The 144,179-nt window shown below is 43.7% G+C and overlaps 3 protein-coding genes across 3 annotated transcripts in view; 1 reads left to right on the forward strand and 2 right to left on the reverse strand.

The window, feature by feature from the left end:
* The first annotated feature begins 3,978 nt into the window (after nt 1-3,978).
* On the forward strand, nt 3,979-65,537 carry LOC106584500 (protein MON2 homolog). Its single transcript, XM_082968081.1, has 34 exons — nt 3,979-4,453; nt 21,397-21,460; nt 21,678-21,805; nt 27,543-27,674; nt 27,956-28,085; nt 28,664-28,761; nt 30,241-30,366; nt 30,584-30,778; nt 31,502-31,626; nt 35,341-35,480; nt 35,754-35,901; nt 37,265-37,449; nt 37,758-37,839; nt 38,189-38,370; nt 39,617-39,729; nt 41,108-41,212; nt 41,681-41,761; nt 41,972-42,136; nt 42,280-42,381; nt 46,713-46,823; nt 47,233-47,408; nt 47,891-48,053; nt 48,277-48,570; nt 48,831-49,032; nt 49,264-49,913; nt 50,709-50,852; nt 52,056-52,073; nt 52,888-53,016; nt 53,995-54,185; nt 54,367-54,427; nt 54,531-54,654; nt 55,062-55,269; nt 58,080-58,162; nt 64,778-65,537. Exons 1-34 carry the CDS (start codon nt 4,346-4,348, stop codon nt 64,939-64,941), a joined length of 5,127 nt encoding a protein of 1,708 aa, XP_082824207.1. The 5' UTR covers nt 3,979-4,345; the 3' UTR covers nt 64,942-65,537.
* Nucleotides 65,538-73,944: 8,407 nt separating this feature from the next.
* LOC106584502 (protein phosphatase 1H) lies at nt 73,945-116,791 on the reverse strand. The gene is made up of 10 exons (XM_014169885.3): nt 116,047-116,791; nt 100,802-100,973; nt 98,356-98,715; nt 90,780-90,892; nt 90,265-90,349; nt 89,123-89,241; nt 83,889-83,952; nt 82,211-82,318; nt 78,958-79,109; nt 73,945-78,479 (listed from the first exon to the last, which is right to left on the reverse strand). Exons 1-10 carry the CDS (start codon nt 116,277-116,279, stop codon nt 78,332-78,334), a joined length of 1,554 nt encoding a protein of 517 aa, XP_014025360.1. The 5' UTR covers nt 116,280-116,791; the 3' UTR covers nt 73,945-78,331.
* A 26,879-nt stretch (nt 116,792-143,670) lies between these two features.
* LOC106584503 (arg8-vasotocin receptor) overlaps nt 143,671-144,179 on the reverse strand; it is an 8,851-nt gene continuing 8,342 nt past the window's right edge. Inside the window, exon 2 of the mRNA XM_014169886.3 lies at nt 143,671-144,179. This exon is cut by the window's right edge and continues 589 nt beyond it. The gene's annotated coding sequence lies outside the window, so the exon portion shown is untranslated.

The following is a 144,179-nucleotide window of genomic DNA, read 5'->3' on the forward strand; positions in this document are numbered from 1 at the left end:
TGCATTATGTTGAACTTGCTACAGTCATATCAGTTGATATAGTAAATACATCAATCTAATCAATATGTTTTTTCATTTACCCAGATATGCTAAACCTTAGCTGACAACATTTTTAGACGACAAATAAAGGAATCCGATAACCACATGCCAACTAAAAGCACCATGTCATTGTGGTTACAAGAAGCAATGCAGAATTGAACAATTCAATGTATAATTATTTTGCCTCCGAATACTATGATTTTAGATTCATATATTGGCAAGTGCCAATATGTTACACACAACCTATACAGTTTAATATCCAGATTTATGTCAGAAGAATTGCATCAAAAATACATCTGAAGCCCAAGTGTCTGTCTCTATTATAGTAACCTAGCATAGCAGGAGTAAAAGAAACCTGTAGAAAACAGACTGAATAGGCTTTGCTTGGCTAAGGTTGTTGTTTGAGTTTAGGATTAAGTCAGACATACTGTAAATGTATTGCTTTGATTCAAAAGCTTACTTGGACATATAATCATTGTGTATTAGCATTTTAATCATACCCACTGGGCACAGACGCCAGTTCAACGCCTAGTTTTGATTTACATTTTGTTGAGTTGTCAACTAACGTGAATTCAACATGAAATCAACAACAATTTTCAACATGTCAAAGGATTTAGGTTCAAAGTTGGGTGAAAAAAAGACAAAATGCCCCTACGTGGATTACTTTTTTCAAATCCAATACATTTTCCTCATTGATTTAACATCATCACATACATTTTGGGGGTTGAAAAGAGTTTTTTGCCCAGTGGGTAGTCCTATGTTAGGTTTTTTAAGGACTTTGAAATGTAAAACCAGGAGATTTGCATTGCTCTCATCCTTGGTTAGATTTTTTTTTAAACTGTATACAATCGTATATATATATATATATATATATATACACGATTGTATACAGTTATATATATATATATTTCTAAACTGTATATCAAGTCCAAAATGTGATAAAGCACATGATAAACATAGTTTAAAAACTAGTGAAAGTATGGATTGTGTTCAATATATTTTTGTTGTACAGAATTGTGGCATTTGAAATCATTGTACAGTACACTACACTATACCATCATAGCGAGCAGCTTAGAAGTGAGAAGCTGGAGGGAAAGAGTTTTCCGGTAATACTGAACTTGAGTTTCATACCTTTTACCTTGGAAAAATGAAATGTCTCGGAAAGTCTGTTATTTGCTTATATTGTGGTCTATTCATTAATTCATTATATCATCATCTACTTTGCCATATCATACAATAACAACTTTGAAAAGTATAAGCTCTTACACTTCCAGTATGTGTTTGTCAGTATTGCCAATGACAGTGAAGTGCAAAGCTGAATACCGTTCACATGTATTACAACTGACATTGTAAAATAAAAACATTTATATTAAAAGTTGTAAAAAATTGTGTCATACCATGTCATTCTTTTCCACCAAGATTTCTGAAGACTGTTCCATGACAGACAGACAGACAGACAGACAGACAGACAGACAGACAGACAGACAGACAGACAGACAGACAGACAGAAAGAGAGAAAGAGAGAAAGAGAGAAAGAGAGAGAGACTGTATGTATCCTGATGGCCAGCAGATGGAAGCAGAGTATTATCATCAAAAGGCATGAGTATGTCAGTAACCCAACTTAAATTATTTCAAGCCATGTGTGTGCTGTAGGCCTTTAAAATATGTCATGCTACAGTATGTGTTTACTATTGAGCACATACAGGTAACTGCAAAAATAAAGGAAACACCAACATAACGTTTCTTAATGGGGCGTTGGGCCACCACGAACTGCCAGAACAGCTTCAATGTGCCTTGGCATAGATTCTACAAGTTTCTGGAGCTCTATTGGAGGGATGCGACATCATTCTTCCATGATAAATTCTCCATAATTTTTTGTTTGGTTGATGATTGTCGAAGCACTGTCTCAGGTGCCGCTCCAGAATCACCTATAAGTGTTCAATTGGGTTGAGATCTGGTGACTGAGAGAGAGAGACCAACCCACTTTCAACCCTATGCTCCTTTGAGACCCCTCTTCCAACATCACTGAGTTATCTTCTTCTAACCATGGTACCCACAATAATAAGCAACTGGGCATTTTTATACATCACACTAATACACTCCTTTGAGACCCCTCTTCCAACATCACTGAGTTATCTTCTTCTAACCATGGTACCCACAATAATAAGCAACTGGGCATTTTTATACATCACACTAAGCAAATCAAATCAAATTTGATTTGTCATATACACATGGTTAGCAGATGTTAATGCGAGTGTGGCGAAATGCTTGTGCTTCTAGTTCCGACCATGCAGTAATATCTAACAAGTAATCTAACCTAACAATTTCACAACAACTACCTTATACACACAAGTGTAAAGGAATGAATTAGAATATGTACATAAAAATATATGAATGAGCGATGGCCAAACGGCATAGGCAAGATGCAGTAGATGGTATAGAGTACAGTATATACATATGAGATGAGTAATGTAGGGTATGCAAACATTATATAAAGTAGCATTGTTTAAAGTGGCTAGTGATACATTTATTACATACATTTTTTCATTATTAAAGTGGCTAGAGATTTGAGTCAGTATGTTGGCAGCAGCCACTCAATGTTAGTGATGGCTGTTTAACAGTCTGATGGCCTTGAGATAGAAGCTGTTTTTCAGTCTCTCGGTCCCCGCTTTGATGCACCTGTACTGACCTCGCCTTCTGGATGATAGCGGGGTGAACAGGCAGTGGCTCGGGTGGTTGTTGTCCTTGATGATCTTTTTGGCCTTCCTGTGACATCGGGTGGTGTAGGTGTCCTGGAGGGCAGGTAGTTTGCCCCCGGTAATGCGTTGTGCAGACCTCACTACCCTCTGGAGGGCCTTACGGTTGTGGGCGGAGCTGTTGCCGTACCAGGCGGTGATACAGCCTGACAGGATGCTCTCGATTGTGCATCTGTAAAAGTTTGTGAGTGTTTTTAGTGACAAGCCAAATTTCTTCAGCCTCTTGAGGTTGAAGAGGCACGAAGCATCGTTACCCATCGCGCCACAAAAGCCGCGGCCCTTGCAACGCAAGGGGAAACCCTACTTCAAGTCTCAGAGCGAGTGACGTCACCGATTGAAATGCTACTAGCGCACCACCGCTAACTAACTAGCCATTTCACATCGGTTACACGAGGGCCCTCACCTCCTCCCTGTAGGCCATCTCGTCGTTGTTGATAATCAAGCCTACCACTGTAGTGTCGTCTGCAAACTTGATGATTGAGTTGGAGGCGTGCATGGCCACGCAGTCATGGGTGAACAGGGAGTACAAGAGAGGGCTGAGAACACACTCTTGTGGGGCCCCAGTGTTGAGGATCAGCGGGGTGGAGATGTTGTTACCTGCCCTCACCACTTGGGGGCGGCCCGTCAGGAAGTCCAGGACCCAGTTACCCAGGGTCTCGAGCTTAATGACGAGTTTGGAGGGTACTATGGTGTTAAATGCTGAGCTGTAGTTGATTAACAGCATTCTTACATAGGTATTCCTCTTGTCCAGATGGGTTAGGGCAGTGTGATTGCGATTGAGTCATATATGGCATGATGGAGTGTTAATTATGTAATTAACTCAGGAACCACACCTGTGTGGAAGCACCTGCTTTCAATATACTTTGTATCACTCATTGTTCCCTCATTTATTTTGTACATTGCCTTACAAAATACTACATTACTTTGTTTGTATTAATCCACTAGAGGACGCTGGAATCATTCTGCTGGAATCCGGCCATGTTTACGGTAGTGCAAGTGACGTGTCAATGGGATGATCTCAAATGTCTTCTCACGTCCTCGCTACTCCTCTGCTTCTCAAAAGCCATTGGATGAGAAAGCCAGAGGTCCAGCCCCTCTGACCTTCTTCTCCAATAGGTTTTGAGAAGGGGACGATGAGCGAGGAGAGAGGCGCAAGGAGAATACAATTGAGATCTTCCCAATGTCTACCAAAGCATTGTGGGATTGAAACGGTGCTTGCAGTGGTGACTGCTGGAGCTGTAAGAACTACGGGTGAAACTGAGAAATTTTAACCATATAAATGTCACTAGAATTGTGCTAGTGATGATAATATATGACAACACCGTCTAGGCTTTTTTGTTGTGGACAAGCTTATGCACGTGTCATCCCTTCCATTCTGTATGGGCAAAGTAGAAAACTGGAATATTGACTTGTGTCAGTGGACGCTTGCTGAGGTCCATACCGTTTTTCGTTTTCAAAGGGGCTGAATAAGTAGGCCGGGGACCAGTATCTTACGATTGCATTTGTTATTATTTCAAGATTTGATATTTGGGTCGAATACATAATCCAAAATGTCGACTAGTAGCCCCGAAGCGGTGAAGAAATTACTCGAGAACATGCAGACGGATCTGCGGTCCCTGTCCATGGAATGCAAGAAGAAATTCCCCCCAGTCAAAGAGGTAGTTATGGCTGTCTGACGTTATAGCTAGCAATTCCTCTTTTGCTTTCGCTCAGTTTAACTCTACTGTGTGTTGGGTTGTTTTGCCACCTCACAACTGATTATACATTTCAATGCAACTGCTGATGTTGCGATGCGAGCGCTCGCGACATGTATCAGAAATAGGAAGTCTAAATTGATCCTTGTGACGTTTCAATCTGACGTCACTTAATTGAAGTAGACATTTAAAACTGATTGGGTTAGGTAAGTGTTATTGTTAGTGTTTACCATCAGAAATAATAGAGTGATACCCAGTTGTGAAGGCTGCATGGATGCTAGCCAGCAGATCCGTCCTGCTTGTTTACATCTGCACTAGGGTCAGACAGCATTCCTGTGTATATGAAGACACCACGGAGCCGGCACAAGCTATGGCTCGGAAAATGTACCTCAATCCAGGGATGAGAAATGCGTTGTACTCCGAATCGTCCCATTATTCCAACTGTTACATCACGAAGATTGAAAGACTACTAGTTTTCTGGAAAACTGGCATTTTCATCCTCATACTAGGTAACAGCAGCCATTTTGGAATGGCAGTGTCAGCCAATCAGCTCCTTTGTTGTTCAACCATACATGCGTTCCATAATGGCTGCTGTTCACTGCTAGCTAGCATGAGGATGAAGTCAGCAGTTTACTTAAACTAGCACTTGTTCAATCTTCTCAGTTTAACACTTCATTTGGGATAATGGACAAATTGGAGTACAACGCATTTCTCATCCCTGGATTGAGGTACGTTTTCCGAGCCATATCTCGCACCGGCTTCGCGGTGTCTTAATAAACACAGGAATGCTGTACGACCCTAGTGCAGCTGTAAGCAAGCGGGTTGGAACTGCTGGCTACATGGATGCCAAAGATTTTTATAACTAAGCCAAAGATTTTGGGATGCTTTTCCAAGGTGTAGGTGTAAACAGTAGCCAGTTGTCAAATACTGACTTTACATTCTGTGATGGGACGTCCATTGTTTCGTCCATTGTTTTGTGTGGATGTCAGTATCAGCTTTTTCACAATTTTGAGCTTCAATGATAAGCCAAAGATTTTGCGATGCTTTTCCAAGGTGTAGGTGTAAACAGTAGCCAGTTGTCAAATACTGACTTTACATTCTGTGATGGGACGTCCATTGTTTCGTCCATTGTTTTGTGTGGATGTCAGTATCAGCTTTTTCACAATTTTGAGCTTCAATGATTTTCAAAATGAAGATGCTTAGTGTTGCCACTGCATTGGTCAGAAATGCTACATCCCAAGTGTTGTGATTAATGGCAGAATGTTTATATTCCGGGTTAAACTGCTGACAATTTGTGAACTTCGTGGTTCGCTGAATTTTTCGTGCAGTGTGAACATCCAACGGAACTCAGACCCCTCAAAGGAGCCCCTGAAGCTAACCGAACTGAAACCATCTCAAGAGGTGGTCTAAGTTCGGTTTGCTTGGCTTGAATTGCACAGTCTGGTTGACTTTTTTTTAGGGGAATGTGAACACAAAGCTCCCCAGGTTGGCTTATCATTAATCCCACACCACGCACTAGACTACTGCAACACAATTGCCCCTGCCATAACCCAGCACATTGGTGCCACGAAAGAGAGATGTTGATGTCCAGGTTTGCGGAAAAAAACTTGCCTTTTTTGGATATTAATTAGCAATTGTCAAGGATCCACAAAAATGTCATACATACATACATACATACATACATACATACATACATACATACATACAAAAGTATGTGGACACCATTCAAATTAGTGGATTTGGCTGTTTCAGCCACACCCGTTGCTGACAGATGTATAAAATTGAGCACACAGCCATGCAATCTCCATAGACAAACATTGGCAGTAGAATTGCCTTACTGAAGAGCTCAGTGACTTTCAATGTTGCACCCTCATAGGACGCCACCTTTCCAACAAGTCAGTTCGTCTAATTTTGCCCTGCTAGAGCTGCCCCGGTCAACTTTAAGTACTCTTATTGTGAAGTGGAAACATCAAGGAGCAACAACAGCTCAGCCACGAAGTGGTAGGCCACACAACCTCACAGAACTTGACTGCCGAGTGCTGTGGTGCGTAAAAATTGTCCGTCCTCGGTTGCAACACTCACTACCAAGTTCCAAACTGCTTCTGGTTTCAATGGCTGAGCATCGACACACAAGCCTAAGAACACCATGCACAATGCCAAGAGTCTGCTGGAGTTGTGTAAACCGCCATTGGACTCTGGAGCAGTGGAAACGCGTTCTCTGGAGTGATGAATCATGCGTCACCATCTGGCAGCCCGACGGACAAATCTGGGTTTGGAGGATGCCAGGAGAACGTTACCTGCCTGACTGAATAGTGCTAACTGTAAAGTTTGGTGGAGGAGGAATAATGGTCTGGGGCTGTTTTTCATGGTTCCAATGAAGGGAAATCTTAACGCTGCAGCATACAATGTCATTCTAGACAATTCTGTGCTTCCAACTTTGTGGCAACAGTTAGGGAAAGGCCCTTTCCTCTTTCAGCATGACACTGCCCCTGTGCACAAAGCGAGGTCCATACAGAAATGGTTTGTCGTGATCGGTGTGGAAGAACTTGACTGGCCTGCACAGAGCCCTGACCTCAACCCCACTGAACACCTTTGGGATGAATTGGAACGCCGACTCCGAGCCAGGCCTAATCGCCCAACATCGATGCCCGACCTCACTAATGCTCGTGGCTGAATGGAGCAAGTCACCGCAGCATTGTTCCAAAATCTAGTGGAACGCCCAGAAGAGTGGAGGAGCAAAGGGGGAACCAACTCTATATTAAGGCCCATGATTTTGGAATGGGATGTTCGACGAGCATACCTTTTGTAGTATGTGTTTTTAGCCTACTGACACAATGTTCAGATTATTTGTTTGCAATATGTGATCTTTATGCTAAGAGAGGTTCATAAGCTGTTTATCGTTTGTGGGGTTTGAATAGTGTGAGAAGACACCATATTTGGTTGGAATTGCAACTAAGGGTACAAAATCAATGCAAGTTCTTAGGCAGTAGCTTACATTGGGTGTACAATTTTCAGTTACAGCATTATTTAATCTGCAGTATCCCTCTGCTATTTATTCTGTTCATATTATCTTCTGATTATAATTATTAGGTCATATTTTAACTAAATGCAATGTATTAGCTTCCAAAATGTAAGTAGGTATATTTAGCTGTCTGATACGTTCTGATCAAATGTCTTGCCCTGCACTTTGTAAAAACCAAGAGTGCATTGAGGTAATGTTGGAAAAATATCCTGGTTCCTTTTTCTAAAGAGCAATGTGAATGCAAAGAGGACTCGAACCAGGAAATAGGTGAAGTGAACTGGCAAATGAGTTGAGTCCTTATTCAAAAGTAAGGTTAGTGCGAATAGAAAAATAACTGAGTTCACTTTAAAAAGGACTGAGATCAGTTCTTTTTAAGAGGACTATATGTGAAAACAACTATGATGCCTGGTCTACTTCATCTAGCTAAATATTTTCCATATGGGATGAAAGATTTGCCTTTCAAACTGAGAATACTGCTATCTAGCCTTCCTCTCTAAACTAGCTAGAGATAAGCTGCTCCAATTTCCAGATGTCGATCTCACAAACTGTCCAAGGTTAAGCTGATGCAGTTTTTCAGTAGAAATTGGAATGATGCTCTTTTTTTTATTGCATCTAGCTTACATGCTGAGTACTGACTATTTTACCACAGGTGCTTGGACTACACCTTGTATTCATTGCATCAATTGGCTTAGCATGAGAACAATACTGCGGAGGTTATGTTCGTGCATTGTGTTTTACAGTAAAAATGCCTGAAGCATTGCCACAAGCATTAGCCTAGTCCTCTGGTAAGCCAAATGCAGACACTTGTTTACATGATGTCACTTTGCCTTCTGGAACATGTGAACTTTCATGTGCCTTAACTTCTCTAGGGCCGGCGGGACGAAATCGTCCCACCTACGTAACAGCCAGTGGAATCCTGTGGCGCGTTATTCAAATACCTTAGAAATGCTATTACTTCAATTTCTCAAACATATGACTGTTTTTCACCATTTTAAAGACAAGACTCGTTAATCTAACCACAATGTCCGATTTCAAAAAGGCTTTACAACGAAAGCAAAACATTAGATTGTCAGCAGAGTACCCAGCCAGAAATAATCAGACACCCATTTTTCAAGCTAGCATATAATGTCACAAAAACCCAGAAGACAGCTAAATGCAGCACTAACCTTTGATGATCTTCATCAGATGACACACCTAGGACATTGTTATACAATACATGCATGTTTTGTTCAATCAAGTTCATATTTATATAAAAAAACAGCTTTTTACATTAGCATGTGACGTTCAGAACTAGCAAACTAGCATTAACTTCCGGTGAATTTACAAAAAATTGTGTAAATTACTCACGATAAACGTTCACAAAAAGCATAACAATTATTTTAAGAATTATAGATACAGAACTCCTCTATGCACTCTATGTCCGATTTTAAAATAGCTTTTCGGTGAAAGCACATTTTTGCAATATTCTCAGTAGATAGCCCGGCATCACAGGGCTAGCTATTTAGACACCCAGCAAGTTTAGCACTCACCAAAGTCAGATTTACTATAAGAAAAATGTTATTAACTTTGGTGTTCTTCGTCAGAATGCACTCCCAGGACTTCTACTTCAATAACAAATGTTGGTTTGGTCCCAAATAATCCATTGTTATATCCAAACAGCGGCGTTTTGTTCGTGCGTGCAAGACACTATCCGAAAGGGTAAAGAAGGGTGACGAGCACGGCGCATTTCGTGACAAAACAATTCTAAATATTCCATTACCGTACTTCGAAGCATGTCAACCGCTGTTTAAAATCAATTTTTATGCCATTTTTCTCGTAAAAAAGCGATAATATTCCGACCGGGAATCTGCGTTTAGGTAAAAAGAGGAAAGAAAATAAAGCACGGGGTCGACTCGTGCACGCGCCTAAGCCCATTGTCTCTGATTGGCCACTTGCCAAAAGCGTAAATGTGTTTCAGCCTGGGGCTGCCTCGATATCATTCAGCTTTTTCCCGGGCTCTGAGAGCCTATGGGAGCCGTAGGAAGTGTCACGTTACAGCAAAGATCCTCAGTCTTCAATAAAAAGAGCCAAGATGAACAACAACTTGTCAGACAGGCCACTTCCTGTTCAGAATCTTCTCAGGTTTTTGCCTGCCATATGAGTTCTGTTATACTCAAAGACACCATTCAAACAGTTTTAGAAACTTTAGGGTGTTTTCTATCCAAAGCCAATAATTATATGCATATTCTAGTTACTGGGCAGGAGTAGTAACCAGATTAAATCGGGTACGTTTTTTTATCCGGCCGTGTCAATAGTGCCCCCTACCCCCAACAGGTTAACAACAAACGTGTATGCAATCTGTAAATACAAATAAAATTGTTAAATTACATGACTAGTTGGTTTAACCATGGAAAAAGCCAGCAACCTTCCCACTAGCCATGATTGGCTGAGATAATGAGTGGGCTGGACATGCTGAGAGATGAGTTCATATGGTCTGCCATGTAACACGCTTCTGTCTATAGCATGAGCTCGTCAGTGTGTGTAGGTAATCCTTTCTAACGCGGCTTTTTTGAAAGATATCACATAGTAGATCTGCATGAGTGTTAATATCCACTTTCTGGAAGACCGAGTTTTGAAATCAGTGGAATTAGAGTATGACAGCTAAGGCGTTTGATTGCAAATATACAGACAGAGTAGAAAAGAGAATACACAGAAAGCTGTTGTAATCCGGAGACAGGTGTTTTTACATCTTCAAAATAAGAGGTAACATGGCATCCGTGACAGAGCGGGAATAGCGTGCGTCCATCCATGTATATGGGTAAGATAGTCTAGCTAGCTACAGTTTCAGATATTACACATTTCTAATTTTGTCAGAAAGTCGTTTTCATTTCAAGTTAGTGTACTGTTAGCTAACTAGCTAACATTAGCTGGCTGGCTTGCTAGCTACGTTATGTGTGTGATCTGTGTAGTAATATTATTTGTATCTCAGAGCCGATTGTAGGCTAGCTAACATTGAACCTGGTTGGTTGGCTACCTGCAGATTCATGCAGGGTAGTAAGGTTATCAGTTGGGATTATGGTTTATTCTTTTGCTAGCTAGCTACATGTCTAAACTAACCAGCTCTGCTAGGGCGAGTAAAATGGTCAGTGAGCTGTTCTCTCATTTGTCTCTGGAAGTAGCTAGCCAACGTTAGCCAGTTAGCTTAGGTGCTTGTTGTTAGGTCAGAACACTCTGATCAACCCTACTCCTTGGCCGGAGCATCCAGTGTGCGCTCTGAAAGCTCAGAGCGAAACGCTCTGAATTTACGAATGGACAATCTGACAATGCTCTTAGTTTACGAATGCGCAGAGCACACTCTGGCACTCCAGATTACATTTACAAACACACCCATAGTATAATCAGCTTTTAGTCTTGAAATCTTTGGTTGTTTAGTACATGGCCTCACATGTGAATCCTTAAAGAGATGGGTGGGGCTAAAGCTTAAGAGGGTGTGAATGATGCTGAATGTGTGTAGACAAAAGAGCTCTCCAGTAAGTGTACCAATTCTACAACTTGATGGGAGTCCACCTGTGGTAAATCCAATTTATTGGACATGATTTGGAAAGGCACACACCTCTCTATATAAGGTCCCACAGTTGACAGTGCATGCCAGAGCAAAAACCAAGCCATGAGGTTGAAGGAATTGTCCTTAGAGCTCCCAAACAGGACTGAGCAATCAGGGGAGAAGGGCCTTGGTCAGGGAGGTGACCAAGAACCCAATGTTCACTCTGGCAGACCTCCAGAGTTCCTCTGTGGAGATGGGAGAAACTTCCAGAAGGACAACCATCTCTGCAGCACTCCATCGATCAGGCCTTTATGGTAGAGTGGCCAGACGGAAGCCATTCCTCAGTAAAAGGCACATGACAGCCCACTTGGAGTTTGCCAAAAGGCACCTAAAGAACTCTCAGACCATGAGAAACAAGATTCTCAAATCTGATGAAACCAAGATGGCCTGAATGCCAAGTGTCTTGTCTGGAGGAAACCTTGCACCATCCCTACGGTGCAGCATGTGGATGGCAGCATCATGCTGTGGGGATGTTTTTCAGCAGCAGGGACTGGGAGACTAGTCGGTATCAAGGGAAAGATGAACGGAGCAAAGTACAGAGATCCTTGATGAAACCTGCTCTAGAACGCTCAGAGTCTGACTGGGGGGGAAGGTTCACCTTCCAACAGGACAACGACCCTAACCACACAGCCAAGACAATGCAGGAGTGGCTTTAGGACATTTCCAGTCCAGACCCTGGACTTGAACCTGATCGAACATCTCTGGAGATACCTGAAAATAGCTGTGTAGCAATGCTCCCCATCCAACCTGATAGAGCTTGAGAGGATCCGCACAGAAGAATGGGAGAAACTCCCCAAATACAGGTGTGACAAGCTTGTAGTGTCATACCCAAGAAGACTCGAGGCTGTAATCGCTGCCAAAGGTGCTTCAACAAGTACTGAGTAAAGGGTCTGAATACTTATGTAAATGGAATATTTATGTTTTTAAATTGTAATACGTTTGCAAACATTTCTAAAAACCTGTTTTTGCTTGGTCATTATGGTGTATTGTTTGTCGATTTCATGAGGGGGATAAAATAATTTCATCCATTTTAGAATAAGGCTCTAATGTAACAAAATGTTAAGTCAAGGGGTGTGAATACTTTCCAAATGCCCTGTATGTTTTAGTGCAATGTACCAAATTCCTGTATCGCAAAAATCAAGTATATATCTATATATGTTTTTTAATGAGTGTCTTTTTGGTCTCGTCTCCTTTGCTCCTTATGTGCTGTGTGCACTCTGCACCTTCCTACCCCCCCTCCCCCCTCAACACCAGGGCTGTAACGTAACAAAATGTGGAAAAAGTCAAGGGGTCTGAATACTTTCCGAATGCACTGTACATTGAAGTTAATCAAATTAATTTGATTTATCACCCAGCCCTAGATGCAGGGTGGTATACTGCTGTAGGCCTAGCTGTCAGAGAAATGATGCCGTCTCAGTCAGTCTCCACATTTGAGATGACTTCTCCTTTATGCTGAGCCTGTGCTCTTTCGGCCTCCACTCCAGACAGCAGGCAGGTATAACTCTGGCTGGCTTTGTTAGTTTCTCCTCAGATGTAGTCACACAGAAAGACTCAGCACTGCTCTGGGGACGATACCTCTTCAGCAGGGATAGGCAACTGCCGCAGCCTTTTGTAGGCCCGCGGACCAATTAACAACATTTAATAAAAAAATGTAAGATGGGGGTGGGGCTCAGTGGGGGTCGCAACATACTGTTGAGAGTTAGAATACAAGCTGCAATTTAGAAATTTGGTTGTGCATCAGCAGTCACTCAATTAGCCGATGTCAGCAAAAAATATATATAAGTTAGTCTAGCAGCCAGCTATCTAAGCATGGTCGGATTACTGACCGAAGTGGGGACCATTGATCATCAGTTATCACATTAAAAACTGCAAACATTTTCCTCCACCCAATGGCAGAATATGTAGAATTTAAGTCAGGGCAATATGATATCTATCATATCACCGTATTTCATTTTTGTTTTCACGATATTTCATGTTTTTTCAATAATACAAGTTCTACATTTGCTTTGAGTAATGCATTACCCCAGGGTGGGGGGACATACAATGTAAGTGATTTTGATTATTTTATAATGTTCAAATAATCTGCATTAATTTGAGATCATTTCCACACTGCCACATACAGTGGCAATAAAAAGTATGTGAACCCTTTGGAATTACCTGGATTTCTACATAAATTGGTCATCAAATTTGATATTATCTTCATCTAAGTCACAACAATAGACAAACACAGTCTGCTTAAACTAATAACACACAAATTATTGTATTTTTCTTGTCTATATTGAATACATAATTCAGTGTTGGTTGGAAAAAGTATCTGGACCCCTAGGCTAATGACTTCTCTAAAGCTAATTGGAGTCAGGAGTCAGTTAACCTGGAGACCAATGAGACGAGATTGGAGATGTTGGTTAGAGCTGCCTTGCCCTAAAAAAACTTAAACACTCACAAAATGTGAGTTTGCTATTCACAAGAAGCATTGCCTGATGTGAACCATTCCTCGAACAAAAGAGATCTCAGAAGACCTAAGATTAAGAATTGTTGACTTGCATAAAGCTGGAAAGGGTTACAAAAGTATTTCTAAAAGCCTTGATGTTCATCAGTCCATGGTAAGACAAATTGTCTATAATTTGAGAAAGTTCAGCACTGTTGCTACTCTCCCTAGGAGTGGCCGTCCTGCAAAGATGACTGCAAAAGCACAACACAGAATGCTCAATGAGGTTTAGAAGAATCCTAGTGTCAGCTAAAGACAGAAATCTCTGGAATATGCTAACATCTCTGTTGACGAGTCTACAATACGTAAAACGCTAAACGAGAATGGTGTTCATGGGAGGACACCACGGAAGAAGCCACTGCTGTCCAAAAAAAAACCATTGCTGAATGTCTGAAGTTTACAAAAGTGCACCTGGCAAAATATTCTGTGGACAGATGAAACTACAGTTGAGTTGTTTGGAAGGAACACACAACCCTATGTGTGGAGAAAAAAAGGCATAGCACACCAAATTCAAAACCTCATCCCAACTGTAAAGTATGGTGGAGGGAGCATCATGGTTTGGGGCTGCTTTGCTGCTTCAGGGCCTGGACAGCTTGCTATCTTCGACGGAAAAATGAATTCACAAGTTTATCAAGACATTTTGCAGAAGCATGTTAGGCTATCTGTCCGCCAATTTGAAGCTCAACAGAATTTGGGTGATGCAACATGACAACGACCCAAAACACAGAAGTAAATCAACAACAGAATGTCTTCAACAGAAGAAAATGCGCCTTCTGGAGTGGCCCAGTCAGAGTCCTGACATCAACCTGATTGAGATCCTGTGGCATGACCTCGAGAGCAGTTCACACCAGACATCCTAAGAATATTGCTGAACTGAAACCGTTTTGTAAAGAGGAATAGTCCAAAATGCTTCCTGACTGCTGTGCAGGTCTGATCCGCAACTACAGAAAATGTTTGGATGAGGTTATTGCTGCCAAAGGAGGGTCAACCAGTTATTAAATCCAAGGGTACACATACTTTTCCCACCCTGCACTGTGAATGTTTACACGGTGTGTTCAATAAAGACATGAAAACGTATCATTGTTTGTGTGTTATTAGTTTAAGCAGATTGTGTTTGTCTATTGTTGTGACCTAGATGAAGATCAGATCAAATTTTATGACCAATTTATGTGGAAATCCAGGTATTTCCAAAGGGTTCACATTCTTTTTCTTGTCACTGTAGGGCTGCACGATATGGGCAAAACATCTAGATCTTATTTTTAACCAAATGCATCAATTGCGATTTGACTTGACTTGGAAATCAGTACATTTTAAATAAATAAATTAAACCCTAATCTATGGATTTTCCATGACTGTGCATACAGATATGCATATGTTGGTTACAGATACCTTAAATGGGTGTGAATCAGAAAAGCAGTCAGTATCTGGTGTGACCATTTGCCTCATGCAGCGCAACATCTCCTTCGCATAGAGTTGATCAGGCTGTTTTTTGTTGCCTGTGGAATGTTGTCCCACTTCTCTTCAATAGCTGTGTGAAGTTGCTGTATATTGGTGGGAACTGGAACATGCTGTCATACACATCTATCCAGAGCATCCCAAACATGCTCAATGGGTCACATGTCTGGTGAGTATGCAGGCCATGGAAGAACTGGGACATCAGCTTCCAGGAATTGTTTACAGATCCTTGTGACATGGGGCCGTGCATTATCATGCTGAAATATGAGGTGATGGCGGCGGATGAATGGTACGACAATGGGCCTCATTATCTCATCACGGTATCACAGTTCATTCAAATTGCCATTGATAAAATGCAATTGTGTTCGTTATCCATAGCTTATGCCTGCCCATACCAAAACCCCACGCCACCATGGGGCACTCTGTTAACAATGTTGACATCAGCAAACCGCTCGCCCACAAGACTCCATACATGTGGTCTGCAGTTGTGAGGCCAATTGGATGTACTGCCATATTCTCTAAAACGAAGGAGGCGGCTTATGGTAGAGAAATTAACATTCAATTTTCTGGCAACAGCTCGGGTGGACATTTCTGCAGTCAGCATGCCCATTGCACACTCCCTCAGCTTGAAACACTTCCGGCATTGTGTTACAACAATGCTGCACATTTTAATGTGACCTTTCATTGTCCCCAGCACAAGATGCACCTGTTTAATGATCATGCTGTTTAATCAGCTTCTAGATATGCCACAGCTGGATGGATGGATTATCTTGGCAAAGGAGAAATGCTCACTAACGGATGTAAACATATTTTAGAGAAAAAGCTTTTTGTGCTTATGGAACATTTCTGGGACCTTTTGTTTCAGCTCATGAAACATGGGACCAACACTTTACATGTTGCGTTTTTATACTTTTGTTGAGTATAAATCAAAACACTTGGGTGAACTGTTGGCTCGTGGAAAATAAATGATTAGTCTATTGTTAGTTAATAGTGGGCACTTTGAAAACAGTGTTTGACATGACAGCAAATTAAAATGGCAGGGAAGAGTTATTGTGACAGGGTAGGAAGCAAAGTGTTGGTCAGTATTTCCTTAGCGATATCATGTAGCTAACATATTCATGCTTCGCCTATTCCTCTTTGATTTAGAAGATACTGTTGCGCAAACAACATGCTGATTTAGGCCTACACAATCACTGGTATCAGGCTGTATAGCTAGCTGCGTTTGCTCAGTACATTTATTAGCTAGTTAGCAAGCCAGCTAACTAGCGATTGGCATTATCGGCTAACACGACTTAGCCACAACTTGCTACGAAAAAACAAACTAGCTGTTTGTAGATGTAAGAAACACAAACTAATAGTATAGAACGCTTGTGGATTTATATTAAGAATCAAAGTGGAAACAGTATCGTAGTCATCAACATTGTTGGATGTGCTTCATTGACCATGTAGACTAAACACAGGTGTCTCGTGGTCGAGTAATAACAGATGCACTCTTTGAGTGACAGGGTGGGCTAGGTCTGTAGAAAGCGGCATGCCGAGAGAGAAGGGGAGAGACCGGAGTAAACTATACAAATGAACATTACGCCGTGTGTATCACATTTAACAAACCTAACATTCAAATACCATTATAGAAGGTCAAGTAAAAACCAAAACCGGTCCATGCATCAATATATAGTCAAATACGGTACACCTCCCAGCCCTAGTAGAATTGCAGGAAATTAGCTGTAAAACTGCACATTTGTCTCTCCGCCCAATGACAAAATTAGTAGAATTGCATGAAATTAACTTACATTTTTTGTCTTCGCTGTCACGAGGGGGGGCTGCTAAAATGTTTTGCTCTCAAGGTGTGGGGGGGGTATGGATGCAGGTACGCAGACCCACGAGCCACTGATGCACCTCACTTGACTTTTTTTTTTTGGCCCCTGTAGAATCTGGCTATACTTAGCCTGTCCTTTGCTGGGCTTTCTAAGTAGTCTGTTTTACATTTTGATCAACATATCTGAATTATCTTACATTACTATGGGAAATGAGAATGTCAGTTGTGCCCTTGTCTTTTTTTTCTTCTCTCTTTTCACTCATATAGCCAGGTACTAGACACCTCCTTGACCAGTCTTGCACACCCCTCTCCCATTCATTTACCTATTTTACTGCAGTGCAGCTGTTTTCTCTCAGGTTTGTCTGGGTTAAGGGCTGAGAAGAATCCTGTAGATTTTTCTACATCACAGCTTCACGCTCAAGACCTTTCCTTCTATTGAGTGGCAGCCAGCTAAATCAGTGGGAGCTTCTCTGTTGTTCTGTGGTCGCAGGTCTCTCTGTTGAGGCGTTAGTGTTTGTCGACTGTCTGTGAAACGTGGCTCCTCCTTCATACCCTGCCTGTATGGCTGACTTTGCCACACAGGTGTCATACAGTCTGAAGAAATAACAAGCTGAAAAGCAGAAACTTAAGTAGAACTGACAGAAGTTGAGACTAAGGTTTGGATTAATTGAATAAGCCCCTTCAATGTAGGCTATGCAGCAGCAGAATCAATGCGAAAATCTGCATGGATTCTTCTGAGACAGCCTATATGCGGCTGAGACAGCCTATATGCGGCTGAACAAATAATGCTGGGCTTTAGAAGTAGTGAGTTTGCATTCAGGCTGGTTCCCAACTTCATGAATAATTCTCCCCTAGGATAAAACATGTAGTGAAGTTAGGCCTACGAGTGTGACCTGGTCCTTCCACTATTTGTCTTCATGCTGCTGTAGTGTGGATGAACCTTCGCATTCAGTGGCTTCATATGCCCTTCACAGTGCGTTTCGCAGAAATAGTTCTAAACTGCCAGCTTGTAATTTTGACTCATACTGATTCAGACTGAAGCTTCTCAGTTCTATTGTAAAGGGGAAGAAAGTCATGCAGTGTCAGGCCTTTTTGGGTTCAGTTAGCATTTTACTGGATAAGAGTGTGGGTGGGTAGGGTGGACTTGGTACAGAAAGACTACTGACTGAGCTAGCATGAATAGACTGGAGTGGTTTCATACAGTGGCTGGTCTGTCTGATGACCTGAATGACTCTCAGCAGATCCATTCCACTCTCATCACAAACATGAAGAACGAGGAAATGAAGCCAGTTATTTCAAATGTGAAAGTGTGAGGATGGATAAGCATCAATAGGCTAGGCTAAATGTTGCCCTCTCCTATTGATAAATCCTCTCTCCATTGACCATTTCAAGGTTTTCCATGTGCATTTAGTTGGCTTAGGACCTATGTAGGGACAGTGAGTGGTTTTCCATGTGCATGTCATCAGGTCTAAACACTCAGCCTTGACAGTGCAGTGTTATCCATGTTCAGGTTGGTAAGAACAGAACAGAAGGACACATGGTTTCACTCAAGGTTGAACATAGGAAATCCCAGCAATCTGCTTCTGATTCAAGGCTCTCGGACATGCTTTATTATGTTATGTGACCAATTGATGCCAGTTATTGTGTTTGTAGGCAGTGGAGTGCAATGATCTTGTTGGCATTTCTTTACTTAAGGTTTCTGTAGGCAGTTCAGCATTTACCTGGATTCTAAAATCCACTTGATTCTATAGCAATATGATATAGCAATATGAACTAAATAATTGTATTTAATAACAAGGCAATTTCAGTATTGCCGTCATGATCATCAGCAGAATTAGGCTTATCCTTGTTGATAGTATTATTCATAAAGCCCAGGCTATATCTTCAACATTGTAAATAAGCTGTTTCCTTAAAGACCATGGACCATCCCTTATGGTCTCATCTTTAATCATCATCACCACTATCATCTTCCTTCCACAATAGGCTCCCATTCACATTGCATACTGGGTCCATTCACTGTGGCTCCTCTGAGCCCTGCTAGTGCTAGGCCTACCTAACCATAATGGCTGCTGTGTAAGGAGGGTTGGAGAAGGACCTTTTTTTTAAGGTTATTTATAACAAAGCGTTAACACAGCGTTGCCTTTTGCTCAACAGCACTGTGGCGAAATTCACTTGGAATGAATGTCAGTTGTGTGCCACAATCGTATACAGCCAAACAAGGAACATCAATGGAAAATATAGGCCTAGTAGCCTTGTATATGTTCAGTTCTAGAGAGTGCTTATGGTCAACCTGTTATGTGTGGCGCGAACCCAAGTGCCAAGAAACACTAACTTCATTAGCCATGGGGCATTTCCATGGTAAGAGTCATGCTGAGACTCAGTTTTGTCACTTTAAAATGTATGTCAAACAAAAACCAATGATTGCAAAGTTAAGCAATCCATACAACTCTATGCACAAGGACTACTTTTTTTAACAGTTTACTTGAACAGTGCAGATGCAACGTTTTGTTACAGAATGACAGTTTGTGCTGTCATTCTGTTACCAAACTTTGCATCCGCACTGTTCTTCAAGTAAATGTGTTTTTGTAACATTTTCTGTGGAAATTGTTAAAAGTAGTCCTTGTGCAGAGTTGTATGATTTTGTTTATTGGTTTCTGTTTGATGTACATTTTAAAGTGAGAATTGTGAGTCTCAGCATCACTCTGTTATTGTGGAATTGTACCAAGATAACAAGAGTAACATCATGATGAGAGCCTCCGCACCAAAGCTGCTGCCTATCAACGACACCTAGAATAAGAAAGCCAACGGCCCTTTCCCCCAACACAGACTTTGTCTGTTTGTGGAGGCCTAACCTTGTTTGTGCTAGAGAGATGTTCTCAACAACAACAATGTATGTCACCCTCCCTGCCTCCCATTTTGAATAAGAGCAACAGCCAAAAAGAAAGGAGGACCAAGGCACTCTTCATATCATTAAAATGCCTTTGTTTGTATGGCATGTTCAATGGAAACACAGATGAATAACTGTGTTTGGGCTGCATGACCTTTGTCAGGGAATACCAATTAGTTGTCTTCACTGTTCTTCGTAGCTTCTAGGGCTATATTGATATCTTCGTCTCCATCAGCAGGATCGGAACAATTATTAGAACAAGTTCTGTGTGATTTTAATGCCCTGTTAAAGCCCTCCGCCTCCCTCCACACTGAGGACAAAGGAGAGGAGGGAGACTTGCATTTCTCTAGATTATCTTTAAGTCGCTGTGTGGGGTTACGATAGGGCCTGTACTTCTACACAGTTTGGCCCAGTCCACACTCTGCAGTATTAAGGCCCTGTTGCCAGGTAACCAAGAGGTTCAAGAGGTTGCATACTGTCCAATTGACTCCCACCTCTGTGCGGCCTTGTTGCAGGTCAAATGAAATATGAAGTGATGACTGTATACCAGGTCAAACACAGCAGCACAGCAGGTCTGGTTAGAACATCAATAACAGGAAGTGTTTCTCACCCAGGCAGTCTTCCTACGTGATTATACGTCACACGAAGAGGGGTTGACTGGTGGTTGTTATTCATATCAAATGAATTACCTGCTGGAGTGTTGCACACTGTTCTTCAGCTAGACCCTTTGTGGTCACATTTTAACTGGAAGAAACCCTGCTAAGCTGTGTGTGTTTTCAGTACTAGAACAGGTTGTCTTGTGCTCACACCAATCCAATATTTCTTCACTTTAGCTTGGAACAACAATTGTGGGACAGGAATTGCCAGGAAACAATTTGACACTGACAGTATGTTTATGTAGGCAATAGGAAAAGAAGTGGAGGGTGCTCAACCAATGGGAGTCGAGGTACAACCCAAAAATGTTAATCATCATTGAAAAGGAAAAGAAATGTCGCTCACCATTTTAAATATTTATTGTTTTATTCAAGCAAGGTTAAAAGTTGTTCTGATAAAGGCCATTGAGGGCTGAAATGTTAATCTTTTAACCTTTTCTATGTAGGTTATAGGCCCAGTCTGTGTCACCGTGCACAGTCAGGTGTTAAGGATCTGCTTGTTGTTGTGGTTGGTTTCTTACTTAACGGCATTGTTGGTTAAGGGCTCGTGAGTAAGCATTTCACGGTATAGTCTACACTTGTTGTATTCGGCACATATGACAAATAAAAATGTATTTCTGTTTGAGTTGTTTTATTCGATTTGAGTTAGGGATGGGAGAAAAAGAACGATGGAGAGGGAGAATATCTTGACAAAGCTGCAGCTGCTGTAGAGCGATAGAGACCTCTGTAGACTGCTGAAAGCACAGCATGATCTCACTATGTCAGGCAACAGAGCTCCACACAAGAGAAATCACTATGGCTCCCAGTGTCTCCTCTCAGGTAACTCAAGGTGAACTGATTAGTGTGTCTGGCCACGAGGATCATTAATAAGGACATGGAGACGTCTACCTCAGTTATAACTGTGCATATAGAGGTGGTAACGCATCGTCAGCTGTCTTATCATAAGGAATGTATAGGTACACTACATGTAAACTTAATGTGTCTCTGTTCTGTGCTTTTCTAGGCTGCTGAGTCTGGGATAGTCAAGATCAAGACCATCGCCGCGAGGAATTCAGACATCTTGGCAAGTGAGTGATTGAGGGAGGGGACACTCTTATGCCTTGTGTGTGTTTGTTTGTGAGCGATGTTTTGGCTGAGCCAATCACATACAGAACAGTGATTAGACCTCATTAAAACAAGCAAAGGAAAGGGGGATGCATTCTAACAGAGTAGTCCTATTGTTGATGTTTGTTTTAGAACAGCCATCTGTGTTAACTGCATGCCCATGTATTGTCTCCTCCTTAGCTCTGAAGGACAACAGCTCGGAGGTAGTGCAGCCGTTCCTGATGGGCTGTGGCACCAAGGAGCCCAAGATCACCCAGCTGTGTCTGGCTGCTATCCAGAGACTCATGTCCCACGAGGTGGTGTCTGAGGTGAGGAACAAAAGACTGATATGCTTTTATTGTAAGGAAATTGGTCTGGATGTAAGGCATCCATTTGAAGTCAGGGCAGGGCGAGAACATTATGATGATCCTGTCAGGGCTTCTACTACTTTACATTCAGTAGTGCCAGTATCTCTCACTGAGAGGGTGAGAGATCTACTTTAGGCATCACATTGCAGTGCAAAGCCTCATCTCTGTAGAACCGCTTGCTGCACCTCAACATGGAGCCCAGGCTATTGTGACTGGCCCTTTTAACCACTACACCTCAACATAGAACCCAGGCTATTGTGAGTGGCCCTTTTAACCACTACACCTCAACATAGAACCCAGGCTATTGTGAGTGGCCCTTTTAACCACTACACCTCAACATAGAATCCAGGCTATTGTGACTGGCCCTTTAACCGCTACAACTCAACATGGAACCCAGGCTATTCTGACTGGCCCTTTAACCGCTACAACTCAACATAGAATCCAGGCTATTGTGACTGGCCTTCCCTGACCATGGCCTTGATCTGCCTGGTGTTAGCAGGGACACCTTGGCTGACCACTGACCACCTAGCCAGCCAGGCCTACTGTGTGAATAAGAACACCCTGGCTAATTCACTCCCTGCCTGACTGAATGTGTACACCCTGCCTTCCTGATTGGCTGGCTGACTGACTGTGTACAGCCTGACTGGCTGGCTGGTTGTGTTTACATGATATCAGCAGGCTCCCTGCTTGTAGCCTTTCAACAGAGGCTTTCTGCCACGCTCCAGCGCCTCCCCTCTATCTCTGTCTGTCTGTAAGCCGAGGGCTTAACTACTGGGATGGGGAAGAGGAACAAAGCTACCACGATATTGATTCAATGAGTGAAAAGTGTCAGTTTTGCCTTCTGAAGGACAGGTTCTTTCTTCAAACTCAACTTCCCCCAGTTTCACTGGTTTTGTACGAGTTCTGCTGAGTTGTTCTGACCTCAGGAAGTGACACGAGGACAATGGCTCAATCCCAATACCCCCGCCTTAGCTCTCCCCCTCGTTTTCGAGTGTCCCTCAGTGGGGGAGTGGCACTCAAACAGAGCAACTAGAGGTAGGGAGAGATGAATAACCCTAGGGAATGGGACATCACTCAGGTACATCAGAAGCCGCTGAAGGATAGACTACCACGCAATTCATTGACGTCGAGCCTTGTTTTTCACTGTACTGGCGGCGGTAATAGCTTTCCTTATATTTCTCATGCAACAAATACGTACAGTACTTACCAAATGATAACAGCCAAATAACAATGTGCCCATAATGTACCAATCCTCTGGTTGTGGTTCAATGTGGAGTAGTACTGAAGTCAGGACTTTCATTCCATAATAGCAGTTTGACATGTAACAGCCGCATTTCCCTTCACTCAGTCATTTTCTGCATTTTCTTGGGGATTAAAGATGAATCATTAACCAGTGGAAGCATTGTAAAAAGGTTTAAACCACTGTTCTGAACTAATATTTAGTTAGAGGTGGGGGATATCTAGCTGCACAACATTTTTAACCAACCGATCTCATGGAACTATATTTAACTATACTGTACATTTTCGTTATAGTCCTTCAAATACTTGTATTAATTAAAACACAGAGATGCATAATCACCCTACAGTTTTCTTAATCTGAGCCGAAAGGTAATTTCAGAATCACCCAAGTTTGGTAGCCTACGCTGTTGAATGCTCTTTCTGACCATGGGCATGGTTGTTCATGTAGTGGTTACAATGCATCTCTGATGAAACGCTCTCATAAAAGGTCTGTGGTAAAGACACAGGAGAAAATGAGTTTGGTGTAGGGATGGACAGAATTTTCACATGCAAAGCTGATTGGATATAACGTTTTGATTTATTGAAATATCAGCCTCAATTTTTTTTCATTTTTGAGGGCTACTAATTGGGGACATTTACTGCGACAGCTGTAGTCAGGGACAGGCACTAAATTGGCCACTTATTTTATCCTCTACTCACAATAAGCAAGAAAATACTTAAAACCTCTGAAGGATCGGAACCTTTTTTTTAAATTTTTGCCTAAAATGACACAAAAATCTAACTGCCTGTTAGCATGGATATGCATATTCTTGATACCATTTGAAAGGAAACAATTTGAAGTTTGTGGGAATGTGAAATTACTGTAGGACAATATAATACATTAGATCTGGTAAAAGATAATACAAAGAAAAAATTTGTTTTTTTTTGTTTGTTTTTTGGTTCCATCTTTTGAAATGCAAGAGAAATGCCAATATATGACTTAGGAATCTAGGCGCAATTTAGATTTTGGCCACTAGATGGCAGCAGTGTATGTGCAAAGCTTTAAACTGATCCAATGAACCATTGTATTTCTGTTCAAAATGTTGTATCAAGACTGCCCAAATGTGCCTAATTGGATTATTAATACATTTTCAAGTTCATAACTGTGCACTCTCCTCAAACAATAGCATGGCATTTCACCGTAATAGCTACTGTAAATTGGACAGTGCAGTTAGATTAACAATAATTTAAGCTTTCTGCCTATATCAGATATGTCTATGTAGAGGTTAAATACGTTATTTCAGCTGCATTGCATGTGCATATACTGTAGTGTACAGTGCCTTCAGAAAGTATTCACACCCCTTGACTTTTTCTACATTTTGTTGTTACAGCCTGAATTTTAAATTGTTTAAATTGAAATGTTTCGTCACTGGCCTACACACAATACCCCATAATGTCAAAGTGGAATTATGTTTATAGAATTTTTTTGGTAATTAATTAAATATGAAATGTCTTGAGTCAATAAGTATTCAACGCAGGCTTGCATTATGGCAAGCCTAAATAAGTTCAGTAGTAAAAATATGCTTAACAAGTCACATAATATGTTGCCTGGACTCACTCAGTGTGTGATAATAGTGTATAACATGATTTTGGAATGACTCATCTCTACCCCACATACAATTATCTGTTCCCTCAGTTGAGCTGTGCATTTCAAACACAGATTCAACCACAAAGACCAGGAATGTTTTTCAATTCCTCACAAAGAAGGTCATCTATTGGTAGATAGATCTATTGGTAGATAAGAAGAGTAAATAAATAGAGCAGACTTTGACCATGAGGCCAAGGATGACTTTAAAGCAGTTAGAGTTTAATGGCTTTGATAGGAGATATCTGTGGATGGATCAACAACATTGTAGTTACTCCACAATACTAACCTAAATGACAGAGTGAGAAGAAGGAAGCCTGTACAGAATAAAACTATTCCAAAACATGCATCCTGTTTGCAATAAGGCACTGAAGGAAAACTGCTCAAATTTGGCAAAGAATTTGACTTTGCCCCAAACATAACGCTTTGTATTCAAGACCAACACAACACATCACTCTTCATATTTTCAAGCATGGTGGTGGCTGCGTCATGTTATGGGTATGCTTGTCATCGGCAAGGACTAGGGAGTTTTTTGGGTGCAAAGAAGCGGAATTAAGCTAAGCACAGGCAAAATCCTAGAGGAAAACCTGGTTATCTGCTTTCCAACAGACACTGGGAGACAAATTCACCTTTCAGCAGGACAGTATCCTAAAACACAAGACCAAATATACACTGGAATTGCTTATCAATATGACATTGGTATTGTGTGTAGATGGGTGAAGTAAAACAAATCTATTTTAAGATAACAGCTGTAACAAAACATTTTTATTTTTTAACCTTTATTTAACTAGGCAAGTCAGTTAAAAACAAATTCTTATTTACAATGACGGCCTAGGAACAGTGCCTTGTTCAGGGGCAGAACGACAGATTTTTGTCAGCTCAGGGATTCGATCTAGCAACCTTTCGGTTACTGGCCCAACACTCTAACCACAAGGCTACCTGCCGCCCCAACAAAATGTGCAGTAAGTCCAGGGGTATGCAGACTTTCTGGTGGCACTGTAGCTTCAATCTCTAACATTACTACAATGAAGAGCAATGGCAAGTGATTGACTTTAAAAAAAAAAATGTATGAACAGCAAGGCAAGCTTTCACAATTGTACCTAACATTTGCAGTAAATGCTTTAGCCTATTTTTTTGGTTGTAAATTACCTTTATGACAAAAAATATGCATAGGCCTAATCATTTCTCTACATTAACAAACATTTTGCTCTTAACTGTAATTTTCTTTAGCATGAAGTTATAATATCTTACATTTGCTTCCACCCTAGTATTTTTGTCAGCCATCTTTCCTGAAGCAACTTTCTAGCCTTGGGTCGCAGAGCTTCATGGGAGTTTTGAGTACCACTCGTTCGCAAGTTAGCAACTCGATTCGCTTAATTTGGTGTGCCAATTAGAGGGCTGAAAAGGCACTATGCCTCGCTCAAGGTTGAATTGGGATGCCACGTTCCTCAATAGTTAACACAGCCACAAAATAATAAACCGTGCCTATTTCTACAATTTATCTTAACCTGTTTGGGATAGGGGCAGTATTTTCACGTCCGGATGAAAAGTGTGCCCAAAGTAAACTGCCTGCTACTCAGGCCCAGAAGCTAGGATATACATATAATTGGTAGATTTGGATAGAAAACACTCTAACGTTTCTAAAACTGTTAAAATAATGTCTGTGAGTATAACAGAACTTATTTGGCAGGCGAAACACCGAGGACAAACCATCCAGGATTTTATTGTTGTTGTTAAGGTGACTCTGTTTTCAATTGGTTTTCTATGGGAACCGAGATTTCTGTGGCACTTGGTTGCAGTTCCTATTGCTTCCACGAGATGTCAACAGTCTTTAGAAATTGGTTGATGTTTTTCTTTAGAGAAATGAAGAAATACGGCAGTTCAGAACGAGGGTCCAGCCGAGTGGACTCTACTGTTTTGATGCTCGCTCCAGGTCACGCGCTTTACGTTGTTTTTATCCGGTATTGAACACAGTTTATCCCGTCTTAAATTTTATCGATTATTTACGTTTTAAAATACCTAAAGTTGGATTAGGAAAGATGTTTGGACAACGTTTACAGGTAACTTATTAGATATTTTGTAGTCATGCTGGGCGAGTTATCGTTATTTCTGAGTTGTGTCACGCCTGGCGGGTTGAAATATGATTGTCATGTGTTTGTTTTTTGGGGTGCTGTCCTCAGATAATCGCATGGTTTGCTTTCGCCGTAAAGCCTTTTTGAAATCTGACACGGTGGCTAGATTAACAAGAAGTTAAGCTTTAATTTGGTGTATTGCACTTGTGAATGTATGAAAGTAAAATATTTCTAATAATTTGTTTTGAATTTCACGCTCTGCAATTTCACCGGATGTTGTGGAAACATTTCGCTAGCGGAACCCCTAGCCATAATTAAAATCAGATTTTAAACCAAACCTTAACCCTTGCCACACTGCTAACCTTATGTTTGACCTTAACCTTAAATTAAGACAATTTTCATGAATTTTTATGATATAGCCAAATTTTGACATTGTGGCTGTGCATCTAGTAGAAACTGGACACCACTCCAACTTGATGCGATTCGTGGGATCGTTGTTAACGAAGGGGGAGGGTTAAGGGGGTGGTGTTGGTATTAAGCCACAGTGGCTGGGTTTGGCTGAAAGAATGCCAATGTAACTCCCTGACCCTGATGTGGTGGTGGCTGATCCGGTCGGCTGCTGCCCTGTGTGTCTGTGTCTATGACCTCTAGAGCTCCTCTCACTTCCTCTGTTCTGTCACATTCCAGTACATTGTGACTTTCGCTGCCTCCTGGGTGTACAAGTAGGCTACAAGTCTAACCATGTGTTGTGTGTGCTCATCAGGCTGCAGCAGGGAACATCATTAACATGCTGTGGCAGTTGATGGAGAACGGGCTGGAGGAACTGAAGCTGCTGCAGACTGTGTTAGTGCTGCTCACCACCAACACAGTGGTACATGACCAAGTCCTGTCCAAGGTACCGTACACTCAGCACACACATTGCAGACACTTTATATATTCACAGTACAGTCAGATAGTACATGCTGTGTCCCAAACACGTCTCATATTGCCCAGGGAGTTGGTCTCCACTTCCATGTGAATCCAGATGTCTGGCTACGTTCCAATGTTCATACTAGCATACCACTTAGAATGTATTTCCCAGTACATGGCTTGATTCTTGGTGGGAGGCTATGTTAGGCTGGATACTGTAACAGAGCCTGTGTCTCCTCGCCCCCTCCCTCCCTCCCTCCCTCCCAGGCCATCGTGCTGTGTTTCCGCCTGCACTTCACCAAGGACAACATCACCAACAACACAGCCGCCGCCACCGTCAGACAAGTCGTCACCGTGGTATTCGAGAGGATGGTCGCGGAGGACGAGCGCTTCAAAGGTCAGAGCAGAGTGCTCATGGGAAATGGAGTTCCCGGACTCTACTGTTTTCTTTTGGCCATTGATTCAGAGTTGAGTCATTGTTAGATCCACAAAGGGAAGTGCGCAAGTGTACACTTTGGATGAAAGGTGGAGGTTGCAGCCACAGAACTTTACATCAGTATTCTAGCATCCCACTTCCTCTCTCCAACCCTTGTCTTTTCCTCTAACTTTGACCATGCCACAGAGGAAGAGGGTTTGTTTCTCCTTAGATTGCCTAAAGCTGCTTATCCCATGACTTCAGTGAATACAACATGACTTGTTGAGGTTTTGGTTTGGTCCCTTTAGTTTTCACACTGCTGTCTTTCCACTCTACGTCTTGGTTTAGTATCACTGGGATTGGAAATCACAATTTAATTGAGGGACTTTTCCCTCTAGAGGTAGGTTTTGGACCGGTCTTTTCTGAGAGTGTTTGTTTGTGTCATTGTTTGATGAGAGATTGATCCCTCCAGGCTTGTAGCCACAGCTGTGTCTAAAGTTGTCTCTCCCTCTCTCCTCTGCCCCCTTCCCTCTCCTCCCTCCCTCTCTCCTCTCCTCCAGACATTGTGGAGCAGCCTCCTCCAGTCCAGGGTAACACTAACCGGAGGTCTGTCAGCACCCTGAGGCCCAGTGCTAAAGACGCCTACATGCTGTTCCAGGTACGTCCACCAGGTGGAGACAGTCCTCCATACCTCTCGCTGTACCCAACATTCACCCTCTCTCCCATCAGAAGAGGCGGTGTAGCTAGGGTAGAGTAAGAGCTATGGGAGGGCCATGGCGAGGGAGGGCACGAGGGCCATGGCGAGGGAGGGCACGAGGGCCATGGCGAGGGAAGGGAAGGGGCGAGGGCCATGGCGAGGGAAGGGAAGGGGCGAGGGAAGGGGGGAACGTGGGTAGGGGCGGGAAGGGAGGTTGAGAGTTAGGGCAGGGGAAAGGAGGGAACGAGGGAAGGGGGTGTAGGGAGAGGGGGAATGAGGGAAGGGGTAGGGAGAGGGGGAATGAGGGAAGGGGTAGGGAGAGGGGGAACGAGGGAAGGGAAGGGGTGAGGGGAAGGGAATGGGTGAGGGGTAGGGAACGAGTGTAGGGCGGGATGGGAGGTTAAGAGTTAGAGGAGGGAATGAGGGCAGGGGAGGGGAGGGAAAGGGGGGTAGGGAAAGGGGGGAACGAGGGAAGGGGGAAGGGGAGGAATGAGGGGAGGGAAAGGGGGGAACGGGGAAAGGTGGGAACGTAGGAAGAGGGGGGGAACGAGGGAAAGGGGGGAACGAGGGAAGGGGAGGTATGAGGAGGGGAGAACGGGGAAAGGTGGGAACGTAGGAAGAGGGGGGAACGAAGGAAAGGGGGGTAGGGAGAGGGGGAATGGGGGTAGGGAAAGGGGGGGAAGGGAATGGGTGAGGGGTAGGGAATGAGGGAAGGGGGGAAGGGATAGGGAAAGGGGGGAACGAGGGAAGGGGGGAACGAGGGAAGGGGGGAACGAGGGAAGGGGTGAACGAGGGGAGGGGCGAGGGAAGGAAGGTTGAGAGTTAGGGCAGGGAATGAGGGCAGGGGAAGGGAGGGTAGGGCAAGGGGGGAATGAGGGAAGGGGAGGAACGAGGGATGGGGGAATAGGGGGGAACGAGGGAAGGGGTAGGGGAAGGGGGGAACGAGGGGAATGGAGGGAACAAGGGGAATGGAGGGAACGAGGGGAATGGAGGGAATGAGGGGAAGGGCGAGAACGAGGGGGGAGGGAATGGGGTGAGGGAGGGAATGGGGTGAGGGAGGGAACGGGGGTTGGGAAAGAGGGAACGGGGGTTGGGAAAGAGGGAACGGGGGTTGGGAAAGAGGGAACGAGGGAAGGGGGTGAGGGAACGAGGGAAGGGGGTGAGGGAAGGGAGGGAACGAGGGAACGGAACGGGGGGAACGAGGGAACGGGAAGGGAGGGAACGAGGGGAAGGGAGGGAATGGGGGAATGAGGGGAGGGGTGAGGGAGGGGGAGCGAGGAGTAGCGAGGGGTAAGGGAGGGAACAATTTTGTGGAATGAAACAGCCATGCTGTCATAAGATATGTACAGCCCATACTTCCAGACTGTATCACAGAGGCAATGGTAGTAGCTGTCTCCAGCTGTCCTATGTCTACATCCCCATTTCCGTGTGTCCCTCCAGGACCTATGTCAGCTAGTAAATGCTGATGCCCCCTACTGGCTGGTAGGGATGACAGAGATGACACGGACGTTTGGTCTGGAGCTCCTGGAGTCGGTCCTCAATGACTTCCCTGGGGTCTTCCTGCAGGTGAATACACAGTACAGTATTATACTTTACAATGCAATACAACTTAATACAATATGATGCAGTAAAGTATGGTTCAATGCAATACAACATAATCAAGTATTATCTGCATTGAAATAGAATACAATACAACATCTTATCTCACTGTAGGTGTCTTGTATTTGTACTGTGATCCCCAACTCTGTGGGGGATTGCCCTCTAACCTCTGACCCCCGTGTAGCACCAGGAGTTCAGCTTCCTGCTGAAGGAGCGTGTGTGTCCGCTGGTCATCAAGCTGTTCTCCCCCAACATCAAGTTCCGTCAAGGCAACAGCAGCGCCGCCTCCCCAGCCCCTGTAGAAAAACCCTACTTCCCCATCTGCATGAGGCTGCTCAGAGTGGTATCTGTGCTCATCAAACACTTCTACAGCCTACTGGTGAGTCTCTGTGGCTATCAAACACTTCTACAGCCCACTGGTGAGTCTCTGGGGTTATCAAACACTTCTACAGCCCACTGGTGAGTCTCTGTGGTTATCAAATACTTCTACAGCCCACTGGTGAGTCTCTGGGGTTATCAAACACTTCTACAGCCCACTGGTGAGTCTCTGGGGTTATCAAACACTTCTACAGCCCACTGGTGAGTCTCTGTGGTTATCAAATACTTCTACAGCCCACTGGTGAGTCTCTGGGGTTATCAAACACTTCTACAGCCCACTGGTGAGTCTCTGGGGTTATCAAACACTTCTACAGCCCAGTGGTGAGTCTCTGGGGTTATCAAACACTTCTACAGCCCACTGGTGAGTCTCTGGGGTTATCAAACACTTCTACAGCCCACTGGTGAGTCTCTGTGGTTATCAAACACTTCTACAGCCCACTGGTGAGTCTCTGTGGTTATCAAACACTTCTACAGCCCGCTGGTGAGAGTCAGTTACAGCTATCTACTACCAAGTACTGTGTTCTCTGTACCTACATCATCAAACACAACTACAGTCTAGTGGTGAGAGCCAAGGCAGGAACTATAGTTAGGGTCAAGTCCATTTGAATTGAGGAAGTAAGTTGAAATTCCAATTTTCCACAAATCCTGTTGTCTTATTGTAGAGCCAGAAATGTGTGGATACTTAGCTTGGGGAGCTGAGGTGTGTGTTTGTCTGTTGCTGTAGGTGACAGAGTGTGAGATCTTCCTGTCTCTGCTGGTGAAGTTCTTGGATGGAGAGAAGCCTCAGTGGCTTAGAGCTGTGGCCGTGGAGTCAGTCCACAGGCTGTGTGTACAGCCACACCTGCTACGGTGAGTAGGAGGAGCACACACACACTGACTTTACTGTACACACACCCTCACCCCCGTACACACACACCCTAGTCCATTCCGGCGCTGACAGAGATGGCCGCCTCGCTTCGCGTTCTCAGGAAACTATGCAGTATTTTGTGTTTTTTTTATGTGTTATTTCTTACATTGTTACCCCAGGAAATCTTAAGTTTTATCACATATAGCCGGGAGGAACTATTGGATATAAGAGCTTCGTCAACTTACCAACATTATGACCAGGAATAAGACTTTCCCGAAGCGGATCCTCTGTTTGGAACACCACCCAGGACAATGGATTGGATTCCAGCCGGCGACCCAAAACAACGGCGCCGCAGGAGGGGCAGAAGAAGCGGTCTTCTGGTCAGGCTCCGTAGACGGACACATCGCTCACAGCTCCCGAGTTTACTACTCGCCAACGTCCAGTCTCTTGACAACAAGGTAGATGAAATCCGAGCAAGGGTTGCCTTCCAGAGAGATATCAGAGATTCTAACTTTCTTTGTTTCACGGAAACGTGGCTCACTTGAGACACGCTATCGGAGTCGGTACAGCCACCTGGTTTCTTCACGCATCACGCCGACAGAAACAAACATCTCTCTGGTAAGAAGAAGGGCGGGGGTGTATGCCTTATGATTAATGAGACGTGGTGTGATCATAACATCATACAGGAACTCAAGTCCTTTTGCTCACCTGACCTAGAATTCCTTACACTCAAATGTCGACCGCATTATCTACCAAGAGAATTCTCTTCGATTATAATCACAGCCGTACATATGCCCCCCCCCCCCAAGCAGACACATCGACGGCCCTAAATGAACTTCATTGGACTCTATGTGAACTGGAAACCACATATCCTGAGGCTGCATTCAGTGTAGCTGGGGATTTTAACAAGGCTAATCTGAAAACAAGACTCCCTAAATTTTATCAGCATATCGAATGCGCTACCCTGGCAGAAAATATCCTGGACCATTGTTACTCTAACTTCCGCGACGCATACAAAGCCCTGCCCCGTGCTCCTTTTGGAAAATCTGACCATGACTCCATTTTGTTGCTCCCAGCCTATAGACAGAAACTAAAACAGGAAACTCTCAGGTCTGTTCAACACTGGTTCAACACTGGTCCGACCAATCTGATTCCACGCTTCAAGATTGCTTCAATCACTTGGACTGGGATATGTTCCGCATAGCGTCGGACAACATTGATCAATACGCTGATTCGGTGAGCGAGTTTATTAGCAAGTGCATCAGTGATGTTGTACCCACAGCAACTATTAAAACCTTCCCCAAACAGAAACCGTGGGTTGATGGCAGTATTCGTGCAAAACTGAAAGCGCAAACCACTGCTTTTAATCAGGGCAAGGCGACCGGTAACATGACTGAATACAAACAGTGTAGCTATTCCCTCCGCAAGGCAATCAAACAAGCTAAGCGTCAGTATAGAGACAAAGTAGAGTCGCAATTCAACGGCTCAGACACGAGAGGTATGTTGCAGGGTCTACAGTCAATCACGGACTAAAAAAAGAAAACCAACCCCGTCGCGGACCACAATGTCCTGCTCCCAGACAAACTAAACAACTTCTTTCCTCACTTTGAGGACAATACAGTGCCACTGACACGGCCCGCTACCTTAAACCTGCGGGCTCTCCTTCACCGCAGCCAACGTGAGTAAAGCATTTAAACGTGTTAACCCTCTCAAGGCTGCCGGCCCAGACGGCATCCCTAGCCGCGTCCTCAGGGTAGGCGCAGACGAGCTGGCTGGTGTGTTTACGGACATATTCAATCAATCCTTATCCCAGTCTGCTGTTCCCACATGCTTCAAGAGGACCACCATTGTTCCTGTTCCCAAGAAAGCTAAGGTAACTGAGCTAAATTACTATCGCCCCGTAGCACTCACTTCTGTCATCATGAAGTGCTTTGAGAGACTAGTCGAGGATCATATCACCTCCACCCTACCTGACACCCTAGACCCACTCCAATTTGCGTACCGCCCGAATAGGTCCACAGACGATGCAATCACACTGCACACTGCCCTAACCCACCTGGACAAGAGGAATACCTGTGTAAGAATGCTGTTAATCAACTACAGCTCAGTGTTTAACACCATAGTACCCTCCAAACTTGTCATTAAGCTCGAGACCCTGGGTCTCGACCCTGCCCTGTGCAACTGGGTCCTGGACTTCCTGACGGGCCGCCCCCAGGTGGTGAGGGTAGGAAACATCTCCACCCCGCTGATCCTCAACACTGGGGCCCCACAAGGGTGCGTTCTTAGCCCTCTCCTGTACTCCCTGTTCACCCATGACTGCGTGGCCATGCACGCCTCCAACTCAATCATCAAGTTTACAGACCACACTAGAGTGGTAGGCTTGATTATCAACAACGACGAGACGGCCTACAGGGAGGAGGTGAGGGACCTCGGAGTGTGGTGTCAGGAAAATAACCTCACACTCAACGTCAACAAAACAAAGGAGATGATTGTGGACTTCTGGAAACAGCAGAGGGTGCACCCCCCTATCCACATCGAAGGGACAGTAGTGGAGAAGGTAGAAAGTTTTAAGTTCCTCGGCGTACAGATCACGGACAAACTGAAATGGTCCACCCACACAGACAGTGTGGTGAAGGCGGCGCAGCAGCGCCTCTTCAACCTTAGGAGGCTGAAGAAATTCGGCATGTCACCAAAAACACTCACAAACTTTTACAGATGCACAATTGAGAGCATCCTGTCGGGCTGTATCACCGCCTGGTACGGCAACTGCTCCACCTACAACCGTAAGGCCCTCCAGAGGGTAGTGCGGTCTGCACAACGCATTACCGGGGGCAAACTACCTGCTCTCCAGGACACCTACACCACCCGATGTCACAGGAATGCCAAAAAGATCATCAAGGACAACAACCACACGAGCCACTGCCTGTTCACCCCGCTAACATCCAGAAGGCAAGGTCAGTACAGGTGCATCAAAGCAGGGACCGAGAGACTGAAAAACAGCTTCTATCTCAAGGCCATCAGATTGTTAAACAGCCATCACTAACATTGAGTGGCTGCTGCCAACATACTGACTCAAATCTCTAGCCACTTTAATAATAAAAAATTGGATGTAATAAATGTATCACTAGTCACTTTAAACTATGCCACTTTATATAATGTTTACATACACTACTCATCTCAAATGTATATACTGTACTCTATACCATCTACTGCATCTTGCCTATGCCGTTCGGCCATCACTCATCCATATATATTTTTATGTACATATTCTAATTCATTCCTTTACATTTGTGTTTGTATAAGGAATTTGTTGTGAAATTGTTAGATTACTTGTTAGATATTACTGCATGGTCAGAACTAGAAGCACAAGCATTTCGCTACACTCGCATTAACATCTGCTAACCATGTGTATGTGACAAATAAAATTTGATTTGATTTGAAACTTATCACATAACTTCAACGTATCGCCATTGATAATGGCTGACCCTGGCCATGACCCCCACTCTCCAAGGGTGTCACAGGGGGAGTTGGGATATGCAGAAAAACATTTCCATTTCACACATGCATATAATACATGCTTGTGCATGTGTGTTAAAGGACAAATATAATCACCCACTAAATTATTATTATTATTATTATTAAATTCTATGTTCTTCCCAACCTCCCATCCACTTTTCTAACTCCCTTCATCTCCTCCTCTCCTCCTGTTCACCCAGGTCTTTCTGCCTGTCCTATGACATGAAGCAGCACTCCACCAAGGTGTTCAGGGACATCGTCAATGCTCTAGGCTCCTTCATCCAGTCCCTCTTCATCGTCCTCAACACAGGAAACCCTGCTGCTACCAACACTTCCACCGGTCAGTAGTGTTGACCTTTCGTATCCAATTTGTAAGTCGCTCTGGATAAGAGCGTCTGCTAAATGATTTAAATGTAAATGTTATAGCTTTTGACATATAATGTAGTGGAACTTATGGTGAAGTAAAGGAAGGACAGTCTAGGATAGGAGTAGTCAACTCAGGAGGGTACAGGAGAGTGTGGTCTGCAGGGTGCAGGCTTTTGTTCCAACCCAACACTAACAGCCTACTCTTTTTCCTCCTCTCTCTCCCTAATCTCTCTGTCCCCCTCCCTAGGTGGGTCAGGGGCCCAAGGGGCTGCCCAGGGGGGTCCAGGAGCAGGAGGTCAGGGTGGGAGTCTAACCACACAGGCTGCCTTTGAGTACCGCGGTACCTGGATCCCCCTCATGACCGTCAGTGTACAGGGCAGCGCCAAGGCTACCTAGTCAGTAGTAACACACACACACACACACACACACACACACACACACACTAGATATCTAGCTATTGCTGTCTAGATAGAAATCGTCAATCCAATTATTACACACAGTAACCATGTTTCCATCCACAGTTTCTATGCAAGTAAAGTCCATATAAAAGAAAAACATGACAGCTGTGATGGAAAAAGGAAGTTTCGTGAACAATTTCATAAATGCCAACAGATCATTTGTTTGTTCGACATGGTGGGATCTTATTTGTGTCAGTAAAATGAATTATATGCGAAATGGTGATGGAAACAATTATTGATATAATAACCATCATATCAGAGTAAACTTGGAGTCACGCGATGATATGGGGTGTGGTCCTCCCACGATGACTCGGGAAACCATGCGGTTTATTAGGCTATAGATGAAATAAGTTATGATGAACTTCACAGGGTGGTGAAAGTGCACGGTGATGAGCTTCATGCTGCTTCCCAATAAACATCGAGGGTCTTATTCTGGTGACATGATGATCAATGCTGGGCTGCCGTTTGACAGATAATCTTGCTCTTATCCATAATAATGTCATGTAAACGAGCTTAGCTGCACTGTATCTGCCAGCTGTTGGCTAGAGCGCATGTGCCAATACCAGAGTGGGCACATTTGCTATTTTTAACTATCGTAGAGCTGAAAATGCGAGGGAGGGAGTAGCATCTGTTGCCTGTAATTGTGAGGAGATAAAACAATGCTGCTGTTTTTATGTTATAGAAGCTGGTTTGTTGATGCAGGAGAAAGAGTTGTTAGTTGTCAGTCATCTACCTCAACATTGTGTTTCTGTAATGGACAAATGGCCAGGGACAGCTGATCCTGCAGGTGTTTAATACAAGAACAAATGGCCAGGGACAGCTGATCCTGCAGGTGTTTAATACAAGAACAAATGGCCAGGGACAGCTGACCCTGCAGGTGTTTAATACAAGAACAAATGGCCAGGGACAGCTGATCCTGCAGGTGTTTAATACAAGAACAAATGGCCAGGGACAGCTGATCCTGCAGGTGTTTAATACAAGAACAAATGGCCAGGGACAGCTGATCCTGCAGGTGTTTAATACAAGAACAAATGGCCAGGGACAGCTGATCCTGCAGGTGTTTAATACAAGAACAAATGGCCAGGGACAGCAGATCCTGCAGGTGTTTAATATAAGCAGCAGTCCAGTGAAAAATAGTTTGTTAGTAGGAGCTGAACAAGAGTGATTGCACGCAGCCCCTTTTGATGTAGTATACGCACATTCATGCAACTCAGCAGGGTAGAGAAGTGGTTCTCAGCATCTGCACACACACTAACACACACACGCTCATTCACATCATTACTCTCTCTTCCTCCGCCAGTCTGGAGATGTTGGACAAGGTGGAGCCCCCGTCTATCCCAGAGGGTTATGCTATGTCTGTGGCCTTCAGCGCCCTGCTGGACCTGGTCCGAGGCATCACTTCCATGATAGAGAGAGAATTGGCTGAGGAGGAGGCGGCTGTACGCAGGGAGGCCAACCCAGACCAGAACACCCAGCCTGAGCCTGGTGAAGAGAGGGCAGGGGGATGGGGGTCAGGGGTTAGGACCTGGGGGCTTCTCTGGGCCTACAGAAAGTGCTGAATCTTAGCTTGACATTCTGTAGGTGTGCAAATCTTGAACTTTGAAGCACTTTTCTGACCTCTAGTGGCCAATCCAGTACCTACACTTCCTGAGGGAGTTGATCAATGTAGGCTTACCACGGTGATGCGCTCTGTCATCCCTATTAAAAAGCTTATGTAGAATTTTTAAATATAGATATCTGTACAAATGTATGTTGCTTTTCCACTCTGTTGCTAACTAGTGTTTCTCTGTTAGGGGCCCATCTGGTCTGGGAGGAGATGGTCAGTGCGTGTTGGTGTGGTCTACTGGCTGCCCTCTCTCTCCTGCTGGACGCCAGGTAAACAACCCTTCTTATAGATCACCTCAAAGTCAATGTATTTAGTATCCCATCAAATGTATTTAGTATCCCCTCAAAGTAAAGGTATTTATAATCCTCTCAAAGTAACTTGATAGTTTGACAGGGGAAACTCAAGGTCAGTGTTAAGTTCAGGAGCAACAAAAGTTATTGAAACTACTGCGCCCAGCAACTATGGTCCCTAGACCATAAGTTGCTGTGTAAGGGGTCAGCAGATTAAACGGTTTTATGATAAAAAAATGTAACGCGGCAAAAAGTGAAGACGTTGCAGTTAGGCCGTCATAAACGTTTGTTCCAAACCCATAACCCCCTCTGTCTCGTCCCCCTCCAGTACAGATGAGACGGCGACAGAGAGCATCCTGAAGGCAGAGCTGACCGTGGCGGTGCTGTGTGGTCGCCTGGGCCTGGTGACGCCCCGCGACGCCTTCATCACAGCCATCTGCAAGGCCTCGCTGCCCCCACACTACGCCCTGACGGTCCTCAGCAGTAATACAGCCAACCTTAACAACAAGGGTCAGTCGTGGATGCTAAACCGACACTGCAAAAACATTTTTACTAAACATTTGGGAAGGTAAAACGTTTTCAGTGTAAACTTTAACCACTAAAACAAGATATCAAGTATATAGAAAATATAATGGCACTATATACTTTTAAATAAGATCATCTGTGAGAACTAATAATCACTTAAATGAAAACTAGACAGTCAAGGAGAATCTAAAATGTAAAAAATGTGATGACATGGGACCCCCAATGATTTTGTTGTAATGTTTAAGTCCGATAGCATAAGAACAAGGCATAAGCCATGGCCAAATGTGTAGAATTTAAGGGAATTTGCTTTAAGACTGAAAATATTCTCTCCGCTCCGTGGCAAGATGTGTAGAAGTGTGAGAAATTCGCTTTAAAACAGCAACATTTTGTCTCTGCAGCTAAGAAGACGGCCTCTAAAACCGCGCCGTTGGCCAAGGCCACTACCACGCACCCTCCAAAAATGTCTAGGGGAAACACTGGCGCGTGTACGTCAGTACCCTGCGTGTGTGTGTGTGGGGGTGGTGGGTGCATGCGTGTGTGAGAGTGTATGTTTGTGTGCGTTCATAGCGTTCTTCCCTCATGGCTTTGCTACATCAGCTCTGTGATAATTATACATACGTGCCACTGAGGAACTCGATAAGCCGGTAGTTAGTTGTTTATTTCTACACTTAATGCGCTTTTCATCCCAAGTCTCTCTGTGTACGTTTGTGAGAGTTTGAAGCTCGAGAGCCCTGGCTGTGTGTGATCTCCATACTAACCACTGTGATGCCCCACTTATATGTCATTAATCCTGGCTGTGCCTCAACTGTTTTCTTGTTCCCTCTAATTAGTAACACCAAGATGAATGTGTCGGGGAGGTCACAGTCTCACACGCACACACTATTTGCATATTTGCTGTGATAGATGGAGCTTGCAAAATGGCTTCAGCAGGATCGATGTTTGCTAGGGAGTTAATAAATCAAGTCTCTGTAGCATGTAGCTGGCTTGTCACAGTCACTCAGTGAGTATATACATGGAAATGACTGGCGTTGTGTGTTATTATTATTATCAGGGGTGTCTGCCTCTGTCTGCCTGCCTGTCTGTGGGGTACATCATGAAGATGAGAAAATAACGAAGTCATCGTGGACCAAGGAGTCTAAATCTATTTTTGAACCTCCAAAAGATTTGGTCCTTGTGATCATTACTTTTGTGTGGACTCAAATAAAAGGTGTTTTCTCCTGTCCTCCTCCAGCCTACTCCATCCAGGGCCAGAGTGTTCAGATCATCAGTTCCTCCAGTGAGTCTCATCAGCAGGTGGTGGCTGTGGGACAGCCTCTCTCTGTACAGCCCCAAGGCACCGTAGTGGTAAGATTACCTCTACACAACATTACTACAACACCACATCTAAAGGCCACTGTGGTGGTATGATACTTTTGTGTAATTAGTGTTTGTGGACACACCTTCAAATTAGTGGATTCGGCTATTTCAGCCACTCACATCGCTGACAGGTGTATCAAATTGAGCACACATCCATGCAATCTCCATAGACAAATATTGGCAGTAGAATGGCATTACTGAAGAGCTCAGTGACTTTCAACGTGGCACAGTCATAGGGTGCCATCTTTCCAACAAGTCAGTTCGTCAAATTCCTGCCCTGGTAGTGCTGCCCCGGGCAACTGTAAGCACTGTTATTGTGAAGTGCAAACGTCTAGGAGCAACAGCGCCTTAGCCGCGAAGTGGTAGACCACACAAGCTCACAGAACGGGACCGCCAATCGTCTGTCCTCAGTTCGAACACACTACTGAGTTTGAAACTGCCTCTGGAAGCAACGTCAGCACACAAACTGTTTGCCAGGAACTTCATGAAATGGGTTTCCATGGCCGAATAGCCTCACACAAGGCTAAGATGACCATGCACAATGCCAAGCGTCGGCTGGAGTGGTGTAAAGCTCGTCGCCAGTGGACTCTGGAGCAGTGGAAATGCGTTCTCTGGAATGATGAATCCCGCTTCACCATCTGGCAGTCTGGTGGATGAATCTGGGTTTGGAGGATGCCAGGAGAACGCTGCATGCCCCGATGTATAGTGCCAACTGTAAAGTTTGGTGGCATTGGAATAATGGTCTGGGGCTGTTTATCATGGTTCGGATTAGGCGTCTTAGTTCAAGTGAAGGGAAATCTTAACGTTACAGCATACAATGACATTCTAGACAATTCTGTGCTTCCAACTTTGTGGCAACTTTTTGGGGAAGGCCCTTTCCTGTTTTAGCATGACAATGTCCCCATGCATAAATCAAGGTCTGTACAGAAATGGTTTGTTGATCGTTGTGGAAGAACTTAACTGGCCTGCACAGAGCCCTGACCTCAACCCCTTCGAACACCTTTGGGATAAATTGGAACGCCGACTGCGAGCCATGCCTAATCTCCGAACATCAGTGTCCGACCTCATTAATGCTCCTCTGGTTGAATGGAAGCAAGTCCCCGCAGCAATGCTCCAATATCTATTGGAAAGCCTTCCCAGAAGTGGAGGCTGTTATAGCAGCAAAGGGGGGACCAACTCCATTTTAATGCCCATGATTTTGGAATGAGATGTTCGACAAGCAGGTGTCCAAATACTTTTGGTCATGTTGTGTACCACTACACAACATTTACTACAACACCACAACTAGAGGGCACCGTATGAGCAAATGTTAATGTTCACACATACAAACAGTAGTGTTGCATAACTCCATCTCTCCATCTATCAGCTGACAGCTAAGAATATCCAGTGTATGCGGACCTTGTTGAACCTGGCCCACTGCCACGGGGCGGTGCTGGGAACCTCCTGGCAGCTGGTGCTGGCCACGCTGCAGGTACACTTCCACCATACTGTATCCACCACACACCAGAGGAGGCTTGTGGGATGAGCGATAGGAGGACAGGCTCATTGTAATGGCTGGAATGGAATAGATGGAACAGTCAAACATGTGGTTTCCCTGTTTGATGCGTTTGATACCGTTCCATTTATTCCATTCCAGCCAATACAATGAGCCTGTCCTCCTATAGCTCCTCTCACCAGCCTCCTCTGCCACACACACACACACACACACACACACACACACACACACAGGTACAGTTTTACACTGTATTATAACCAAGCTGTGATTTTTATTTTTTTATTGTTGATATTGACAAGCCTAAATATTTATATTCATAAACATTTTTTTTGTTGTTCTGATTTATATAGTGGAAGTGGTCTGAGTGAATTGCTCTGACTTTTCTCACCACCCACTCCACTCTTCCTGTTCTGTCTATCTCCCACCTTCCCTCTCCTCTCCCAGCACCTGGTGTGGATCCTAGGTCTGAAGCCTGGGGTTGGAGGTGCTCTGAAGCCTGGTCGTGCAGTAGAGGGGCCAAGCACGGTAATACAAGACCACAAATCGATCGCCCTGCCTTACACAGTCACACTGTAATTAGTTAAATTCTCTGCATCAATTAGCAACAGCCTCCGTAGGGTTTCATTGGCTATTCAGCCTTCAAAGCTAGACACCACACTAAGGTACGTAGCTCTGCTGGATCGTAATAGACAAACCTGTCAACGCTCTGACTCCTCCTCTGTCTGTTGGTTACAGGTGCTGACCACGGCTGTGATGACGGACCTGCCTGTCATCTCCAACATCCTGTCTAGGCTCTTTGAGAGCTCCCAGTACTTAGCCGACGTGTCACTGCATCACCTGATCACTGCACTGTGCTCCCTCTCTCTGGAGGCTGTGGAGATGGCCTACGGGACTAACAAGGTAACTACTATACGTGCATGTAGCCAGAGCAACAACGTATGACGTCCCCATCTTCTGTTTGTGCCGCCTTGTGTTCCTAAATATGTAATGCTTATATCCACCGACCCAGTCACTCATATGTTTTGTTCTCGTCCTGTGTCCAGGAGCCGTCTCTGTTTGCTGTTGCCAAGCTGCTGGAGACCGGCCTGGTCAACATGGACCGTATAGAGATCCTGTGGAGGCCCCTCACTGGACATCTACTGGATGTACGTCTTCCATTCACTATTATAGACCACCTATAGACCTTTATATACCATCATAATGGAAGTAGTGGGTAGTGAAGTCCAGGGTTCAAATAATATTTTTTTATCATTTGTAATCTGTGCTTGCTTGCTTTAAATGGACCAGTAGAATAATCCAAATACTTGGAACTGCCCATCTCACATTCCAGGCAGGCTCAAGCTAACTTTGAAAGTATTTGAAATATTTCAAATAGTATTTGAACCCAGGTCAATTGAAGTGGTATTTTGGGAAAACTTCAATAGATACTTCTCAAGCCCTTTCATTTCGTGGTAATGGTAGTAACTCCCCCGTTTCTAATGCTTTGAGTGGCATCTGTCCTCTGTGTAGTGAAAGTAATACACCTGTTGTGTGTGTGTGTGGTCTGTCTGAAACAAACCATTCTCTTTTCTCTATCTCCCTCTCTTTTGCAACCCATGTCTGTTTTTGCAGAAGGTAAGCTCGGAAACTTCTCCCAATCATTTGCTTTTGCTCTCATTCCCTGTGCCTCTCTGCCTGGTGATCAATGTGTTGGAGCTGAGAGTATGCAATGTGCAGCTTGCAACACTTATGTTTGCTTCGTTGTTATGTTTGATCTAAATTTCCTCGCTTGAGTTGCATTTTTGGAACTCTGTTTTTGTTTGTATGCATACTATACAGCAGTTGTCACCAACCTTTTCTGAGGACAGATCACTTTCTGGGTCAAAAAGCAAACCGAGATCTATTGCTTCGATTATACTTCTTTTCTTTTTTTACACAATTTAAACATAATCCTATGCAACATTAACCAATTAAAAACAGTTCTGTAGCAATGAGGTTTGTGCAGTAAGCTATAGGCCCAATACATTATCACTGCATATTGGCTGCGCTTGAATTGTCCTGCCAATGTTCTTCTCAGACTATTTAGAAATTATATTTAAAAATTGTAGGTATATGATCACACTGGAATAGATAATTTGTTCTATTACTTGAGGCACAGCTGAGTGAGCATAATAATTTGCTTTTTTATTTTAATTTCTTTTTTTAACTGGACTGATGGCCTGCATCTGATGGTCAGTCTGAGGCAGGGAGGTAGCAGCGGTGAGGCAGGGAGGTAGCAGCGGTGAGGCAGGGAGGTAGCAGCGGTGAGGCAGGGAGGGAGCAGCGGTGAGGCAGGGAGGGAGCAGCGGTGAGGCAGGGAGGTAGCAGCGGTGAGGCAGGGAGGGAGCAGCGGTGAGGCAGGGAGGGAGCAGCGGTGAGGCAGGGAGGGAGCAGCGGTGAGGCAGGGAGGGAGCAGCGGTGAGGCAGGGAGGGAGCAGCGGTGAGGCAGGGAGGGAGCAGCGGTGAGGCAGGGAGGGAGCAGCGGTGAGGCAGGGAGGTAGCAGCGGTGAGGCAGGGAGGGAGCAGCGGTGAGGCAGGGAGGTAGCAGCGGTGAGGCAGGGAGGGAGCAGCGGTGAGGCAGGGAGGGAGCAGCGGTGAGGCAGGGAGGGAGCAGCGGTGAGGCAGGGAGGTAGCAGCGGTGAGGCAGGGAGGGAGCAGCGGTGAGGCAGGGAGGGAGCAGCGGTGAGGCAGGGAGGTAGCAGCGGTGAGGCAGGGAGGGAGCAGCGGTGAGGCAGGGAGGGAGCAGCGGTGAGGCAGGGAGGGAGCAGCGGTGAGGCAGGGAGGTAGCAGCGGTGAGGCAGGGAGGGAGCAGCGGTGAGGCAGGGAGGGAGCAGCGGTGAGGCAGGGAGGGAGCAGCGGTGAGGCAGGGAGGTAGCAGCGGTGAGGCAGGGAGGGAGCAGCGGTGAGGCAGGGAGGGAGCAGCGGTGAGGCAGGGAGGGAGCAGCGGTGAGGCAGGGAGGGAGCAGCGGTGAGGCAGGGAGGGAGCAGCGGTGAGGCAGGGAGGTAGCAGCGGTGAGGCAGGGAGGTAGCAGCGGTGAGGCAGGGAGGTAGCAGCGGTGAGGCAGGGAGGGAGCAGCGGTGAGGCAGGGAGGGAGCAGCGGTGAGGCAGGCAGGGAGGGAGCAGCGGTGAGGCAGGCAGGGAGGGAGCAGCGGTGAGGCAGGCAGGGAGGGAGCAGCGGTGAGGCAGGCAGGGAGGGAGCAGCGGTGAGGCAGGGAGGTAGCAGCGGTGAGGCAGGGAGGGAGCAGCGGTGAGGCAGGGAGGTAGCAGCGGTGAGGCAGGGAGGGAGCAGCGGTGAGGCAGGGAGGGAGCAGCGGTGAGGCAGGGAGGGAGCAGCGGTGAGGCAGGGAGGGAGCAGCGGTGAGGCAGGGAGGGAGCAGCGGTGAGGCAGGGAGGGAGCAGCGGTGAGGCAGGGAGGGAGCAGCGGTGAGGCAGGGAGGGAGCAGCGGTGAGGCAGGGAGGGAGCAGCGGTGAGGCAGGGAGGGAGCAGCGGTGAGGCAGGGAGGGAGCAGCGGTGAGGCAGGGAGGGAGCAGCGGTGAGGCAGGGAGGGAGCAGCGGTGAGGCAGGGAGGGAGCAGCGGTGAGGCAGGCAGGGAGGGAGCAGCGGTGAGGCAGGGAGGTAGCAGCGGTGAGGCAGGGAGGTAGCAGCGGTGAGGCAGGGAGGGAGCAGCGGTGAGGCAGGGAGGGAGCAGCGGTGAGGCAGGGAGGGAGCAGCGGTGAGGCAGGGAGGTAGCAGCGGTGAGGCAGGGAGGGAGCAGCGGTGAGGCAGGGAGGGAGCAGCGGTGAGGCAGGGAGGGAGCAGCGGTGAGGCAGGGAGGGAGCAGCGGTGAGGCAGGGAGGTAGCAGCGGTGAGGCAGGGAGGGAGCAGCGGTGAGGCAGGGAGGTAGCAGCGGTGAGGCAGGGAGGGAGCAGCGGTGACTTCTCTTCTGCCTTATGCACCATGTTGTTACTCCTATGACCAGAGAAAGTGAAATATTCCTCGATATTAAAAAAGACACAAGCCGCTAATAATAGCAATTAAAGTTTATCAAAACATGCATTTTATGGCCTATAAAACTGTTGAACAAAGTGTTGACAGTGCTGAATAACAACTTAAACAGGAACTTACTCATAAAACAGCTCTTTGCTGTATTCATTGAGTCTCTCTCGTCATGGTTTTGAAATCTCACATGATCAACTTTGCTGTGTGTTACGGTCTATGGCTCCAGGAAACTATGCAGACAGTGATCTGAGTTATCTGATTGGCCAGCAGTAGGCCTATAGGTACACTAGCTTTGCTCTCTTGGGCAGCTGGGTAAACTGAGTTCTACCTTCAGACTCGTGAAATGGTTCAAAATGGTAACACGTTGCCTTCCCAGGACACTAGAGCTACTGAATCAAGTGCACCTACCGTCAACAGCGCGAAACAATAACAAAAAAACAAAGGAACTCAAGGCTTTATCAATGTTTGGTGATTGATTAGGAATGCCTTGGAGATGGACCGGTTGGTGACCGCTGCTATACAGACATCTGAATATATACATCAGCTGTAATGATATGCCAGCCTTTATTGACAAGTAACATACTTGTTTCATGTTGGGCAACGTGTAGCTAACAGACACTTGTGGGGTGTAAAGGTTGGTGCTAATATGGCGTCTTAATCACTGTTGGTGTAGCTGTCCAGGGGAATAGTGTAATGAGCAACAATGCAACTCGTTGAAAGCCAGCTGATCTCGCCACAGCGCTCATGATTATGTGTCTGTCAAATGGAATGACATTATTTCATTCATCACAGGCATAGTGTTTTAACCACCGGGTGGACATACTGTTTGAACAGCCCCTGACCCAGATCCCTTTCGCTCTCTCTCTACCCCCCCTCCTCTCTTTCTCCCTCTCCGTGCTCGTGTGATGTCTGATCTCCCTCTCCGTGCTCGTGTGATGTCTGATCTCCCTCTCCGTGCTCGTGTGATGTCTGATCTCCCTCTCCATGCTCGTGTGATGTCTGATCTCCCTCTCCGTGCTCGTGTGATGTCTGATCTCCCTCTCCATGCTCGTGTGATGTCTGATCTCCCTCTCCGTGCTCGTGTGATGTCTGATCTCCCTCTCCATGCTCGTGTGATGTCTGATCTCCCTCTCCGTGCTCGTGTGATGTCTGATCTCCCTCTCCGTGCTCGTGTGATGTCTGATCTCCCTCTCCGTGCTCGTGTGATGTCTGATCTCCCTCTCCATGCTCGTGTGATGTCTGATCTCCCTCTCCGTGCTCGTGTGATGTCTGATCTCCCTCTCCGTGCTCGTGTGATGTCTGATCTCCCTCTCCGTGCTCGTGTGATGTCTGATCTCCCTCTCCGTGCTCGTGTGATGTCTGATCTCCCTCTCCGTGCTCGTGTGATGTCTGATCTCCCTCTCCGTGCTCGTGTGATGTCTGATCTCCCTCTCCGTGCTCGTGTGTGTGTGTACCCTACCCTCTGTTCCCTGCTGCAGGTCTGCCAGCACCCCAATGCCAGAATGAGAGAGTGGGGGGCTGAGGCTGTGACCTCCCTCATCAAAGCTGGCCTGGCCTACAAACACAACCCCCCTCTGGCACAGAACCAGGTACTACTACCCAATCTCTCTCATCTTCACCCAGTAACCCAAACACAGGGAATGCTGGAACATTTCCTGTCTAGAAGTTGGAAGACTGTTACAATGTGTTAAGATGACTAGCTATTAGTCCGCTTCACCATGCCAACCCACCCACACATAGTTGGCATGTTTAGATCTTAAGGCCACTCCCTGCCCTCTTTCTTTCTCTCTGTCCCCATCTCTCTCTTTCGCTCTGTCAATTCCTTTTTAATTTATTGGCATGGGAAACATGTTTACATTGCCAACGCAAGTGAAATAGATAATAAACGGTAAACATTGCAAAGTTTCAAAGGAATGGAGAAATTTAAATAGACGTAATTATGGATTGTATTTAGAATGGTGTTTGTTCTTCACTGGTTGCCATCTGTCCCTCCGTCAGAGGCTGCAGCTCCTGTTGTTGAACCCGCTGAAGGAGCTTTCCAACGTGCTCCATGCAGACATCCGTCAGAAGCAGCTGGAGAGCGTGCTGCAGATCCTCCAGAGCCAAGGGGACAGTCTGGGGCCCGGCTGGCCCTTAGTGCTAGGCGTAATAGGGGCCATCCGCAACGACCAGGGGTGAGGGAGGGATGAAAGGATAAATGGGAAGAGGGATAACGTTGAAGCGGTGCGGAGATAATGTGCTTCTTTACTATTTTAGCAGTAGTAACACTTAAAGCGGTAAAATGTTACTTTTTGGGCGACCCGACCAAATGTGAGTTATAGATCTGTCATTCTCATTGAAAGCAAGTCTAAGAAGCTGTAGATCGGTTCTACATGCGTTATTGCTATGTTTCCCGTTCTTAAGTTTTGTTTGTGCGTCTTAATTTTTTTGTACATCTTCAAACAGCTGAAAATAAGATACTTTGTGTTCTTAAGAAGATATTTCACAGCTGTTTAGATTGTACAATGATTCTCTGCACTATGCATTGCTTGTTTTGTGTCACAAAATGAAATGAGGCAAACTATTTTATTTATTTTAGCAGCCAGGAAATGGCAGAGCGATTTCTGCGTAGTGCACCTTTAATTGATCTCTCCTGCTGTATTTCTTCCTGTCCCAGAGAGTCATTGATCCGAACAGCCTTCCAGTGCCTGCAGTTGGTGGTGACTGACTTCCTCCCCACCATGCCTTGCACGTGCCTCCAGATCGTAGTGGATGTAGCTGGCAGCTTCGGCCTCCAAAACCAGGAGCTCAACATCAGCCTCACCTCCATAGGACTCCTGGTGAGACTGAACACACCATGACTAACACTAACCCTAACTCAACATCAGCCTCCCCTCTATAGGACTCCTGGTACGACCGCAGTATGTGGCATATATTGTTTTATATCCTGTATTGAGTTTGTTGATACTGTTATAATTACTGTTGCATTACTAGTATTTCAACAATGATTTTTGAAAGTGACTGTCTGTGCTAGTGATTTCTGTCAACCTCTCTCCCCCACAGTGGAACATCTCCGACTACTTCTTCCAGAGGGGCGAGGCCATCACCCAGGAGCTAGAGAGGGAGGAGGCCGCGCTGCAGAAGCAGGCTCAGGAGAAGGGTGAGCCCCTGAACAGGCCCTTCCACCCGGCCCCTCCGTTCGACTGCCTGTGGCTGTGTCTGTACGCCAAGCTGGGCCAGCTGTGTGTGGACCCCCGGCCCGCCGTCAGGAAGAGCGCCGGTCAGACCATGTTCTCCACCATCGCTGCCCACGGCACCCTACTGCAGCAGTCCACCTGGCACATCGTCGTCTGGAAGGTACCGTCTAGTCACTAACAGTAATCACATGAATGATACATGGCTATAGACTCCTATCACATACTGGAAGCTATTCAAATGTTCAGTCACTGGCCGTCGTCTATCAAGGAAACACGCGGTCAAATAGGATTGTACGTTTGGGATCTGTCAATTTGAACCTGATCATACGTGATTAAGTCCTGCTGCTAATACTTGAAACCACCCAGTATGATTTTAACAAGCTTATTGGTCATCTTCCCTCTGGTGGTCCATAAAACCAGGTTCTGTTCCACCTGCTGGACTGTGTGAGGAAGTCTTCCACTACGGCCGATAAGGAAAAGATTGAGTCGGGGGGCGGGAACATCCTCATCCACCACTCACGGGACACGGCTGAGAAACAGTGGGCGGAGACCTGGGTGCTGACGCTGGCAGGGGTGGCTCGTATCTTCAACACCAGGAGATACCTGCTGCAGCAGCTAGGGTGTGTGTGTGTGTGTGTGTGTGTGTCCCTGTCTGTGTGTGGTCACGTGTTTTTATTTCAAGCTTTTTTCATCTCTTATGTCTACACTCATTGACAGGAGGAGGAAGATTAGTGATTTATGGACAGTGCTCCTCCTCCTCATTGCCCTGTCCCCACGCATATGCAAAATACTAATTTAATGAATAGGCCCCAATATTTGCCTCTTCTTACCTGGTTCTGTGTCCACTCCACAGGTGACTTCTTCAAGGCGTGGGAGGTTCTGTTGGACCACATCCAGTCTGCTGCCCTCAGTAAGAACAGCGAGGTCTCCCTGGCCGCGCTCAAGTCCTTCCAGGAGATCCTCCAGATCGCCACACCCGTCAAGGACTCCGCCATGCCCACCGACGCTCTGGCTGCCATGGGTGTTCCCCCCATCCTCATCGACCCCCTCAGTGCCCCGGGCCCCGGCAGACCCCTGCTGCGCTCCGACTCGATGCTGGAGAGACTGACGAGCTACAACGGCGCCGAACTCCAGGCCCCTCCCCCAGGGGAGGAATCGGCACTGGAGGATGCGGCGCTGTGGTGGTCGGCGTGGAACACCTGGTACCGGACGGGCACAGACAGCACGAGGCCCCCTAGTGGCGGGACGGGGACAGACAGACCCTCCTTCGTCCCCAGCCAGCCCTTCCTGACAGCGTTAGTCCAGATCGTCCCTGCCCTCTACCAGCACATAAAGACTGTCTTCAGCATGGAGGACCTGAGGAAACTGGGAGTGATCCTCCACGGGGCCGTGTCCATACCCATCAGCAGTGACGCCTCGCCCTTCATCCTGCCCTCCTACACCGAGGCTGTCCTCACCAGCCTGCAGGAGGCCGTGCTCACAGCGCTCGATGTGCTGCAGAAGGTGGGTGGGCCACAGCACAAATATTATAACATTTTTAAAGTGTTTTGCAAAATCAGCCAAAACCAATCGACACACACACACACACACACACACACACACACACACACACACACACTGTTAAATGCTCTCAAAGTTCCCTTTTTATTAGATGGACAAGGTTGCTATTCCTTTGTTGTCATCTGTTATGGAAACTAGCACATTTATTTAAAGGGTCACTGTTCCTTTTCTCCTGATCTTCTAATGGAACAGTATGTGACTGTAGTATAACCTTGTTTAACCTGATCTTCTAATGGAACAGTATGTGACTGTAGTATAACCTTGTTTAACCTGATCTTCTAATGGAACAGTATGTGACTGTAGTATAACCTTGTTTAACCTGATCTTCTAATGGAACAGTATGTGACTGTAGTATAACCTTGTTTAACCTGATCTTCTAATGGAACAGTATGTGACTGTAGTATAACCTTGTTTAACCTGATCTTCTAATGGAACAGTATGTGACTGTAGTATAACCTTGTTTAACCTGATCTTCTAATGGAACAGTATGTGACTGTAGTATAACCTTGTTTAACCTGATCTTCTAATGGAACAGTATGTGACTGTAGTATAACCTTGTTTAACCTGATGGGAGTCAGTAGTGAGTGAGGTTCCCTGGTTCTAGTGAGTGAGGTTCCCTGGTTCTAGTGAGTGAGGTTCCCTGGTTCTAGTGAGTGAGGTTCCCTGGTTCTAGTGAGTGAGGTTCCCTGGTTCTAGTGAGGGCAGTAGTGAGTGAGGTTACTGTCTCTTTGTCTGCAGGCCATCTGTGTGGGCCCAGAGAACCTGCAGGTCATGTACCCAGCCATCTTTGAACAGCTGCTCCTCTTCGTTGAGTTCTCCTGCAAACCCCCCCAGTACGGCAAGATGGAAACCAAACATGTGGCCAACGCTAAATACAACCAGGTAACGAATCACAATCTCTCTCTCTGCCGTTGTCTTTCTCTGACGCTTGTGCGCAAGTCTTTCGCTCTCGCACGCTCGTCTCGATACCTCAGATATTTTCCATTGATGGAATGTTGAAACATTTTCTATCCCAGTCGTCCGTTTCTGTCCAGACTTTCTGAACATGGTCATCCCCCCCGTCTCGTGACATTAATTAAGCCCCTCCCCTTTATTTTGTCTGGTCCTCATTTGCCCCGCCCCCATTGTTCTAATCAAAAGACACACAGCTAGGTCTTTTAAACCGCATCAGCAGCCATAAACTATCCCTCTTCTTTCTCTCTCTCATTCCCACCAGCCCCTCAGGCTGGCAGCACGCTTGTCCCTCAGGCTGGCAGCACGCTAGTCCCTCAGGCTGGCAGCACGCTAGTCCCTCAGGCTGGCAGCACGCTAGTCCCTCAGGCTGGCAGCACGCTAGTCCCTCAGGCTGGCAGCACGCTAGCCCCTCAGGCTGGCAGCACGCTAGCCCCTCAGGCTGGCAGCACGCTAGCCCCTCAGGCTGGCAGCACGCTAGCCCCTCAGGCTGGCAGCACGCTAGCCCCAGGTGACATTTTTCCGGCTTTCGGCAGGTATCAGACCAAGTTCATAATTCTTCCCTTTTCTCAGAATGAAGGACAAGTGAGATTCACTTAACTCGTACAACCCTTTTTTTTAAGTAGGCTATTGGATGATACCTGCTTTGTTCACACTGAGTTCAGAACAGAAGGGAATCTTTAAAACAAAGCTAGGATCTCATCTCAGTGTTATCCTCACTTGTTTGTATTCTCACACTTACAAAAGAAAAGCTGTCAAACGGTCTGGTCTTTGATGAAATCATCTGGTGTAGCAGCTGCTGTGCCTATCAGGGGAGATGCAGTATGTTGTATTGATGAGTGGTTTTGATTTCATGGTGGTGGCTGAATCAGCTATGCTAATTAACGCCATTGCTACTCTCACCAGTAAAAGCTCCAAGTCTGTCTGTCACTTGACCTGTCAGTCATTCATACTGTCAGTCAGTTTGTTGTTCAGTCAAACCGTTAAGAAACATGATTGCCACTGTCAGTCAATTGGTCAGTGGCGACAAGTTGGTATAACACCAGGCTCCAGCAAACAAGTTAACTCCAACCTTCTTCTCGTTGTTCTGTTTTTGTGTTGTACTATCCATCTACTCACTGGATCAACCTTTAGATCCAGCTGTTTGCACCGGTGAGTTCCACCTCCCCCCTTCAGCCCCCTTTAGTACTGTATTGTACTGTACTCAGCTGTGTATTACTGCTCAATGGTCCCATCACTACTACAGTAGATGAGGCATTTCACCCACCGCATGCATGGTAAGACGTTGTCTACATCATCACTCACTCCATGTTACCTACCTACCCCTATCTGTTCTGTCCGTCACTAACCAGTCCCTCCAGGATTTCGCTTGGAATTTTTGTGAAATTTGCAGGCCCAAATTCTTGATTTTGTTGCTGCAATTCGGACATTTTGCATGGCGATATGCAATGATTTTTTGGTCCGATTCGTCGCAACAATTCTGTCAACGAGTTTGTTGACGTGTGAGTTGATTGAACCATATTATGCGGTAAATGTCCGGTGAATTGTTGAAATTGCGAGCCCTCTTTGTGTTCTGTGGTCATGGATCAGTTCTATGTGATAATATTGCGATGGTTTGAATGTTTTATGCGGAAATAGTGTGACGATTGGTCAAATCTTCAAGCCCTCAAATAATATGCTGGGAATTGTTGATTTTGCTAAAAGAAAATGATCACGGAATCCTGAAGAGGCTGACTAACCAGTGGATATGCCTCTCTCTGAATCTACTACCTACCTGTCAAGTCCCATCCTCCTATCACTTATCTTACTGACTGTTTTAGTGTCGTGCTGTCCATATTTGCACATGTACAGTATTTCTACTACAAGTTATATGGTGATTTGCTCCTCTTAGTATTTGAATGGAGGGATGTTTTCAGCTTTAGTTAACCCCCCCTCTCTCTTTCTTTCTCTCTCTCTCTCTGTACAGGCAGAATGGGTTGCCTTAAACTACGTGCCCTTTGCTGAGAGGTCCCTGGAGGTGGTGGTGGACCTCTACCACAAAACAGCCTGTCACAAAGCTGTCATCAACGAGAAAGTCCTACAGAACATCATCAAGGTGCTGTCTCCAACATCACCAAGACATGTTATTTTGTTTCGAAGTGTTCATGTAAAAGGAGTTGCTCGGAAACTGGAACTCCTAGTTCTGGTTGTGAAACTACTACTCCATAATTTAACATGTCAACGCCATTTGAAAAATCTTTCATATCTCCCATTAGTCTATCATACTCCAGTGACTAGTGTTTCTGTCATGAACAAGCTGCTCTTTGTCGTGGGAAGAAACATCTCAAAGCTGTTAGGTGTTCCTCTATTGTTTCCTGTGGGTCAATGACATACCAAGTTGTTTCTCAACAAGCCCTGGTCTGGTGTGTGTGGGACGATCTGACTCCCATTATCTTCTTAAAGCAACTCCCAGGACTTCTACTCTGCTACGAACTCAGAGTTTTTCTATGGATGGGTTCAAACCAACCCTCCTCTCCTGAGAACAGAGGTCATAGCCATAAAATCCTAACCTTTGGGAGGCCAGCTGTGTATGGAACGAGGGAGCCGTTTTGTTTCTCTTCCGTTGCTTATTCCTTCCATGGTTTTGAGACTAAAATGCATAGACATCGATGGCTCAAGACATCATTGTTTAGATGTGTCTGTGATTGATGTTATACCTGCAGGTCTCTGCATCATTAGTGAGTCACACACACAAGACCATCAGGAATACTTGTTTTCCCTCCTGCACTAGCAGATCGAGCACCAGGCACGTCCACACGTTGAAGACTCCCATTGTGTTTCCAACGCCGCTTCCCCTCTCATTACAGAGAATATGCTACACATTATCTCAATCACACTACATCTAAATATGAACCTTTGTGATCTTAATTTCCCCGTTACCCTCTCTCCTTTCTCACATAGATCCTGAGGAAGTAGCCTGGAAGTCGAGCCTAGGTGTTAGCTAATCCACTAGCAGACCTGTCAACCAGGCTGGTCCATACATTGAAGACTCCCATTCTGTTCCAACCCCACTCTTTTTTTCCTTCCTCCATAGACCCTGCGGATGCCCCTGGGCCTGAAGTATGGGTGTCCGTCAGAGAGCACGTGGAAGCTAGCTGTGTCATCCCTGCTCAAGGTGCTGTCCACTGGGCTGCCCGTGGCCCGTCAGCACGCCTCCTCTGGGATGTTTGACACTATGTGGCCAGAGCTGGCCAACGCCTTCGAAGACTTCCTTTTCACCAAAAGGTAGGCACACCCTTTCTCAGACAGTTCATAAAAAATATGAGGAGCGATTTCTACACATTGCACCTTAAAATGTAATGTTATTCTGGGAAACAGGCATTGATTCAGTATTTACAATGGATGGAGGAATGGGTCTTGATTAGCCATAAAGCAATAGCTCATTAATTGCGTTTCTGTTTTACAGCACACCTCCAGACAATATGTCCATCCAGGAGTTCCAGAAGAATGAAGCCATTGACGTTGAGGTAAAGACCTGACTGACTGACCACACTTTAACCAGTCTTTGAATTGTATTACTGCCTTTATTCCTGCCAATCTCTGAGGTCTGTGTGTGTCCTCTCTCTGTAGGTGGTGCAGTTGATCAGCACAGAGATCTTGCCGTTTGCCATCTTCATCCCCAAAGACTTTGTTGGCCAGATTATGGCCATGCTTAATAAAGGATCCATTCACTCACAGTCCTCCTCATTCACAGGTAAGGAAAGAACACCAACTCTTATTCCAGTCCCGTTTGCTTTTCCCCTAACGATATGTTAACATAGGCCTTACACTTCTGTTGGTCAACATTTTGGATTTTCCTTTTATTAATGAATCTATAATATATAATGTTGGTTAAGGGCTTGTAAGTAAGCCTTTCACGGAAAGGTCTACACCTGTTGTATTCGGCGCATGTGACAAATTAAATTTGATTTGATTAAAACCGCAGAAAAAAAGATGTATTTTCTAGCATCACCTCTGAAACCAAATGTTTTTTGTACGTTTCTCATTCTAGTTATTTAGTAGATGCTCTTATATCACAGTGACTTACAATAAGGGCATTCAAATAGGTATGACAACCACATATCACAATCTTTGCAAATACAACCATATTTCCCTCCACAGAGGCAGAGGTAGACGTGCGGATGCGGGAGGAGTTCTCCAAAGTGTGTTTTGAGACGCTGCTCCAGTTCTCTTTCAGTAACAAGGTGTCCACGCCCCAGGAAGGCTACATCTCCCGCATGGCCCTCTCCGTGCTCCTCAAGAGGTCCCAAGACGTGTTGAGGCGCTACGTGGACGATGAGAGGCTGAGTGGACGCTGCCCACTGCCCAGGTGAGTCTACTTACATCACTAAAATGATTTCTAGAACAGGGATGGTGAGACCACGACCCCTGTAGTAGACGCACCAAAAACCAGCATATTCAGCACTTTTATGCACCTTTTTACACAATTTGCATTCAACTTTAACAAGAGAGTGCTTACACTGGTAAGTACTTCAGCTGAGAACTGGCATCAGTTTCTCCATATTCCTCTAGTCTCGCTCATCATTTTACTTCCCCCTAGTCTCTCTCGTCCTTTCTCTTCCCCCCTTTCTCTTTCATTCTCTTGGTATTCATACAGTGCCTTTCGGAAAGTATTCAGACCCCTTGACTTTTTCCACATTTTGTTAGGTTACAGCCTTAATCTAAAATGGATTAAATAGTTTTCCCCCCCTCATCAATCTACACACACTACCCCATAATGACAAAGCAAAAACTTTTTTTTTTAATGTTTGCTAATTTATTGAAGAGTTAATTTATAAAAAACATTTAATCACATTACATAAGTATTCAAACCCTTTATTCAGTACTTTGTTGAAGCACCTTTGGCAGCAATTACAGCCTCGGGTATTCTTGGGTATGACACTACAGGCTTGGCACACCTGTATTTGGGGATTTTCTCCCATTCTTCTCTGGAGATCCTCTCAAGCTCTGTCAGGTTGGATGGGGAGCTTCGCTGCACAGCTATTTTCAGGTCTCTCCAGAGATGTTCGATCGGGTTCAAGTCCAGCCTCTTGCTGGGATCACGCAAGGACATCCAGAGACTTGCCCCAAAGCCACTCCTGTATTGTCTTGGCTGTGTGCATAGGGTCGTTGTCCTATTGGAAGGTGAATCTTCACCCCAGTCTGAGGTCCTGAGCGCTCTGGAGCAGGTTTATATCAAGGATCTCTCTGTACTTTGCTCTGTTGATCTTTGACCGATTCCTGACTAGTCTCACAGTCCCTGCTGCTGAAAAACATCCCCACAGCATGATGCTGCCACCACCATGCTTCACCGTAGGGATGATGCCAGGTTCCCTCCAGACGTGATGCTTGGAATTCAGGCCAAAGAGTTTAATCTTGGTTTTCTCAGACCAGGGAATCTTGTTTCTCATGGTCTGAGAGTTAGGTGCCTTTTGGCAAACTCCAAGCAGGCTGTCATGTGCCTTTTATTGAGGAGTGGCTTCCGTCTGGCTACTCTACCATAAAGTGCTGCAGAGATGGTTGTCCTTCTGGAAGGTTCTCCCATCTCCACAGAGGAGCTCTGTCAGAGTGACCATCAGGTTCTTAGTCCTCCCTGACCAAGGCCCTTCTCCCTCGATTGCTCAGTTTGGCCGGGCGGCCAGCTCTAGAAAGAGGGGGTTCCAAACTTCTTCAATTTAAGAATGATGGAGGCCACTGTGTTCTTGAGGACCTTCAATGCTGCAGAATTTTTTTTGGTACCCTACCCCAGATCTGTGCCTTGACACAATCCTGTCTCGGAGCTCTACAGACAATTCCTTCAACCTCATGGCTTGGTTTTTGCTCTGACATACTCTGTCAACTGTGGGAGCTTATATAGACAGGTGTGCCTTTCCAAATCATGTCCAATCAATTTAATTTACCACAAGTTGTAGAAACATCTCAAGGAGGGTTAATGGAAACAGGATGCACTTGAGCTCAATTTCAATTCTCATAACAAAGGGTCTGAATACTTATGTAAATAGTATTTTTTTTTTTTTATAAAACATTTTATGCATTTGCAAAAATTTCTAAACCTGTTTTTGCTTTGACATTATGAGGTATTGTGGGCAGATTGCTGAGTTTTTTTTTATTAAATGTTTTATCCATTTTAGAATAAGGTTGTAACGCAACAAAATGTGGAAAACGTCAAGCGGTCTGAATACTTTCCAAAGGCACTGTATGGGGTAGATTCCCTGGTAGGTGTACTGTCATCCTAGAATGTGTTCTGTGTTTGTTTACCATGGCGGCATAGTGTAACAGTCTTTTCACTGTCTTCCATAGTGGACAGAGGATGAAGCTTGATTGCCAACTTCTCAGGTTAATAGCATAATTACATTTGCATCCTTCAGATACACACCTTTTTTCAAACTGCTCCTGTTCCTTTTCTATGTGTTTTTTTTCTCTATTACCTGAGCGAATTCCACACTGACTCATACAAATTATATACAGTGAGTATACATACCATTAGGAATACCTGCTCTTTCCATGACATAGACTGACCAGGTGAATCCAGGTGAAAGCTATGATCGCTTATTGATGTCAATCCACTTCAGTCAGTGTAAATGAAGGGGAGGATACAGGTTACGTTTTTAATACTTGAGACATGGATTGTGTGCCATTGAGGGTGAATGGGCAAGACCAAATATTTAAGTGCCTTTGAAGGGTGTATGGTAGTAGGTGCCAGGCGCACCGGTTTGTGTCAAGAACTGGAACACTGCCTGGTTTTTCACGCTCAACAGTTTCCCATGTGTATCAAGAATGGTCCACCACCCAAAGGACATCCAGCCAACTTGACACAACTGGGGGAAGCATTGGAGTCAACATGGGCCAGCATTCCTGTGGAACGCTTTCGACACCTTGTAGAGTCCATGCCCCGACGAATTGAGGCTGTGGGCAAAAGGGGAGGGTGTAACTCAATATTAGGAAGGTATTCGGTATACTCAGTGTATATATTCATGCCTCCAGCTGCAAAAAGGGGTTTTCATAAAAAATGTTTTACCTATGATTTGTTTGAAGATTTGAAGGTTGGTACTCATTGTATGTCCCCTTGTTTGTTTCTTTTTTTATGCACTACATGAATATCTAAGTATAATTATTCCATTCCTTTTATTTTATTTAAAGGCAACAAGTGACGGAAATCATCTTTGTCTTAAAAGCGATCAGCACTTTGATGGACTCACTTAAAAAGACCCAGCCAGAAAACGGTGAGTAGAAATAAACTACTTAGGAAACACACTGACACTTATTTTACTATGTCAAGCTAGGTTTCCAGCCAATAGGCGACAGATTTTCATGCGAATATTCCAAAATCTGCATAAAAACATATGCACATTTTCCCCCAACTTGTTCATATCAAATTTTATTTGTCACATGCTTCGTTAACAACAGGTGTAGACTAACAGTGACATGCTTACTTACAGGCCCTTCCCAACAATGCAGGGAGAAAGAAAATATGGAAATAGAAAAATAAAACACGTAATAATAAATCCACAGTGATTAACTATAAATTGGCTATATACATGGGTTACCAGTACCAAGTCGATGTGCAGTGGTACAATGTGACTGAGGTAGATATGCACATAACTAGGAATAAAGTGACTAGGCAACATGATGGATAATAAACAGTAGCGGCAGCGTGTGATGAGTCAAAAAAAGTTAGTGAAAAAATGGTAACTATTTGGTTAACTATTTAACTAAATACTACTTTTTGAGGATCTGAGGGCCAAATCATTTGCCTCCTGAGGGTGAACGGGTGTTATTGTGCCCTCTTTACAATTGTGTTGGTGGGTATAGACCATGATAGATCCTTAAGCCATTAGCATGCTTCAGTTCGGCTGGCCCCTAGCCAAACTTGGCTAACCGAACCGAATGAGTGTGTTTGCATGCTTCCTTAAACCTCTTATGGACAGGCGTTCCGCTCGTCAATATCCAATGGTAGCGCCTGGCGCGAAATACGAAAAACCTTAAAAATGCTATAATTTCAATTTCTCAAACATATGACTATTTTACACCATTTGAAAGATAAGACTCTCCTTTATCTAACCAGATTGTCCGATTTCAAAAAGGCTTTACAGCAAAATCAAAACATTAGATTATGTCAGGAGAGTACCCAGCCAGAAATAATCACACACCCATTTTTCAAGCTAGCATATATGTCACAAAAAACAAAACCACAGCTAAATGCAGTACTAACCTTTGATGATCTTCATCAGATGACACTCCTAGGACATTATGTTATACAATACATGCATGTTTTGTTCAATCAAGTTCATATTTATATCAAAAACCAGCTTTTTACATTAGCATGTGATGTTCAGAACTAGCATACCCACCGAAAACTTCCGGTGAATTTACTAAATTACTCACGATAAACGTTGACAAAAAACATAACAATTATTTTAAGAATTATAGATACAGAACTCCTTTATGCAATCGCGGTGTCCGATTTTAAAATAGCTTTTCGGTGAAAGCACATTTTGCAATATTCTGAGTACATAGCTCGGCCATCACGGCTAGCTATTTTGACACCCACCAAGTTTGGCACTCACCAAACTCAGATTTACTATAAGAAAAATTGGATTACCTTTGCTGTTCTTCGTCAGACTTCTACTTCAACAACCAATGTTGTTTTGGTTCCAAATAATCCATAGTTATATCCAAATAGCTCCGTTTTGTTCGTGCGTTCAAGTCACTATCCGAAGGGTGACGCGCCGGCGCGTTTCGTGACAAAAAAAATCTAAATATTCCATTACCGTACTTCGAAGCATGTCAAAAGCTGTTTAAAATCAATTTTTATGCGATTTTTCTCGTAAAATAGCGATAATATTCCAACCGGGAGACGTTGTATCCGTTCAAACACTGAAAGAAAAACATGGAGTCGTCACATGCACGCGCACACCAGTGTCATTGTTCTCAGAAGGACCACTCTCCAAAACCCCTGCTGTTTTTCACCCAGACTGCAGAGCTATTATTCCACGTTCTGGCGCCTTCCTAGAGCCAATGGAAGCCTTAGAAAATGTCACGTTACAGCAGAGATCCTGTATTTTTGATAAAGAGGCTATAGAAGGATAAGAAATGGTCAGACAGGGCACTTCCCATATAGAATCTTCTCAGGTTTTGGCCTGCCATATGAGTTCTGTTATACTCACAGACACCATTCAAACAGTTTTAGAAACTTTAGAGTCTTTTCTATCCACATCTACTAATTATATGCATATTCTAGTTACTGGGCAGGAGTAGTAACCAGATTAAATCGGGTACGTTTTTTATCCGGCCGTGAAAATACTGCCCCCTATCCCAAACAGGTTAAAAGACCTTCGGTTGAAAAACAAGACAAAAGCGGCAATAGTATTGTTTGTCCATTTTGAGACCCCGTACTCAGAATTAATCTAAGATGGCTCAAGAAATCTGTCATTACAACTACCTAAAAAAGATGTTTGGTGCAGTATTTTTCAATTAAAACATTTGCATGAAACGAGTAGTCTCTCTTTGAATGACAACAAAGACTTTGATCAACAGTATGGATTCTTCACTAATCATCGACGATGGGGCGTAGACTTCGGCTTGTCTCCAGAAAAAATGTGTGCTCGAACAGCCGAAAAACCCCTTACCGAAGTTCAAAACGAACGAAAAAACATCACAAAATGTCGTCATAATATACAGTGCATTTGGAAATAATTCAGACCCCTTCCCTTTTTCCACATTGTTACGTTACAGACTTATTCTAAAATGGATTAAATAAATGTTTTTCCTCATCAACCAACACACAATACCCCATAATGACAAAGCGGAAAACATGTTTTTAGAAATTTTTGCAAATGTATAAAAAAAAACATAAACATAAATATTCAGACCCTTTGCTATGAGACTCAAAAATTTTGCTCAGGTGCATCCTGTTTCCATTGATCATCCTATATATTTATATATATTTATATTTATACAACTTGATTGAAGTCCACTTGTGGTAAATTCAATTGATTGGACATGATTTGGAAAGGCACACACCAGTCTATATAAGCTCCCACAGTTGACAGTGCATGTCAGGGCAAAAACCAAGCCATGAGGTCAAAGGAATTGTCCGTAGAGCTCCGAGACAGGATTGTGTCGAGACACAGATCTGGGGAAGGGTACCAAGACATGTCTGCAGCATTGAAGGTCCCCAAGAACACAGTGGCCTCCATCATTCTTAAATGGGAGAAGTTTGGAACCACCAAGACTTTTCCTAGAGCTGGCCGCCTGGCCAAATTGAGCAATCGGGAGAGAAGGGCCTTGGTCAGGGAGGTGACCAAGAACCCAATGGTCACTCTGACAGAGCACCAGTGTTCCTCTGTGGAGATGGGAGAACCTTCCAGAAGGACAACCATCTCTGCAGCACCACCAAAAAGGCACTCTTCAGTAAAAGGCACATGACAGCCCGCTTGGAGTTTTCCAAAAGGCACGTAAAGGACTCTCAAACCATGAGAAACAAGATTCTCTGGTCTGATGAAACCAAGATTGAACTCTTTGGCCTGAATGCCAAGCATCACATCTGGAGGAAACCTGGCATCATCCCTACGGTGAAGCATGGTGGTGGCAGCATCATGCTGTGGGAATGTTTTTCAGCAGCAGGGACTGGGAGACTAGTCAGGATCGAGGGAAAGATGAACGAAGCAAAGTACAGAGAGATCCTTGACGAAAACCTGCTCCAGAGCGCTCAGGATTTGACTGGGGCCAAGGTTCACCTTCCAATAGGACAATGACCCTAAGCACACAGCCAAGACAATGCAGGAGTGGCTTCGAGACAAGTCTCAATGTCCTTGAGTGGCCCAGTCATAGCCCGGACTTGAACCAGATCAAACATCTCTGGAGAGACCTGAAATAGCTGTGCAGCTGTAAGGATGTAACGTAACAAAATTTGGAAAAGGGAAGGAGTCTGAATAATTTCTGAATGCACTATATGCACGAACTCTACCGAACTGTTTTGGCTGGGAAGTATGCGGACGCCTTTAGTGATTTGTACACTGAGAAACTTGAAGCTCTCGGCCCGTTCTACTACAGCCTGTCGACGTGAATGGGTGCGTGCTCAGCCCTCCGTTTCCTGTAGTCCACAATCGGCTCCTTTGCCTTGTTGAGGGAGAGGTTGATGTCCTGACCTCTTTCTTCCCTGTAGGCTGTCTCATCGTTGTCAGTGATCAGGCCTAACATTGTTGTGTCGTCAGCAACTTAATGATGGTGTTGAAGTCGTGCACAGCCACGCAGTACGGGGGGGGGGGGACTAAGCATGCACCCCTGCGGGGCCCCCGTGTCGGCCTGTCAAGAAGTCCAGGATCCAGTTGCAGTGGGAGGTGTTCAGTCTAGCTTAGTGATGAGCTTGAAGGGCACTATGGTCTTGAAGGCTGAGCTGTAGTCGATGAACAGCATTGTCACATAGGTGTTCCTCTTGTCCATTTGGGAGAGAGCAGTGAGTGCAATAGAGATTGTCATCTGTGGAACTATTGGAGTGGGCCCAGGGTTTCTGGGATGATGGTGTTGTGAGCAATAACTAGCCTTTCAAAGCATTTAATGACTACAGATGAGTGCTATGGGGCAATAGTCATTTAGACTGGTTATCTTGCTGTTCTTGGGCACAGGGACTATGGTGGTCTGATTGAAACATGTAGGTATTAGACTGGTTCAGGGAGAGGTTGGAAATGTCAGTGAAGAAAGTTTCCAGCTGGTCAGCGCATGCTCCGAGTACTCGTCCTGGTAATCCGGCTGGGTTTCCCTTTGTAATCCTTGATAGTTTGCAAGCCCTACCACATTCGACAAGCGCCAAGAGCCGGTGTAGTAGGATTCGATCTTAGTCCTGTGTTGACGCTTTGCCTGTTTGATGGCTCGTCGGAGGACGTAGCAGGATTTCTTATAAGCGTCTGGATTAGTGTGCCGCTCCTTGAAAGTGTCAGCTCTCGCCTGCAGCTCAGTGCAGATGTTACCAATAATCCATAGCTTCTGGTTGGGATATGTACCTACGGTCACTGTGGGGACGACGTCGTCAATGCACTTATTAATGAAGCCGGTGACTGATGTGGTAAACTCCTCAATGCCTTCGGATGAATCCCGGAACATATTCCAGTCGATGCTAGCGAAACAGTTCTGTAGTTTAGCATTCGCTTCATCGGACCACTTCCGTCCTGGGCGCATCACTGGTACTTCCTGTTTGAGTTTTTGCATGTTAGCTTTGTATGCGTTTCTGTGTGTAGAGTAAAGGTGATTTGGAGTAAAAGATGTCACCTGTGCCTCTAGTTGCGCAGGTGACATGCTGGATCAGCATTTTCTTGTTTGCTTATGGCCCTATACAGCACGTTGACTGCGGTCTTAGTGCCAGTATCGGTTTGTGGTAGTAAATAGACAGCTACAAAAAATAGTAAATAGTATGGTCTACAGTTTATCATGAGGTATTCTCATGAGTCTCAAGACTTCCTTAATATTAGAGATTGCGCACTAGCTGCTGTTAAGACACCCCTGCCCCTTGAGCTTTCTCGATGCTGCCGTTCTGTCTTGCTGATGCATAGAAAGCCCAGCTAGATGTATATTGTCCTTGTTCAACCACAACTCTGAGAAACATAGGATATTACAGTTCTTATGTTGCTGATCAAATTCTGTGCGTGATGACGTAATGCACATAAAAACACTTTTGCAGTTAAATTCCCATGTACCGAATAAAGAATACAAGTTAAATGGGTTTCCATCACATTTTCAACTCTACTGATGGTTTTGTAAAAATGAAATTGTTATATAGGGAATGTGCCCACTCTGGTCTTGGCGCATGTACGCTAGCCAACAGCTGGCAGATACAGTGTGGGTAGGTTTGCCTACATGATGAGATTATTATGGACAAAAGAGGGAGATTATTTTTATTTTTCAAACAGTAGCCAAGCATCGATCATCTTGTCACCAGAGTACGACCCTCAATATTTATTGGAAAGGAGCATCAAGCTCATCATCGTGCACTTTTACCACCCGTTGAAGTTCATCATACCTTATTTAATCTGTAGCCTAATAAACTGCATTCTTTCCTGAGTCATAGTCGGAGGACCACACAAGATGTCATTGCGTGACTCCCAAGTTTACTTTCGATATGATGGTTATTATATAAATATTTGCAGATAAAGATGTTTCCACCACCATTTTTTCACATAATTAATTTTAGAGACACATAAAGATCCCGCCTTGTCTAGCGTATTTAGTTTTGTCGACATTTGGAAAGTTTGCCTGTCGTGAAATGTTTTATCTGAAATGTACTTTAATCACATAATACGGTTGGATGGAAACCTGGTTTCAGTCATTATTAATTTGTGTCACAGTACAATGGGAATGTTTGCAAATGCAATTTATATCTGAAGAGAGATTTGCATGTACCCTGTTAGGTCAATTTACAATGTTTGATTTTTGGAATCAGAGGCAAAAGTAAGGCATTCAAAGTGCCCTTGAGGTTGTTTATAACCTCATTTTATCCAGACAAAAAGTCATTTATATTTCCCTCTGGCTTTCCATAAAAATAATGATTTATTTAATTGCTTTCTCTCTCACATCTGTCTCTGTGGCTCTCTCCTTTTCCTCTCCCTTCCACTCCTCTGCGTCTTCTTCCCTTTCCTCTTCTCCTCTGCCATCCTCTCCGTTCCACTCCTCCCGTCTTCTCCTCTGCTCTCCTTCTCTTCTCTCTCCTTCTCTTCTCACTCCTCTGTCCACCTTCCTCTCCTTTGCCCTCCTTCCTCTCCTTTCCTATCCCCACATTGCATCTCTTCTGCCTTTCTCTTTCCCCACCGCATTCCATGCCATCCCATGGTGTGTGTGTCCTTCAGTGGATGGGACCACGTGGGCCCAGGTCATTGCACTGTACCCTACCCTGGTGGAGTGCATCACCTGCTCCTCCTCTGAGGTCAGCTCAGCGCTGAAGGAGGCCATGGGGCCCTTCAAAGACTTTATGCAGCCCCCTGTCTCCAGAGTACAAAACGGAGAGTCCTGACTGTTCCAACCCCTTTTTATAATGAAGGAATTCATAATGAATGTGTCCTCCTGAGACCCAAACACACACTTCTTCACACAAGTGGATGGACGGATAGATGGACGGACTATTTTACTTCATATGAGCCCATCTAACAGACAGTAACCAGTGGCAACTGAGCTCCCCCGGGCGACTGCTCGGTCCACAACGACAACTCTGACCTGCTACACACGACATCATCAATGTATGCTTCTAATACACGCTGGTTGATACCACCTCCCATTCTCATTCTGACTGGCTGGACTTGTGTATTAACTGCTACAGTAAAACAATTGCAGTGTTTTTTTCTTTTGGGTTTTATTTTGATTTCTTGAATAGAGTCGATGTACAGTGTGTGGTTAGTGTTGATGTAATTAAGAAAAAACTAAAGTATTGGGGCTATATGGACCTTTTTAAAAAGATTGAGGGGTAAGATGAGATTACCTTTTGTGAAGTTTTTAACATCTAGGATTTTATTCCAAATCTTACTGTAACATTCCATTTCATCTTTTAGCTGACCTGAGAACGGTACTTGTCAGTATAAAATAAATGGGAGAGTTCTACAAACAATGAAATGATTTCTGTGTGTGCCTCGGTGATGTCCTGTCCTTAACCCTGTAATTGACTTGTATGTCGCTCTGTGTCATTTTCTTAAGCATCTGAGATTGTGGCAGAGCTTGCTGACTTGAGTTTAGAAAATGCATTTCCCACAATCCTAAACAACTAACCTGAATGGCATTTCCCGAAAGATTATATCAGAGGAATTCTGATGAATGGGTGAGTGTCATGGCCATAAAATGAGGACTTAGAATACTAGAAGGTCAGGGAGATGGTCAACCATGGTTTGCCAGTGTTGTGATAAGATATTGTGTAAAATATATCAGCACTGTATGTTTGTTAGCTAGCTAGTCAGACAGTTTTAGAGGAATGAATCCATAATTAGAAATATCAACTGCCCAATATGCCTACATTCCATTCAAACAATGCAGTCAATCTACAGCCATACACTGGCTCAAATCAGTTGGTGATAGAACTTAGACAAGTTGTAAATGCAACAAGTACTGATATTGTATCAGATAACACAACGCTTTCCAAGAAAGACCATCAAATGTTAAGATTTTTGTGGTTTACTATATTTTAGAATCTATTTACAGAAAATGTGTATACAACCTGTATAAACTGTATTTATAGTTATATGACTATATTTTAGGTTGACAATAATTCTATTAGACACATTTCTGATATTACTTTTATTTTCCTGCATAAGTAAAATCAGGATTGTGCCTCTACTGCCATTCATTCCAATGAGACTGGTTTGGATTTCTCCCTAACCAATATGGCTGCCATTTTCAGTCCTTTCTGGAATTTTGAGGGTTTATGAAAAATACCCTCTAGTAATTTAATAGTATAATGTTATGTATAAAACTGCACATTTTCTCTTTGCCCCAAGCCAAAAACAATAAGATATCCCTTCTGGGATGTAGCCATATTATCGTGCAACGCAAGAATTATATTTGGTTGCGACCATGTACCTTCTTCACGGTAACAGTCGCGCAAGAAGGCTTGTGAAGTCTTCCATTCTTGCGACAAACTGGAGCTTGAGGTTAGGTCATATGAGGGAAACGACCGCAGGTTGTCTGGTGCACAGGGGAAAGGGGAGGAGTAGACTGGGGGAGGTCTTGGGCGGGGTTTCCCCTCATATTTCAACTCTGCCCATGACACGACAGTCTGCTCACTGTGCTCAGGAGATCGGATGAACAGAACCAGCCCCAGGAGCGTGGAACCGTACGTATCAGGTCGGAATTATAGAAAAATGTATTCGTTATAATTGGCAGTTTTGTGATTTCTGCTATTTCACTGTGTTTCTATCGGCATTTGACCATGTACTGGCTGAGGTAGTAGTTTGTGCTGTTGGTTGGGTTATGACATTTCCCGCTATGGAGATGACTGCGCAAGCTACTGCCTTGCCAGTGCTGGTATTCCACTTCAAGCCGAGGATTTTCCTGTTTATTTTTTTTAAAAGGTAAATCTAAATATATGATGTTAATGTTATAAGAGCTACGTTGTTACAATGGAGCCGTGAAAGTAGTCTAGCCACTGTATTGTTACGTTGTTGCAACATTCCTTCCGTTTTGTCTTGGCTATGAAGGTTCCAGAAGTGGCAGCAGTTATGGTTTTTAACTCAAATAAAATGCTATTCAAAGGGGAAAAGCTGCTTGTGTGTAATTTTGAGCATTTCACATTTCATCGATTTTAAAATATTTTTATTTGGTTGCATTTTTTAAAATGTGATATTATCTAGGCTGCCATGAATGCAAAATAGATGCTCATTTTCAATAACGGTTGATTGTACACCAGGGATAAAAATGTGAAGCAAATAAGTATTTTTATATATACAGCTATTTGGTTTACCCTTAGGCAAAGTGGCTGCTGCGTGTTCTCTTCAATCTGGAAAGCATGTATGATGGGTGATAGATAGTGCTGTTGCTATGAAGAGAGCGAGCTGTGACGTGGCTCCTCTACTGCCCACTGGTAAAACTGGCCTGCTACAGCCTACAGACAGCCAGTCAGGCTAGGTATATGGCTAACCATGACGTCCTTTGTTGATGTTTAGCATATGTTAAGTCACTGGTGAGTGGTAGCTATACTCCAACACGTGACACCTTTATTGTAAGCAAACGTCTAAAGGCAGGTGGCCAATTTTAGCCAAGGCACGTTAGAAAAATGTGAAGCGTTGTACAGTGTTGTTCCTTTGGCACCACTGACTGACCTCGTAATCTGATGACTCAATTAAATCATCGTCAGATGTGCCACAGACAGACAGTATGTAAGCTACTGTACAGAGAACTTACACATGATCCAGCTTGCTAATGCTGCTCAGCACAAGGCTTTACCATGTGTCTCTAAACTGAGTTGTGTCTGGCTGGCTGCAGTTTGCTGATATGGGTCATGCATTGTGAGTTACCCTTTTAAACCCTAGCTGAGATAGCTAGCTGCTGGCAAACTGTACACAGTATCATCTGCCTGCTCTGTGCTGAGCCCTGAATCAGTATGGCAGCCGAGTCTCGTGGTGGATGGAGACTGGCCTGGGAAATGCATCCCTGAAACTGCAGTCCTCCAGCAGGAGATCAGAGCTGCCAGTCTCAGCCGAGACCGTGGCTGTGTGAAATGGCACCCTATTCCCTATACAGTGCACTACTTTTGACCAAAGCCCAATGGGTCATGGTCAAAAGTAGTGCACTATATAGGGAATAGGGTGCCAGACAGACCGTTTTGCTCTGTGAAGCTGCTGTGCTGACTGGATCCTACTACACTTGACCTTCCTACACTGACAAGCTGTAATATTTATCTGGGCAGGTTTATGTTAACAACTTGGGGCAATTTTTTTCTCACGCCAGCACCTTTTCAGTATTGGGGCTTTGGAAGGGTAGTATGTGGAGAATACAGTATTCTGCAGGGCCATGACTGGCTGCCTCCTTTTGCCCATTTCTGTCCCTTCATGATCCCCAGATGGAGATGTCATCCCCTTCAGAGGTAATAACAACTATATTGAACACTCATTTACTCGTCTTCACTTAAGTAACCCTTAGTTTCCATCTCTTTTGCATACACTGACTGAGCTGGCTGCACCATTCCCATCAGTACTGATATAACATGGAAGAAGCGTTGTGAGAGCAAAGACTTTCCCCTTGTCCTGAGTGTGTCTCACAGATGGTACAGTACAGTGAGTAAAGAGGCAGTGCGGATAGCTATATGGTAATGTGGGAGTTATGGAGGATAGCCTCTCCAGCTCGGCCTATCCAGACCCAGTCATCCATCTTGTGTGGTGGTTCCCATTTGAGTCGGCTGCAGATAAATCAGCTTCAGGCCGTTCAGGCCCCAAGGCAGTAAATTAGAGCCACTTCCCGGTGGAAAATCAGCCTGCTCCCTCCGATGATTATCGTCACAGCTGCATCCTGGAAGGGAACCGGCTGCCGCAGCCTCCACTGCTGCACCTTCCTCTGACGGACCGGACAGGACCATCTGCCTCTGGGTGTGAACTACACACCCCACATGCCTTTACATTGCACAACACTGTAACACTAGTCAATGGGAAGTAACACCAGTCAACGAAAAGTTTCCTAAGACAAGTCCATATGGACTGTTCCTCACAAAGCACCAAAATAACAAGGGTTACACATAGACAAAAGGAAAAACAGAGGCGGCAATCCAAGAAATGTATGAAGTCTATCATTTAAAAAAAAAAAAAATTAAGCTGTTCCTTCCTGGCCTTGTAGCTGATTCTGCAGGTTGAGGCATTGGTTTCAAGCCTTCACCAGAGTATAGTGCTACATCAACACTGGTACTGTAACACATGTCATTTGCAGTGCATCATTACCACTTACAGGGTGAGAAGGGGGGATGCTGGTTTTCCCAGCTGCTAATGCCTCAGCTAGGTCGTGAACCTGTAGTGTGTAGCGTTGGCTTACAGCCCAAACCCAAGTGGACGTAATGATATAGTGCATCTATACTGAACAAAAATATAAACGCAAGATGGAAAGTGTTATCCCATGTTTCGTGAGCTGAAGTAAAATATCTCAGAAATGTTCCATACGCACAAAGAGCTTATTTCACTCAAATGTGCATAAATTTAATATCTCTGTGAGTGAGCATTTTATCCTTTGTCAAGATAATTGATCCACCTGATAGGTGTGGCATATCAAGAAGCTGATTAAACAGCATGATCATTACACAGATGCACCTTGTGCTGGGGACAATAAACGGCCACTAAAATATGCAGTTTTGTCACACAACACAATTCCACAAATGTCTCAAGTTTTGAGGGAGTGTGCAATTGGCATGCTGACTGCAGGAATGTCCACCAGAGCTGTTGCCAGAGATTTAAGGTTTATTTTGTTACCATAAGCCACCTTCAACTTCATTTTAGAGAATTTGCAAGTACATCCAACCAGCCTCACAACCGCAGACCACATGTAATCACGCCAGCCCAGGACCTCCACATCCAGCTTCTTCACCGGCAGGATGGTCTGAGGGGGGTGCTGAGGAGTATTTCTGCCTGTAATAAATGCTTTTTGTGGGGAAAAATGTATTCTGATTGGCTGGGTCTGGCTCCCAAGTGGGTGCGCCCCTGCCCAGTCGTGAAATCCATAGATTATTAGGGCCTAATGCATTTATTTCAATTGACTGGTTTCCTTATATGAACAGTAACGCAGCAAAATCTTTGAAATTGTTGCATGTTGCATTTATTTTTGTTCAGTATAATAACTCAGTGAAACAATAAGAAACTGTAAACACAGTCTATCTACTCTTACTAAATGATTCTGCTCATAGCTCACATGCCTTACATGTGAAACATTTTGTCCTTTACACCAACTCTGCTCCTATTTCCCTTTAGCTTTCCTCTCAATATCTATCCAGTTTCCCTATACAGTCATTGATCCAGTTATTGATTGTAAAGGTGCTTACTGTGCGTACCTCTACCTCATCGCATTCACAGTGGCAGGCAGGGATGATGAGTATGGACCCTTGCCTTGCCCAGTCAGCTAACTACTACCTTGGTTACTTCTGTCCTCTGCTTCGGTGCCATGTGATGACCTTGGAAAAAACAACCCACCCACAGACAGGGCTGACTAACTGTGTCATCGCTGCCTTACAATCTGGACCACACACATACGCGTGGGGAGAGTAGGAGTGGACTGCCAGATCAATGCTGGCCTGACTGTATGGGAATTGGTGGGAATTTGTGGTGTAAGGGTTGTATGGACCAGATGGCTCTCAGACTCCTGCAGAGGGCCTGGGAGTGTCAGACGCAGCACTTTGAGATCCACTACAGATTGTGTGTGTGTGTGTGTGTGTGTGTGTGTGTGTGTGTGTGTGTGTGTGTGTGTGTGTGTGTGTGTGTGTGTGTGTGTGTGTGTGTGTGTTTGTGTTCGAGCATGCATGCGTGTATCCGTGGGTGGATGGGTGTGTGTGTGTTTGTGTTCGAGCATGCATGCGTGTATACGTGGGTGGATGGGTGTGTGTGTGTGTGTGTGTGTGTGTGTTTGTGTTCGAGCATGCATGCGTGTATACGTGGGTGGATGGGTGTGTGTGTGCGTGCGTGTCTTTCTTTTAATCACCACTCAAGGATAGGATAATGTGGCCAGATAAGACTTCTGGAACATACAGTTATGCAGTGAGTTAAATCCACAATAACAATACTGTTATAGTAATGGTCACTGGCGGTCCATAAACCCACACTACTCTCCCCAACCTCATTCAATATGATTCCACTAACCAAACATGAATTTACTCAGAAACAAGATGGCAACTAGCAGTGAATTAAGTATATGCTATCTCAAAAAATGAATGACGTTATGTTTGATAATACAATATTTAGAGGGTTAAAGATCCATTATGATAGGCTGCCTCAACATTCCAGAACATTTCCTGGAGTGTCCAGTTCTGAATAAGACACTCAAATCATTCTCACACAGACCTCACCAGCCAGGTGGAAAACCTGCAGTTCAGCAAGGCTGACTAATTGGTCTAAAGTATAAACTATTCCATCTACGAACTTCAGGTGTGGTAAGACTCCTTTCTCTTATTGCCACACTCTCTTCAATCCTGTATTAGGCTGCGTTTACACAGAGCCCAATTCTGATATTTTTCCACTAATTAGTCTTTTTGACCAATCACATCAGATCTTTTCACATCAGATATTTTTCAGAGCTAATCTGATTGGTGAAAAAAAAACAATTGGGCTGCCTGTGTAAGAGTACAACTTGGCTTGTTCTCTGGAATACAAAGCGGAATCTTCTGAATCAGTGGAATCCATCCAAATGGAATATTAGCCTTCATCTCAAACGCAGCTGGACTCAAGTACATTTCCCATTTATGAATATTGACATATGTGGAACTTTACTTTCAGACAGGACAAGGATATGATATTCTACATTTTCTCTCTGTGGTGTAGTATGCTCAGACAACACGCTTTATAAATCTCAAAATGTATGTACATTGAACAAAAATATGAACACAACATGTAAAGTGTTGGTTGCATGTTTCATAAACTGAAATAAAAGATCCCATAAATTTGCCATATGCACAAAAAGCTTATTTCTCTCAAATGTTGTGCATAAATTAGTTTACATCACTGTTAGTGAGCATTTATCATTTACCTAGATAATCCATCCACCTGACAGGTGTGGCATAAGAAGCTGATGAAACAGCATGATCATCACACAGGTGCACCTTATGCTGGGGACAATAAAAGGCCACTAAAATGTGAGGTTGTGTCATAACACAATGCCACAGATATATCAAGTTGAAGGAGCAGGCAATTTGCATGCTGACTGAAGGAATGTCCACTAGAGCTGTTGCCAGAGAATTTAATGTTACTTTCTCTACCATAAGCCATCACCAATGTCATTTTAGAGAATTTGGCAGTATGTCCAACCGGTCTCAACCACAGACCACGTGCATCGCGTTGTGTGGGCGAACAGTTTCCTGATGTCAACGTTGTGAACAGAGTGCCCCATGGTGGCGGTGGGATTATGGTATGGGCAGGCATAAGCTACAGACAACGAACACAATTGCATTTTATCAATGGCAATTTGAATGCACTGAGATACCGTGACGAGATCCTGAGGCCCATTGTCATACTATTTATCCGCCGCCATCATCTCCTGTTTCAGCATGATCATGCACGGCCCCATGTCACAAGGATCTGTAAACAATTCCTGGAAGCTGAAAATGTCCCAGTTCTTCCATGGCCTGCATACTCACCAGCCATGTTACCTATTGAGCATGTTTGGGATGTTCTGGATCAACGTCTACGGCAGCGTGTTCCATTTCCCGCCAATATCCAGCAACTTCGCCCAGCCATTTTAGAGGAGTGGAACAACATTCCACAGGCCACAATCAACAGCCTCAACTCTTTGAGGTGGTGTGTCACACTACATGAGGGACATGGTGGTCACAACAGATACTGACTGGTTTTCCAACCATGCCCCCCTTCTTTTTTTTTTTTAAGGTATCTGTGATCAACAGATGCATATCTGTATTGCCGGTCATGTGAAATCCATAGATTAGGGCCGAATTAATTTATTTAAATTGCCTGATTTACATATATGAACTGTAACTCAGTACGTCTTTGAAATTGTTGCATGTTGCGTTTATATTTTTGTTCAATATAGACATCGACAAAAATATATTACATACAAACTCGAAGGTGTGGACAGTTGCATGGGTGTCATACGATCCCCCAGTCTCCCACGAGCCTTCCTTTCTCCCTCGCAGAAGCTCCATCTGCCAGTTGGGGATTTGTTCTAACTAACTGATCGGCCTACCCCTCACCCCATGGGACTCTGACAGGGAGTTGAATATCATGACACTGTGTCACAATGAGTGCACTGAGGGCACAGACACACCAGGGTGCCCCTGCTAAGCTGCTCTAGTTCCCTGGCTGTGTGTGATTGGTGGTGGTGGGGAGGCGGGGGCTGTGATGGGTTATTTCTCAATTCATATTCCCCTCGATTCCTCAAATGCATTGTAGGGGAGGGACCTTGAACCTACTCTTCCAATACAGGTAAGAAAAAGGCAAGGAGTCACAATGTGAGGAATAACAAAGACAAATGGAGAGCCCTGGTAACAGAGCAACCAGCCAGTCAACCTCCTCCCTCCCTCCAGCTGTCTGCTCCCCCAGGGGCCCAGCCTGCCATACATGGCTCACCAGAGCACTGCTCTAACCATGAATCAATCACCACCTCTTGTAGCACCTTCCATCTGTCTAAAGCAAAACACTTAGTGCAGTCTGGGTATTGAGAGCTGAAATCTCTAGACAAAGGCTTCCTACATCAGTATGTCTACTGTATCCATCTGATGTATAGAACTATCTAAATCTGTTGTGGTAAATACTGTAGACACAATGGTACTTTGTGTTAATGAGTGTACCCTTTGTAAACATTTCCTTATGAAACATTTACAAGAAAAAAGGCTTCAGAATCAGCTCATAGTATTTTTAATCCATTTGCAAAGCAATCCTTCAAATTATTTTCTTCTTTGCATTTTCCAAAACATTACAAAATGTCTGTTTACTTTATTTTTTTTCTTGGGGCTTAAGAAAAATGTAGAGCACATACAGTAGTACAAAGGAGAGAATTATTCCAGAAGTATCCTTTACATTTTATTTACAATTATGTAAACATTCTGCTTCTGCTTGAGGCTCTATTCAATACATACAGTTGAATTCGGAAGTTAACATGCACTTAGGTTGGAGTCATTAAAAATCGTTTTTCAACTACTCCACAAATTTCTTGTTAACAAACTATAGTTTTTGCAAGTCGGTTTGGACATCTACCTTGTGCATGACAAGTCATCTTTCCAACAATTGTTTACAGACAGATTATTTCACTTAATCATAATTCCAGTGGGTCAGAAGTTTACATACACTAAGTTGAATGGCTTTAGAAGCTTCTGATAGGCTAATTGACATCATTTGAGTCAATTGGAGGTGTACATGTGGATGTATTTCAAGGCCTACCTTCAAACTCAGTGCCTCTTTGCAGCAGCCAAGACCTCAGAAAAAAAATTGTAGACCTCCACAAGTCTGGTACATCCTTGGGAGCAATTTCCAAACGCCTGAAGGTACCACGTTCATCCGTACAAACAATAGTACGCAAGTATAAACACCATGGGACCACGCAGCTGTCATACCGCTCAGGAAGGAGATGCGTTCTGTCTCCTAGAGATGAACGTACTTTGGTGCGAAAAGTGCAAATCAATCCCAGAACAACAGCAAAGGACCTTGTGAAGATCCTGGAGGAAACAGGTACAAAAGTATCTATATCCACAGTAAAACGAGTCCTATATCGGCATAACCTGAAAGGCCGCTCAGCAAGGAGGAAGCCACTGCTCTAAAACCGCCATAAAAAAGCCAGACTACGGTTTGCAACTGCACATGGGGACAAAGATCACACTTTTTGGAGAAATGTCCTCTGGTGAAACAAAAACACAACTGTTTGGCCATAATGACCATCATTATGTTTGGAGGAAAAAGGGGGACGCTTGCAAGCCGAAGAACACCATCCCAACCGTGAAGCACAGGGGTGGCAGCATCATGTTGTGGGGGTGCTTTGCTGCAGGAGGGACTGGTGCACTTCACAAAATAGATGGCATCATGGACAATGACCCCAAGCATACTTCCAAAGTTGTGGCAAAATGGCTTAAGGACAACAAAGTCAAGGTATTGGAGTGGCCATCACAAAGCCCTGACCTCAATCCTGTAGAAAATGTGTGGGCAGAACTGAAAAAGCGTGTGCGAGCAAGGAGGCCTACAAACCTGACTCAGTTACACCAGCTCTGTCAGGAGGAATGAGCCAAATTTCACCCAACTTATTGTGGGAAGCTTGTGGAAGGCTACCCGAAACGTTTGACCCAAGTTAAACAATTTAAAGGCAATGCTACCAAATACTAATTGAGTGCATGTGAACTTCTGACCCACTGGGAATGTGATGAAAGAAATAAAAGCTGAAAGAAATTATTCGCTTTACTATTATTCTGACATTTCACATTTAAAATAAAGTGGTGATCCTAACTGACCTAAGACAGGGAATTAAATGTTAGGAATTGTGAAAAACTGAGTTTAAAATGTATTTGGCTAAGGTGTATGTAAACTTCCGACTTCAACTGTATTGAGTAAGTTCAGCGTTACAGTGTGATTGAAATGTAAAGCCAATGTTCCCACGCTAGCGGAGACTGCATTCACGGTAAACACTGCTTATGTCGGCTCAATCTGAAATTACCTTTACATTTCTATCACACAATCTGTAACGCTTCGGCGATCCAGACTGAATAGAGCCCTGGGCCTCTTTCTGCAATGTTTTGAGCAGGTCAGTTATAGAGAAATAGATGAGTAAAGTTTGTTATCAGAACAAAAACACTGATACAGCTTGAAAAGAAACATGCCAAATACATTAAAAGGAACAGAGACAAATGAACATGGATTAGGCCATGACTAGACTAATTTGATTGGATTAGAAACAGTGTGGTCTTAGTCAGCGACACACACGTCAACACCTCCCTAACAACGGTTTTAAACAACTCAGAGATGAATCAACTTAAAACGACATCTAGCAAGTCCCAAGTTCTGACATCATTAGTGACTGTGTGAGTGTTTTTAGAGCGCCAGTGGCATCAGTAGAGGTCCCACGGCAGTAGGAGAGATGTGTACAATGTCCATTAGTGTAGTTCATGACTGGACATCCAGGAACATTGTCATCATACTGCATTGAATAAAGGAAGTGCACCTGGCATTACATCCTCAATTTTCTTATCCAGAAAATGGAAGAGGTGGAAACCCAGAATACAATGTACATCCTTCATACTGTATCTGAACAGCAATCCATTCAGGTTAATGCCCTAAATGGTTAGTTTGCAGAGTATTGTTCAGCAAAGGGTAAATACCAGACTGCATAATAACAAAAGGATTCAGGATAAAATAAGAATTCCTGTACAGAGCAGAGGAGGCTGGTGGGAGGAGCTATAGGACAGGCTCATTGTAATGGCTGGAATGGCATTGAATGAACAGCGTCAAACCTTGTTTATACCATTCCATTTATTCCATTCCAGTCTGTACAATGAACCGGTCCTCCTAAAGCTCCTCCCACCAGCCTCCTCTGGTACATACACATTTTCTGTATAGCATCCGGTATGAGAATTGGTCACATAGCTCCCTGAGTTGTGACGCATGTTCAGTAAACTACAAGTAAAGATCACTAAAAAACAACAAACAACAGAGAGCAACAGTTTTCATACCAGCATTCAATTTAATCTCCCAAGCACTTGCTAATCAATGTATCTGCTTAAGGGATGTAACTCTAGCCTTCAAGGGCTGAATGTTCATTTGAGAGATCCACACTTGTAACTTGAACTTTTGCGTAAATCAAGCATTTGTCTCAATAAGATAAAATGACAACCATGTCTCAATTTAGGATTCAGCTGTAAGAACATTCAGTAAACTTGACCCATTCTACATCCTATTCATGTCGCTATACAGGACACTTTTCCTAATATTTTTTTACAGAGCTAAACTAAGCTATATTTGTATGAAAACTAGTGACAATTAATTAAGGAATGGCTGTTTCATATTTGAAAAGTAAACGAGCAGGATGATGCAAACAAGTATTTGACATATAGAAAAATAAAAGGTTAAACTGGGGCAAGGGATTGGATATCTTGTTTAAAACAAAGCAAAAACATGAGGTAGCTGTTTCACAATTATGTATAAAATAAAATGTATTCCTTCACATCCTTTAAGTAAATCCACTTTCAGGGTCATCGCAATGACAAAGAAAAAAACTAACCTATCAAAATTATGAAAAAATAAACAATGAGAGATTAACATTGTCACTGTCAATAAAACAACCATAAGACTGACTTCATTCACCTTACACTTGGAGAGGAACACCCAAACAATAGTTCTGAAAGCTGAACGCTATAGTTTGTCGGTGAAAGGATTGTACTGTCTAGGTCACTGACTTACGTATGTACGTAATGGATCATAGGGACAGGAGAGGTTTCATAACGTACAGTATATACAGACAACTCAAAACAGGTTCTTTACACTGTACAGCATAAACATGGATATCTAAAATCCATTCATTTTTAAGCATTTTTGCTTGTTCATAATCAGTAATACAGTAACAATATCTCATCTAAAAAGAATAAAAAACAATCCCATAAAGCATTGCACTTTGAAAGAGTCCCTTTGTCTTTCCCCATGCGATATCCATAAGAGAAGTATTGCCTTTGTGAAAGCAATACTCTTCCATTGCATCAGAAAATATCTGGCTATGCAGAAGCTGTAGCCTACTGAAAAACAACAAAGGGTTGGTTATGAATTAATGGAAATACATGGCCCCAGTAGGCCTTTGAATCCAGAATTGTCCTTTGTTCCTTTGCAGCACAGAAACACAAGAAGAAACTGAAGGTACTGTATATTGGAACATCCTGAGATTTTCCTTCCTTTCACAAGAGACAAGAACAATCATGCTACCCTGTACTGTACAACAACCAGCAGCCATTTTGTTTCCTCAGGAAAACCGTTCGGGATGAAGCACTGTGAGCACCAGGGCATTGCTTTTAGGACAGAGGGGATAGGATAGATGGGAGAGGGGGGCAGCCTGTCTAGAGTCCTATGGTGGGTGGTGAGCTGGTCCTTAGCTAGGTCTGCCGGTTGGGAGAACGCCTACAATTGTACCCTACTCCCTACATAATGCAATACTTGTCATGGCCTTGGCCTAAAGTAGTGCACTATATAGGGAGTCATTTTGGACACAGAACCTGTCTAGAGTCCCATGGTGGGTGGTGGTGAGCTGGGCCTGGGCTACGGCTAGGTCTGCAGGTTGCCGTACCTCAGAGGGATGATGTAGACAGAGATGTCGTCTCCGGAGCCCAGACGTTCGTTGGCTATCCTCCAGCCTCGGTCCTTCAGGACCCCCCGTGCCCTCATCACCAAGTCCTGAGCTGCCATTGTGTACCTGGGTCACAATGGAAGAGACAAAGAACAGTTAGAAGACACTATGGACAATATACTTTGACATAGGGCAGACAGTTGTATTCATCTCCATACAGTGTGTGAACAAAGACCAAGAGAATGATGACATTACAACCTACACTTTAGAAAGTCTCTACACTCTCCCACCAGTCATCTGGAGCTTACTTTACCCCAAACTAAGAAAGGGGTAGGACATTTCAGAAATTATTTCAATGTTATCACTTAAATCAACCACCATGCCATGGTATCCTCAAGAAAGGAACCTTTACGTTACTAGTCTCACAAGCTCTTCATCAACTTCAGAAAATACTTTTAAAATGTGTGTAATTACAGCAAGATACTGTAAGAAGCATATCCTCTCCAAATAAGAGCGAGAGAGGTGAGTGTGATTTGACCACAGCGTCTGTCTGTCAGCAGCTGGGCTACAGTAGTACGAGCGGAACATGGAACGTAGAACATGCCTATACTGGTCGTCAGGGCCACAGTTGGCAAGGAAACCAGTGACTGCCTCGGCAACCTCCTGGTTGGATAGGACGTCCCACAGCCCATCTGTCCCCATCACCAGGACGTCATCCGCCCCGTGTTCATACTGCGTCAGAGGGTACACTTTGACCTGTGGATGGGGAGAGAGGGAGGTAATGGTGATGTTATTACAGAGAAAATAGAAGATCACAGACACATCCTGGCTGCACTGTAGACCATTAATAGTGATAGAAAATCAACATCATTCAGAGGTATGCACTACACAATTTGTAACACCGTCTCCCTCCACACAATATCCCTTTTAGACCGGTGTGGTCTTAAAGGGATACTTCGGGATTTTGGCAATCAGGCGCTTTATCTACTTCTCCAGAGTCAGAAGAACTTGTTGAAAACATTTTTATGTCTCTGTTCCCAGTATGAAGGAAGTTAGAGCTACACACAATACCCCATAATGAAAAAGGAAAAAATGGCATTTAGAAATGTTTGCAAATGGAAATAAATAAATAAATACCTGAAATATCACATTTACATAAGTATTCAGACCCTTTACTCAGTACTTTGTTGAAGCACCTTTGGCAGTGATTACAGCCATGAGTCTTCTTGGGTATGATGCTACAAGTTTGGCACACATGTATTTGGGGAGTTTCTCCCATTCCTCTCTGCAGATCCTGTCAGGTTGGATGGGGAGCGTCGCTGCACAGCTATTTTCAGGTCTCTCCAGAGATGTTCGATCATGTTCAAGTCCAGGCTCTGGCTGGGCCACTCAAGGACATTCAGAGACTTGTCCCGAAGCCACTCCTGCATTGTCTTGGCTGTGTGCTTAGGGTCGTTTTCCTGTTGGAATGTGAACCTTCGCCCCCGTCTGAGATCCTGAGCTTTCTGGAGCAGGTTTTCTTCAAAGATCTCTCTGTACTTTGCTTCGTTCATCTTTCCCTCGATCCTGACTATTCTCCCAGTCCCTGAAAAACATCCCCACAGCATGATGCTGCCACCATCATGCTTCACCGTAGGGATGGTGCCAGGTTTCCCCCAGACATGACGCTTGGCATTCAGGCCAAAGAGTTCCATCTTGGTTTCATTAGACCAGAGAATCTTGTTTCTCATGGTCAGAGTCCTTTAGGTGCCTTTTGGCAAACTCCAAGTGGGCTGTCATGTGCCTTTTACTGAGGAGTGTCTTCCATCTGGCCACTCTACCATAAAGGCCTGATTGGTGGAGTGCTGCAGAGATGGTTGTCCTTCTCAAAGGTTCTCCCATCTCCACAAAAGGAACTCTGGAGCTCTGTCAGAGTGACCATCAGGTTCTTGGTCCTCCCTGACCAAGGCCCTTCTTCCCCGATTGCTCAGTTTGGCCGGGTGGCCAGCTCTAGAAAGAGGGGGTTCCAAACTTTTTCCATTTAAGAATGATGGAGGCCACTGTGTTCTTGAGGACCTTCATTGCTGCAGACATTTTATGGTTCCCTTCCCCACATCCCACAATCCTGTCTAGGAGCTCAACAGACAATTCCTTTGACCTCATAGTTTGGTTTTTGCTCTGACATGCACTGTCAACTGTGGGACCTTATATAGACAGGTGTGGGCCCTACCAAATCATGTCCAATCAATTGAATTTACCACAGGTCTTGTAAAAACATCTCAAGAATGATCAATGGAACCAGGATGCCCTTGAGCTCTATTTCTGGTCTCATAGCAATGGGTCTGAATACTTACGTAAATAAGGTATCTATTTATTATTCTTAATACATTCGCAAAAATTTATACAAAAACTTGTTTTTGCTTTGTCATTATGGGGTATTGTGTGTAGATTGATGAGAAAAAAACATATTTAATCAATTTTAGAACAAGGCTGTAATGTAACAAAATGTGGAAAATGTGAAGGGGTCTGAATACTTTCCGAATGCACTGCATCTGCTTACCCATAGACTTCCAGCCATTGTGCTAATGCTATTTCGCTACTTCTGGGGAAGTAGATAAAAGGGCCTCCTTGCCAAAATCTCAAAGTATCCATTTAATGAACAGGCTATGAAGAATGACTCATCTGTATATACGTTCTTCCTTTCCTTGATCTTGTCTTTTACCCCTGTCTTTTATGATAACAGACAGCTATAGCCTGCAGGTTCCACAAAGAGGTCTTCTAAATGTATAGATCAGCGCTACTCCGTCTACTAGCACTGCTACAGCACACGCTCTTCAAGTATCTGGTATAATGAAAAGGCATCCTGCAGTATGTCACAATCAGAGAGCACTAAGTAATGCCCCTGGCTTTGGTCTTTGGACAAAGTGCCATGGTTTTGAAGTATTGTTGTTTCAATGTGCTGGTAGAGGGAGTACTGTTATGGCGATAACCATGGACATGTTGCTATGTTGTTCCTCCATAGGAGGCATATCACATCACCTCACACAAACTGGGAGTGCTAGTCAGTCACTGCACAAACACTACATGAAGACGGTGTTGTAATAGTGGTTGTGAAAGAATCAGTCAAAAGGCAAAAAATATTGTCTCATCAACCTCTGTCTGACTGGAATAATAACCAGCAATGGGAGACGCAATCTTAAGAATCTGTTTCACAATATAGTTCAAGGGAGATTTCGAAATGGAGACGTCAAACTGTAAAACAGTGATGACTCTCCCACTAAGCACATCTTACTTTTGACCCACAACAGGAAGTGGTTAACAGGAAGAGCCTTGACCTTGGGTCCACCCAATGGGAAACCGTGGAAACCACTGACCGCTGGATTCCATAGCAATTTTTACGACCTCCATCTTATATACATACTGTCTGCACATGTATTTACTGTGACTTTAAAGCAACAGCAAGGGCAGATATACGGCAAGGAAAAAAGGTTCAAAAGAAGAGATTTAAAAAAAAAAGCTAATCTACTGTAGTAGTTGCACACTGCCTGAACCATGACTGAACTCAGAGGGTGATGAATTAAAGATCAAGAGAGTGTTGAGAGCTTCCTGACTATCAGGAGGCAGGAGGTACGTGTTCAGTGGAGGGTTGGTTGGGAGGTGAGAGCTTCTTTTAAGACTTGATGTGCCCTGGTCAAAAGCGGTAAACTATAAAAGGGATAGGGTGCCATTTGGAACACAGGCATGGTTTCCTCTCATTGTATCATGATGATCTTGAGGTCAATAAGGATTGATGCACTGGAATGTGATTACGGCACTATTAAAAACCCACCAGGTTATTGATAGACAGGAAATAGAAAATGAGGAGTACAGTACTTTACCTCGGGACAGCAGGACAGGAAGGGCTTGATGTAGATGTTGGAGTCATGCACTTTGAGCTCGTGGTCTCCCAGGCCCCTGGTGACCCCAATGGTAGCCAACACACGGGCCTGTGGAGGGATGAGACCATCAAAGAGAGGAACTATAATCACCTCCCTCTGACCCTATGACCCTCATTCCCCAACTCTGTTTTGGCAACAATAATTAGTTCAAACCAATGTTTGGAATCATTTGAACCATTGAAGTCTTTTGATGTGTGTGGACCTCAGGGTCAATTCTACTGGTTTTTCAACTCTGTCAACTTGGCGGGATGGGGAATTGAAATAACAATCATGAATTGAAAGAATCCTAATTTAAAATAATCTACTAAATTGAAATTCTATTTACCCTGGCCCAGATAAATCATACTCCCCTCTGTGAGATTCCTTATTCATCAGGGCAGAACTGAAAACTGGACCAATGATGGCCTCATGACCTTAATAATGATGACCTCCAAGGAAATGTTCTCTCTGAGAGCAAATCTGATCTTCATAAACACACACAATCCTTAACGATCTCTCTCTTCACTCCCTAGTCTGAGACGCCGGCACGGTCTTCGGTCTCCCTCATTTGTACTCTGTGTGAAATTCCTTTTGATTGCTACTGTCTGCACATATCGCCTCTGTCTCTGAAAAGGGCTATCGGCTCGGAGCTGGGGAGCAGTACTAATTGAATCTATATCAAATAGGAGCCATGTGAGGAGGAGAGAGAGAGAGGAGGGAAGCGGTGAGAGTGAGGAAGGTGAGAAAGAGAATGGGAGACAGAGGGGGGCGAGGAAAGAAAGAAGGGGTAAGAGTGAAGGTAGAGGAGAGAGACAGAGAGAAATTGAGGAGGCAATCGTACAGTCCGTTGGCCTGACCTTGGATCAGTATGCAGTGCAAATGCCGCAACGAGAGAGCGATGAAAAGAGAGACTAGATAATGATGGAGAGAGACAGGGAGAAAGAGAGAGCTCCTCGGGCAGAGAAGGAGAAACATCCTGGGATTAATTGTTGAGCGTATGTACGGCCCCAACATGCTGCGCCGGGCTCTGAAGTTCCTCTCCAGCACAACCCCATCCGCTCCCTTCTATCGCCATATCTACCCATCTCTCCCTCCCTTCTATCGCTCTATCTACCCATCTCTTGCCCCCTTTCCCTACACTCTATTGCCCTATCTACCCATCTCTTCCCCCCCCCCACTGTAAAGGAGGGACTGGCCCCGGCTGGCACTTGATGTCTTGGGCACAGCCGACTGTGATAGGAGGGTTAGTGCGGTGTGGTAACAGACTGCACTTGGCGGAATATCTTCTTGGTCCTCAACTAACGACACAGCCCTCTACTGCCTACATGTCAGATGATGGGCATAGTAGCAAACTGTGATAACCAGACTTTGGCTTGACATCTCAGGAACCACATTAACATGATATAGGCTAGCAATCTTATTGTGTGTGCAGTGTGACTGTTCTGAAGATGGTCTGGAATGCCACCATCGTGAGCCTTCCTGCAGGCTGAAACGGCTCCTTCCTCCAGTGTGACACTGGGTTGACTAATGGTGCCCTGGTGGAGCTTTGATTACAGCTTAGCAACACAAGGCTGTGGGAGTGACCCTATCAGCAGGCAGGGAGCGAGAGAGGCAGGCGGTTCGGCGAGATCAGTCTTACCTTCTTCCCTTCGCCGTAGATTAGGGGAAACTTCAGGTCGTCGTCCTCAATGGTTTTATATGCCCTGCACACAGGAGAGAAAAGACTTTAATGGGTTTTTGTTTTATGGCAGCCAGGCAGGCAGTGGTTCGTACGCAGTGTGCCCGGGAGATACACCACCTCCCTCAGGGCCTGTAGACGAGACGAGCTGAGGAGACAGAGTTAGGAAGAAAAGAGAAACACCCAGACAATACAAAGAGAGAAAACATATCTTTACATTTTTTATTTTTGCTGTTTTTGTGAAAATATACCCTTGTGACAAAGTGGGAAATACCAATGAATGTATGAGATGGTGTTCCTGTTTCAGATTGTGTGTGTGTGGTGTTGTGTGTGTAGAGAGGGATGATTGATTGATTTCCCCCCCCCCCTGTATAATCCCCATATTCTCAAAGCAGTGTTTAAACAACCCCCACTCATGCATTTTTCAACAGCATGTGACGGAGTCAAAGATGCAGTACAAGAGATCAGACTGGAAAATATTACACACGTGCTAAGGAAAGGTCTTACATTTGAATCTGGGTATCTATAGTACATTCAATGTAAAACGTCTATACTGGCTCCTTAAGAAAGCCAATGTACTAATGCACATGATGCCTACTGCCCATTCTTTTTCAGTGTTAAACGTTCCACCTTCCTTTCTAAGCAGCAGTTATGACCACATTGAAAGTAACCACCCCATGGTCACAAATCACACACCATTTATACCGACTGAAAGGATTCTGGATTTTCTATTCTAAATTCACACCTGGTCCTGCATGTGAATGTGAAAAACACCAGCTTGGTAATGAAAGCCGTCCTACCATATCTTGTCAGATGCATTTCAGCTGTGCTGGTGTACAGAGAGGAGGGTTAGACAGGACTGGAATGGTTTTTAGATTACTGGTTCCACTCGGAGACCATATGCTTCCACCCTGGGCAGGCAGGACTCACACACTCAGCACTTTCTGCAGCATGCAGAGCTAGATCTGAGGCCATCCATCCATTCACAGTATTTATCTATTCATCTATCCACAGTATCCATCCATCCACAGTATCCATCCATCCATCCATCTGCAGGTATTCCTAAACTGGGGTACGCGTACCCCTGGCCGTCGGAGGTACGCCAAATAAAAATGTGATTCACCTTTTTTTTTTCCTTCACATTTTCAAAACAGTCCATTTATATTTTCCAACGGGGCCATACATTTGGGTGTGTTTTTTCCCCCCCTCGCCTGAGTAGCCTCTTCTCACTGCCAAAAATAAAATGAAACCATCTAGAGTTCAGAGAAATAACAACAATGCCAAATACAGGTAGCCTAGTCAAATAATTAACATCCAATCACATTAACCGTTACTCTCTCGCGGGAATTCCACTAACCGTCCGTATGTAACCTAACATAGCTGCTGCTCATGTTGGTATCAGTACTGATGGCGCAAAAGCCATGACAGGGAGACATAGTGGAGTGGTAACTCGCATGCAAGCAGTTGCTCCCGACGCCACTTGGGTACATTGCAGAATCCACCGAGAGGCTCTTGCTGCCAAGGGAATGCCTGACAGCTTGAAATGCGTTTTGGACACTACAGTGAAAATGGTTAACTTTATTAAAGCAAGGACCTTGAACTCATGTATTTTGTGCACTATGCAATGATATGGGCAGCGACCATGTAACGCTTTTACAACATAAGTGTGCTGGTTATCAAGGCACAAAGTATGGACACGGTTTTTTTTAAATTAAGAGACGAGCTTAAAGTTCTTTACTGACCATAATTTTCACTTGTCTGACCGCTTGCATGATGACGAGTTTCTCACACGACAGGCCTATCTAGGTGATGTTATTATTATTATTTTTTTTCCGCCTGAATGATCTGAATCTAGGATTACAGGGACTCTCCGCAACTATATTCAATGTGCGGGACAAAATTTAGGCTATGATTAAGAAGTTGGAGCTCTTCTCTATTTGCATGAACAAGGACAACACATATGTCTTTCCATCATTGTATGATTTTTTTGTGTGCAAATTAACTCAAGCTTACGGACAATGTCAAATGTGATATAGCGAAGCACCTGAGTGAGTTGGGTGCTCAATTACGCAGGTACTTTCCAGAAACGGATGACACAAACAACTGGATTCGTTATCCCTTTCATGTTTCATGCCCTGCCTCCAGTCCACTTACCGATATCTGAACAAGAGAGCCTCATCGAAATTGCAACAAGCGGTTCTGTGAAAATTTAATTTAAAATCAGAAGCCACTGCCAGATTTCTGGATTGGGCTGCGCTCAGAGTATCCTGCCTTGGCAAATCGCGCTGTTAAGACACTGATATCCTTTGCAACCATGTACCTATGTGAGAGTGGATTCTCGGCCTTTACTAGTATGAAAACTAAATACAGGCACAGACTGTGTGGAAAATTATTTAAGACTGAGACTCTCTCCAATACAACCCAACATTGCAGAGTTATGTGCATCCTTTCAAGCACATCCTTCTCATTAACATGTGGTGAGTTATTCACAATTTTCAATGAACAAATAAGGTTTTATATGCAAGATGGTTAAATAAAGAGTACAATGATTGATTATTATTATATTATTATTTGTGCCCTGGTCCTGCATGCGAGCCGGGTTGTGACAAAAACTCACACTTATGTTTAATAAATGTATCGTATAGTGTGTGTGTGGCAGGCTTACAATGATGGCAAAAAAACATTTGAGAGTGAGCTGACCCTGGTGCTAGAGGGGGTATGCAGCTGGAAGTTGGATGTTTGAAGGGGTACGGGACTATCAAAAGTTTGGGAACCACTGATCTACAGTATCCATCCAGCCATCCATCCATCCACAGCATGCATGCCCATCCATCCATCCATCCATCCATCCATCCATCGTATCCATCCATCCACCATATCCCCATCCATCCACCCACATCTACAGTATCCATCTATCCATATCTACAGTACCCATCTATCTACAGTATCCATCTAGTGTTATACAAACTTATAAGGCTGAGCACAGAAATACTGTCCTTCACTTTAACACTTTAATATGATCTATGGTCCTTTCTGACTCATTCTGTGGGGTTCTTTTCATTCCATCATTTCACCTACAAAAACATAAACCTTTCTACTGAAAAGCCCCAGCAGCCTTTATGATTTCAAAGGACATCTAGCAGACATCTTCGGACTAGTCCCTATGGGGACTGAGTCAGACTCCCAGTGAAGTTAGTGTTTTACCAGGACGCTCCCAGTCTCAGAGCTCGGTCTCTCTCTGTCTAGCTGGAGATAAAGCATTTGTAACAGCGTGACATACACACATTAATCCTCTTATAATACCTGCTCCCACTCATACCTCTGGGACTGTCAGGGACAACGCTATGGTTGCTGCAAACAGCACCAGACATTCACAGGCTCATTTTGCTGACGAAGACCCAGTTTGGGGTTGAAACGATGTTCAATGAACCTACCCCTGGGAACATGTACCTGTGTGTGGATTTCATTATTCGTTAGACCATGGTTTCTACAACGTGATGATCTATTTCAGACAACCACACTGTAGTGTGTGACAGAGGAGAGGTGAGGAGAGGGGAGGAGAGGTGGTGGGTGTAGTAACTGCTAGCCTGTATCCTCCACTCTGCCGGTGATGAGAGATGGGCAGGAGAGCAGTGATCTCATCTCTTACGAGTGGGCAGGGCCACTGCTCAGTGTACTGGGGTGATAGAGAGAGACATTAGCTTTACGTGCTCAGTATACTAACCACGACTCAAAACACACACAGGCACTCACAGTGCACACACACATCAATAAACTGTGGGGTGACATTGAGGGGCCGTCAGCAGCAGTCAGTCATGTATGGAGTCAAACGGATTGCGATATTAGAGAGTAAAGGCAAAGCTTAAGACAACCGTTTGCCCAAGTTTGATAGACTATAAATCGATGCAGTGTGCGTTCAGAATTAAAACAGGGCCAAAGTGGACAGGGGTGTGGGCCTACAGTATCTCTCCAAAAATAGACTATTAACATCACACTGCCAGCGTAGGCAAGAAAGAGGGGAGTGCATGTGGAGAGGGAGAAGGAAGAGAGAGAAAGACAAAAGAGAGCAGTAAATAAGTGTGACAATGATGAACGTTCTAGGATTCGCCCCTCTCTCCTCTCCTTTGTCTCAGAGAACAGGAGTCCAGTGAGACAGCTTGAGTCCCTTGATCTCCTGCTCCCTCTTTCTCCCTCTTTGCCTCCCTGTCTCCCTCCATCCACTGTTGACTGCCGGGGTGTTTGAACATGTAGAACATGCGTGCTGCTAAACATCCATCAACTGAACACAGCCCTGAAACACCACCGCCTGCCATCCTTAACAACCCCCCATCTGCACTATCAACCTCACAGCCCAGCTCACAGCCCAGCTCACTGCCAACTGGGCATGAGAGGGAGGAGGTGGTGGAGGGAGTGAGGGAGCACACAGACAGACACACACAAATGCAGTTACATCTTTTTGTCTGTTATGGTACACTAGAGGCCAGTTGTAGTCCTGAGAAGAGGCCACTTTTAAAGGAATCTGTTTAAAAATACATCACAGGCATGTGTGAGTCAGTGAGACAGATCATCAGTTCTGGATTCAACAAGGAGCAGCACTGCTCTACATCGGCACATCTTAACAGCACAGACAGAACCGCATTGAGAAAGCTCCAGCACCAATAAACTTCCCCTCAATCACCTCTTGCTCGTTCACGCCTCCCTTCATTCTGCCTCTGTATGAAAGATGATGTGGAGCTGTGATGGGCCCTAGTTCTGTCCAGATCACTGATGAGCTGAATTGTCCCTGTCATTCATTCAGACAACACCGAATGTCTGGGTCTATCAGAGCATTCCCGGTCAATCAGCTTTACTGAGGGCCATGGATGAGAATGAGAGTTTCAGATAGACAAAGTGATTGCGGACAAAGGACATTATTTCAATAGTACTGTGTAGTTGCTTGTGAAATTGCAAAATGTAAAGTTCCAATGACAAATCATGCAAAGATGCCTAATTTTAATGATCTAATGATTATGGATCTCATGAATATAGTAAAATGGTGGGGTAGTGTGATGTCCTAAATGCAGCATCTGTCTAACTTATTCCAATGAGAGGACCAAGGCCCTCATTACTTGAGTTCCAGTAATCAAACAAACCACTGGTGGAAAGAAAGACAGACACAGACAGTTGGATAGACAGACAGATAAATAGATACCCACCAGCCAGACATAGTGAAGTCCCGGTAAAGCATCCTCTTCCCCACTTCCTTCCTCTGTACACGTCTGGGGAACTCCAGATGTGTAAACTCGCCTCCTAACAAGTGCGGCTGCATGTAGGCCTTTACAGAGAGAGAAGAGAAAAAGAGAGAAAGAGAGAAAGAGAGAAAGAGAGAGAGGAGATTGCCGTCCTATCCACTGGGCATTTCAATCACACAGTCTATTAAACCATCCAAGACACCAGGCAGGAGAGTTAAGCCTAGTAACTGTCTGTACAGGGAGTCATATGTTGTGATAACTGACAGCTGTGCTTAATAAGAACAGAGCAGACCTGGGTTCAAATACTATTTGAAATCTTTCAAATACTTTGATCGTTTTCTCTGCCTGGAATGTTAGATGCCTGGGGTTTGCACTTTTGCGACTAGTCTATTGGTTCCGTTGCGCCAGTCAAGCACAGCTAAAGTTCCCTATGATTCAGGGGGTTGTAGTCGAGTTCCTCCACTTACCGGGAACTGTGGGAGCTATTACACAGACCTGATCAGAAAATATGAGTATTTCGTAGTTTATTTCCAAATATCAACAATACAATATAATATTCAAAGTATTCAAAAATGTAGTCGAATATAGAGAATCAACTGAAGGCAATTATTTCCCTTGATATTCAAATAAAGGTCTCAGAAAAACAAATAACATTTAAAAGTATCCTGAATACCTCTCAGAAAAACAAATAATATTTGAAGGTATTTGAATATGTGCAAGTTATTTGAAACCCCCCTAAAAATGATGGCTGCTAAATATTTGATGAAGAACTAAAAAACTACAACAGTTTGTTTGATTAGTTTAAAATACTGTATATGATCATTAGGGTCAAGGTCAATAACTAGATCTACACAACAAATGACCTGGGACATGGACTTCTGATGTCCCTTTCAGGCATTTAGCTAGATCTAGGAAACCGTGTGAGGAACATTGACTCATAACAATAGAGCAGAACACTTTTGCAGTTTAAAATAATGACAAAAATACATTTACATAATGAGTGAGACATAAGGTAATACACTTACACTTGACATCAAGTTGTTATACATATGTAGTGACTGTGGTCATGTGGTGTGATACAGTAGGAGCTGAATTCTTCCTCTTACCAGGAACTGCAGGCGCTGCCTCTCTGACTCTGGTGTGAACTCTGTAGACATGGGGATGACCTCTCCACCTCGGATAATGATCGCTCTGAAGGGCAAAGCAACAAAACAATATGTGTTTATTTCTGTGTGTGTAAATACAATGGCTCTCCCACACCACATGTCCCTGCAAGAATGACCTTAATACCAGTAGACAGCATTTTTTCTCTGTTACCCAAATTGTAAATTAAAGGCTTTTTAAAATAACCACACATTTGTGAATCATTATATTAATCAAGTGTGCAACACTATGTGCAATGTGGTTTAGATGAGAAGCTCCTGTATAGTTTGAATTGGTGTCCTTATTTTGTTTGTCTATATACTATTACAGTATGCTAATAGCTGAACTCAAACCTGAAGCCGGAATGTGGCTTTGGCCACACCACATCCAAGGCTAGTGTAAACAGAAAAGTTGAGAGAGATAGATCTCACCAGACATATTTTGCTCATCGAAATCCACCCGTGTGCATGTCTCTCACCTGCTGTCCCCGGCATTTCCAACATAGAGCTTTCCCAATAAAAAGAGTGCACACAGAGCAGTACAGCCTCCTGAGATGTTAAACACAGCCTTGTCTCTCTCAATCTGGGCATCCTGCAAACACAACAAACACATAAGTACACACACACACAGAGCAAAAAAGCCTTGTCTCTAAACATATATTTTCCAGTTACAAAGTAGTACAAAAGAAGGACATGATTTGGATTAAAGTCCTTGCTACGGTAACATACCATATATAACATTTGCATTTTGTATTTATAATGGATCCCGATTAGCTGATGCCAAGGCAGCAGCGACTCTTCCTGGGGTCCAAGCACATTAAGGATGACTCACAGTAAGAGCATTATGTCCAAGAACAAAAACAATAAATGAAAACCTAAAGACGAGGTGAAGTTTGAGGGAGTACTCGTTATTACATGGCTTAATTAGGTTGATTCATTTAGCACTAATTAAACCGAGAAAATTATTTTAAAAATCCATGATGTTAATTCATTAATAAAGGTGAATAATTAATCTGTCACTGAATTAATCAAAAAGCTAACATAAAAAAAAATGTAACCAAGCAACCTATAGCTCTACCAAAACGATGTACTATTTCACAAGTTAACCCTTTCTATATGATCATGAGAGAGTCGTGGAGAAGTTAAAATGGTTTGAAGCACAAACCAGAGTATGTAGCCTTGTACGAGCAAGAACAGCTCATAGGGCAGCAGCCAATCTCATGTTTCTGTAGCGTGAAGCAGCTTGATGTACATTGTACACCCCCCTGGATAGGATGCTCGTCTATCGCTGGGTCAACAATCCCACTGTGACGCTGGCTGTATGAATACGGGTCCAGACCAGGAAGTGATGAGTGAAAATGTGTATCCTGGGTTACAGCAATGTCATGAGTCTCTAAAGATATGTTAAGAGTGAAGAAATAATGCACGCTAATACATGTACTCTGTCCCTAGCATGTAGTTCGCTGTGGAAAACACACAAGGTTAGTTTCACAAGACTGTGTGTGTGTGTGGTTTGTGTCAAATAAAATTGTATAGGGCCGAATACAACAGGTGTAGACTTTACAGTGAAATGCTTACTTACGAGCCCATTCCCAACGATGCAGAGTTAAAAAGTAAGACAAATATTTGCTAAATAAAAATAGTAACAAAAATAAAACCTATACATACACTGAACAAAAATATAAACTCAACAGGTAACAATTTCAAACATTTTACTGAGTTACAGTTCATGAAGAAATCAGCCAATTGAAATAAATGAATTAGGCCCTAATCTATGGATTTCACATGACTGGGAATAAAGATATGCATCCTTTGGTCACAAATACCGTAAAGTAAATGGGATCACAATGGGCCTCGTCACTGTATTTCTGTGCATTCAAATTTCCAAATCGATAAAATGCAACTGTGTTCATTGTCTGTAGCTTATGCCTACCCATACCATTGCCCCACCACCACAGGGCATTCTGTTCACAACGTTGACATCAGCAAGCTGCTCGCCCACATGACGCCATACACGTTTCCTCACAACTTGAGCCATCTGTGGCAATGTGTTGTGACAAAACTGCACATTTTAGAGTGGCCTTTTGTCCCCAGCACAAGGTGCACCTGTGCAATGATCATGCTGTTCAGCATCTTGATATGCCACACCTGTTAAGTGGATGGATTATCTGGGCAAAGGAGAAATGCTCACTAACAGGGATGTAAACAAATTTGTACACATCATTTCAGAGAAATAAGCTTTTTGTGCTTATGGAACATTTCTGGGATATTTTATTTCAGCTCATGAAACATGGGACCAACACTTTACATGTTGCATTTATATTTTAGTTCAGAGTACCAGGAGTACCATTACAGAGTCAATGTGCAGGGGTACGAGGTAGTTGAGGCAATACAGTATGTAGGTACGGGTACAAGTGACCAGGCATTCAGGATATATAATAAACAGAGTAGCAGCAGCATATGTGAAGAATGTGAAAGTGTGTCTATGTGTGTGTCAATATGCATGTGTGTGTGTGTGTGTGTGTGTGTATGTGTGAGAGGGTGTGTGTGTGTGTGTGTGTGTATGTGTGTGTGTACAGTATGTGTGTTGGACTGTCAGTGTAGTATGCGTGAGTAGAGTCTAGTGAGTGTGCATAGAGTCAGTGCAAGAGAGTCAGTGCAAAACAATTAAAATAATGAAATAAATAATAAAAACCGGGTCAATGTCAATAGTCCGGGTAGCCATTTGATTAACTAATCAGCCGTTTTATGGCTTGGGGATAGAAACTGTTCAGGTGCCTTTCGGTCCCAGACTTGACGCTCCAGTACTGCTTGACATACGGCAGAAGAGAGAACAGTCTATGACTAGGGTGGCTGGAGTCCTTGAAACTTTTTAAGGCCTTCCTCTGACAACACCTGGTATAGAGGTCCTGGATGGCAGGGAATTCGGGCCCAGTGATGTACGTCGGATGTGGCAGGGCTTGCCAACTATCACGGAGGATTTTAACAGGAAGCACAGCCGAGAGCTGCCCAGTGACACGAGCCTACCAGACGAGCTAAATGGCTTCTATGCTCGCTTCGTGGCAAGCAACACTGAACCATGTATGAAAGCACCAACTGTTCCGGACGACTGTATGATCGAGCTCTCCATAGACAATGCGAGTAAGACCTTTAAACAGGTTAACATTTACAAGGCCGCAGGGCCAGACGGATTACCAGGACGCGTACTCAGAGCATGCGCTGACCAGCTGGCAAGTGTCTTCACTGACATTTGTGTGTATGTGTGCGTGTGTGTGTGTGTGTGTGTGTAAAACTCTCCTGTAACAAGGCCCTAGTGACACGCCAGCAAACATTTCCCACCACTGCTGTCGGCTTGGAGGAGAAACACATTTCTCAGGAGATGTGTGTTTGTCTGTGTGCGTGTGTGTGTGTGTGTGTGTTACGAAGGGGGAACGACGTGAACAAATGTGTCCTTCACCCAGGGTGAGATTTGAATCTGTAGCGGTGCATACATATTCATCATGTCATCAAACGCCTGTGGCTGCAGGGAGGGAAGCCTTCAATAATAAATATTTCCGCATAAAAAACTAGCTACACCTTTCTTCCCTTATGGCATCTGGTAGGCACAATGAAAAAAAACTTTCACAATTACATCAAAGCATACAAACAGTCAATCCAAGACAACAAGTTAAAATTAGGGTTTTTACCCCATTGCAGGCATAATTGACTGTAGCTTTAGTGGGGTATATGCCTGTCTTTCCAGAGCAGCAGAGAGGAAGACTAGGCTTCCCAAAGATCTGATCTTCCCCTGTTATTTCTGTCCTTCTGTAAACAGATTGCTGATAAGGCCGTCGTGACCCATGTTTCTTTTTGATGTTTACTTGTCTCTGTGTGTTTATCAGGCTCTGGCAGCCTCCTCCAGACACGGCCTGTTTCCATAGGAATGTGGTGATTCATGTCAGCCTGAGAACTAGACTCCGAGCTGGTGGTTGGTGGTTACCCCAGATAAGAGAGGGGTAAACTAGTCAGACAGAGTTACTGGCAAATTATGCACCACCACCACCCCAATAATGATGACAGATTTACATTTATTTGAGAATTAGGTTAATTAAAATAAGAAGCGAGATTACAAAGAGATGGGGGAGCAGAGGGACAGAAAAGCGCAGCTTCAACTCTTCAAAACAAGAGGAACCAGAGGGGACGTGAGGAAAGATGGGAAAGTTGCCTTGTCCCTGTGAAGAGAGAGTGACAGAGAGAAAGAATGAGAGCAGCTTTATCACGTTATGAAATCAAGTATGTGAACGAGCTGAATAGTGTGAAATATCATGGTACGGGTTTAACATCTAAAATTCTCCATAATAGACTGCTTTTGGATCAAAGCCAAAAATGTGTGTGACATCCACTCAACTGTATCGGCATGACCATGTACTGTTTGATGAAATTCTGGATTTATATATAGAGGTTTAATCTTAAATCCTTGTACATCACACTTTCATTATAACACGATCGTTAAGAATCAACACAGTCTGAAATGTGCACAGGTGCATAAGGAATGGCGCATTATTATTAGACTCGATAGCTTAGGTTGACAGTGACAATAGACTGGGAAAATCACACTAACTCTCAATAGATGGCTGCACACTGCCATCTAGTGGTGATAGAGGAAACGGCTGCCGCCGCAGTACCCAGGTTTGTCTGAAGTTATGCATGTTAATATCAGAATGCATTTTGGCACTCAGATATCAGCATTTCAGGCTTAGATGTTATCAATTAACTAGACACCAGGAGGTGAGCTCTCTCAGATATGTAGATAGGAAACGACAGCTGAAGTCAGCAGGGACAAAAGCAAGAATCCTCAATAAGAACGTTAGACAACGAGGCTAATAAACCACGACCTTCCTGACCCCTCATTGGCCAATCCTGTCATGACCACTCTTTTGATTGGCTCTGTGTGTATGACCACTGGGCTGCTGACTGAGCTAATTTAAGTCCACACATCCACTTACAGCCCCACAACCAGATGTTGAGCAGCACAGACATTTTTGGAGGGCCTGCGGGTTGGAAGGGAAAAGTCCACCAATTGCGCTACTGTGGATTGACTGGCACCATATGCTGCTAATTTGAAGGGAACAGTCACAGATAATGGATTAAAGCGACGGGGAGATAGAGAGGGGGTAACATGCCTTATCACTGGCAGCCAGCTGTTAAAACACCCACTCGTCTTAATGCTAAGGAGCTGCCGAGGAACACAGACACAAGATGGAGCAAATTAAAATCAAACCTGGAGTTTAGAAACATTGTAAACTGGGTGATTCGAGCCCTGAATGCTGATTTGCTGAAAGCCCTGGTATATTAGACTGTATACCACAGGTATGACAAAACATTTATTTTTACCGCTCTAATTACATTAATAACTAGTTTATAATAGCAATAAGGCACCTCAGGGGTTTGTGGTACAGTTGAAGTCAGAAGTTTACATACACTTAAGTTGGAGTCACTAAAACTCGTTTTTCAACCACTCCACAAATTTCTTGTTGACAAACTATTGTTTTGGCAAGTCGGTTAGGACATCTACTTTGTGCATGACAAGTAATCTTTCTAACAATTGTTTACAGACAGATTATTTCACTTAATCACAATTCCAGTGGATCAGAAGTTTACATACACTAAGTTGACTGTGCCTTTATACAGCTTGGAAAATTCCAGAAAATGATGTCATGGCTTTAGAAGCTTCTGATAGGCTAATTGACATCATTTGAATCAATTGGAGGTGTACCTGTGGATGCATTTCAAGCCCTAGCTTCAAACGCAGTGCCTCGTTGCTTGACATCATGGGAAAATCAAAAGAAAATCAGCCAAGACCTCAGAAAAAAAAACTGTAGACCTCCACAAGTCTGGTTCATCCTTGGGAGCAATTTCCAAATGCCTGAAGGTACCACGTTCATCTGTACAAACAATAGTACGCAAGTATAAACACCATGGGACCACACCGCCATCATACCGCTCAGGAAGGAGACGCGTTCTGTCTCCTAGAGATGAACGTACTTTGGTGCGAAAAGTGCAAATCAATTCAAGAACAACAGCAAAGGACCTTGTGAAGATGCAGGGGGAAACGGGTACAAAAGTATCTATATCCACACTAAAAGGAGTCCTATATCGACATAACCTGAAAGGCCGCTCAGCAAGGAAGAAGCCACTGCTCCAAAACCACCACTAAAAAGCTAGACTATGGTTTGCAACTGCACATGGGGACAAAGATCACACTTTTTGGAGAAATGTCCTCTGGTCTGATGAAACAAAAATAGAACTGTTTGGCCATAATGACCATTGTTATGTTTGGAGGAAAAAGGGAGATGCTTGCAAGCCAAAGAACACCATCCCAACAGTGAAGCTCTGGGGTGGCAGCATCATGTTGTGGGGGTGCTTTGCTGCAGGAGGGACTGGTGCACTTCACAAAATAGATGGCATCATGAGGCAGGAAAATTATGTGGATATATTGAAACATCTCAAGACATCAGTCAGGAAGTTGTAGCTTGGTCGCAAATGGGTCTTCCAAATGGACAATGACCCCAAGCATACTTCCAAAGTTGGGGCAAAATGGCTTAAGGACAACAAAGTCAAGGTATTGGAGTTGCCATCACAAAGCCCTGACCTCAATCCTATAGAAAATTTGCGGGCAGAACAGAAAAAGCGTGTGCGAGCAAGGAGGCCTACAAACCTGACTCAGTTACACCAGCTCTGTCAGGAGGAATGGGCCAAAATTCACCTAACTTATTGTAAGAAGCTTGTGGAAGGCTACCCGAAACATTTGACCCAAGTTAAACAATTTAAAGGCAATGCTACCAAATACTAATTAGGTGTATGTACACTTCTGACCCACTGGGAATGTGATGAAAGAAATAAAAGCTGAAATAAATAACTCTCGACTATTATTATGACATTTCACATTCTTAAAATAAAGTGGTGATCCTAACTGACCTAAGACAGGGAATTTATGAGGATTAAATGTCACGAATTGTGAAAAACTGAGTTGAAATGTATTTGGCTAAGGTGTATGTGAAATTCCGACTTCAACTGTATATAGCCAATATACCACGGCTAAGGGCTGTATCTAGGAACTCTGTGTTGCGTTGTACTTAAGAACAGCCCTAAGGCATTATATATTTATTGGCCATATAAATCACATTTTATTTGTCACATACATGCGTTTAGTAGATGTTATTGCGGGTGTAGTGAAATGCTTGCGTTTCTAGCTTTAACAGTGTAGTAATATCTAACAACAATACACACAAATCTAAAGTAAAGGAATGGAATTAGAATATATAAACATTTTGGCAAGCCATCTCAGAGCGGCATAGAATAAGATACAGTAGAATAGTATAGAATACAGTATATACATATGAGATGAGTAATGCAAGATATGTAAAGATTATTAAACATGACTAGTGTTCTATTATTAAAGTGGCCAGTGATTGATGTACCACACCCCCTCGTGCCTTATTGCTTAATTAACCTACTTCAACCATACAGGCAGAGAACGTCTGTATGGACAAAAACCAGACAGCTTTATTAGAAATAAAGAAGGAAGCTGCATTCATACAATGCTTACTAGTCCTATTCCCAGTGGGTTGCGATGTTGATCTCCGTATGCCAACTGCTTATATAAATCGGCAGAAAAAATAATACTGTAATTGCCGAGAGGCCGCTGATCAATGTCCATCAACTGAGCAGATAATGAACGGATAATGAATAGTTAAAGTGTGCCGCGATGTCTCTTAAAGTGAATGTGCTGTATTTAATTGATGCTGCGGTGTCCCTTATGCTATAATTAATGTCTAATTAATGCATGGTTAATATGTGTAGAGTCCCTTATTCTCAGAACATCACCCAGCACAATTGAAAATACGTTCCTTCAGACCGGAGTTCAACAGGCCACAACGTAGAGGAACGTTCAGGTAGAAATAGATGTAGAACAAACATGCCCGTCTCTGACATGTAAAACAAGGAATCACGTCCAGTCTTTTCATTACACTTCCATCTACAATGTTCTCCTACTGAACATAGCCCTGAACTCACCATCTCTTTAAAAGCGTTCTCAATGGCTCCCATCACCATGCTCTCGTGATGGATCTTCTTTTCTGTGAAGAACCTGGTGGGCGGGGGGTGGCTGGGAGAGCCGGGGGCCCCTGCAGCCCCCCGCAGGGAGGCGGCCCTGGTGATGCCCCGGTGGGTGGTGGGGGTGAGGTGGTAGTTGGTGGGCTCTTCCCCCTGGATGATGGGGGCCAGCTGGGCCGGGTTCCTCAGGACATCCAGGACCTCCTGGAGGTGTTCTATGATGTGGTGCTGGAGCAGCTTAGATGCCACCACCGCTGCCCCTGAGCCCGCGTGGCCGTCAAACAGACCCCAGTAGTGGAAGGTCAGTCCGGGCTCTACGTCCTACACACACAGTATTTCAGAAGGAAACAGATATTCCCCAAGCACAAACACATACTGTTTTGTTTTTTCAGTGGTAGACCTGAAAACTGCAGCACACACATAGGAAGCTTGTGTACATCTCAGAGACTATCAAATATACATATATTCCTGTGTGGTCCGGCATGCACAGACACACAGGAATTTAAGTAGAACAAAACAAATGCATACAAACCACATGCATACAAATACATCACTTGACTTCATGTACCTAAAACACTTTCATATCCCACTGTAGCTGCAAAACTATTGTTTGCAAGCAGTCTACAATGTACAACATAGAGCATGCCAAAAACAGTACATCATGCTGGACTCTACACTGGTATTATTTCACTGTCTGATGAAGTGATTAAATGGGGCACTTGTGTAGGTCTATATTGGTGTAGGCTTTGAGTGGGCCTGAGTAGAACGGGTTGAGAGGGACAGGAGGCTAGACTTACAGCTCTGGAACCAACCCTGGTCCTGGACATCTACAGGCCCACTGCTACTAGTCTGCAGCTCTGGAACCAACCCTGGTCCTGGACATCTACAGGCCCACAGTTACTAGTCTGCAGCTCTGGAACCAACCCTGGTCATCTACAGGAACACAGCTACTAGTCTGCAGCTCTGGAACCAACCCTGGTCATCTACAGGAACACAGCTACTAGTCTGCAGCTCTGGAACCAACCCTGGTCCTGGTCATCTACAGGCCCACAGCTACTAGTCTGCAGCTCTGGAACCAACCCTGGTCCTGGACATCTACAGGCCCACAGCTACTAGGCTGCAGCTCTGGAACCAACCCTGGTCCTGGTCATCTACAGGAACACAGCTACTAGTCTGCAGCTCTGGAACCAACCCTGGTCATCTACAGGAACACAGCTACTAGTCTGCAGCTCTGGAACCAACCCTGGTCATCTACAGGAACACAGCTACTAGTCTGCAGCTCTGGAACCAACCCTGGTCCTGGTCATCTACAGGCCCACAGCTACTAGTCTGCAGCTCTGGAACTAACCCTGGTCATCTACAGGAACACAGCTACTAGTCTGCAGCTCTGGAACCAACCCTGGTCATCTACAGGAACACAGCTACTAGTCTGCAACTCTGGAACCAACCCTGGTCCTGGTCATCTACAGGAACACAGCTAATAGTCTGCAGCTCTGAAACCAACCCTGGTCCTGGTCATCTACAGGCCCACAGCTACTAGTCTGCAGCTCTGGAACCAACCCTGGTCCTGGTCATCTACAGGAACACAGCTACTAGTCTGCAGCTCTGGAACCAACCCTGGTCATCTACAGGAACACAGCTACTAGTCTGCAGCTCTGGAACCAACCCTGGTCATCTACAGGAACACAGCTACTAGTCTGCAACTCTGGAACCAACCCTGGTCATCTACAGGAACACAGCTAATAGTCTGCAGCTCTGAAACCAACCCTGGTCCTGGTCATCTACAGGCCCACAGCTACTAGTCTGCAGCTCTGGAACCAACCCTGGTCCTGGTCATCTACAGGAACACAGCTACTAGTCTGCAGCTCTGGAACCAACCCTGGTCATCTACAGGAACACAGCTACTAGTCTGCAGCTCTGGAACCAACCCTGGTCCTGGACATCTACAGGAACACAGCTACTAGTCTGCAGCTCTGGAACCAACCCTGGTCCTGGTCATCTACAGGAACACAGCTACTAGTCTGCAGTCTTTTGTTCCCGTCCATCACTTACACTCCCCTTTCAGCTAACCATCATTTTGCAGATTAGTTGACATGGTCAAGTGTGTTTGCCATTCCAGCCCAGCGCTGTCTTCACATCCTGTGTGTTAGTGCTGGAATATCACAACCCTGCACACCGCACCCTGCAGCTCGCTCTAGAACCAGGCTTAGCGACCACTGCTGTAGCTGGAAGGCAGTGGACTGTAGCCTCATTTCGCCTCGTTTACCAAGCTTATATGTCAGGCTGGATAAGAGACTATGGATGATGTGAGGCCAGGGAATAGAAGAGTCTACAGGTCCTGATGTGATAGAATGAGAGGGAATGCCCCAGGGTGTTAGACTACGTCTGGAAAGGGGGTGCTACTCACAGCGTTCTCCCTGAGCCCCAGCCCCTCTCCATTGGGCAGGGAGGACCTCCTCCGGGTGGTAGGGGGCCTGTTGGAGGTGGAGTTGCCCCCGGCACTGGGTCTACTCCTCACTACCACCACCTCACAGCACGCCTGGTCTTCGTTCAGATGGCTCTTCCCCGCGTTGATCACCCTGTGGGAGAGAGAGGCCAATGGGAAGCAGACACACATTCATTTCTCTCGTACATTAAGGACAGCAGGTAAATCTGAACCAGTGGATACTTTATGTAAACAAACAATTCATACAATGCAACAATAAATGAGCAAGAATTGGCGGGAGGCAGCTGAGCACATTCTGGAGAGCTGAGCGCCTGATTTCTGGAGAGAGATGTGCCATGTCTTCGCCACACACCTCTCCCCTTCTTGCCTCAACATTTTAAATGACTCTTCAAGACACATTATCTTCAAAAATATTTCAGTGGTCACAGTGGTATCAGTGGTCACCAACCCGTCCATGACGGTTGACTGGTCGTTCTCCAAGGCATTCCTAGTCGATCACCAAACATTTCTGTAAAAAAACCAACGATAAAGCCTTGCATTCCTATAGATTCTTTTTTTTTTTTTTCATTTCATGTTGTTGGCGGTAGGTGCACTTGATTCAGTAGCCCTAGTGCCGGGAAGGCAACATGTGTCCCATTTTTAACCATTTCATGTCTGAAGGTAGAACTCCACCTACCCGGCAGGCCCAGAGAGCAAATCAAGTGCACCTATAGGCCTACCGCTGTCCAATCAGATAGCTCAGATCAACATGTCTGCACAGTTTCCTCGAGCCATGGACTGTAAGAATAAGCTTTGAACGCACAGCAAAGTTGATACTGTGATATTTCAAAACCATGACTAGAAAGACTCAATGAATACAGCAAAGAGCTACTGTTTTATGAGTAAGTTCATGTTTAAGTTGTTATTCAGCACTGTCAACACTTTGTTCAACACTTTTATAGGCCATAAAATGTGCCTTCTCCCTACTTCCACTCACGCCACAACCAGCACTGCAGCTGTAATGAATGAATATAGCAAATTTATCCGATAAGCCTGCTTTGTTATTATTAGCAGCTTGTGTCTCTTAATATCAAGGAATATTTCACTTTCTCTGGTCATAGGAGTAGCAACATGAATTGGTGCATGAGGCAGAAATAATGTAGTGCGACTTGAATTTCACCATCAGTAGAGGGAGAGCGGAGGGATGGTGAGTCAGGTGAGAGGCAGCCTCTCAGCTGCTCCCTCCCCTCAAACTGACCATCAGATGCAGGCCATCAGTCCAGAACAAAATAATAAATATATACACACACATACACACACACAGTTGAAATTTGAAGTTTACGTACACTTAGGTTGGAGTCATTAAAACTCTGTTTTCAACCACTCAACAAATTTCTTGTTAACAAACAATGGTTTTGGCATTGTTTAAGGTGCTTTTCACTCACAGCCGCAACTCAATCAGCTACGCCTATTGCCACGCACGCTGCCCAAATTGTGGGCTTTCCAATGCCTAAGCACTTGTGATTTGAAATAATCCACAGCAATTATTATTGTTTTTTATTTTTTACAGAAGCTAATGATCCTCTGTGGCTAAGTCATGCTCTCTGGTGAAGTATTTTCAATGGTTTTATTTGGACAGGAGTAATTCTATCATTTTGGCAAACTGCGCAACAGTCAACTTTCCAAATCACAAGTGGTTAAAACCAGAGATCTGTAGCCTATGTAATGACGAGATGCTCATGTCTCCATCCTAACAATGGGAGGCATTGTTCTAAAGGCGCAAAGGCAGGCGACAAGCTTAGGTCTGCATATTATGCCCATAGAAACACATTAGGCTTATTCTGGACAGATTTTGGTGAGAGTGACTCTTCCTCTGCTGAAACTCTCTCACCGGAGAGAACAGCACAGCGAGCGAAACAGTGCTCCTCTGTCTTGCTATATGTAACCCATGTATCTGATGCGGTCTGGCCAGAAATAGTATGACATTCCATCCTCTCTTTGTCCAGACAGCATCAGATACATGGTCTACACATACCGAGACAGAGGGGCGCTGTTTCGCTTACTCAGCTGCTTGATCTGAGATTGATGTGTCTTTCTGGTGTAGGCATGGATGGGCTTTTCCTTTGGCATAGACATGGGTGGGCCTCCCTTCTCAGATTGAGCAAAAATAAAATACATTGTTATTAAGATGTCTTCTATAATATTGTGGATAACCATGCTCCTTCAAAAAAATGAAAGGTTGAAAGGTAGACCGAATGCCTGGTACACTCCGGCATTATCAGAAGAAGTCTTTCATAAAAGAGATGATGCTTGGGTCAAGGCCAGGAACACAGGGTTAGGCCCGGACTCGCAAGCTTTTAAGCAACTGAGGAATCATTGTGTAAGACAAATCAGAAAGGCTACATCTGATTATTATGTAACCGTTCTTTCAGATTGTAATGGGAACCCGCTACATTCTGGAAAACTGTCAAATCACAAAAAAGGGTTCTACTTCCTCCTCTTTGCCACAACAAATTAATTCAGACACTGGCCTCATTACAGGAAAAATACCATCATTGATGCTTTTAAAGAACATTTTATTTCAGCAGGCTCTCTCTTTGAAAGAACTTCTAAGGCAATTCACAATGATATTGGGCTGGAAGCTGATAGGGGAAACCTACTGAATGATAAGAGAAATCATAGTCAAACCATTTCTTTTAGGCTATTTACAGAAAAATAAGTTCTGGACGCTTTGCTACAGCAATAGACAAGAAATCCACAGGGGCCGACTAATTGGATCCCGGTCTGCTTAAGTGTGCAGCGCCCATCATTGTTTGCTTAATAACCCACTCTTCTTGCCACTCCATAATCCGGGATAGTAGTGATCTTAATAATTAAATCGCTACATTTCAAGGCTTCCTTGTCTAGCTAAGATTCTTGAATTCTTAGTAAAATGTACAACTTCACTATTTTTTTTATCTGAGAAATGTTTTTTCAATGTAAACCAAATCAGGGCATTGCACTATTCCAGCAACCACTTTAGCTGTTAATGATCTTGTCAATGCTTCAGACACTACAATGAAATGTGCTGCTTTGCTTGTGGACCTGTCAAAAGCTTTTGATACTGTTGATCATGCTATTTTATTGAATAAGTTGTCCTCCATAGGCCTGAGCTTTGACGCCAGTTAATGGTTTCATGAGTATCTTAGTGACAGAACTCAGGCTATCGGGATTGATGGGGATCGGAATTTCCCCGGCGGCATCCCTAGCCGCATCCTCAGAGAATGTGCAGACCACCTGGCTGGAGTGTTTACGGACATATTCAATCTCTACATGACTATCGCCCCGTAGCACTCACTTATGTCATCATGAAGTGCTTTGAAAGACTAGTCATGGATCTTCTCACCTCTACCTTTCCTGACACCCTAGACCCACTTCAATTTGCTTACCGCCCCAATGGACTATGCAATCGCACTGCACACTGCCCTATCCCATCTGGACAAGAGGTATACCCATGTTAGAATGCTTTTCATTGACTATAGCTCAGCATTCAACACCATAGTACATTCCAAGCTCATCATTAAGCTTGAGGCCCTGGGTCTGAACCCCGCCCTGTGCAACTGGGTCCTGGACTTCCTGACAGGACGCCCCCGGGTGGTGAAGGTGGGAAACAACACCTCCACTTCGCTGATCATCAACACTGGGGCCCCACATGGATGCGTGCTTAGCCCCTCCTGTACACTTACTGCACCCGATGTCACAGGAAGACCAACAACATAATCTAGGACTACAACCACTCGAGCCACTGCATGTTCACCCTGCTGTCATCCAGAAGGCGAGGTCAGTACAGGTGCATCAAAGCTGGGACTCAAGAGACTGAACAACAGCTTTTATCGCAAGGTCATCAGACTGTTAAATAGCCATCACTAGCACAGAGGCTGCTGCCCTATATACATAGACTTGAAATCGTCACTGGCCACTTTAATAATGGAACACTAGTAACTTTAATAATGTTTACATATTTTGCATTACTCATCTCATATGTATATACTGTATTCCATCCTATTCTACTGTATCTTCATCTATGCCGCTCTGACATTGCTAGCTCAAATATTGATATATTCTTAATTCCATTCCTTTAGATGCATTTGTGTGTATTGTTAGATATCTAACAAGTAATAATACTGCACCGTCGGAGCTGGGAACACAAGCATTCCGCTACACCCGCAATAACTTCTGCTAAACACGTGTGGCAAATAAAACTTGATTTGATTGGGAGAAACTCCCCAATCAAAAGACTCCCTGCTGTAATCACTGCCAAAGATGCTTCAACAAAGTACTGAATAAAGGGTGTGAATACTTATGTAAATGTACTATTTCAGATTTCTACAAACCTGTATTTGCTTTCTCAATATTGGGTATTGTGTGTAGATTGATGGGGGGGGGGGGGGGGGACTATTTAATACGTTTTAAAATAAGGCTGTAACGTAACAAAATGTGGAAAAAGTCAAGGGGTCTGAATACTTCACGAAGGCACTGTTGACTCATCAGATGGTTCTCCAATCGAACATGTTCCTGCATATAAATACTTAGGCATTTGGATTGATATGGATTTCACATTTAAAAAACAAATTACTGGTTAAGAAGCTAAGATTTAAAGTTTGCTTTTTCTACACAAACATAGTGCCTTTCTCTAAGCAGTAGTAAACAGATTATTCAGTCAACCTTTTTATCTGTTCTTGATTATGGTGATATTATTTATCAAAGTGCAGCTGCCACTACTTTTAAACCTTTGGATGCCATCTACCATAGTGCCTTTGTTACACGTAACAGTTTTGATACTCACTACTGCATCAAAAGGTTGGCTGGACTTCGCTAAACACCCGCAGATCACCACATTCCTCCTTTTTGTTTACAAGGCCCTACTTCATAAACTTCCGTCTTAGCTAACTTTGCTGTCGAGTAGATACACCAGAGTTGCCTAACCCGTTCACAGGATTGGTTAACTTGAGGTTCTTAGGGTCTCCACTGAGCTAGGTAAAGCTGCATTTAGTTTTAATGCATCGTATTGTCCTTCGCCTCGAGCGGACCGCGGGCAAGCAGATTCAAAGTACATTTCATCTTGATGTTCTGGTACCGTTCGGGCGCGCGACATTTCACGAGCGGACCGCGGGCATTGCATTGGGGGACTTATTTGTGGAGGAATGTAACAGTTTTTCTAGTTGATTTGTGCTGGTTTTGTTTGTACTTCCCATGACTGTTTTTGTATTGTAATGTGTGTGTGTGTGTGTGTAAACTCAGCAAAAAAAGAAACGTCCCTTTTTCAGCACCCTGTCTTTCAAAGATAATTTGTAAAAATCCAAATAACTTCACAGATCTTCATTGTAAAGGGTTTAAACACTGTTTCCCATGCTTGTTCAATGAACCATAAACAATTAATGAACATGCACCTGTGGAACGGTCATTAAGACACTAACAGCTTACAGAGGGTAGGCAATTAAGGTCGCAGTTATGAAAACTTAGGACCCTAAAGAGGCCTTTCTACTGACTCTTAAAAACACCAAAAGAAAGATGCCCAGGGTCCCTGCTCATCTGCGTGAACGTGCCTTAGGCATGCTGCAAGGAGGCATGAGGACTGCAGATGGGCAATAAATTGCAATGTCCGTACTGTGAGACGCCTAAGACAGCGCTACAGGGAGACAGGACGGACAGCTGATCATCCTCGCAGTGGCAGACCACGTGTAACAACACCTGCACAGGATCAGTACATCCGAACATCACACCTGCGAGACAGGTACAGGATGGCAACAACAACTGTCCGAGTTACACCAGGAACGCACAATCCCTCCCTCAGTGCTCAGACTGTCCGCAATAGGCTGAGAGAGGCTGGACTGAGGGCTTGTAGGCCTGTTGGAAGGCAGGTCCTCACCAGACATCACCGGCAACAACGTTGCCTATGGGCACAAACCCACCGTCGCTGGACCAAACAGGACTGGCAAAAAGTGCTCTTCACTGACGAGTCATGGTTTTGTCTCGCCAGGGGTGATGGTCGGAGTCGCATTTATCGAAGGAATGAGCGTTACACCGAGGCCTGTACTCTGGAGCGGGATCATTTTGGAGGTGGAGGGTCCGTCATGGTCTGGGGCGGTGTGTCACAGCATCAACGGACTGAGCTTGTTGTCATTGCAGGCAATCTCAATGCTGTGCATCTCAATCCCATTGAGCACGTCTGGGACCTGTTGGGTCGGAGGGTGAGGACTGGGCCATTTCTCCCAGAAATGTCCGTAAACTTGCAGGAGCCTTGGTGGAAGAGTGGGGTAACAAGTCACAGCAAAAACTGGCAAATCTGGTGCAGTCCATGAGGAGGAGATGCACTGCAGTACTTAATGCAGCTGGTGGCCACACCAGATACTGACTGTTACTTTTGATTTTGACCCCACCTTTGCACAGGGACACATTATTACATTTCTGTTAGTCACATGTCTGTGGAACTTGTTCAGTTTATATCTCAGTTGTTGAATCTTATGTTCATACAAATATTTACACATGTTATGTTTGCTGAAAATAAACGCAGTTGACAGTGAGAGGACGTTTCTTTTTTTGCTGAGTTTATATTTAGTGTATAATGTTATATTATGCAGGGAACATTTGAAAAAGAGACCTCAATATGTCTTCCCTGTCAAAATAAACATAGCAATTTTTTAAGCATACACCCCTGGGGGGCCCATATTATGAGTCAGCATGGCGGAGGTTTTGTTGCCTACCCTCATCACCTGGAGTCTGACAGTCAGGAAGTCCTGGGTCCAGTTGCAGAGGGAGGGGTTCAGTGTACTGTATGGTTGAGGATACTTTTCTAGTTTAAATAGTGTTTCTGGTACCAGGCAGATTACACAAAATGACCTCCACCTCAGTAGGGTTTCCCATAGATCAGGGATTCCCAAACTAGGTCCTGGGGCCTCCCATGTGTGCACGTTTTGGTTTTTGCCCTAGCACTACACAGCTGATTCAAATAATCACCTCATCATTAAGCTTTGATTATTTGAAAAAGCCATGTGCTAGTGTCAAAAATCAAAACGTGCACCCCTGGGAGGCCCCAGGACCAAGTTTGGGAAACCCTACCACAGATAAAGAAGATACTGTAATGAATGATCCCTAGGTGTTTGAGCCCAGACTGTCTGAGGTGGAGCTACAAGGAGTGGGAGCTGCAGAGCTGGACCATCAAGTGTTACACTTTTGTCTTGATAAGTCTGATCTGAGTGGAATGGACAGCCAGGTCAGGCCTAAGGGATGAACAGCATCTTCTGAGACAGTGATTATGGTATTCAGTTGGTTACCTCATTCCACTTCCTCTATATTTGGCCTCACTTATTCGGTCTGACCTTCAATAGACCCGAATGCATTTGGACCCGTCACTGTGTACCATTGCCTGATCCTAATAATAGGGCATTGGCTGTGTTCCAATATCCACAGTCAACACGAGCATATCACATCAAAACGAGTCAATGTATTAGAAATTGCTAAGTGTTGTGCTTGTGTGGATATGGGAATGTAGCCAGTGATATGCTTGGCTTTGAAGTCAGAATTTGACTGTTACACAGTAGAATACTACAATCAATGTGCATCAGTGTTGGGAAAGCTACTCAAAATAGTTTATCAAGCTACAGTACCAATTACTTCACACTGCATTTACATTTACATTTTAGTCATTTAGCAGACGCTCTTATCCAGAGCGACTTACAGTAGTGAATACATACATTTCATTTCATGATTTTTTTTTTGTACTGGCCCCCCGTGGGAATCGAACCCTGGCGTTGCACACACCATGCTCTACCAACTCAGCCACACCAAAACCCCTCTGGAGGAAGTTAAGCAACACTAAAGCTACCCTTAAGAAAATATAAATCAAATCGTATGTCACATGCTTCGTAAAACAGCTGTAGACCAACAACGCAGAGAGCGAAAAAAAAAAAAAAGTTTGTTACTTTGAAAAAGTAAAAACTACTTTGTGAAAAATGATACGTAAATCTGAAATGTCAGACTACAAATTCCAAGAACCAATCACTTTGGGGTCATATGTTAATAGGCCAAATTATACCTTCTGTTAAAACAAAAATAAATGTTTCAAGTGAGAATTAGGCAGGTCTGAACCCGAAAAGGAAAGGAATGCCTACTTCACCCATATTTTCTTTTTGCGGAAAAAAGTGTGTAGTTCCAGTAGTTAGCTACACCGCTACATTGTAAAAAAAGCAACTGTAGTTAAATTACTAGTGGAAATACATGTAGTTTACTACTCCCCAACACTAATGGGCATGTGAAGGGTGTGATTGTGTAATCACAGTCATAGTCTGAACAAAGCCAGTGCAGAAAAGAGCAAACCACCAGCCTCCATTGTGAAAATTGCATCTGAGGAGAAGTACAATTCTCTTATCACCAGTAATCCTACTTCACAAGCAGACCTTGATCATTCGACAGAATAGACATTTCTCATGTAATCTAATTCCTCTCTTATACATTCTGATTACATTGTCAGGATCTATTTCATGACAAAGGCACGACTTGATTGATCATTCGAACCCAAAGTGAGTGATTGGATCACATTTAAGTCACGCTCAAACCATAACATTACATTAGGAGAGGAGAACACTTAAAATTATGACTGATGCAGTTCCTGTGTATAACAGTCGCCGTGATTGGTGGACAATTGAACTGAAACTGCTCTCATTTCCTTGTGGACATCTGCCTTGTTACGAGATAGAAACGATGTACAGTAGAAGCAGTATGCTACTACATCATGTGCTACCCCATCCACTATCTATGTGAGTACAGTGATATGTATGGGTACTCTGAAGTTGACCGACATCCCCTTAGACATGCATGTCTGCCGGCCTCCAGTCATCAAAGTAGCAGTGTTCATGCTACATAGACACACATATCGACTGATGTATTGATCCTTATCCATTCAGTTCATGAGTGCTATGTAAATGCAGGACAGGAAGCAGGGAGAGAGGGAGAGAGAGAGCAGGACTCTCTGCCCTTCTGAAATGTTAGCACTAACAAGACCTGACAGCAGACCGGGAGAGAGCGTGCGAAGCGGCCGGGTCAGGGGAGGGATGCTGCTTTGGTTTAGACTGCAATATCCATTATATTATTTCTCCATCCATCAGTTAAATACAACAGCCTGCACCCAGCTCTTATAACACAGCCTATGACTAGGTTATCACAGTTAGGGGGTGATTCCTTGGCACAGGACACTGCTTATTCTCTCCCTAAGTGGATCAGTAGATATCACATCATCTCAATATGGCCTGGCTTCCGGCTGGGAGGAGATGGGCCAGATCTCACCACAACAACACGGCCTGCTGGTCAACCAGCTGTTGACAAATCCACTGCAGTGTAGCAGTGCCATGCCTACACGGAGAGCTGGCAGAGGCATGTTGGGCATAGCCTCACATGGACTAGATTGCTTTTATTTGAAGTGGCGTGTAATCTGGTGCTTTGCAGCATGCATGCTGAGTAGGTGCTGAATGACCATGGTTGTCCAAATGGGTTCTTCCGCTGTCCCCATAGAATAACCTTTTTTGGTTCCAGGTAGAACCCTTTTGGGTTCTGTGTAGAACCCTCTGTGGAAAGGGTTCTTCATGGAACCCAAAAGAGTTCTACCTGGAACCAAAAATAGTTATTCGAAGGGTTCACCTATGGGACCAGCCGAATAACCCTTTGAGGTTCTAGATAGCACCTTTTTTTCTTATGAGTGTAGGCTGATGTAGGCTTATGAGTGTAGGCTGATGTAGGCTTATAAGTGTAGGCTAATCCTTTTTTCATTCTTGTGATTGAAATGTCTCCATACCTAGTGGCTAGTTGAGATGATATTGAGATATGATGATCTCTAATCCTGAGGGAGTAAGCGGGTATCACCCTCAACATTCCACAGTCGAGGGGTGCAGACAGAGGGGTTTTGGTGTCATTTAAAATAACACAGATCCATTGAAAACCTTTTTGTTCTTTGAAGTTCAAACCATGACGATCTTGAACATCACTCACCACTGCATTAGGCCTAAATACTGTATATTGTACTCTTTTGCACTGGGTGAAAATGCTTTGGTCAGTTTTGTGGATTTGTGCCAGTAGTCATGTCTAGCTTGAGATGAAGAAGCATTTGCATATCTAAATTGGGTTAATCGTCGGGACATAGGAGTTGAAGCTGTAACATCCATGCAGAGGAGAGCTCCTTCCTGCACATTGTGTCCTTGTATTACAAATTGCATTTCATTATCATAGACAGATAATATGTCAGTCTACCAGAGCTGAGAAATTACTAAGAAATGGAAAACTGTGGAGAATAGATGGACAGATTAAGCTTGAGAGAAAATAGTGTAAAATCCAAATCACAGACAAGGAACAGACATTAAAACTATTTGTATATATACAGTTGAAGTCGAAGTTAGCATACACTTATGTTGGAGTCATTAAAACTCGTTTTTCAACCACTCCACGAATTTCTTGTTAACAAACTATAGTTTTGGCAAGTCGGTTAGGACATCTACTTTGTGCATGACAAGTAATTTTGCCAACAATTGTTTACAGATTATTTCATTTATAATCCACTGTATCACAATTGCAGGGGGTCAGAAGTTTACATACACTAAGTTGACTGTGCCTTAATCAGCTTGGAAAATTCTTGAAAATTATGTCATGGCTTTAGAAGCTTCTGATAGGCTAATTGACAAAATTTGAGTCAATTGCAGGTGTACCTGTGGATGCATTTCAAGGCCTACCTTCAAACTCAGTGCCTCTTTGCTTGACATCATGGGAAAAATCTAAATAAATCACCCAAGACCTAAGAAAATAAAGTTGTAGACCTCCACAAGTCTGGTTCATCCTTGGGAGCAATTTCCAAACGCCTGAAGGTACCACGTTCATCTGTACAAACAATAGCACGCAAGTATAAACCCCATGGGACCACGCAGCTGTCATACTGCTCAGGAAGGAGACGCGTTCTGTCTCCTAGAAATAACCGTACTTTTGTGCGAAAAGTGCAAGTCAATCTCAGAACCACAGCAAAGGACCTTGTGAAGATGCTGGAGGAAACAGGTACAAAAGTATCTATATCCACAGTAAAACGAGCCCTATATCGACATAACCTGAAAGGCCGCAAAGCAAGGAAGAAGCCACTGCTCCAAAACCGCCATAAATAGCCAGACTACGGTTTGCAACTGCACATGGGGACAAAGATCGTACTTTTTGGAGAAATATCCTCTGGTCTGATGAAACAAAAATAGAACTGTTTGGCCATAATGACCATCGGTTGGAGGAAAAAGGGGGAAGCTTGCAAGCCGAAGAACACCATCCCAACAGTGAAGCTCGGGGGTGGCAGCATCATGTTGTTGGGGTGCTTTGCTGCAGGAGGAACTGGTGCACTTCACAAAATAAATGGCATCATGAGGAGGAAAATTATGTGGATATGTTGAAGCAACATCTCAAGACATCAGTCAGCAAGTTAAAGCTTGGTCGCAAATTGGTCTTCCAAATGGACAATGACCCTAAGCATACTTCCAAAGTTGGGGCAAAATGGCTTAAGGACAACAAAGTCAAGGTATTGGAGAGGCCATCAAAGCCCTGACCTCAACCCAATAGAACATTTGTGGGCAGAACTGAAAAAGCGTGTGCAGGCAAGGAGGCCTACAAACCTGACTCAAAAACAAAACAAAAATAAGTTTGTAGATCAAACATTTAAAAAATCTAATGTCAAGGCCTTTAATCACTTATTGGACAATAATTGTAAAAAATAAAAGCATTTTATTGTATCTGACGAAGCCTTCAGAAAAATAGTGGTTGTTCCTTTACATGGTGTGATAGCTGATACTTTAGTCTATCAAAATATACATTTAAAATGTTAATATTAAGACAAATATTTGTGGGGAAAAAGTTGAGATTGTCCCATCTTTCAAGAATCCCTGACCTCTAAAACAGCAACATTTTCTCTCAGCCTCATGGCTAAATGTGCAAAATAGCTCAAGATTATCTATACAACTGCAGATTTGTCTCTCTGCCCCATGGCAGCAACAAAAATCCACACACAAAAAGTGAATGTTTTATTTATTTTGGAGAAAAATTGTGCTTCGCCACTGAGCCAGCAGGTATGGCACGTGTCAAACTCATTCCCCGGAGGGCCGAGTGTCTGCGGGGTTTCACTTCTCCCTTGATGAATTAAGGTCACTAATTAGTAAAAACTCCACACTTGGTTGTCTAAGTCTTAATTGAAAGGGAAAATCTAAAACCCACAGACACTAGGCTCTCCATGGAATGAGTTTGACACCCCCGAGGTATGGTGTGGGTAAATGCAATAACAATAGGATAGGCCTACTAATTGTAACAGGCATGAGCTCTTGAATGCAGTCTCATGGCCTGTTAGGTGTTCGTTGTTGTTAATTAAGAGCGTGGCCTCAGGTATAAATGTTTGTGTATCAGTTAAAAATGCACTATGCAGAAATCGCACCTCCATTTCCTAGTTGCTAAAATTCTAATAGTTAGCCTAATTTCAGTTTGTGACAAAACAAATATAGTTTAGAAAATAATTGTACCATCTAAACCGCTGTGACATACCTGAATTTTTTTTTTTCATTCTCATCTGTTTGAAGCTGGTGTACAAAACCAAAAGTAAAAAAAACGCTAAAACTTAAGAATGGGAAACATAGAAATATAGCACACATAGAACAGATCTACCACTTCTTAGACTTAATTTGAATGAAAACTCACATTTCTATGTGAATTTGGTCAGGTTGCCCAAAAAGTAGCATATTGCAGCTTTCAATCAGGGGATCCCCTTAGTTTGTGTCAGTTGGCATAAACTGGGAGAATGGGAGTGGGTTTTATCTATTTGTAAGAGTTGTGTTTTAATGGGAATGCCTCGTCAACCTATATCTGCTCTCCTTCTCCCTGGGCACGCCTATCAGTTAGTGTTACAAAACTATCTTTGTTTGATTGAAGTTCATTTATATTGTCAGATACCCTATAAATGTAATCATTGTCTTGTTGGTGGTGGTTTCTCTGTTGTTGTTGGGTCATAAGACTGGCATTTCCATGAAATGTCATTAAGTAAATACAAGCGTTTTTATCTGTTTGCGTTTCAGACATCAAGGGGCAACCTTTGCACCCACTATTGCATGGGTAGGCTCAGTGGCGATTTCATCATGGGTAGGCTCAGTGGCGATGTAAATATTGGTGGGGCAAAAAAATATATATAAAGTGGGACGCATATGCCAGCAAAGCCACAACACTAAACAATACATGAATTGCACTATAATGGTGACAAACGGTACCCACAAACTGTTAGGGCCTACATAAAGCTGTCCCAACATCTTACCACTGCTACACCTGGCTATCAGCAGAGCCTTGTCTGGAAGCGAAACCGTTAATTCAGCCTCATTTTCCACCTCAAAAAAAAAAAGACATAGCCGATATACCTGACTTGCTTAAACAAATGTGGTTTTTACTGAGAATTGAGATGTATAAACTATGGCATAAGGGAACGATGAGTGGATAAGAGGTAATCCGTAATTTCGATTAAGACATTAATGAGCGACGACGGACGTAGTCAATATACCTATTTGTTCTCCTTGTACACCAAGTCAGAACTGTAGGACAAATAAGGGGGGCATATAAGCAGACAATGAAAGCTCTTACAATATTCAATGATTACATTTCTCTAAAACAGGTTATAGGCTACATGTGCACCACCAAGTCAGAACAGTAGGCGAAATTAAGAGGGGTAAATAGACCAAATTATTAAGGTGAGGCACATGGGCTACTAACATCTTACTACAGAACATACACTTAGTATTACTTTCTTAGCTACAGTATACATGTCTCCCTGGCATATTACACCATTTATGCAGCAGCATACAATACATTTTTGGATCACCTTGTTGTGCTGTGCTCACAGGAAGGTGGCGCAGCGGTCATTTGTGGGCAAATTTTGTCATCAGTCTGGCATTCTCTGGATTTATGGCGCATTCAAAACAACTGGGAACTCGAGAAAAAAACAAGGTTGACGTCATTGATATTCAGGTCGTAGCTCTAGAAAGAGGGACAGATTTACAATTCCGAGTTGGATGACCTTCCAAACCGTATTTTCCCAGTCAGAGCGCCTTTATTCCCGACTTCCCAGTTGTCCTGAACTCACTGAAGTTAAGTTTTCACATTTCCGAGTTAAGTTGTTTTGAGTGCGGCACAAATCATGCTTCATTGACAGCATGGCCAATGTTGAATGTTTATTATTTTAAACTTGGAAAAGAGCCCCTTACTCCCAGATTTCAGACCACACAGCCACTCCACTAAATAGCAGGCTAGTGATTGCTTTACAATGCTGGCAGTTAGCCACTGTCACTGATTCCTTTCAAACCACTCATTGTTGAATTTGAGATTTCCAACTTGTTGTGTAATGTTTATGTCCAATGGCCGATGAGCACCGATACGTTTTATCTGTAATTTCACTTCATATAAAAAGGATTTGCCAGTAGATTGTCGATTTGATTCATGATGATGACTGCTAGCTAAGATTGAAAGTATGACGTTGACATGATCAGTCCAATCAAAGCGACTGTACATGTAACATGATTTGACAATTTTATCTGTGGCCAACGACCTTGAGCCTTCTTGGATGGGCACTTCTAATGCAACTCTATGGCAGCACCCATGGGGCTAGAATTTTAGAGCTCTACCATTAGACTTGGTGGTGATGTAGTGTCCTTATGGGTGGCATAACACTGGGTAGGCAACTAGATTAAGCTGCTGGACGATTTTTGTCTGAATGGATGGTCGGGTCAGAACATAATTATAATAATTTGTACACTACAAATTGACCATAACAAAGCCCCAAAATAGATTGTATTTGAAAATAACAATAATTTAATACCTTGATTACATTGCGACACGATCATGTCTCTTGGGAAAAGATTGCCTAATTTAAACAAATGTGTACCTGGATTCCTGGTGATTTGACAAAAAAAAAACGTAAATCCTAAATAAATAAAAATCACTTGCGGGCAAGTTTTGGCACAAGGGCTGCCTGTTGCCAACCCCTGCACTAGTGTGGCAGGCTACACTGACAGACGCAATTATAGCCTATTCCCATGGAACTAACTGGGGCACAATCAAATGAGGCTGATGTTTACGCTTCCTCTGGTGCAGGTAGTGCAATGTGCATGCTATAACCTGCTGCGACTTAATAAAGATGGACGCATACTTACTCTGCATAACCAGTGGCCCACGGAAGCCTCTTCGTCTCTTTCAGAATGAGTATCGGCCGAGCAACATGATCCGCCGAGCACTCGATTTCATCCGGTGACAGTCCCAGAAACTCCGGTCTTGTGTACGGGTATTTCAGCGGTAAATCGGAGCCACCGAGAGGTTCACTGTTCGAACTGCCAGCCATCATACCGCCCATAAAATTGGCCACAGCTGATTTCACCCGGGTGAGCATGTTCTTGCTGCAGCGTGTGTCCAGGCAATGCTAATGCCGGGGTCCCCTCTCAGAATGTCGCCTTGGCTCGGCGGCGCGTTTTGCGGACCGTAACGGTTCAGGTATGCACCTCTCTCTATCAAATCATTCTGTACCGAATGAACGCGGAAATAAACTCATGGTGAGCACAGTCATGTGACAAACCGTTTGCTTGCTGGATTAGGTCGCGTACCTATCGCGCTATGACGGTGAGCAGCTGTTATTGGCAAAGCGCCAGTAGGTGAAAAATGTAGGCTAATTATCCTGGAATGCCGTGGCAGGTAGGCAACAGTAGACTGCGACAACAAGAACCGACGGCAAGGTACAGTGAAAGGCACTTCAAACCAAGTATTTGCTTGCCCTGAAATGCTCCATGCTCAGACCCTCAAAATATGGTGAGTGCAGTCAGCTGACAGATAGCCTATATCCTCTTTGGAGTAGCCTACATCCTCTTTGGAGTAGCCTAGTTGGTCTCCTTTTCTGCACGACAAAGCATTTTCTGCTCATTCTATTTGAGACTCTCCCACGTCACATGCTCTTTTCATTCATGTCAAAATTGTCCTTGTCCCATTTTCATTTTGTGTAATGGGAATAGAACTTCCACTAGCCTATGTGTCTTTAATTAGGCTATTATGGAATAACCAGGTAAATGCCGATGTTATAGTAACCATACCTATCGAGTTATGATGTTCTATGATCAATACATTTTTTTTGCTGTGACTAGGTGATGGGATGATTTGACTATATTAACTCATGTATTATGGTAGTATTTTCCAGATCTAGGTTCTCATTATGGAAGGAGCCTCTCCAATGAGAATTAAGGAACTCCTGAGACACTGCAGATGCCAAACTGGCAGCATAGATCAATCTTTAATTCATGGATTTGTCTTTTAAGAGGTTCATTGACCTAATTACAAACAGCCAATCAGAGAAAATATATCAGACTATCTAGAGGTATATATTTCTATGCAGACAATCAAAGTGATGCTGGCGGTGATTATGTTCTATATAAAGCAAGTGTTAGTCCCTATATAGCGCCTTCAGAAAGTATTCATAGCCCTTGACTTTTTCCATATTTTGTTGTGTTACAGCCTGGGTTATGTTTTAAAAAATGTATTCAAATTAATTAAAAGTGAAATGTCTTCAGTCAAGTATTCAACCCCTTTGATATGACAAGCTTAAATAAGTTCAGTAGTAAAAAAAAGTCAGATAACAAGTTGCATGGACTGTGTGCAAAAAGTGCTTAACATGATTTTTGAATAACTACCTCATCTCTGTACCCCACACATTCAATTATCTGTAAGGTTCCTCAGTCGAGCAGTAAATATCAAACACAGATTCCATCACAAAGACCAGGGAGATTTTCCAATGCCTTGCAAAAAAACCCCGGATATTTTAGCATGGGGAAGTTATTCATTGAACGTTGGATGGTGTATCAATACACCCAATCACTACAAAGATACAGGCGATTTTCGTAACTCAGTTAGAAGAGAGGAAGGAAACCGCTCAGGGGTTTTACCATGAGGCCAATGGTGACTTTAAAACAGTTCGTTTAAAGCTGCAATACGTAACTTTTTGGGGCAACCCAACAAAATTCACAGAAATGTGCGTTATAGATCTGTCATTCTCATTGAAAGCAAGTCGGAAACGGTAGATCTCTTCTATGTGCTACAGTATTTCTATGCTTTACGTTTTAAAGTTATGTTTATGTGTCTTTTGCTGAATTTTTTTACACCAGCTGAAAATACAATATTTTATTATAAACATGCATCCTGTTTGCAACAAGGCACTAAAGTAAAACTGCAAAAAATATGGCAAAAAATTCACTTTGTCCTGAATACAAAGCATTATGTTTGGGGCAAACACAACACATCACTGAGTTCCACTCTTCATATTTTCAAGCATGGTGGTGGCTGCATCATGTTATGGGTATGCTTGTCATTGGCAAGGACTGGGGAGTTTTTCAGAATAAAGAAACGGAATGGAGCTAAGCACAGGCAAAATCCTAGAGGAAAACCTGGTTAAGTCTGCTTTCCACCAGACGCTAGGAGATTAATTCACCTTTCAGCAGGGCAATAACCTAAAACACAAGGCCAAATCTACACTGGAGTTGCTTACTAAGAAGTCAGTGAATGTTCCTGAGTGGCCAAGTTGACTTAAATCTACTTGAAAATACAGTACTGTATATGGCAAGACCTGAAAATGGTTGTCTAGCAACGATCAAGAACCAATTTGACAGAGCTTGAAGAATTTTGAAAAGTATAATGGGCAAATGTTGCGGAATGGTGTGGAAAGCTCTTAGAGACTTAGACGAAAGAGAGATTATATCATTCTGTATTTCATTTTCAATAAATTTGCACAGAAAAAACATGTTTTCACTTTGTCATGGGGTATTGTGTGTAGATGGGAAAGCAAGAAAATCTACCTAATCCATTTTGAATTCAGGCTATAACACAACAAAATGTGGAGTAAGTCAAGGGGTATGAATACTTTCTGAAGGTACTATATATCCTAGTTTCAAAAGGAAGTCTGGATGATTTCCTTTCGTGCTGCTGCCAGATACTTTATGAAGCTGCAGGATTACTGTATGAGAAAATGTAAGGAAATGACGAAGCAACACCAGATTGCAGAAGGTGATGTGGTATTGATGATGAAAATGATTACCAATCAATTATTACGGACTTCTGTTGTCTGCAAAATGAGCTCAAATCAATCAGGCTCTTCTTTCCTCTGACAGAAAAGTATTGAAATCCAGAATCAACCCAGTCAACTCACTTATATTGCTGGTTGAATTTAAAGGCTAAGCATCTTCAGGATTGTTGTTTTATATAATGTTATTTCTGCTCAGGGCTGTGAGGTAGGATAGGGTGTATTCAAGCACACTAAGTTCAGAACATTCATGCTAGGGTCTTGGGCATGCACCCATGACTGGGTCAGTGATAGCTGAGATTGATCTGAATTAAAAATAAAAAAAATATTTAACCTTTATTTAACCAGGTAGGCTAGTTGAGAACAAGTTCTCATTTACAACTGCGACCTGGCCAAGATAAAGCGAAGCGGTGCGACACAAACAACAACACAGAGTTACACATGGAATAAACAAACATACAGTCAATAACACAAAAAGGAAACAAAGAGAAAATAAAGTCTATATACAGTGTGGGAAAATGAGGTAAAGGAGGTGCAAAGGAGCTAAAAAAAATTATAACAGTATGGGGATGAGGTAGTTGGATGGGCTATTTACAAATGGGTATGTACAGATGCAGTGATCTGTGAGCTGCTCTGACAGCTGGTGTTTAAAACTAGTGAGGGAGATATGAGTCTCCAGCTTCAGTGATTTTATTTTATTTTTTTTTTTTTTTTAATGTGCAATACGTTCCAGTCATTGGCAGCAGAGAACTGGAAGGAAAGGCGGCCAAAGGGGGAATTGGCTTTGGGGGTGACCAGTGAAATATACCTGCTGGAGCATGTGCTACTGGTGGGTGCTGCTATGGTGACCAGTGAGCTGAGATAAGGCAGGGCTTTACCTAGCAAAGACTTATAGATGACCTGAAGCCAGTGGGTTTGTCGACGAATATGAAGCGAGGGCCAGCCAACTAGAGCATACAGGTTGCAGTGGTGGGTAGTATATGGGGCTTTGGTGACAAAACGGATGGCACTGTGATAGACTGCATCCAATTTGCTGAGTAGAGTGTTGGAGGCTATTTTGTAAATGACATCGCCGAAGTCAAGGATCGGTAGGATAGTCAGTTTTACGAGGGTATGTTTGGCAGCATGAGTGAAGGACGCTTTGTTGCGAAACAGGAAGCCGATTCTAGATTCAGTTTTGGATTGGAGATGCTTAATGTGAGTCTGGAAGGAGAGTTTACAGTCTAACCAGACACCTAGGTATTTGTAGTTGTCCACATATTCTAAGTCAGAACCGTCCAGAGTAGTGATGCTGGACGGGCGGGCAGCTGCTGGTAGCGATCGGTTGAAGAGAATGCATTTAGTTTAACTTGTATTTAAGAGCAGTTGGAGGCCACGGAAGGAGAGTTGTATGGCATTGAAGCTCGTCTGGAGGTTATTTAACACAGTGTCCAAAGAAGGGCCAGAAGTATACAGAATGGTGTCGTCTGCGTAGAGGTGGATCAGAGAATCACCAGCAGCAAGAGCAACATCATTGATGTATACAGAGAAAAGAGTCGGCCCGAGAATTGAACCCTGTGGCACCCCCATAGAGACTGCCAGAGGTCCGGACAACAGGCCCTCTGATTTGACACACTGAACTCTGTCTGACAAGTAGTTGGTGAACCAGGCGAGGCAGTCATTTGAGATACCAAGGCTATTGAGTCTGCCGATAAGAATGTGGTGATTGACAGAGTCGAAAGCCTTGGCCAGGTCGATGAATACAGCTGCACAGTATTATCTCTTATCAATGGAGGTTATGATATCGTTTAGGACCTTGAGCGTGGCTGAGGTGCACCCATGACCAGCTCTGAAACCAGATTGCATAGCGGAGAAGGTACGGTGGGATTGGAAGTGGTCGGTGATCTGTTTTGTTAACTTGGCTTTCGAAGACCTTGGAAAGGCAGGGTAGGGTAAATATAGGTCTGTAGCAGTTTGGGTCTAGAGTGTCTCCCCCTTTGAAGAGTGGGATGTCCGCGGCAGCTTTCCAATCTTTGGGGATCTCAGACGATACGAAAGAGAGGTTGAACAGGCTAGTAATAGGGGTTGCAACAATTTTGGCTCATAATTGTAGAAAGAGAGGGTCCAGATTGTCTAGCCCTGCTGATTTGTAGGGGTCCAGATTTTGCAGCTCTTTCAGAACATCAGCTATCTGGATTTGCGTGAAGAAGAAATGGGAGAGGCTTGGGCAAGTTGCTGTGGGGGGTACAGGGCTGTTGACCAGGGTAGGGGTGGCCAGGTGGAAAGCATGGCCAGCCGTAGAAAAATGCTTATTGAAATTTTCAATTATCGTGGATTTATTGGTGGTGACAAGTGTTTCCTAGCCTCAGTGCAGTGGGCAGCTGGGAGGAGGTGCTCTTATTCTCCATGGACTTTAGAGTGTCCCAGAACTTTTTGGAGTTTGTCCTGCAGGATGCAAATTTCTGTTTGAAAAAGCTAGCCTTTGCTTTCCTAACTGCCTGTGTATATTGATTCCTAACTTCCCTGAAAAGTTGCATATCACGGGGGCTGTTCGATGCTAATGCAGAACGCCACAGGATGTTTTTGTGCTGGTCAAGGTCAGACAGGTCTGGAGTGAACCACGGGCTATATCTGTTCCTGGTCCTACATTTTTTTAAATGGGGCATGCTTATTTAAGATTGTGAGGAAAGCACACGTGAAATTAACGTCAATGCCTGCTGTCTCCCACAGATATGGTATGGAGTTTTGTCTGCAGTCACCAAGAGAACTGGCATGTAGTGGAACAAACGAGAGAAGCATGCCCGAAACAGTCTGTGTGTGATGGAGAGGAGATCTCAATTGCCAATGATAAGTAATAGTGTTTAACATCTGGTGTTTGAGGTTTGTTACAGAAGTTAGATTTGCTCAAGGGGTTTACAGTTGACTTCTTGGCATTATGGGTGTGTGTTATTCCCAAGGGAAAATAATACCTTTGCGACCTCCCTGTTCTACCAACCTGCATGAACATAAGGCTATACCCTAGACATGTGTTGGTTTCAACAATAGAGGCATTTTTAAGTATTTTTCCATTGTCAGCCAAGAGTGTCTGAAAATGTTCCTACTTTTTGACATTATAGTCATTTAGCAGACACTCTTATCCACATCAGTGACCTGACTGACAAACAGCTGGATGATTGGTCAGGCAGCTTGTGTTGTTGTATTGTGAGTCGTGTCTTGTTGGCTGTGATCCCATCTCCACACTAGAGCTTTATTTATTTATTCTGGTCCAGCAGAAGGAGCTCTGGCTGTGATTTTATCAGCTCATCAATGTTTTTTCCTTCAATTTTAACGCTTTTAACGGCTTTTCTTGCGTCACAAGAATGTTATTTTTCCATTAATTTAGGGTCAAATCCTTACTTAACCTCTGTGTGTTAAACTAACATTGGATTAACGTCAATGCCTAATGCACGTGAAAATCAATTATGTTGAATACTGTATTCACACCACAAAAACATCTCATCAGATTTGTGATCTCTCTCTTTTTCTCTCTATCCCTCTCCCTCTCTGTGTTTTGTTTGAGTTGGAGGTCTGTCTTCAGAGAGGGATAGACCATCTCTGTTTTGTCATGAGTGGATTATGCCTGTGATGAGACATTGAGGGATGAAGCCACTGGTGTGTGTGTGTGTGTGTGTGTGTGTGTGTGTGTGTGTGTGTGTGTGTGTGTGTGTGTGTGTGTGTGTGTGTGTGTGTGTGTGTGTGTGTGTGTGTGTGTGTGTGTGTGTGTGTGTGTGTGTGTGTGTGTGTGTGTGTGTGTGTGTGTGTGTGAGACTAGTAAACAAACAAAACATTTACCAACTGGGGACATTTTGTTATTCTAGGAGGGTTAAGGTTAGAATTAGGGTTAGAATGAGGGTTAGGGTTAATGTTAGTGTTAGGGTTAGAATGAGGGTTAGGGGCTAGGGTTAGGGTTAATGTTAGGTTTTTGGGTTAATGTTAGCGTAAGAGTATGAGTTAGGGTTTAGGGAAAGTAGGATGTTGAATGGGACTGAATTTTGTGTCCCCACAAGGTTAGCGTGTGTGTGTGTGTGTGTGTGTGTGTGTGTGTGTGTGTGTGTGTGTGTGTGTGTGTGTGTGTGTGTGTGTGTGTGTGTGTGTGTGTGTGTGTGTGTGTGTGTGTGTGTGTGTGTGTGTGTGTGTGTGTGTGTGTGTGTGTAAAGAGAGGAGGTGGGGGCGCTAGATATCAGCCCACTAGGCCTAAAGATGGGCGGGACACAGATGGACGGACAGACAGACTGTCGTCCACTCATTCAAGATCCTTAACTACACCATCAGATTATCCATGGGATTTTATGTGTGTGTGTATCATGAGTCATGGTAATGACTCGACAAAGCTCAGAGCTTTGCACAGTGCTTTGTTCAGCTGATTAGAGGATCTGACCAGCTTTGCATTAAGAGTCCCGTGTGGCTCAGTTGGTAGAGCATGGTGTTTGCAACACCAGCGTTGTGGGTTCGATTCCCATGGGGCACCAGTACAGGGGAAGAAAATGTATGAAATGTATGCATTCACTACTGTAAGTTGCTCTGGATAAGAGCGTCTGCTAAATGACTAAAATGTAATGTGAATGTAAGAGAAGGTGGGAATGGATCAGCATACCAGGGTCACATTGAGACAATGCATCCAGGTTTCCCTCCTCTGGTACAGCCAACATACACATTTTTATTGTGGCCCTGGACAAAAAAACTGATTCAACAAGGGCTTGATGATTAGTTGACAAGTAGAATCAGGTTTGCTTGTCTGGGGCCACAACAGAAATATGTTCTGTTGGGGGTACCACTGGGCAAAAACTGAATCAACGTTGTTTCCACGTCATTTTAGCCCCAAAAATATAAGTGATGACATTGAATCAATGTGGAAAACTCATTAGATTTGCAAAAAGTCATCTATGTAAGGTCATTTCATGTTTTAACCGAAATCCAATGACATGGTGACATTTTTTGTTATATTCACATTGAATTCACAATAGTTGACAACTCAACCAAATGTAAATCAAAACTAGATGTTGAACTGACGTCTGTGCCCAGTGGGTAGGCCAGTGGGTAGGCCAATATTCAGTTAGTGGAATCAGGGAATTTGTTGGTAAAACAGTTGTGTTAATAATATCAGTGACGGAGACTTCTGTCTTGGATTTAACCTGGAACAGCTCAAATGCACTCTTCCTGACTGTCCGGTGTTGTTCTAACAGCAGCCATAAGAACCTTGCACACTGGAAAAATCTTACTGCTGCCCATGGGCCACAACCCTGTAACAGAAAAGTAATAGCAGTTTTAGTGTAAAATGCATACTTATGTATTACAATGGTGTGTGTGTGTGTGTGTGTGTGTGTGTGTGTGTGTGTTAGTTAAATACTAGTATATTCCTTGTATGACCACCAGGTGTCACCAAGCTCATTCAGAATCTTCCAAGGAAATTCGGCTGACTGTTCATCTGGCTTCATTCACACCAGAGGTCCCAGTAGTTATCAGCAGGGGGAGTGTGAGTAAGTGTGCTGGATTAGATAAAAGCACGGAGGGACTTCACAAACAACCCCTTTGAGACTTTTTTGTTGTTGTTGTTGCTTTTTACAGTCCTTGATCTTTTGTCTTAGCTGATAGGGCCCTTGGCTTAGAATAACGTGACTGAATGAGTGTGTCTAGTAAGTGTGTTTCTCATCACACCCAACGTGATTCTGTGTGGCTACAGGGAGCATTCCATTAATTCTGTTCCAGATATTACTATGAGCAGGTCCTCCACAGTTAAGGTGCCACCAGCTGCCTGTGGACAGTACCACAGGAGGTTGGTGGCACCTTAATTGGGGAGGACGGGCTCGTAGTAATGACTGGAGTGGAATCGGTGGAATGGTATCAAATACATCACACACATTGTTTCTATGTGTTTAATGCCGTTGCATTCGCTCTGTTCCAGCCATTATTATGTGCCGTCCTCCCCTCAGTAGCCTCCTGTGGACAGTACATATTCTAAGTTAACTAGGCAGGTGAAGGTGGACTGAGTCAGTTACAGTGAGTAGCTCCCTGATGGATTGCATTGTTTCCAATGACAGTCGTGTTGCTTTGAAGAGTCGACCCGTTTCACCTTGACTGGGTAGGTAAAGTCTATTTATTGAAGTCATTACACAGTAGGTGTGAACAGGCCTACTGTAAATCAATATTTTGATGACTGGGGTTTGAATAATCTCACATAATTATGTTTGATTATTTATGCCTGTTCATTTTGATTATGCCCAGGTATACCTGTGCCTTGTTTATGGTAGAAATGTGAAGACATATTCCTGTCCCTACTGTATAACTGAGTGTAGAACACAATGCCAGGGTGAGCCACTGACTGTACTGCAGACATGTCTAACACAACAATGTTCCCCACGAGAATTTGAAGGTTAGATCAATTCCATTAAGCACATCTTGCTTCTCTCTGTGGATGGCATTGAGCAGCAGTCAATCTTATATAAGCTTCTTAACAATCAATGTTTTGTTTTATTCTCAGATTCTGAGATCCTGTAAGGTAAAATGCAGGCATGCTCACAATACTGTATGCCACAACAATATGGAAATAGATAATTTATTCATTAATCAATAGTTATGTTCCCACAGGGGTTGTGCTATAGATCATTTGGCCTAATGAAGTACACACTGTACATTTCACCACATATGGGCTTTCAGGTTCTGTTCCAGTGAACTGTTATGACACACGATATCATAAACTATGAGAACTAACTCAGACTAACATCAGAACAACACCTTGTCGTTCATTCAGGTCCAATTAATATTAACAGACTATACCATAATGTTATATAAACAACTGGAAGGCTTGTCTGTCTCAGGTTGCGTCCCAAATTGTACCCTATTCCCTATAGAGCCTGGTTAAAGGTAGCACACCCTCAATCTGTTCATTAATCATTAGCGAGGACATGACAATTTGGTGAGGGTTTCCAGGTAACCACAGAGCTGTGGAAGAATAGTTTATGCGTGTTACTCTTGTTCCCTGCATGTTTTACTCTGTTGCTGCTGAATGCATGTGTAGACCTTCCACATTGTTGTGTTATTTATCAATGGCGTTGCTTTGAGAGGCTTGAGCTACTGTTTCTGTTTGAAGTCTTTAGGTACTTACTTTGTTTCCAAACTTCTGTTCCTGCCCGGTTAGGCCGGCTGTGTGGGCGGAAGGTGTGCCTGGTAGCCTCCATCTCACTTTCCTGGCTCTGCCTTTGATTCCTGGCTGCGCGCCTGGCCTCTGAGCTCACTATGAAAGACTATTGCCTGTCTGTCGGTCAGTCGGCCAGTCGCGGTGGCATCCACAGGCCCTTCACACTGTGTTCCCAGACAAATAAAAGCACCGCTTTTATTAATATACCTCTGATATGACATTTTACCCTTCCTGGAATTCCTCTGTGAAATTCACCCCTTTGCCATTTCACCCCCTTGCCACCCCCTTGCCATTCACCTGGTGGTGAGTGTAGGCAACAACATGTCCGCCACGCTGACCCTCACCACAGGGCCCCTCGGGTGTATGCTTAGTCTCCTCCTGTACACCCTGTACACCTGTCGTATATAGCCAAGTTATCCTTACTCATTGTCTATTTATTATTACTTTTATTATTATGTGTTTTACTTTTCTATTATTTCTCTTTTCTTTCTTTCTGCATTGTTGGGAAGGGCCCGTAAGTAAGCATTTCACTGTTAGTCTCCACCTGTTGTTTACAAAGCATGTGACAAAACAAAAAGTGGTTTCCTTACCAATCCATGCTTATTTAAAAAAATGTTTTACATTTAAAAAAAAGTAAGTTTCAAAATGCTAACGTTTTAGCATTTGTGGCACAAGTCCCCGTACCGATATTGGCATTTTTCGTGCATCATATCCAAATCATCCGAAAGTTTCTAAAATGTATGCCTGAAAAACGCTAAAATCGGTAACATGACTTTTAGGCATTTGTGGTACAAATCCCATTTTAAGTTATGGTACGGATATCATTTTTCACACATCATGTTCAAATCATCTGTGGCTTTCTTTGAGCTTTCAGATGATCTGGACATGATGCGCAAAAAAATGCTCATATCAGTTCCAGGACTTGGATGGGATTTTTGCCACAAATGCTAAAACGTTACCATTTGGAAACAGTGCCATGTAAACTAAACCAAAATCACAGATTGCTGTCAAACCTTGTCCATAGACAGGTTCCCATAGCCTGTGAACAATGTCATTTTGTAATTTGGGTGAACTATCCCTTTAAGAAATGGCAAATGTTTAGTTTCACAACACGGGCATGTTGTGTAGAATCTCTGTATATATTCTGCTCATCTCATGTAACATCCACTTGTGTCCCAGGAAACAACAGCCTAACAGCAGCTGTGTTACTTTGGAAGTTCTGTGTTCCAAGAGGTCATTCCTACAAAGAATTCTGACCCACAGTTCTAGGAGCAGATGACATATGGGTATAGAGTAAGCTGACTTAAGAGCATGGTGACAGTTTAGATTAGTCGTCATAAGGAAAGTACACTTCAGCCATGCACTGCCCCATATGTACACTGCAGTTGGTAGAGTGAGAGAATAGCCAACCAGTGGTAAATCAAATCAGTACTCCGCTCTGACATTTTTACTGTATTCATCCTTGTGAATTGGCAACAATGTGGGGTATTTAAAATGCTATTGATAAATAGATTACAATGTTATAGTTCACCTGACCTGTGGTGAACAATAGCACAGGAAGGGAAGACTGTTGTTGTAGTGTGGAAGCGGACATGTTGCAGGAGAGCTTGGTCTCTGGGAGGTCCTCTTCATGAAGCTGTGGAGGCATCCCAAATGGCACCCTATTCCATTTAAATTGCACAACCTTTGTCCAGTAGCGCACTATAGGGTGTCATTTGGGATGCAACCCATGGGTGGGTGAGACACTTCCTTTACCGTTGAAGGGCTTGTTAAAAACACACTCTGGTCCTCTTAACTTTACTACCTAACTCCCAGATTGAAGAGTGTCAGAGACTCATCTCTCCATTTAGCTCCTGTTATAACTCATGTTATCTTGTACAGTATGTCATAAAATGTAACATTGAACTAAGATTTTCACCTCAAAAATCAACTTCATTCTTTGTATTGTAAATCTTGAATAAATAGTAAGGTGATCTGCTGTACCCCTGACCATTGCGTTCAGAAGAGAGAGAGAGAATTCCTCCTGCAGCTTTTCTGAACCTAATGGGGTGTGTGTGTGTGTGTGTGTGTGTGTGTGTGTGTGTGTGTGTGTGTGTGTGTGTGTGTGTGTGTGTGTGTGTGTGTGTACAGTGGCTTGCGAAAGTATTCACACACCCCCCCCCCCCCCCCCCCCGGCATTCTTCCTATTTTGTTGCCTTACAACCTGGAATTAAAATAGATTTTGGGGGGGGGGGGTTTGTATCATTTGATTTACACAACATGCCTACCACTTTGAAGATACAAAAATATTTGAAACAACACAAAAAAACAGAACAAGAGCATGCATAACTATTCACCCCCCCCCCCAGTCAATACTTTGTAGAGCCACCTTTTGCAGCAATTACAGCTGCAAGTCTCTTGGGGTATGTCTCTATAAGCTTGGCACATCTAGCCACTGGGATTTATGCCCATTCTTCAAGGCAAAACTGCTCCAGCTCCTTCAAGTTGGATCAGTTCCGCTGGTGTACAGCAATCTTTAAGTCACCCCAGATTCTCAATTGTATTGAGGTCTGGGCTTTGACTAGGCCATTCCAAGGCATTTAAACGTTTCCTCTTAAACCACTCAAGTGTTGCTTTAGCAGGGCCATTGTCCTGCTGGACGGTGAACCTCCGTCCCAGTCTCAAATCTCTTGAAGAGAGAGTGGAGTGTACGGCTTAATGTGGCCCTATGGACAGTTACTCCAATCTCCGCCGTGGAGCTTTGCAGCTCCTTCAGTGTTATCTTTGGTCTCCTTGTTGCCTCTCTGATTAATGCCCTCCTTGCCCGGTCCGTGAGTTTTGGTGGGTGGCCCTCTCTTGGCAGGTTTGTTGTGGTGCCATATTCTTTCCATTTTGAAATAATGTATTTATTAATGCCGTGGGATGTTCAAAGTTTCTGATATATTTTTTAAACCCAACCCTGATCTGTACTTCTCCACAACTTTGTCCCTGACCTGTTTGGAGAGCTCCTTGGTCTTCATAGTGCCGCTTGCTTGGTGGTGCCCCTTGCTTAGCAGTGTTGCAGACTCTGGGGCCTTTCAAAACAGTGTGTGTGTGTGTGTGTGTGTGTGTGTGTGTGTGTGTGTGTGTGTGTGTGTGGTGTGTGTGTGTGTGTGTGTGTGTGTGTGTGTGTGTGTGTGTGTGTGTGTGTGTGTGTGTGTGTGTGTGTGTGTGTGTGTGTGTGTGTGTGTGTGTGTGTGTGTGTGTGTGTGTGTGTGTATATATATTATGAGTAAGCTGATACTACTGCACTATAAGTTCTTTTTTTTCATTTCACTTCACCAATTTGGACTTTTGTGTATGCCCATTACATGAAATGCATTTAAATTACAGGTTGTAATGCAACAAAATAGGAAAAACGCCAAGGAGGGTGAATACTTTTGCAAGGCACTGTATATACACACACACATTTATGTATATACAGTACCAGTCAAATGTTTGGACAGACCTACTCATTCCAGGCCATCAGACTGTCAAATAGCCATCACTAGCCGGCTACCACCCGGTTACTCAACCCTGCACCTTCGAGGCTGCTGCCCTATATACATAGACATGGAATCACTGGCCACTTTAATAATGGAACACTAGTCACTTTAATAATGTTTACATACTGCTTTACTCATCTCATATGTATATACTGTATTCTATTCTAAAGTATCTTTGTCAATGCCACTCTGACATTGCTCGTTCTAATATTTATATATTCTTAATACCATTATTTTGCTTTTAGATTTGTGTATTGTTGTGAATTGTTACATACTACTGCACTGTTGGAGCTAGGAACACAAGCATTTAGCGACACCCGCAATAACATCTGCTAAGTATGTGTATGTGACCAATACAATGTGATTTGATATACAGTACCAGTCAAAAGTTTGGACACACCCATTAATTCCAGGGTTTTTCTTTATTTTTGCTATTTTCTATATTGTAGAATAATAGTTAAGACATCAAAAATATGAAATAACACATATGGAATCATGCAGTAACCAAAAAAGTGCTAAACAAATCAAAATATTTTTCAGATTTGAGATTCTTCAAAGTAGCCACCCTTAGCCTTGATGACAGCTTTGCACACTCTTGGCATTCTCTCAACCAGCTTCATGAGGTAGTCATCTGGAATGCATTTCAATTAACAAGTGTGCCTTGTTAATTTGTGGAATTTCTTTCCTTCTTAATACGTTTGAGACTATCAGTTCTGTTGTGACAAGGTAGGGGTGGTAAACAGAAGATAGCCCTATTTGGTAAAAGACCAAGTCCATATTATGGCAAGAACAACTCAAATAAGCAAAGAGAAATGACAGTCCATCATTACTTTAAGACATGAAGATCAGTCAATCAGGAAAATGTCAAGAACTTTGAAAGTTTCTTCAAGCGCAGGCGCAAAAACCATCAAGTGCTATGATGAAACTGGCACTCATGAGGACTGCCGCCGGAAAGGAAGACCCAGAATTACTTCTACTGCAGAGGATAAGTTAATTAGAGTTAATTGCACCTCAGATTGCAGCCCAAATAAATGCTTCAGAGTTCAAGTAACAGATGCATCTCAACATCAACTGTTCAGGGGAGACTGTGTGAATCAGGCCTTCATGGTCGAATTGCTGCAATGAAACCACTACCAAAGGACACCAATAATAAGAAGAGACTTGCTTGGGCCAAGAAACATGAGCAATGGACATTAGACCGGTGGAAATGTCTCATTTGGTCTGATGAATCCAAATTTGAGATTCTTGGTTCCAACCGGCGTGTCTTTGAGACGCAGAGTAAGTGAACGGATGATCTCAGCGTGTGTGGTTCCCACCGCGAAGCATAGAGGAGGAGGTGTGGGGCTGCTTTGCTGATGACACTATCTGTGATTTATTTAGAATTCAAGGAACACAACCAGCATGGCTACCACAGCATTCTGCAGCGATACACCATCCCATCTGGTTTGTGCTTAGTGGGACTATCATTTGTTTTTCAACAGGACAGTGACCCAACACACCTCCAGGCTGTGTAAGGGCTATTTGACCAAGAAGGAGTGATGGAGTGCTGCATCAGATGACCTGGCCTCCACAATCACCCAACCTCAACCCAATTGAGATGGTTTCTCGGACAACTCAAAGATTCCTAGATGCCCTTCCAGACTCCCTCCGCCTACCCAAGGACGTCCGAGTACAAAAATTGGTTAACTTCTTGCATCTAGGTGTTCCACTAGCGGAACCCCGTTCCGCCAGCGGGACCCTTAGCCAACAGCCAATGGAACAGCAGGGCGTGAAATTCAAAACATTAAAAATCGAATAATTTCAATTTCTCAAACATATGACTATTTTACACCATTTTAAAGATACACGTCTCCTGAATCCAACCACGTTGTCCGATTTCAAAAAGGCTTTACAGCGAAAGCAAAACATTAGATTATGTTAGGACACCACCTAAACAAGAAAAGCCACACAGCCATTTTCCTAGCAAGGAGATGTGTCACAAAAACCCAAAATCCAGCTAAAATGAAGCACTAACCTTTGACAATCTTCATCAGATGACACTTCTAGGACATCATGTTACACAATACATGTATGTTTTGTTCGATCAAGTTCATATTTATATCCAAAAACAGCATTTTACATTGGCGCGTGATGTTCAGAAAATGATTTGCCTCCAAAACTTCCGGTGAATGTGCACATTCATTTACAGAAATACTCATCATAAACGTTGACAAAATATACAACAATTATTTAAAGAATTATAGATATACTACCTCTTAATGCAACCACTGTGTCAGATTTCAAAAAACTTCACGGAGAAAGCACATTGTTCAATATTCTGAGTACAGAGCTCCGCCATCAATGCAAGCTATACAGTTAGCCGTCAAGCCACGGCGTCGTCAAAACTCTAAAATACTGTTAGAAATATTTTCTTACCTTTGCTGATCTTCGGCGGAATGCACTCGGAAGGACTCCCACTTCCACAATACATTTTCATTTGTTTGATAAAGTCCATAATTTATGTCCAAATACCTCAGTTTTGTTGGCGCGTCCAGAACACTATTCCAAAGGCACGAGACGGGGGCGCAAATCAATAGACGAAAAGTTCAAAAGTTCCATTACCGTTTGTAGAAACATGTCAAACGCTGTTTACAATCAAACCTTAGGGTATTTTTAACATAAACAATCGATAATATTCCAACCGGACAATAGCGTATTCATTACAGAAGAAAAATAAAAAATGCTATCCATGTGTGAATGCGCATGAAGTAACTACATGACCTCAGACAGTCCACTGCTTGAACCGGCTGTTATTCGGTCAAACTTCACCATAGAAGACTCAAACAACTTTGTAAAGACTGTTGACATCTAGTGGAAGCCTTAGGAAGTGCAAGTTGACCCCAATCACACTGTAGTTTCAATAGAAAATGGTCTGAAAGACTACAAGTCTCAGACTTCCCACTTCCTGGTTGGATTTTTCTCAGGTTTTTGCCTGCCATATGAGTTCTGTTATACTCACAGACATCATTCAAACAGTTTTAGAAACTTCAGAGTGTTTTCTATCCAAATCTACTAATAATATGCAAATATTTGACTCTGGGCCCGAGTAGTAGGCCGTTTAATTTGGGTGTGTTTTTCATCCGGCCGTGAAAATACTGCCCCCTATAGCGAAGAGGTTAACCACCTAACTGAGGAACTAAATGTAACCTTGCGTAATACCCTAGATGCAGTCTCACCCCTAAAAACAAAAAAACATTTGTCATAAGAAACTAGCTCTCTGGTATACAGAAAATACCCGAGCACTGAAACAAGCTTCCAGAAATTTGGAACGGAAATGGCGCTACACCAAACTGGAAGTCTTCCAACGAGCTTGGAAAGACAGTATCGTGCAGTATCGAAGAGCCCTCACTGCTGCTCGGTCATCCTATTTTTTCCAACTTAATTGAGGAGAATAAGAACAATCCAAATGTATTTTTGACACTATTGCAAAGCTAACTAAAAAGCAGCATTCCCCAAGAGAGGATGGCTTTCACTCAGTAGTGATAAATTCATGAACTTCTTTGACGAAAAGATCATGATTATTAGAAAGCTAGTTACGGACTCCTCTTTAAATCTGCGTATTTCTCCAAAGCTCAGTTCTCCTGAGTCCGCACAACACTGCCAGGACCTAGGATCAAGGGAGACATTCAAGTTTTTTAATCCTATATCTCTTGACACATTCATGAAAATAGTAATGGCCTCTAAACCTTCAAGCTGCATACTGGACCCTATTCCAACTAAACTACTGAAAAAGCTGCTTCCTTTGCTTGGCCCTCCTATGTTGAACATAATAAACGGCTCCCTATCCACCGGATGTGTACCAAACTCACTAAAAGTGGCAGTAATAAAGCCTCTCTCTCTCTCTTGAAAAAGCCAAACCTTGACCCAGAAAATATTTAAAAAACTATCGGCCTATATCGAATCTCCCATTCCTCTCAAATTTTAGAAAAAGCTGTTGCACAGCAACTCACTGCCTTCCCAGAGACAAACAATGTATACAAATTGCTTCAGTATGGTTTTAGCCCCATCATAGCACTGAGACTGCACTCTTGAAGGTGGTAAATTACCTTTTTAATGGCATCAGACCAAGGCTCTGCATCTGTCCTCGTGCTCCTAGACCTTAGTGTTGCTTTTGACATCATCGATCACCACATTCTTTTGGAGAGATTGGAAACCCAAATTGGTCTACACGGACAAGTTCTGGCCTGGTTTAGATCTTATCTGTCGGAAAGATATCAGTTTGTCTCTGTGGATGGTTTGTCCTCTGGCAAATCAACTGTAAGTTTCGGTGTTCCTCAAGGTTGAGTTTTAGGACCACTATTGTTTTGACTATATATTTTACCTTGTCGTGATGTCATTCGGAAACATAATGTTAACTTTCACTGCTATGCGGACGATACACAGCTGTACAATTCAATGAAACATGGTGAAGCCCCAAAATTGCCCTCCATGGAAGCCTGTGTTTCAGACAGGCTTCAGGAAGTGGATGGCGGCAAATTATTTACTTTTAAATTCGGACAAAACAGAGATGCTTGTTCTAGGTCCCAAGAAACAAAGAGATCTTCTGTTGGATCTGACAATTAATCTTGATGGTTGTACAGTCATCTCAAATAAAACTGTGAAGGACCTCGGCGTCACTCTGGACACTGATCTCTCTTTTGACGAACATATCAAGACTATTTCAAGGACCGCTTTGTTTCCAACCTTCGTAACATTGCAAAAATCAGAAACTTTATGTCCAAAAATGACGCAGAACAGTTAATTTGGGCTTTTGTCACTTCTAGATTAGACTACTGCAATGCTTTACTTTCTGGCTACCTGGATAAAGCACTAAATACATTTCAGTTAGTGCTAAACATGGCTGCTAGAATCTTGACTAGAACCCAAAAATGTGATCATATTACTCCAGTGCTAGCCTCTCTATACTGGCTTCCTGTTAAGGCAAGGGCTGATTTGAAGGATTTACTGCTAACCCACAAAGCATTACATGGACTTGCACCTACCTATCTCTCCGATGTTGCCATGCCGTTCATACCTACACGTTCACTATGGTCGCAAGACGCAGGCCTCTTTATTTTCCCTAGAATTTCTAAGCAAACAGCTGGAGGCAGGGCTTTCTCAGCTGGAGGCAGACTCGGTCTCAACCTTTAAGTATTTATTAAAGACTCATCTCTTCAGTGGGTCCTATGATTGAGTGTAGTCTGGCCCAGGGGTGTGAAGGTGAACAGAAAGGCACTGGAGCGACGAACCACCCTTGCTGTCTCTGCCTGGCCGCTTCCCCTCTCACCACCGGGATTCTCTGCCTCTAACCCTATTATGGGGGCTGAGTCACTGGCTTACTGGTGCTCTTCCATTCCGTCCCTAGGAGGGGTGCGTCACTTGAGTGGGTTGAGTCACTGATGTGATCTTCCTGTCCAGCATTGGCACCCCCCTCGGGTTTGTAAAGGGCTTTATAAAAAACATTTGCTTGATTGATTTGGGATGAGTTGGACTGCAGAGTGAAGTAAAAGCAGCAAACAAGTGCTCAGCATATGTGGGAACTCCTTCAAGACTGTTGGAAAAGCATTCCAGGTGAAGCTGGTTGAGAGAATGTCAAGAGTGTGCAAAGCGGTCGTCAAGGCAAAGGGTGGCTACTTTGAAGAATCTCAAGTATAAAATATATTTTGATTTGTTTAACACTTTTGGTTACCACATGATTCGATATGTGTTATTTCATAGTTTTGATGTCTTCAGTATTATTCTAATCTACAATGTAGAAATAAAGAAAAACCATAAAATGAGTAGGTGTGTCCAAAGTTTTGACTGGTTGTGTGTGTGTGTGTGTGAGAGTCTGCACACTCCAATCAGATGCAATTTCAGAGTGTTAATTTTCTAAGCTTTTGGTCTGTGATGACCTTCCTCTGAGCAATAATGGAATGATTAAAATGAATTTGCTTCAAAATGTTGTATAAGTAAAAAGTTATTATATTACTGTGTGCTTTTGTGTGTGTGTGTGTGGGGGGGGCAGGCAGGCAGGCAGGCAGGCAGGAGATGGACCAGATAGTGTAAGAGAATGGGACATGTTTCCTGCCATGAAAACACCATTGTAGGATGGAGGTTGTTTACTTCCCTTGTTAAGGTAACAGCCAAATTGGCAAGAATCTGCCGTGGAGCTATCACTACATAGAACATGATGATCAAAAGCACTCTTAATCTGAGGGACCCATCAAAACTACCCTATTACAGTTCCAATGCAGATGTTTTTATCCCAATATCAAATCATTTCTGGCTAACAATTAAGTACCTTACTGTGATTGTTTCTTTTTTGACCATTTTCATTGAAAACAAAGTGCTCTCTTACAAAAGAGCCATTTCTCAAACAAGAATTTTGCTAGGACTGTCTGGGAGTGGTCTGAGTGGGGAAGGGAAAACTGAGAATTTGTAGGTTTGGAACTCTCATTCCTATTGGTGTATTAACTAATTTATCACATGGTGATGTCACCATGGAAGGCCAAAGCTCCATCCCATCAAAACAGGCAGAAACAGCACTTACACTAAAAGGGCATCATAATTTTCACAATTCATAGTATTATTCCAACCTCATAGTGTGGAAATATAAGTACATAAAACACTGAGATTTTTAACTGCACTGAGGCCTTGAAGCAATCGCAAAGGTCTTTGCGGAAAAATTTGAGGATCATATGTTACATCTTATCTATGATATTGATGATTTATTCCCTTATCACTCTCTTAGCAATTGAAACATGCAGGATGGAATTGAGACAGAAACATGTGTATCACATCATCATAGCGAGGTAAGTTTCAGATATGATACTATATACTGTATCCCTCTGATGTCTCCAGGAGAGAACACTGTTTCCAGTGTCTCTGTGACCTGCATGTTATCAATCAATCAGAGATCAATCACTGTTTTGCCTTCTTTAGCAACCTACTTTCCCCTCTGCTGGAGGTGTAGATTAATCAAACACCACACAGAGGTACAACAGCCTTTGTTCATGAAGAAATGTACACACTCCACAGCCCCTGTCAGCTGCATTGATCTTTATTCAAGCTTTCTCACAGAGTATTTGTTACGTTTCCCAGTTTCTGTGTTATGGGCTTGTGTATATGTATGTGTGTATTTCAGGAAATGGCTTCCTGGATTCACCCAAGCGGCTGATTGGTCGGCCCCATTGCAGATTGGAGCTCTGATCCCGCCCTCTCGTTAGGGGATACCGCTGTCGGCAATTACAAACTCCTTCTGCAGCTGGATAAAAGCCAGTGTTCCTTTGTTAGGAGAGAGAGCTTCTCGGATGTCCTGTGTTGGTTGTTGAGCAGAGACAGTTTTGTTGAAAGTGGTTTGTAGCTGCTACTACTGAGGTATGTGTGTGCGCCAATAGGACTCAGTGTTTTTGATTATTGAAATTGTTCACTTTAAGTTTGTATTATTCTGTTTTATTTGTTCCCAGGGGGAAGGGGAAGGCACCTTGGGAGTGCTTAGGCAAGAGGCCTGTGGGAATACATATACCCGTAGTATGTACTCTGTCTATGCACACTAGGTAAGACCTGGGCGGACAACCCCCTGTATTTAGGTTAGCGCACCAGGTGGTGTTAAGGTTAGGTAAGTAGTAGGCAGGTAAGGTAGGAGAGGGGACTCTAACTTTTTACTTTCTTTGCTTTGGTTTTGTCCAGCCCCTTTTCCCCACAATACCATGTTAAGGAAATAAATTCCCAGTAAATGGTAATATTCTCTGCTTCTGTCATCCTTACCTGCACCTACTGTCACATACCTCTTTCACTCCACCTACAGTCACATACCTCTTTCACTCCACGGGGAGTTGAGTAGCAGGGTGTTGCGTTCCCTCCTCCAAGAGGTGTGTGTAAGAGTATTGTATGTAATTATTGTTATAAAAGTTAATATCATTCACACTCACAGAAACCTAATATCAGAGCCAATATGATAATTTCAAAATAATGGTAGTTGGTGTACCGAATGAAGTTTTTCTACCGTACCACTTGGAGTGTGTACAGTACACTTTTCTTTCTCAATACATTACTTTTCAGTCTTACCTTTACACTATTTCCAAATTCATCGCTACATTGTCTACATTCATTGAGTGTGACTCTTTCTCAATCCCTGCGTGTGATTTCTATGGATAATCCCAACCGACGTGTCAGATGACCTAGAAAATGGACTTCTCTTCGTTTCCATGCTGTATGCCAATATCTGTCAAAGCCCACAGTCCCTGGCTGCTAACTCTCTGCTCTTAAAGTTTACATATTTTAAATGTAACATTTATCAAGGCGAGTAAGAGCAAATTCTTATTTACAATAATAGACTACCAAGAGGCAAAAGGCTGGGATTAAAAATGTAGGACAAAACACATCACGACAAGAGACTCACCACAACACTGCATAAAGAGAGACATAAAACACAGCATGGCAGCAACACATGACCACATGGTAGCAACACAATATGGCAGTAGCACAAAATGGAAATGGTAGCAGCACAAATATGGTTATATTCATTGTTAGGCAGAGACAACTCTGTCTGATCGGTAACCTCTGACCACTAGCATGAGATGTTTTGGCATCACTTGCCTTTCAAAGGGTTAGAGACTTGCCTGTTCATTGGCGTGGCCAATGAGATGCAGAGATATTGCCAGGTTGGGAATCGGAGACACCTGCATTCTCCACGCTATCCTTCGGGACTCCTTGTCACGGAAACCCTGTGCACTCAGTCTGGTTGGGGTTGACAACACTATCTGATAATATCTCGCTGGCTGGGCCCCGGCTTGTTCCGGCCCATTTCACACAATCACACTAGTATAAGGATGTCCCCTACCCCACCCACAATACCAGACTATCTGGCTTGGTTGGTCTTGGTATCAGACCTGGGTTCAAGTAGTATTTGACATCTTTCAAAATACTTTATCTGTGCTTGATTGAGCTTATCTGCACCAACAGAACCAATTAAATAATCTAGAGGTGGAAGGTAGCTCCGTTTTGTAACAAGACTGTGTCTATATGAAGAAACCAGACAATATCAGTTTCATTAAGCCTTTAAAATCGATAGATCAATATATCACCAAGTAACCGGGAGAGAGTGAGCAGTCAGTTATTCACAAGTGAACCAATCTGTGAGTGGAGCGACGCTGAGATTCGAGCTCAACACGCCATGGCTTCCCTTAGAGGAAAAGACAAAGAACAACTTGGAGATGCAAATGAGAGCAGCAAACAGCTGGAGGATATCCAGGAAACATAGTTAAAATGCTCTAAATGTTCACCAAAACAAACACTGTTACAGTCTGTTGTTAAAGGTTGATTTGCTCGTGGGGAAAGTGGAGTCTATCGGATCAGATATGCATTACAGGGCCGGAGCATGGACGAACAAGACACAAAACTGGTCTTCTTGAAACCTAAGTGCAAACTTTAGAAGATGAACTGGATCAGCTCGAAAAATGGTTGATACAAAATAATATGAGAATATTGTCCTTACTGGAGGATGAGGAAAAAGGAGAACTTTCCAGCTATGTGATCAAGTTGATATCGGGGGAGCTTGACGTGGAGGTGTCGCCGGAGGATCTGGAGCGATGCCATTGGATCGCCGTGAAGCAGAAGAACGCCAAATACCCTCTCATGGTAATGTTTAAGCTGTGGAAATATCAGACCAGGGTCAACATTCTGAGGGCACAGGGGGGAAAGGAGATTAAGATCCAGGACCAGTCCATTCAATTCATCCAGGACCTACTGGTAGACTGAGGAAGAAGCAATTCATTCCGATCGGACAGTCACTTAAGGAAAAAGGGATTAAGTCTCAACTCCGATTCCCAGCAGTACTATGGGTATGGAAGGGAACACAGAGAATGGAGTTCACAAGCACTGATGAAGCCATGAACAGGCTGCAGGAAACCTTTCCAGTTGAAAGAGAGCCCAGTGCCCCCAGGAGTGGCAGAAGCAGAAAACATATATAAGCACACTAGACCACATACAGTGATGCCCAAGACAAGCTTACCGTAAATTGATATAATATTGCTTCCCCATCCCCCAATACAATTTAGACTCTATTGTCCCCAAGTCACTGTTTTTCTCTAGAAAGTAACTATATAATTAGTAGATGCCAATGAGATACATGGACACTGAAAGGACAATACAAAAGAGGATATATAGCATGTAAGTCAATAATTGTCAATAATTGTTCTATGGATGTGTGTGTGGGTGAGAGAGTGTGAGTTGGGTGGGAGAAAGGGGAGAGAACAGGGAAGGGGTGGTGGAGAAGGATGGATTTGGTTTGGAAGAGAGAGAAGGATGGACTTAATTATACTAAATTGTAATTGTATTTCTTTTTTCTTTTTTTATGTTTTATAAACCCATGGTAAAATGAATAACTGTTCTGGATAGATTATCAAATATATGTACAATGTACAGTACTAGTCAAAAGTTTGGACACACCTACTCATTCCAGGGTTTTTCTTTATTTTTTACTATTTTCTACAATGTGGAAAAATAGTGAAGACATCAAAACTATGAAATAACACATGGAATCATGTATTAACCAAAAAAGTGTTAAACAAATCAAAATATATTTTATATTTGAGATTCTTCAAACCAGCCACTATTTGCCTTGATGACAGCTTTGCACACTCTTCGCATTCTCTCAACCAGCTTCACCTGGAATGCTTTTCCAACAGTCTTGAAGTAGTTCCCACATATGCTGAGCACTTGTTGGCTGCTTTTCCTTCACTCTGCAGTTCAAAATAAATATTCTCTAGAAATGCCAACTCTGCCCACCTGAATCCTATTAGAACCCAGGTGTGGTTGATATTGACCCCTGGCTTGGTCTGTCTGGAATGCATTAGGAGGAGGTCATACATGGCCAGTCAGGGCTATGGGAGGGAGAGAGAGATGCTGTGCTGCTGCTCACAGAGAATTGATGTCAGAAACCTTGAACAGCACCTCCTCCCAGGCTGAGTGAGGCTCCTGCAGCAGTTAGCACATTTCCAAGTGTGCATCTGAAATTGGCATCCTGTTCCCTATATGGGGCACTACTTTTACTTACTTTTGAGCCCTGTAGGCTCTGGTAAAAAGCAGTGCACTATATATGGAATGGGGTGCCATTTCAGACACATCACAGTGTTCCTCTTACTAGTAGTGGCTCCTTTGCTACTTATTTCAAAAAGAGACAGAGGCATTACAATGTAAAGTTTTTATTTTGTATAGCATATTTACTTTATATTTTCTGCGATATGTATTGTCTTTACAATGTGTGCAAGCAAGGGGAAATAGATATAAAGTCACATTACACAACTTTGCATAAATTATTCATATAGATATCTTCAACATGGGCAAATGTGTTCTATACAAATATATACATTGGAAAACCTATACTTTATTTTACCTACACTTTATTTTACATCAGTATTTTCTTTTGATTCCCTCTTGTTTGGCACAATGAAATCATTGAAAAAATAAGCTTGTATTGTCAGTCACATCCTATAGAATACATAGGCAAAATGTGTAGCCTGGTGATATAATTTCTTTTTATCATGCGTGCTACGTCCAAAACACAGCACGCATGATTTCCCTAGGCAGGAAGTCAGGAAGTGTTTCTGTGTGTGAGTTTTTCCCCACGTAGCCCTGCTGTAGAATGTTTTTTGTTTTTTTCAAATGTTGCTATGCTGTGGAGGCTGTGATAGGAACTGTGACACAGTATATACAGTGCATTTGGAAAGTATTCAGACCCCTTGACTTTTTCCATATTTTGTAACCTTACAGCCTTATTTTAAAACCAATTAAATTGTTTTTTTCCCCCTCATCAATCTACACACAATACCCCATAATGACAAAGCAAAAACAGATTTGTAGAAATGTTAGTAAATGTATAAAACATTAAAAAAAGAAATATCACCTTAACATAAGTATTCAGACCCTTTACTCAGTACTTTGTTGAAGCACCTCTGGCAGTGACTACAGCCTCAAGTCTTCTTGGGTGTGATGCTACAAGCTTGGCACAGTTGTATTTGAGGAGTTTCTCCCATTCTTCTCTGCAGATCCTCTCAGCTCTGTCAGGTTGGATGTGGAGCATTGCTGCACAGCTATTTTCAGGTCTCTCCAGAGATTTGGCTGGGCCACTCAAGGACATTCAGAGACTTGTCTTGAAGCCACTCCTGCGTTGTCTTGGCTGTGTGCTTAGGGTCATTGTCCTGTTGGAAGGTGAACCTTCGCCCCAGTCTGAGGTCCTGAGCGCTCTGGAGCAGGTTTATATCAAGGATCTCTCTGTACTTTGCTCCCTTCATCTTTCCCTTGATCCTGACTAGTCTCCCAGTCCCTGCTGCTGAAAAACATCCCCACAACATGATGCTTCCACCACCATGCTTCACCATAGGGATGGTGCCAGGTTTCCTCCAGACAATTCAGGCCAAAGATTTTAATCTTGGTTTCATCAGACCAGAGAATCTTGTTGATTGGTGGAGTGCTTCAGAGATGGTTGTCCTTCTGGAAGGTTCTCCCATCTCCACAGAGGAACTCTGGAGCTCTGTCAGAGTGACCATCTGGTTCTTGGTCACCTCCATGACCAAGGCCCTTCTCCCCCGATTGCTCAGTTTGGCCGGGTGGCCAGCTCTAGAAAGAGTCTTGGTGGTTCCAAACTTATTTCATTTAAGAATGATGGAGGCCACTGTGTTCTTTGGGATCTGTGCTTTGAGATCTGTGCCTCAACACAATCCTGTCTCAGAGTTCCATTGACAATTCCTTCTACCTCATCATGGCTTGGTTTTTGCTCTGACATGCGCTGTAAACTGTGGGACCTTATATAGACAGGTCTGTGCATTTCCAAATTATGTCCAATCAATTGAATTTACCACAGGTGGACTCCAATCAAGTTGTAGAAACATCTCAAGGATGATCAAAGGAAACAGGATGCACCTGAGCTCATTTTCGAGTCTCATAGCAAAGGGTCTGAATACTTATGTAAATAAGGTATTTCTGTTTTTTATTCTTTAAACCTGTTTTTGCTTTGTCATTATGGGGTATTGTGTGTAGATTGATGAGGAAAATACTTAATTTAATCCATTTTAGAATAAGGCAGTAACGTAACAAAATGTGGAAAAAGTCAAGAGGTCTGAATACTTTCCGAATGCATTTTATATTAAATAATTTGCCTTTTATTTTTATTTTACTAGGCTGATGGTGCCTGCATCTGATGGTCAGTCTCAGCGGAGGGAGAGAGCAGCAGGCTGAGGGTCCGCCTCTCAACATCCCTCCATTCTCCCTTTCCTTTACTGACACAGAGTTGCTGAAACTTTATTTCTGCCTCATGCACAAATTAATGTTGTTACTCCTATGAACAAAGAAAGGGAACTATTCTTCAATATTAAAAAAGACCCAAGCCACTAATAATAACAACAATGCAAGCCTATCGATACACTTTCCTCCTCATTCATTACTGCTTCAGTGCTTGTTGTAACGCTGAGTGGAAATAGGAAGAAAGCGCATTTTAGGTCTTATAAAACTGTTGAATACAAAGTGTTTACAGTGCTGAGTAAGAACTTAAACATGAACTCAATCATAAAAACAGCAGTTCTTTGCTGTATTCGTTGACAGTCTCTCTCTAGTCATGGTTTTAAATGTTTCAAAATCTCACAGTATCAATTTTGCTGTAGCTACGTTACTGTAGCTACGTTACTGCAGACATGATAAACATCCGATTGGCCAGTAGTAGGTTTATAGTGCGCTTGATTTGCTCTCTGTGCCCACTGGGAAGGCAGAGTTTGTACCTTCAGACACATGAAATGGTTAAAAATGGCAGTCGATTGTGATTGATCCGTTGGTGACCACTGCTCTAGAAAGTTAGGTTAAGTTCAATCTCGTGGTCTGATATTTCTCCACAGTATAGAGGGAACATTGCCTGGGGCAGGGGCGCAACTTTCACTGGGGACAGGGAGACATGCCCCCCCCCCCCCCCCCCCCCCCAGTTTTATACGTGGAATGTGATACAAAACGAGGCTTGTGTGCTTTAGGACCTCCGAGTGGTCGGGTAGGCTGTTTTGAGTGTTTATCCCCCCCCCCCCCCCCCCACACTTCTAAAAACAAAGTTGCGCCCCTGGCCTGGTGTGTCTGTGTAGAAATCCAACAGGCAGGCAGACACCTCTGTTGCTTTGTAAACCATCCAGGCCCAATTCGTTTTTTAATTCACACAGAGAGTGGCTCACTGGGGAAATATGGCCAACACAGACGGCAACCTGTGATCTAATCCAGGGTCCTTAGTCACTGAGATCTGTCGTCATCTGAATTAGTCTAGGTTTTGCTGGAGATATTCCTAGACCGGAAAATCATTAGTGCATTGGAAAGAGGACACTGGGAGTGTGGAATGTTTTAGAAATTATTAAAATTCCATTTTTTTACTCAACTGATATAGCTGTTGGTATTTAGATAGTTCAGATGATCTGTTCCTTTTCGATTTTACATTTTCAAATTCAGATCTGATGTATTTCACCCATTATAAACTGTATTAGACTCCAGAGAATCAGGTTTGGAACCTGTTGAAACACTGGCCTGTAGACATATGGCACATAAAATATC

Source organism: Salmo salar, chromosome 23 (genome assembly GCF_965601325.2).
Source record: "Salmo salar chromosome 23, fSalSal1, whole genome shotgun sequence".
In the NCBI taxonomy this organism is placed as follows: domain Eukaryota; kingdom Metazoa; phylum Chordata; class Actinopteri; order Salmoniformes; family Salmonidae; genus Salmo; species Salmo salar.

Bases quoted from the DNA above. Each gene is read 5' to 3' on its own strand.
- LOC106584500 (XM_082968081.1), top strand. From the start codon at position 4,346: ATGTCGACTAGTAGCCCCGAAGCGGTGAAGAAATTACTCGAGAACATG. The intron at 35,481-35,753 runs GTCAGTAGTGTT...CCCCCTCCCTAG, and splicing joins TGCTACCAACACTTCCACCG to GTGGGTCAGGGGCCCAAGGG. The intron at 48,054-48,276 runs GTGAGACTGAAC...TCTCCCCCACAG, and splicing joins TCACCTCCATAGGACTCCTG to TGGAACATCTCCGACTACTT.
- LOC106584502 (XM_014169885.3), bottom strand. From the start codon at position 116,279: ATGCTCACCCGGGTGAAATCAGCTGTGGCCAATTTTATGGGCGGTATG. The intron at 90,893-98,355 runs GTGAGTTCAGGG...TTGTGTTTGCAG, and splicing joins AGAACGCTTTTAAAGAGATG to GATGCCCAGATTGAGAGAGA. The intron at 82,319-83,888 runs GTAAGACTGATC...ATCCCTCCACAG, and splicing joins TCTACGGCGAAGGGAAGAAG to GCCCGTGTGTTGGCTACCAT.